The sequence below is a fragment of the Stegodyphus dumicola genome, chromosome 6 (assembly GCF_044657685.1).
Source record: "Stegodyphus dumicola isolate Sdum_Otavi_A_Nest chromosome 6, ASM4465768v1".
Taxonomy (NCBI): Eukaryota; Metazoa; Arthropoda; class Arachnida; order Araneae; family Eresidae; genus Stegodyphus; species Stegodyphus dumicola.
Genome location: NC_140773.1, coordinates 211,921,576 through 212,063,622, shown reverse-complemented (window position 1 = coordinate 212,063,622; position 142,047 = coordinate 211,921,576). Strand labels below are relative to the sequence as shown.

At 32.3% G+C, this 142,047-nt stretch overlaps 2 protein-coding genes across 2 annotated transcripts; both read left to right on the top strand.

Moving 5' to 3' along the window:
• Positions 1-18,698: 18,698 nt before the first annotated feature.
• LOC118191864 (acid-sensing ion channel 2-like) lies at positions 18,699-21,143 on the top strand. The gene is made up of 2 exons (XM_035362717.1): positions 18,699-20,292; positions 21,130-21,143. Exons 1-2 carry the CDS (start codon positions 18,699-18,701, stop codon positions 21,141-21,143), a joined length of 1,608 nt encoding a protein of 535 aa, XP_035218608.1.
• Positions 21,144-50,346: 29,203 nt separating this feature from the next.
• Positions 50,347-141,131, top strand: LOC118191866 (activating signal cointegrator 1 complex subunit 2). Its single transcript, XM_035362720.2, has 19 exons — positions 50,347-50,495; positions 51,765-51,845; positions 64,502-64,668; positions 71,576-71,647; positions 74,716-74,830; positions 77,196-77,393; positions 83,175-83,398; positions 92,975-93,055; positions 97,950-98,057; positions 105,723-105,809; positions 105,912-105,986; positions 107,638-107,794; positions 107,870-108,025; positions 113,411-113,511; positions 120,473-120,619; positions 124,084-124,315; positions 130,391-130,520; positions 133,596-133,710; positions 140,269-141,131. Exons 1-19 carry the CDS (start codon positions 50,457-50,459, stop codon positions 140,279-140,281), a joined length of 2,298 nt encoding a protein of 765 aa, XP_035218611.2. The 5' UTR covers positions 50,347-50,456; the 3' UTR covers positions 140,282-141,131.
• The last annotated feature ends 916 nt before the right edge of the window (positions 141,132-142,047 follow it).

Sequence of the window (142,047 nt, the reverse complement as noted above, 5' to 3'; positions counted from 1 at the left end):
AGAGTGCAATTTTTTGGAGTAATTCATGTTTGTGTTGAACTTTTGAAACATTCTATGTGGCATTCATTAAAGAACCGAATATATCCTGAAAATTTCTTGCTTCATTCTCAAATTAAGCACAAAAAACATGCTGTTCCTTAACTTTTGGAGGTTAGTGTACTTAGATTTACTGGACTGTAGTTTAGTAACATATGAATTTTCAGCTCGCATCAACATATTTTTATTCTCCGAATGTTCAACGGCGCTCTTCGACATACTCATAAATGACACTCTGGTAGCTTCCAGAACGCAACAATTACCGTCTAACTGCAAGCCGTAAGAGAGTGATTCATAGTAAAGGAGAAGAAGATAAACATAGATCTGCAAATAAAACGGAAAATCCTAGGACATGGGCTCCAAAAGGTTTTTGGTCACGTCTCCCTACTGCCAAAAATGAAACTTCTTGGGCCCCCTTCCCTATAATATTATCTAGGGTAGCAAGAACAAAAAACATAATTTTTAAAGGTTTTATTATAGAAATATATTATTTCAGACGCGTATGATAAGAAAAAAAGTAGGTAAATGAATGAGATGGATGTGCTTGCATATTTTTGACAAGATATTTAGTTCTTGGTTGAATAGAAGAAACTGCATAACCTAAACCATTAGCAATGCTGAGTTTGTTTCTATATTTCGTTTTTATTGCTAAACCTGCTGAAAACGCTCTATCGCACAAATAAGTACTTGAAAGCGGTAAATGCAGTTGTACTGCTTGCTGTGTTATATGCTGAGATAAACTTCAAGATATTTTACCCAAAATAATGGCTTATCTTTTCTATCAAAGTTATATTTGGCTGCAGAATCGTTTTTAATTTCCAGAGCTTACTCTAGTGGTGTTTCTGGTAGCACATTTATGTCAACGTGAAAAGGATCCTTCGCCATTATATAAATATTTTTATCACGCGAGTTAGGAAAGAAATATTTGAATTCATCAGTAAGGTGCTGCAAATGATTTGATATTTTATTCTTAGTATCAGTATTATTAAAAACTTGTTTAAAGCGTCCTTCTTCCACGACTCCAAATAACTTCGGAAAGCAGGAATAATTGCAAGCCAAAGTTTTACGTTTCCAGACTTGGAACTTTCAGCATACGCTGTGACGGTATCCCGATGATAAATTACGTTCGAATCTCCACCCTCTAATTTCAAGTTCAATGAGTTCAACTAAAAGAAAATATCTGATAGATGTATTTCCGAAGTTCTTTTTCGAAAGTTTCTTTTTCCTAAGTAAGAAAGTATGTAATTATTATTTTTCGAATAGGGCCAGCTGCCGCTTCATGTTTTAGCCAAACACATTTTTTTCCCCTTCTTCGCCTTTCTTTTTTCTTCATCATTTTTTTCTCTTCTCCTTTCTGAATTATATTAACCAAGACGCTAGGAATAATAAATAAAATCACTAACGGTAGAAATAATAATTAAAATAGTAATAAATAATAACTAAAGTAAAAGAACGCATGTCTTAAAACTCAGTCATCTCATAATGTCTTAAAACTAACATCAAAACAGTTCACGGAATACAAATCATTAAATTAGATCACGATAATAAGACTTTTAACATCCTATGGATTGTATAGCGGAATCTTAAAACTCCCAGTTTCATATAAATAAAAATAACATCTTACATATTTTCCAAACTAAAAGTTTTAAAACTTAAGGATTTCATTTTAAATTTCTCTACAAATCGTTTCTATTCACGCCTTCGAAACAAGGATTAAACTTTTTGACATTTTTCAGTGCTTCCAGACATTGAATTAGTAATTTTTTGTGTTAATAGCTGGTTTAAACTTTGTGAATAAACATGCCAGAAAAGCAAAAGAATGAAACAAAAATTTGGAACTTTTTTTGCAACTCCAAGCAACAGATATTTAGAGGTGAAGATATCCGAAGCAAATCATTCGGATATTTTCCTCAATTTACATCTCAAATGTAAGCGAATATAAAAAAAAAAGTATGGGAGCATTAACACTGTGTAAATGTGAACATTGATAAGCTGATTGCGTTCACACATTTGTCTTTTCTAATATAACTCCTATGAAAGCCCCGCAGCTGAAGAGAGTATTAAATAAATTTTCGAGGAGAGGTATGTAAAAAAATATGCTTGTAATGCTGGCATAATTGTCAGCAGAGAAAAAGAACAAAAAATCAGCTTCTTCACAGAGAGTATGAACGTGCTCCAAGCCCTAAATAAAAAGAGGACATAAAACCCCATATTGAAGCCCTCAAAGAAATCTTGATTACCACCCAAGAGAACTCGTTCACTGCTTAATTGGGTCAGAAAGCATACAGGTTGTGAAAGGCAATGAAAGAGCTGACGCATTAGCCAAAGCAGAGACGACTAACCTCCTCATCTCACATACACTTAACCTCCTCATCTCAGAAGAATCAGCGAAAAAAACATCAGGAAAATATTACTTTCGGAGTGGCAGGAGAGGTGATAAGAAGAAGACACAGGACGACTCACATTCAAGATCTTTCCGGTAGTTAACCCGAAGTGGATAAAGGCAGACCATCATTTCATCTATGCATGTACAGACCATGGGTAATTCCCCATGTACGACATCCGGTTCCTACGTAGTCTGCGCATGAGGAAAAGAAGCCAGCCACGCTGGGACACTTCATTACATCTTAGACTGCCCTCGCGCAGAGTCTCCGACAAAAACATCTGCCCTCACCTCAACTTCAGAAATCTCTTCAATAATTCCTAGTGTGCAAGGAGAATAGTAGCCATCATGTGATTTAGATATATCGACATAGATAGATTTATCGACATTATAGAGGAAGGACAACAAATCAAAGAATCTGAGTAAAGAATATGGCTTTTCCTAACTGCAATGGTTGCGTGGCACCGTTTGTTGATACTCAACACCATATTATCTAACAGTTTTCGAGGTAAGAGTTCCCATTCTTCAAGGAGCATCTGTTTCCGCCAGGTGTCCCCCTAAAGTATCCCACACAGGGTCAGTAGAATTTAAATCAGAGAAGCACAATGGCCAATCCATTCTGTGGATATCTTCACTTTCCAAGAGCTCTTCAACAGTACGACTTTTATGTGGCGGCGCATTATCATAAAAAAGTCAAAACCAATGGCACCCCGGAAAAGAGGCACGTGGAGAGGTTTAAGTGAACTTTTATCGAAAACATAAAACTCCATCCGTCTGTTTGTCGTAATGCTGCTTCCCAATACAATAGTCTTCCCTTTAGAGTAAGATTGAATTTAGCAACTTCATTGTGCTATTCGTTCCTGTTAAAAAAAAAGTCTGAAACCTTTCAGATTTTATATTACACCCAAAGGGGCGTTTTTTAAACGGTTTGTATGTTACTTTTACTTATTAAATACTTATTTATGATTCTTCGCATTTAAACCATAAAATTCAGTTCAACAGCAATAACGCAAAATAATTTTAAGATGAGCGTATCTTTAGAATTTCCGATACACAGTTCTGCACGCTGGAGATAATTTTTTTTTTTTTTTTTTTCCTCCGTACAGTGTTGCCATTGCTCGCTTTGAAATCTTTGAATTTTTTAATAAAAAATACGTTGAGGTTTACAAAATATGAAATCGATATAATAAAACAAATTCCAAATTCCAACTTCGGGCTTCCAGATGCTCATATTCTAGAGGAAGACAACTTATTGAAAATTTGATGTCTCTCGGTACCGTCGTTTTCTCGCGGCGCGAGAAACATACATTCATTCATGCAGATTCTTCATTATTTAATTTCTTTAAATATTATGCAGGGCTCTAATATTTGTTGGCAACAATTTAAAAAGTGAACCGACATTTATAGTGAATCAACGCAAAATGCCAAAATGCATTTAGTCTAATGAATAGCCTTTCTGGACTAACACCCTTTGGGCTATAAAATCTCATTGCTGTATTATAACAAGTTTAAAACTTTCCACACATGGCAGACCTAGAAGAGATCTTCGTTTAAATCAGCAAATGAAAATATCCGTAAAAGTATAATAAAAAGTATAATATTTACAGCCATGAAATTTTAAATCGACTGAATTATAAAATTTCTTCGATAAATTGAAGCTGCCACTTAATGCTTTTGATCAGTCCGCTGAAGCCACAATCAGACAAAATTACATAAAAATGGTAAATCTAAAAAGAGAAGATAAAGCAAGCATAGCTGTTCGTAGATATTTCCGCCTTCAGAATGCAGTTTACATAATTCCATGTTCAGATCTATATAAATTGCAGTTCAAAAGCTTGTATGAATACCGTAGAAACAAAGCAACGATTTCTCAGTTTATTTCAATCATAAAGCATAGTCGACTAATACGCAATTATAAAAGGCGTTAGTCAGTATTACGAAATATTTGAAATGATTACTCGTCATTTTCCCCTTGAGATGGAAAATGAAATTTACATAAACGAACATTATGTATTGTAGGGTTTTATTTTATTTTTCTAATAGTTATTTTTATTTTGAAACAAGACTTTCATTTACCTTCTTGTTTCCTACTTACGAATCCCAAACAGAATGAGTTTTCAGGATTGCGTTTTATGTAAATGAGGTAGAAATCAGAATTTAAGTTGAAGTCTCGGTCATTTCACTAGAGGACCTTAGAAGAGCCTAGTAGAGCGTTAGGAAGAGCGTACTCTTAACCACGTTGTTAATAAGTCTAATCTTATTACGTTTCGGCCATATTGTTACGTGCCTGTTAGTATTCGTCGGTGATCTTTGATAAGGGCCAACTCTCTTAGTTATTTCTGTGCAGCCTTCAGCTAGTTTTAGTTTAGTTAGTATTAGATTAGTTTCTTATATTCTAACTTGAGTTAAAGTTCAAGTGGAGGCTTACTGTAAGCCTGAGAAGGGGCTATCTGTGAATCATTTTGAGTTGAAATGAACGGTAAATTTAACCCTTCTTTGGACTTGTCATTCACGTGCGAGAACTCTGCGATTATACACAGTTCTTAAGTATAACACAGTTCTTTCAAGAACTATAAATTTAGTTAGAATATTTCACTACAGGCACGAACAACATTCGAAATATTATAAGTGGAAAAGCCTTTTTCACCACTAACACAGATTAACGACTGATTGTCTGATTGACTCCAATTAATTAAATATGATTATATCTGGACGTATGCGGTCTTCATTAACTAAGTAAAACTTAATTGGGAGTACGAATTAAATTATTTGAAAGTCTTAATTAATCTTAAAATTTCATAATTTTTTTCATTATTTCATATGCCATGCATTATTCAATAAAGTTAATACGCAAATGATATGATTGATTTTGTAATATATATAATGAGAACATAGTAATACAGGATGTCTCAAAAAGTCGTTGCCAAACTTAACGCGCTGGTCTGTCATACAGTTACAAACAAGATTTACATAGCACTTGTGTCCTAAAATACGAAAGGCGACTGCTAAAGGGCAATGCTCGCAGGCTTACGGGCAGTGGCGTAGCCATGGAGGTAGGAAAGGGAGGAGGGGCCAACCCGCGCTAAAAGTGAAGCTCTGCTTTGAAGCTTGGGTCACCAGATGGGGTGTTCTTTGTTTACATTCAGAAGTTCGCTTGACAAGATTCTGATAGTATTTCGACACACGGCAGTTCCATAGAAATCCAAAAAGGGACACTTTCGCATGAAAGAAACATTCATAGTGTGATGGATAATAGCAATTTGTATAGTTTAGTGACATTTACGCAAAAATCACATCTTGGTTATTTTTCGATAACTAACAACAGCGATTTTGATTATGAATTTGTTTTATAAAATTATAAGCTGTTGCACTACAAAAATATAGATTTTAAGAAAAATGTTATGCTTAAAGAATGAAAAATACCTTGCGGTACATTTAAAATTGTATACGTCTTTCGATACCCTTGATAGAGTATTCGCTACTTTTATTTTATTTTCCAAACGTCAAAATGTTTTAAATAAAACAAATTTTTTTCACATCCATATATTATTGTAACATGTACCCTTTAAAATTTTTTAGAGGAGAGGCTTTACTGCTGCTCATTTTAAACCCATTGTTTTAATTTTATATATCTGAAAAATAATCACTTTGGGCTTACACGTTTTATAAATATATGTATGTTAAAATAGTTGTAATTAGGCACATAGGTCAGATTAAGTGTTTATTAAATAGAGTAACGCATGCAAGGGTTATCTGCCTAAGGAGAGAGACGCCATCGTGGAGGAATTTTGAAGAAAAACTGACCTTTGAGTGGGTATTAAAAATAATACTTATAATTTTCATTCAAATTATATTCATATATATTTTTTATGTAAAACTTTCGGGTGTATGCTAAATTAGTGTAAATTACTTTACACGAAAAATATAGTGAATGCACAGAAATTAAAGATTTGCACATGCCGGAAATGAAAAATAGGAAATATGTATGTGTATTTATGCATGTGCTTGCAAAAAGCATGTATCTGCCTTTGACAAAATACTTAAATATTCATTAAATTATTTATAAATGTATTTGAAGACTTATAATTTTCATTCAAATTATATTCATATATATTTTTTATGTAAAACTTTCGGGTGTATGCTAAATTAGTGTAAATTACTTTACACGAAAAATATAGTGAATGCACAGAAATTAAAGATTTGCACATGCCGGAAATGAAAAATAGGAAATATGTATGTGTATTTATGCATGTGCTTGCAAAAAGCATGTATCTGCCTTTGACAAAATACTTAAATATTCATTAAATTATTTATAAATGTATTTGAAGACTTATAATTTTCATTCAAATTATATTCATATATATTTTTTATGTAAAACTTTCGGGTGTATGCTAAATTAGTGTAAATTACTTTACACGAAAAATATAGTGAATGCACAGAAATTAAAGATTTGCACATGCCGGAAATGAAAAATAGGAAATATGTATGTGTATTTATGCATGTGCTTGCAAAAAGCATGTATCTGCCTTTGACAAAATACTTAAATATTCATTAAATTATTTATAAATGTATTTGAAATGAAGAATTTATTCACTTATAAACAACTATAAAAGTACTGTGAAGAGATCTAATTATTAAATGTATCTAATTTATAATGATTATAAATGTTATCTAAATATATAATAACCTTAATATTGAATTGTAAACATAAATTGAAATCCTGTTGACAAATACGTTATAAAACTATTTAAGCAAGAACTGTTTATTGTAAAGCAAATGCTATGAGATGCGCACTTAAGAACGTAATAAAGAGTTTTGGAATATGTATTGTTGAAATGAAGGGTAAAAAAAAAAAAAAAAATCTGATAAGTATAATTAAAAGAATTATTCCCCTTACATTTTATAACTCAGTTACAAGTTTTAAATAATACTTAAAAAATTTATTCTCTTTCAGAAATGTTCAGAGAAAGTCAAGTACTATTTAATACCTATTTAATTATTAGGAATTAGAGAAATACTTATTTAAAGTATTTCGCTAATTCCTAATAATTCTTTAATTTAAAATGAACCGAATAGAACATTAATTATAAATTGACTTACATTTTTCGATTTAAAAGATGCCTCAGAAGCCAAAAAATCATGTCATATTTAAGAAAGTATTTTAGGAAGAAGCTCTATAAATAGAAAAGAAATAATGCATAATTTTAATATTAATAATACAATAAACTTTGATTTTAATTTTTGTACCTTAACCGAATAAAATCGAATTACCTTAATTTTTTTTTCTAATGTAATTAACGAAAACTTGTGAAAATATTTCATTCAAATTAAACCATTCTGAGAAAACTGTCCTGTCTGAGAAAACTGTGAAAAGTATAGCATTTAATTCCGTTCAGAATGAAATGTTGTTTAAAAATATGTTGTTTTCACATACTTAAGACTCTGAAGTGTTGTAGAAAAGGAAAATATATACATTTATATGTATATTTACGACGTAATTACAAAATATTTACATCCGAACGCGTCAAATCCCATAGAACTCAATGGTAAATGACCCAATGTTTTGGTCACCACGTAGGGATCGCCGGTGCTTCAGAGCAGGGTACGGGAGAAACTTGTTTAGGGCGACTCCATCTTACTTCCTACCTCCATGGGCGTAGCGAGGGGGGGCAAGGGGGTGTATGATGCTCCGGGCGCGTCTCGCAGAAGGGCGCCCGGAGCATCATACACCCCCTTGCCCGCAAATAATCATAAACCCCTTGGCCGGGGCATCATGCACCCCTTGCCGCATCATACCCGCAAACAAACAAATGGTCTCCAAACAAGATTTTCCGGAAAATTTCAGTTTTTATTTTGATCGACTTCTGGACAATATATTTAAAATTAATAATTATTGTAATATAATTAATTTCTTATATTCTTAATTTGTCTGATAAAATGTGTAATAAAATGTTTGCAGTACATCAACCAAATATCTCCGCATACAAAACGTTCTTTCTGACCACTTTATTTCTCTAAAATAGAGATATATTCTTATTTCTTTTAAACGAAATGCACGTATAGATCCCGCTTTTTATTTTAAAATGATAACACGACCTTGTCCCGAATTTTTCAAACATATCCAGTTTCCAAAAACCGATTCCATAGTCTGGAAATGACATTTTGGGAAACTCTTAACGCTTTCGCTACAATGGATTGCGTTTGACTCTCCTGTAAACGCCTGATGACCTTCCTGGCTACCGATTCAACTAAGTCATCAGGCTGAAACATCGCATATTCACTGCTTCAAAGCATTCAATTGTTTTCAAGCATTGTTTCAAGCAATTGTTTCAAAGCCTTCAATTGTTGTCAATTGTTTTTAATCTCCTACTACAAAAGGAATGCTTCAGGTCGCTCCTTGTCTAAAACGCATAGTTTTCGACTTCACAGACTAAATTTGCATATTCCCCAATTTGCAAACATTATAATTTTCCTTCATAATCTCTTCTATTTCCTTTTGTTAAAAGGGTTGTCGATTATATTGTTATTTCATATCGAACTCACAATATCCCCTATTTCCTTTGAACAGTTAATGTTACTCCGCAGTAGAAAAAAAAACTGAACCTAAAACTCCATTACAGATCTATGGAGAAAATGTTTTTCCAAGCCTAAGAGTAGCACTTCAACTACTCCCTACTATTTCATTATCAAATACTAAGCTATGAACGTTCGTTCAGCAAATTAAAATAAATATGGACATATTTACAATCAACGATGAGACAAGATCCCCTAAGTCATCTAGAATTTTTAAATGTGGAAAGAGAAAAATTTGAAATGATAGGCTTTGATAAAGTAATTCATAAATTTGCTTCATCCAAGGCAAGAAAAATGTATACATAGTAATTAATTGTATTAATGTATTATAATATTAAATTATTATTAATAAATATATCTACTTATCTATAATATATATTAAACTTTTTATTGTTTAAAAATTGTACTTTTTTTAAAAAACAATTATATAAATATGTAAAATAAATAATACCTTTTAAACTAATTCTAGATCATCGTATGTCTGATTTTTCTGTCAACACAGATATATTTCCGAATCCAATGCTAGTGCAGTTAGGTAGTGACTATTCTGAATCTATTTAAGAGTATTTTATGGCAGATTCAGTATTTTATTATTATTTGTATTATTTTCTTATTACGAATATATTCTCCGCACATTATATTACCGTAAGTGTTTTTGGAGGGGGGCGCCAAAAAGGTATCTTGGCCCGGGCGCCAGTTATGCTCGCTACGCCACTGCTTAGAGTGGGAATGTGATCATTTCAGGCGAGGACGTTGCAGAAGAAAGAGGAATCGGTTTGCTAACTCAGTTCTTTGTGGATATTATCTTATGACATTTTGTTGAAAGAGTGTTCGCGGATCTGATGGCTGACGTTCCTTCAGCTACATGCCAAAACATCTGGTGTCAACATGATGGAGCGCCTGCACATTTTGGCAGCATTGTGCGGGAATACCTCTATAGGTCATATCCTGATCGCTGGATTGGCAGAAGCGGACGAGACGTATGGCCACCGCCATCCCCCGACTTGACTTCCTTGGATTTCTACCTGTGGGAATACATGAAGTCTATAGTGTAACAGAGGACAGGAACATCGGACATATCTCGTCGTCAGGATCGTAGAAGCGGCAGCACGTATCCGTGACACACCTACCCATTTTACGCATTGTGGCGAATGGATTTTGAACATATTCTGTGATTTAACCACATTCTTTAATAAAAATCATATTAACACATCTTTTCACATGCTTTCTTTTTTCCCCTCTATCAGTATATTAAGTTTAGCAACGACTTTTTGAGACACCCTGTATAATATTTCAGTTACATAACACACCTTTTTTAAAAATTTAATGTTAAACAGCGTGCCTTTTGTGAAAATTCAAGATACTCCGCAAGAGTAGACAAACATTAATTGAAAATATTATTCATCTCTCTTTTAATTTTATAACACTTTGGTACTCAAAATGTCGAGTGCCTAAACTTGTAAGGATCTTAAGTTTTACTAACGTTTATTTTATTTTAAATCTTTACTATCACTTCTTATTTTCTACTTCCGGCCAGAATTAAAAGCTTATTTATGCAAATTTGTCTTGCGAACGCCAAGTACTTAAGTTGTGGCTTTTTGCCAAGCGAGAGAGAGAGGAAGGAGTTAGTAGAAGCAGGCCGCTTGCCTTAGCAGTTTTACTCGGTTGCTGGTTGCCTTCTAGGCCAGAGGTTTAATCCTCTTGATAATTTTAAACGTATCGTAGTATTAACAGTTCTCTGTACTACATACGGCCTTTCTGTTAATATACGGCCAGTCTTCGAGTAGACACTTGTTTATTAATCCAAAGTTAGTTTAGTTAGAATTTAGGTAATATTTTTATATTCTTACGTTCAGATCTCAAGTGGTTGGTCTCTGTATTCCGAAGTCCGGAAATCATTGTAAAGAGAGAAAAGTAAAGGGTTTCGTATACCCTTCCTGTGTATCTTGTCTACTTCCCATATTTATTGAACATAGCTTTAGTAAGCTCCCTGTTCCGAGTCAGGTCTTTGCATGTTCCCAAAGCAAGTAAGGAGGAACATTGAACCTGATAGTGGCGCCCAACGAAGAAGAATAACCATGGCCGAGTTTCAAGAAGAATCTGTGCTGCCTGCAGAAGCGGCTCAGAATCCAGAAATGCCAGCTGCCGCCCTGGAAGGATTTGGTTACATCGTCCAGACCATGCGCGCGCGATGAAACCAGAAGCAACATTTAATAGAAACTCACCGGTAACCAGTTTTTTGGAAAAACTAGATGACCACTTCATGATGTATCCCGTGCACGAGTTCCAGAAAGTCACATTAGCTACCAGCGCTTTGAGGGGCCAAGCGCTTAATTGGTTCAAATGCATAGGCAGAAGTCTCTTGGGTCAAGCAGGAAGTCCCACCTATACTTACGAAAATTTCAAGACTGCCCTAGTAAAAGCCTTCCCTGTCGTAAGGGATCGTGCGAAATTAGAAGCGGAACTTTTCAGCATATACCAGAAGCCAATTGAAAATCTCTCAAGCTTTATTTTAAGAAAAATTCACGTCTTCAAACTCTTGTATGGAAACCGTCCGGATCCTGAGATAATTCAAGTGATTTTGCCGAGGTTACTTCCCCAAGTACAAGACTTTATTGAATTAAGGAATCCGAGTACACTGGAAAAGTTATTTGAGCTAGCAATCCAGTTTGAAAGTAGAAGAACGGCGGACATTAAAGAAGATGCCAATATGAGCAACGAAACCAATTTGGTGCGCCAAGACCACAGCAAAGTCAAGCACACGGCTACGGAAGCAAAGCGAATCAGTGGGCAAGGAAACCCGAGCATCCAAAAACAGCCGGCGAACGTCGACAGTTCAATAGCAATCCAGGAAAAAAGTCTGAAGGCCAGTGGAAAAAGAAGGAAAGCATGGAAAGGAAAAAACAAGATTTAAACTAAAACGGATTTCTGCTGACGGGAGGGTGCGGAAATCCGAAGGCCAAGAAAACCCCTCTTTCTTCAAGTTAAATACAGTAATGGTGAAAAATTTGACTCTTCCAAAGATTGAAGTGTTGGTGAATAACATCCCAGCCACCGCACTCCTGGATACAGGCGCGCAGTGTTCCTGTGTGGCAGAAGATTTTTTTAGGAAGTATTTTCGGAAATACCGCATATATAATTCGGATAATACGACAGTGTTAGCTGCGCAGGGAGAAAGATGTAAGTGCATAGGTAAATTACCGCTATACATTCGTATCAAGGATGAACAAGTAAAAATTATGTTTTTTATAGTAAAGAATCTGCAAGCACATATCATCTTAGGAATAGATTTTCTTTCAGAGGCAGAAGCAACACTGGATTTTAACGGAGCGTCCCTTAAGCTGACGATGAAACCAGTTCGAGAAGAGAAAACAGAACCACCAATGTTAAACCTTAACCACCTGCCTAAGGAAGAGCAACAAAAAATCCGACAAGTGGTAAGTGAATTTGCTTCGTTATTTAGTGATATTCCAGGATTTACTCAAGTTACTAACCATAGTATCGACACCGGAGATTCACTGCCAGTTCGCCACAAACCATGCCGGTATGATAAGAATAAAGATAAAATTATAGAGTGGCACATTAGAGATATGTTACGTAAAAAGATCATAACGCCCATCTCAAGTAGTTATGCTAGCCCGGTGGTTTTATGTAAGAAAAACAATGACTATCCAGTAACACATCTATAAAGGTGGCGTTTTGCGATTGACTATCGTAAATTAAACTCCATGACTAAATATCCCGTATATCCGTTACCTATTATTGAAGAAATTCTAAGGAACATAACGTCTACCAAATACATGACGACTTTAGGCTTAACGACTGGTTATTTTCAAATAGGGGTTAGACCGGAAGACGTGCCTAAGACTGCTTTTAATACCAAGTCTGGCACTTATGCATTCCTGCGTATGCCGTTTGGCCTTTCAGGGGCACCGACAACATTTCAGCGATGTATGGACATTGTGCTAAGGCCTGTTCTTGGAAAGTCCACATTTATCTATTTAGACGATATCATTATTACTAGTGATAATCTGGACCAACATGTACAGGATTTAAGACAGGTGTTTTCATTATTAAATGAGGCCGGTCTAAAAGTTAATGTCGAAAAGTGCAAATTTGCAGCCCCTGAATTAAAATACTTAGGTTACAAAATATCTCAGAAAGGAATCGAGACAGACAAATCAAAAATAATCGCTGTGCAAAAGTATCCGCCGCCAAATACGGCGAAGAAGCTCTCTTCTTTTCTAGGACTTTGTTCATATTATAGGTCCTTTATAAAAGATTTTGCAGCTATTGCTGAACCATTGTTAAAATTAAAAAGGAAAAAGGCAAGATTCTCGTGGACAGCCGAAGCCAATAGTGCTTTCGAAAAATTAAAGCAAGCATTAACGCAAGCCCCGGTTTTGAAATTTCCTGAAAAGGATGAAAATTTAGAAATTTCAGCGTATGCTTCGGATTATGCGGTAGGAGCGGTACTTTCGCAAAATCAGCAGCCCGTGGCATTTTTTAGTCGAACTTTAAATCAAACACAAAGAAATTATTCCGCGACCGAGAGAGAGGCTCTTGCAGTTCTGTTAGCAGTGCAAAAGTTCCGAGTCTATTTTGGAAGGGCGCCAATAACAGTGTATTCTGATCATGCGGCGGTAACTAGATTGTACTCAGAGAAAAACTTATCCCCAAGGTTAATAAGATGGGCACTCAAGTTACAAGAGTAAAATCTGGTAATCAAGCACACCCCCGGAAAGGAAAATATCGTAGCAGATGCCCTATCCAGAATAAAAATAGATGAAGAAGGTAATACTGTAAAGGTGGCAATGCTCACAGCATGTACAATAAATTCCCGAGAAACTGTAATAACCGAACTGGGTAAGGATCCTGAGTTTAGAAACATTTATGAGTATTTAAAGGATCCTGAAAATTTTAGCCACCAAGATATTGTGGCGATAAGAAATAGGGCGGCCCATCACGAACTAATAGATGGTCTATTATTTTATACAAAAACTACAAATTTCGACCTGTTATCCCAGCTAGTCTTAGATTAAATATCCTGCAGCTGTTACACGACAGCCCATTAGCTTCTCATGCTGGCTGGTATTCGAAAAACTATCCAACGCGTACGCGAAGCAGTTTATTTTCCTGAGCTGCAAAAGTTAACAAGGGCGTATGTCCAGTCCTGCCCAACATGTCAAGCAGTTAATTATATTAATTTCCGCCCGGCCGGATTTCTAAATAGCATTAAATCCAAATTTCCAAATGAAATAATTGGCATCGATTTATCGGGCCCTTTCCCAAAAAGTAAGTTAAATAAAAGTCGGTATCTCCTTGTTATGGTTGATCATTTTAGTAAGTGGACCGAAATTGTTCCCTTAAAACGAGCCTCCGCGAAATTAGTTACTGATTCTATTTTAAATAAATATATTTTAAAATACGGGGCGCCCCTAAAAGTTATATCGGATAATGGTCCTCAATTTGTAAGTAATATATTTGAAGACATGTGCCAAAAACTGGGCATACGTCATTTAAAATTGGTCCCGTATCGGCCGCAATCAAATATAGCGGAACGGGTCAATAGAAATATTGTGAAAATTATCCGTAGTTATGTTAAAAATTTTCATAAAAGCTGGGATAACTATGTCAATGAATTAGCTTTCGCCCTTAGGACCGCAAAACATGATACAACGGGCAAAACTCCTGCTGAGTTATTTTTAGGCAGAAAGATTATAACGCCGTTAGATAAAATATTTTATGTTCAACAAAGAGCCTCAGAATTTAAAATGGGCGATATAGAAAAATTAATTAAAGAAGCAAAAAAGAACACTGAAGTAGCACAGAGAAAACAGAAACTTTATTACGATATGAAACGACGGGCAGTAACTTATAAAGTAAGAGATGAAGTGTTAAAAATTAAGCATTCACTTTCTTCAGCACCATAAGATAAAACTGCCAAATTTTTTCCTCGATTTGAAGGACCATATGCCATAGAAAAAATAACTCAGGCTGTAGTGGTGTTAAAAGCCAGGAATGGTGAAACATGCTCCGCAAACATTGACCAGATAAAACCATTCTATAATCGTAATAAAATGCAAATATTTAAAGATCTTTTGCAGGATCCGGCACGGCAGGCACTGCAGGCACAAGCTCTAGAGGTGGAACAACGACAAGCACAAGGGCAAGCCATTAGGAGGCAGGAGCAATTGAAAAGAAAGTTTCCCCGTTGGAAAATTGAAGGTAACAAGAAAAAGAAGCCGTTCCACCGACCAGAAAAGAGAGCGCACGACCACCCCCAGAATGAAGAAGGGAGAAGTACGACGAATGCAAAGAGAGCCAGGAGAAATAACGGCAACTATAACCCGGCTCCCAAACGGAAGATCTACCCATCGGGCAGGAGTCTACGCAGCAAATGTCGACGAATTGCGGAAGGAACACCAGCGGCGGAGGCAAAGATACAAGGAAAATTTGAACGGGCAGCAACGAGATCCAAGCAGGAACGAGAGAGAAGTGTCCCGGTTAAGCCAAGACCAGCTACCATCAAACGGCCAAGACCACAGGCAGAGGCGAAAAAGAAGGTCTTCAAGGGTGACCGAACTGGAGGGAAAAGAAAGCTCATGGAGGAAGGAACTGAAAGGCGAGCCCGCACAAGAAGGAAGATAAACCAAACGCTAATCTTTGTTACCTTCCAGGACTGGGCAGAAAAAAGAATGTCCGAATATCACAAAAATAAGTAAAATTTTATGTTACTTTGCAACCTTAAGTTAATCTTTCATTCTTATTGCAAGTGGCAGAATTCAAGACGTTTTACCTCATGTGAGGTCTACCTTTATCGCCAAAAAGGCGAGAAATGAGTTGTTACCTATTTTGGTATTATGTTTTTCAATTACTCGCGAGTAAAACTAAAATTAATATATAATAGGAATGTGTAAATACTTGAATATTGTAAAAGTTATTGTATTGTAAAACTTATTCGTGTGATTGTAAAAAGAGAAAATTATTGTGAATATGTGTTAAAGGTTGAATGAATGTAGTTAGGCTCTCTGACGCTACACTTCAGAGTTAGCCACCTTCAGAATAGTACCTCAGGGTTTAGAGATGAATATAAGGTGTGCTATGAGGTCCTTTTATATTGAATTTTAACACGTTAGTGTTTTGATTGCAGGCGGTAGTGTTGAACACTTGTACATAAACACGTTCGTGTTTGGTGTTTTCTTTTACAACACATGTCAGAGAGCACGGGGAGAGATAATTAAATAAAGTCATGAATGAAATAAGAATGTTAAGAGAAATATAAATATTCATGTTACTTGCCATTTAATTGTGTAACATTTCATTAAACTAGTTTTCCTTCCAGATCTCTGGAAAAAACCAGATTTCAACTAGAAACTCCTGTTTAGATGCAGTACAGATGAAAAGTAATTGTCCATGGAGTTGATAATGTAAAAACGAATTTTTTTTTTTAAATTTCTAGTTTCTAGTGAGAAATGTTTGTAAAAGATTGGCCTCGCGTTAGATTCTAGAGCTAAAAGTTTTCAACAAGGTCGTTTTAGACCTCAGTTTCAAACTAATTAACTCTGGCGGGAAGTATGTAAGGATCTTAAGTTTTACTAACGTTTATTTTATTTTAAATCTTTACTATCACTTCTTATTTTCTACTTCCGGCCAGAATTAAAAGCTTTAACTTATTTATGCAAATTTGTCTTGCGAACGCCAAGTACTTAAGTTGTGGCTTTTTGCCAAGCGAGAGAGAGAGGAAGGAGTTAGTAGAAGCAGGCCGCTTGCCTTAGCAGTTTTACTCGGTTGCTGGTTGCCTTCTAGGCCAGAGGTTTAATCCTCTTGATAATTTTAAACGTATCGTAGTGTTAACAGTTCTCTGTACTACATACGGCCTTTCTGTTAATATACGGCCAATCTTCGAGTAGACACTTGTTTATTAATCCAAAGTTAGTTTAGTTAGAATTTAGTTAATATTTTTATATTCTTACGTTCAGACCACAAGTGGTTGGTCTCTGTATTCCGAAGTCCGGAAATCATTGTAAAGAGAGAGAAATAAAGGGTATCGTATACCCTTCCTGTGTATCTTGTCTACTTCCCACATTTATTGAACATAGCTTTAGTAAGCTCCCTGTTCCGTGTCAGGTCATTGAATGTTCCTCAAGCAAGTAAGAAGGAACACTGAACCTGATAAACTATCAACACTTTTACCACATAACGGATGTCCCAATCTAAAATCTTTCTTCTCTTTTATCCAAGTAAAGCAGTTTTATAAGAAAATTTAAAAAGAGAAATGTGCCAATATTTGCATTGAAAATTGTCTAAATTTGAAGTATTTTATTTTTACAAGTCAAATTAAACAGTTTACGAAACTTCCACAGAAAATAGCACTAATATAACCGTAACCGTAACAGAAAAATGTGCTGTCGCATTAGAATAGCAATGAATTTTCTCTACTTTTTTAGATAAAAATTAGTTTGCAGTTCAAGAGAAGAAGAAGTTACGTTAACAATATTTTTTTATTTACTGCTGATTAGAATAATGTATTGATTACCGTTGAAAAAGCTTAAGTTATAGCTACATAAACCAAGTATATCATGTAGTGTTCTGAGAAAATAATTTTATCCTGTTATAACGGCTTGCAATCGATACATATTTCAAACAAACACAGTAAGCATTCATTACAGAGTATCATCAAAATCTATTAATAAAATTTTGTATTTTGCTAATGAGTTAACATGACATGTCTAGTGGTTATAAAATGGTTTCAACACTTGCCTGATTTTATGTTGGGTTAGAAAACTAGTTTGAAAGAAATAATCAATAAGTAGTTGTATCAAATATTTAATCATGCAAAGCGATAGTTATCCAAACAGTTTGAAAGCCTTTAACACGCATCGTATATTAAAACTTATTTTGAATAATTACGAATTGGAAGCCATTTTATGTTTGCAATCAAATAGGTCACGCAATTTTAATCGATAAAAGCAACAAAAGCATTTTCGTTGCAAATTTAATCTTCATTATAGATCTTCGTTGGCTTTCTATAGGGTATCTCGCAACTGTTCTTTAGGAATTTACGAAATGAAAGCAGAACGATAGCTCATTAAACTTGTTCATCTTTCCATATCCATAACTATTACATATATATCAAATTGCTAACTGCTTTCGACTGAAATAAAATAATTTCAGCGTTTTATTACCTTAAGACTTGAGTATAATTATTAAAAAAGGAGTATATTTATATGTCTATATTAAAATATCTTTCAAGTATAAGGTTTTTTACCTAGTGTTAGAATTTTATCATCCAGCTGAAAGTTAAACGCTTCTAAATTATGTTCCTAAAGGCTCAGTGTTAAATTTGATAGAAAAAGCAATTTGATGAATTCTGACTACTATTTCCTTCATCAGTGTAGTAAGAAAGCAAGATGTATTCAAGATCAATAATTTGTAATACCACTCTCATTTAATACAAAAGAACAAAGTTTTAGGTATTTTTTTCAAGTAAAATTGATTTCGAACGAGCAGTAGCATAAGATGATGTATTGCTATAACAAGCATTGACATCGCATGAAGAAAAATTGCCATAAATTGGGATTATGAACTTAAATACATTGCATTTTAGAAACATATCGTACAGTGTTTCTAACTAATGTAAATGAGGGACTGGTGTATCTCTCTATACTCTCTTCTTTTTATACTGAAATATCCCATCCGAGCAATGAACAAGGATTACATCAATAAAAATATTACGAACTCCACATTTAACTCTCGAAAATCAAGAAGAGTATTTATTGTGGATAATACATCCTGCCATGAAGTGGAAACCAATCAGATAATTAAAAATAAAGAATATGGATTATCGCTTAGATGCAGTGCTCAAGAAGATCTCCAAGGAAACAATGCACACAACTGTAACAAAGGAAATACATCACAAGAATATCAGTTTAAAAAGAATGGCTCTAATTCAAGTTTCGCAGTGGACGTTGGAGATTATGGAAGTAATCTTACTGAAAAAAATCTTACGTTCAAAGCTGTCGTAGCGATGTTTTTTAAAAGATCATCTATTTATGCTTTAAATCAAATTGCCAATTCTAAATCAACAGGGCGTAAATTATTATGGGGTATTATTATGATTGGAGGACTCTTTGGCTGCAGTTCACAAATATTACGCTACTTAGCAGCTTATGCCAAATATCCCGTAGTTGTTAATATTAATTCAATAAGTGAATTTAGTTTAACCTTCCCTGCAATTACTATCTGTAATTTTAATGCGATACGAAAACCTTTTGTATCTTGTTTCATTGAACAACTTAGTTATGAACTATGCAATGAAACCATGTCTTCGAATAAATCAGAAGTTGAATTCATGTCTCGTATCAAGCAACCTAGTTGTATTGAAAATATTAATAAGAAATTAAGTCCAGTAATTTTAAAAAGGGTGCAGTTTCTTACTATATATTCAAAATTGAATGCAGCAACCCGACATCATTATGGACATCAAAAGCCAGCATTTATCAGGTCATGTTCCTTCAGAGGAGAAGTCTGCTCACATGCTAATTTCACTTTATATCAAGACTCTATATATGGAAATTGTTACACATTTAACAAAGCCAATGAAAGCAAACCTCCGTTGAAGACTTCTGATATAGGGCCAGACTATGGACTGAATTTAGAATTGAATTTAGAAATCAGTGAATATATTTGGATGACGGAAAGAGTGGGGGCGCGAATTGTTATTCACGATCCATTCAACGAACCAGATCCACATGAAGATGGATTAAACGTAAGCCCTGGATTCGAAACGTCAGTAGCTATCTCTAAAGTCTCTTTCCGGAGACTGCCGCATCCATATAAAGACCAGTGCATCCATTATCAGCCAGGAAATAATCAACGGAAGTGTGAGATAGATTGCGTTAAGAAAATAACTTATTCCACTTGTTCATGTGCTATACCATTCTATGATAATGCAGACAATATCCGATACTGTGATTTTGATAATGATACAGAAGTTTGCTGTATGTACATTAAGAAAACTAAAGCTGAATATGACTGTCAGTGTTCGTTAGCTTGTGAAAATTCGCATTATGAGATGCAGATCTCGAGTGCTGTGTGGCCTTTAGACGTTTATAGGAATGTAAGATATAAGGAAAACAAAACAGGATCGGCAAATGGATTACTACAAGAGTCAGTATCAGAGGAAAAGCTTCGAAAAACTAGGCTTAAAGTGAATATTTATTACGACACTTTAGAGCACTTAATATATCAGCAGAAACCGATGTTTGAAGATTCTGAAGTGTTAAGTCAAATAGGAGGTCAGATGGGATTATGGCTTGGTCTCTCTTTAGTTGCCTTATTCGAATGCTTGGAAAACTGCTTTCTAATATGGAGATATCGAAAACAACATCAACTTTTATTATAAAAAGTAGTTTAAATCCTAAAAACATGAATATTAATTTTCCTTTAATTAATTTTTATATATTAGCAGTTTGTAATAGTCACATCATATTTCTTTTTGCTCACATAAATTTCTGAGAATTAATTATACACAACGGTTTTTTGAATTGCATCTTACCTGTAATTGTATTTCGTGTTAAAAATCTCTTTGTATTGCGTCAACATTTTGCTGAAGATAATAGTCATAGAATAAATTCCAAGTTTCTTATTTTTTCCTCGATAAGTTTTGCTTCGGCTTGAATAGAAGGATTCTGTGAATGATGCTGAAAGTAATGAACCAGTGTACTTCCTATTTCAGTACTCCCATTTCGGATTGCTTTAATTACATATGCTAGGCATGACCACCTAGTATCATATCATCCCTTAACCAGAGCCGGTGGAGGGTGAAGAAAGTTAAGCACGTGCTTCAACTACACAACTATATTCGATTAGCTGGTCAAACGAAGTTCAAACAAAATACGGCTGTTAAATTTTCAACGTTCGAAATATAAAGAAGCATTGTTTTAAGACATTAATATAAATTAGCAAAACTTTATTAACATTAATTGTATAATTTTTTAAGTATTTTACTCATTTTTGATATATTATTCATCTTCCGTGCTGTGTTAGCTATAAGTTTATAAAACGTTGTTAACACTATTTAGAATAATGAAAAAGCATTATATTTTTGACTTTTTTATTCTCATTGCTTATAGGGCCAATTGTTTGACTGCATTATCTTAACGCCGAAAGTAAAAAAATATGAAATATATATGGGTATTTATGCATATGCTTTCAAAAAGCATGTATCTGCCTTTAGCCTATCTCATTAACCCCTTAGACCAATATACATATGTATCCAATGTACCTATACCACCAATGTACCTATGTATGAAACTTTTTATTAATTGTATACTGAAGCATATATATGCACACGCCCTTGTTTGGCCACGTCAATACCACATATTCTCCATTAATATATTTCCGATGCAGCCCTTTCAGGAAGTCGCCAGGGTTGTGTTGTTCTAAATAGGTGCGGGTATCGGACGACACCCGATTTGTCATATTAAGCCGTCCGGGTGTCCGGGCCCTGCATTCACCTGTCACCTGTATCTGCCTTTAACAAAACACGCAAGTATTTATTAAATATTTATAAATGTATTTGGAAATGAAGGATTTATTCATTCATAAACTCTTGTGAAAGTTACTGTGAAGAAATCTAGTTATTAAAGAGATCTGAATTATAATGATTAAATATATTATGTAAATATATAATAACCTTAAATTTTAATTGTAAACATAAATTGAAATTCTATTGACAAGTACGTTTATAAAACTATTTAAGCAAGAATTGTTCGCACTGGAAAGCAGTTTATTAAAAGGTGTTGTGTGTTGTGGTAAAGCGTGATGATGAGTAAAGCTACGACATGCGTACTTAAGTAGTAAAGAATTTTTAGAATATGTATTATAAGGTATTTCTCCCCTAGCGATCCTTCGTGGTGTAGTTGTTCTGCACACTGGGCCGGTATTCCAGAGGTCCGTGGTTCGATTCCCAGCGAAGGCGTTGCTAATTTTTCATCTTTTCTGCTTCCAATTAACCTAATGACTCTGCAAGTGGCGCTCGAACTAAAAGGGTTGTGGATGATGATTCTCTGCACCCAGGATTTGGCGACTAGGTCCCCTAAAACCCTAGTCGCCCTTTAAAAAGGGGGAGTATATAAGGTATTTCTCCCACGTTCCTAGCGTGCCTTTGTGGTGTAACGGTAGCACGCTGGGCCGGTACTCCAGAGGTCGTGGTTCGATTCCCGGCGAAGGCGGTTGCATATTTTTCATCTTTTCTGTTTCCAATTAACCTAATGACTCTACAGTATTATTGAAATTAAGGGTAAAAGAATCTGATGAGTATTAAAAGAATTATTTTCTTACATTTTATTATAACTCAGTTACAAGTTTTAAATAATATTTAAACAAAAATCCTTTTTTTTTTTATTCCTTTTCAGAAATATTTAGATAAAGTTAAGTACATGGAAATCAGCAGCAATATTTAATGTATTTCGCTATTAAAATAAAAGGTGCTCTAATTTGAAATGAACCGAAGAGGGCATTAATTATAAATTGACTCTGATTTTTGATTTAAAAGATGCCTCAAAAGCTAAAAAATCATATCATATTTGAGAAAGTATATCAGGAAAAAGCTCTCTAAATAGAAAAGAAATGATGCGGAATTTTATTACTAATAATACAATAAACTTTGATCTTAATTTTTGTAATCCTTAACCAAATAAAATCGATTTAACTTGAATTTTTTTTAATGTATTTAACGCAAACTTGTGAAAATATTTCATTCAAATTAAACAGTTTTTGGCAAAATGTTCTGGGAAAAGTATAACACTTAATTCCGTTCAAAATGAAATGTTTAAAAATGTATTCTTTTCACATACTTAGGACTCAGAAATATTGTAGAAAAAAAAAAGTATTTGTTACGGATTTGGCATTTAGTTTGCTATTTTTAATAGAATTTTTATTAAATTATTTCATTTCCTCGTGCAATGCTGCACACGACTTATATGAAGAGAAAGTTACGCCGGAAAAATTAAAAATAGAGGACCGAGCGCATTTAATAAATATATATCTCGTAATTGTACGCTTTTGCTTTTCCAGAAAATTCCCGTACATTTAAAAAGCTTATGTAAGCGGCATGAAAACCCCTCTTCGTTAGTTAGTTGTTTTATGAATTTCGTTTAGAAAACTGCTGTTGTTTACTGTAGCAAATTCGCGGTGAAATCAGATTAGCTTTCCATGTTTTAAATTTAGTTCTGTTGAACGTTTGAGTAGTTTACAAGGTTAACTACTGGGAGATATTGCAATATTGTACGCATATCTGTGGAAATTTAAGCATTTTGTTTTTATTTGTTGTGATAATAATAAAATTTTATTCACTTTTCATAGGACTTGCGCATTCGATTCATTACGAACCCGTACGCACGCAACAATATACATTAATACGTATATTTATGACGTAATTACAAAATGTTTACATCCCATCATGCCAAAACCCGTTAATAAAATTAATGGCAAGTCTCGGAATGTTTTGGTCTCCACGAGGGGATCGCCACTGCTTCAAAGCAGTGCATAGGAAAAACCAATTACGACCTCTCCTCTTACTGCTTCCATGGTTGGAACAATTATCTGCTGGAAATTTGTATTCATAATGCTTTAAACAGAGCTTCCAAGAAAGGGAGGGCCCAACAAAATAGCAGAAATTGACGAAAACCTTTTTTTGTGAAGGGCGAAACGAAGCGGGTCGAATACTGATTGTTTGTTAAATAAAGAGGTCTCAATTGCTTCAAAATTTCATGAGAACGATTGGCGCTGCTTTTGAAGGGATCTCCACTCATTTTTATAATTGGCGGTAGCTAAATTTCACGGTCCACGGGTCACGGGCGTCACAGGTTCACTTAAATACCATCACCGGTAAGTATCGGTAGCGAAGAGACTAAATCCACTGAACACTGAATAGTTCGAACTTGCTGATACCACAGGAAACGGGGGGTGATGCATGTATGCTTTCTTACTTTATTCAAGTGTAATAGTAATTTAATAGTGTAATAGTACAAGCCAATTTCCATTATAATGCTTTCCACGAAAGGCCTGCTCTCAAATAGATTGATTCGTCAACTTTGTTTTAACGAATTAACCAAATCAAATCGAAAACTTATTTAATGATTAAATATATAAACTTATTTACTATCTGGATATATCAATAATCAATATGTTAATATAATCAATATGTTGTATTTTATATAATTTTTAGTCCAAAGGGGCTTTGTCCCTGAAGGACTATTGTTTTCGTTTTGCGATTTTGCGTCGGACTCATAAACGTCGGTTCACTTTTCAAACTGTTGCCACAAAATGTTAGTCTTGCATTATATTTGAAGAAATTAAATAATGAAAAATCTGCATAAATGATTGTCTATTTCTCGCATTGTGATAAAACAATGGTACATACAGCCATCGAATTTTGAATGACGAAATCCTACTGCGAATATGGGCATCTGAAATCCCAAATTTGGAATTTGTTTTATTATAGATTTTATATTTTGTAAAACTTTAACGAATTTTTGATTTACAAACTCAATGCTTTAAAAGCGAGAAATGGCAACGTTATATAGAAAAAAAAAATACTTTTATCTCCAGCTCGCGAGACTGTGTATATCGGAAATTCTAAAGATATGCTTAATTTAACATTATTTTGCGATATTGCTCTTGAACTGAATTTTATGGTTTAAGTGCAAAGAACATGATATTTAATAAATAAGGGTAACACTCAAAACGTTAAAAAAACGCCCCTTTGGACGTAATTTAAAATCTGAAACATTTCAGTTTTTTTTTTTTTTTTTTTTTTTTATCATTTTATTATTTAGCATTTTTATTACTGCGTCAAATTTATAGAGGATTTCAAATGATAAATCGTCGCAAGAGGCTGAAAATAATAACATCTTAAAGCAAATTAATTTAAACATTTTTTAATATGTTATTTCCGTTAAATCTCATATCGCTATAGATAAATCTTCTCTACATATAATAAAAGAAAGAGTCTGTCTGTGTGTGTGTCTTTCGTTCGCGTTGCGCGTAAGCTAATAGACGGCTACGAAATTTGGTACATAAGTGCATCTAAGACAAGAGTCAATGCACCTCGAAGCGATTTTTTCGAAATTCAAATTCGAATTTTTTTTTTTTTTTTTTTTTAATTATTTTATATTTTGTGACGAAATCGCGTGATTTTGAGACATAATTTTGTGACGAAATCGCGTGATTTTGAGAATGGGCTATATGAAAGCGAGATTTTACTATACACACTCCATTTTCACATCGTCATGAAACGTAGGCACTTAGCTATTTTACGAACCTAAAATAAATTTCGTGTTTCAATAAATCGAGTAAATACGAATTTATTTAACAAAGAGAGCTTAACACCTTTTCAACGGGATTTTTTCTTAAAAAGTTTATTTTTAAAAGTGTACAGTTTATTTTTCTTTGATTTTTGAACACGTTAAACTTTCATCCTTCCGACTGCTTTTACAAAAAGAATTTGGGGAAAATGATAATATTTTTTTTTTTTTTTTTTTTTTTTTTTAATTAAATGAAGCTTCCGAGTACACTTCTCACATCTCACATCTTTAAAAATGTGATTTTGGCAACAACTTTTCTGTCTTATTGTTGTTGATAGATTTTTGATGAAATCGCATCATTTTGAATAGTTTCATTCTTTTAGAAATATGGGTTTGGCAACAATTTTTCATCGAATTTCTTATGTCACTGTTTTTAAGAGATTGGCATATTTCATTGTCATATATATATATATATATAATACATTTTTATTGAATTTTTTTATAAAGTTGTTCTGCAGAGTAAAAGTCTGCGCGGAATTTTATGTTTTTTTAGTTGCTTTCATATTACTTTTTGCTTATTTCATTGTTTGTAAGATATTGAAAAGTTTTGCATGATTTTTTTTTTTCTTCAACTGAAAGTTGGTTAATTTTTTATTAAAATAATTAATATTTGTATTAAGGGATATAGCTCATTTCATTGTAATTTTTTCTCTTGACAATATAAGATAAAATATCATTAATTATACTTTGCTTTTCAGAATTTTTTGTTTTTTGTATTCTTTTATGTTATTTACAGCTCATTTCACTGTTTTTAAGAAATTGAAAAGTTTTGAGTGATTTTTTAGGAAACAAAATTAACCTCCTTTATACCATTTGAGTTCTTAAGATTTTGCAAAGGGAAGTTGGTTAATTTATTTATTAGGATAATTAATATTTGGGTAAAAGCGCAGAATAGGCTGCATCAACAAAGTTCAGTAGGAGGAGCTGTGTGACGTCCATAAATGGGTGGGACTAAGCTTATGACGTCACAATGTAGTCTCCATGGACCTTATAAGGTCCATGGTAGTCTCGCATTTACACTACGTGTACTTTCTATTTTCTCTTAAAAATAACAATAATAAATTTTTTATTATTGCAAATTAATATCAAATTCTTTACTTTTGATTTACGTTTATAACATTTAAGCTTAGGCGTTACTCATAATAAGTATAATAAATTGTTGATATTTAAAATTACCATGATACAGTGAGCGAATTCTACCAATTATTAAAACGATAAACAACGTCGCAGTCTCTAATACTTGTAGAGCTTCAACGTTTTCAAAGATTTTTATTAAAACATTTATAAAATAATAAAAAAATTAAATTCATATTGTGGAACATTTCAATTTTCTCATTTTTACAAATTACCTTCTTGCTACGTAACGACATAATTCCTTACATACCAATAATTAGACAATTTTCATTATTTTCTAAAAATTTTAAACTTTACATTTAATAAAAAAAGAATATTTTTTATTGCATATGAACATCATTACACAGCTTTCATATCAGTTTCTAAAATTCCTAAATCACGCCATATTCTGTGTAGGCATACTAGAATTCTACGCATTAATAAATAAAAAAATCTAATTTCTCAGAATGAAAGGAAATAATATAATAAAATAAATACTACAATCTTGGAACACAAAGCAATGCTTCACGTACGCACACACCACATATTATCAATGAAGTCATATTATCAAGTGCAATTACCATACCAAACACTACGTATTAAAATATGAGGTAAACGTTACTTCAAGGGTTAAAGTTTACAATTTTGCTACTGTTGAGTAGATCATCGGGCTATCGATATATATCGTAAGTCGGAAAGCGTTATAAACATATCAAAACCAAAAAATTAAAAATACAATTTAAATGAAAAATGATATCTTAAATATAATTCACAATTAAAACAACAATACAAATTTTAAATACGCAAACGATATGTTAAACATTCCACATAAATAAAGTTACATTACTGCTCGGCATTACACACAACCTCGTTTTCCCTTTTACACAACGATCCGTATTCGCTTGAAAAACATCAAAGAATTCCAAAAACTCGGTGTCCATGTGCTCATCCATCTAGTTTCACTTAACGAAAAATCAGAGAATTGCTCAAACTCGGCATTTCGCACCACATTGACTTTGCCTATGTGCACATCGATCTATTTTCACTTTAAAAAAAAAATCCAACAGTTGCACAAAATCGGCATCGCGCACAACCTCGGCATTGCGCACCACATTGGCTTTGCCCATGTGCACATCGATCTATTTTCACTTAAAAAAACATCCCAGAATTGCACAAACTCGGCATCGCGCACAGCATTGGCTTTGCCCATGTGCACATCGATCAATTTTCACTTAAAAAAAAAATCTCAGAGTTTCACAAACTCGGCATTGCGCACCACTCAAAATCGTCTATACGTCTCAAAACCGTCTCTCTAGTAGTTTCATATTTGTTCCACAAATTGGGCATTTATACGATATTGCAATCAAACTTTTCTCCATACACCACTCAATAACGCTCTTTTTGCCTCTTCGCTCCAACTGATTAAAAAAATCCAGATTCAGATACTCATCCATTCTGCAGTAAGAACCGATTTTGACACACTCATCAATAATCAAAACATTCTTTAAGCAAAAGAATGCTTTTCTGCATTTTCAGAAGTTACGGTTATAATTTTTAACTCATGCATTCAATATTTTCAATCGTTTGGTAATGATCGTTTTCAATCGTTTGGTATCTTAATAACATATTTGTCAGAGATAATTCGTTGCGTTAAATGCTAACACCACCACACACAACACAAAAGTAGATTTATAATTAAAAAAAATCTCGCGCAGAACATTATAAACCTACCATTTCAACTCAGTTAAAACTTCATTTAAGTTTTCTTTAAATACGAAGCTATAGCATACTTATAACTTGTTTTTAAGGAGAGGCGTAACCAATATTACGTCATAAAAAGGCGTGTCCAAGTATAAGAGAAGTAAACACAGCATCCACTGATGCAGCCTATTCTGCGATTTAGCCAATATTTGTATTAAGGGATACTGCTTATTTCATTCTAATTTTGTTATACGTAACAACTTTTTTTCTTTTAATGAAGTTGTTCTGCAGAGTAAAATTCTACTCAGTTTTTAAATTTAACGTTTGGTGTTCCTTTAGCCATTTTTCCGGTACATTTAAGAGCCAGACGAAGGCTTAAATAATACATAAAAATCTTCAAACGACTGTAGCAATGCATAAAACAACAGTCTAAAGAGTAACCTGTATCCTAATGCCGGTCAAAGTTCCAGCAGCGTGGGTGTTCCCACGGTTTTTTGAATGTGTAATGTAAATGGGAATCAGACCCCTTAGATTATTTTCTATGAAGGCATTCTTTCCTTAGACAGATAGCTTTTGCGTATTTAATGTCCGGGTATGAATTAAACGAGAAAACAATAAAATAGGAATTGTCACTATCTGTTTAATTTTTTAAATCATGATACTTCTGGATTTTAAGCAGCTACAAAAGATATAGTTTAGACAGTTTTTTTTTTAAAGATATAGTTTAGATAGATATTTATAGTTTAGATTTTTTAAAGACATGTGAATGCAATTTCACACCGAATCGATGACAGTTTGATCGAATTTATTTTACCAAAAGAAACACTTTACAGTACTGGAACTTTCCGCAAAAACACTCGTACAGCTCTTCTTAGCATGACAAGACACAATCCAGAGTTACCACTTCAAACTACTAAGAATGTTAAATTCAACCCAACGCAAAGCGTCTGTAAAGAGCGAAACTCGTACGGAGATATCTGAGTACTTCGAAGTCAACCTGGATGCTCTTCCCGATCGCATATTTCACAAGTGCACATCAGCGTAGCCACTGAGGGAGGGGTTTCGAAAATAGACCAATGAGCTTCTATCGCTCTTGTGACGCTAAATCTTCATGCATGTGAGCGTTCGCGATTTTTATCACGCAGTAATATTTGGATTGATGTTTACGGCATATTATCGCTCTTTACATCGGAAAAAATGACTCAAGCTACAATTAGTCTCGAATATTATGCATTCACTAACACCTGTGGATTAAGAGAATTCAAGCGTATTTTTAATTGAGCATATTTTTCACATATATATTATTCACATATTTTTAAATGAGTTGAGAAGGACTGAAAGTGTTACAATGAATCTAGTGTTTTCTTATTTCAGTGCTTGCATTCTTTTGGTTTTTAAGGTGTAAGATTCACAACACATATTTTGCTTGATCTGATTATATCCATTGTTAACATTAAAAGCTACATGTGAATAAGTTGAATATATTCGTTGTGAATAAGATAAATTCATTCTGTTTGATGAGAATTTCTTATGTAAACAGTACATTTAAGAGTGAGCAGTTATTAAATGTGAAATTTAACACACTAAATGAATACGAATGCAAATTAGTAAAGTTCACTTTGAATAAAATTCTGCATTGGCTATTATTATAGAACATCTTTTTCATATAGACTGCAATAAAAAGTGCTGACTTCTATTTACATATATAATTGGTTTAAATATTTTTCTCGCGTGCGTACTTTTATGTAAAGATAGCATTTGGGCTCAGATGTTAATTACATATTTCTTTCTTCATTTTATTTACCACTTATTAAATAATATTTCACATGGATACTTTTGCAGAGTATCCAACATTTGTTCGTATTTATTTCAAATTCTTTCAACCAGGTAGTGAAATCTTCACTATTGCTTATATTTGATCTAACTTCGCAATGAAATTTTTCAGAAGAAATCGACTATGCTTTTGTACAGAAACTCGCATGACAAAATATTTTCAACCATCTTGCTTCATTCTTAAAGCACGCGAAAGGTCATGTGATATGACAGAAATATTACTGGATTCCCATTGGTCCATCCTAGAAGCCACTCCCTTGGTGGCTACACAGATGTGCACTTATGAAATATGCTTTCCGATCTTATAATTTTCCCCTTGGCCGCCGAGAAATCTCTAATACATTCCATTTCTCTAACTTACTGGAAGACATATGCGGTTGCAGTTACATATAAGGGTCGGATCCAGTTACAGTTATTCATAGAAATCAATTACGGTACTGTTCCGGTGCACTGGAACAGAACAACTCAACCTGACTCTGACTCGCTTTTAGCATCATGCCAAAGAACATTAATTCAGTTGAACAGTTGGACAAACGATCACATTCGCAAGGGAGCTAGAATGTTGTCAATTTTTCATTATTTTTGTTCTCGCATCTTCAACTTTTATATCTCATTTTCTTGTTTATACATAGATATTGTGCAACTACTTAATATAAGTTTAAAAAGAGGATGTGTATCCAATTCATTCACATTACATCGCAACACGTACTAATTATAGTCACACAGGGACTGGACCAAATGTCACCAAATGTTCACCAAGTTTGGCAACTTTCGGAGATTTGTCTCCAAATTTGGAGACAAATATTAAGCTCCAAACCAATCGCCAATTTAGTGAGATAACCATTTACTCTATATCTCCCGCCTCCCATGCCTTCATGGTGTAGGGATCAGCACACTCGGGGCGTATTCGAGAGGTCCGTGGCTCGAACCCCTGCGAGGACATTGCACATTTTTCATCTGTCTTGCTTTCAGAAAATACCTAATGTCTTTACAATGGCGCCCGAACTGAAAAAAGGGGATCGATGATGATTCTCCACCACAAAGATTTGACGATTGGATCAACTAATCCCCAGTCCGCCTATAAAAGGGACAGTAGATAAAGTATTTCTCCCGCCTCCTTTCCATGCCTTCGTGGTGTAGTGGTGAGCTTACTCGGTCCGCATTCGAGTCCCGGCGAGGGCATTGCGCATTTTTCATCTCTCCTGCTTTAAAAAAATACCTAATGTCTCTACAACTCTAAGTTCAATAGACTTCCCCCTGCAATCTTATTTTTCAGGCAAAACTTCGGTTTTTCAGACTTTTCACGTTACATTATATAAAATTCATAAAAACGTAAATTAAATAATGAAATAGAATTTAATTTTTTTTTATGATTGTGCATTGTTAAAGGCAAGACAAGTTAATTATTAAATAAAATGCTTGAACACATTTAGTGCAATGATTTTTTAGATTAGTTACATTACTATTTACACTATTTCAGAGTTATTTGTTATTTAAGGCATTTTATAAAAGGCATTTTTAATCGTCTTTATTTTAAAATTATAACTTTTATTTACACCATTTTTCGAATGTATAAAGGCACGATTAAAAATATTATCAGATTTATTTTAAACAGTTACATTTGTGAAAATCTGTATATATACAATTAATTTGACTTTATATCGCAGCAAAAATTTATCTCTTTGTCTTAAGTAAAAAAGTATGCAGACATAGCTGTGCTCTTAATAGTGAACTATATCTTATTGCCGACCGTTTAGATTTCATAACCCTCCAACGGCTAGGTAACGCAGGCCAAAAAATAAACTCTTTTGCAAAAAAATCGAAGCACTAAGAAGGACTTTTGCAATCGTGACGAAATTTGATATGCAAAAACATCTAGATGGAACATGCAAATGATCAAAGTTTCAAGGCAAATGAACAGAAATTGCGATCATAGCGCACATTTCTAGTGCGCAATTCGTAGAGTATAAAAACCAGTAACAGAGGCGGAAAATTTGTCTTTTTTTGTTGCTGCCCTTACAGACAACTAAATGACTTTGAACGGGTCATATTGTAGGATTGCGTGAAGCTGGGTGGTCGTACCGAGCAATAGGCCGCCACCTGCAGCGTACAGACACTGCTGTGCAAAGATGTTGGCAGCAATGGTTGCTACAAGGAAATTGCCGACGAAATGAAGGCTTTGGAAGGGCAAGGGTCACAATTGCGATGTAAGATAGGATGATTGTTCGTCAGGCTCGAACCGCTCCAACGGTATCGTTGTCGACTATTCAACACACTACAGCCACGTCTATACCTCCCGGGGTACCGTCCATCATCTCACAGCGCTTGTATGAGGCGGGGTTACGCTCACAAAGTCCTTTAAGACGTTTGCCTTTGACCCCCAACATCAGCGGAGTCGTCTGGAGTAGTGTCGCAGCCGATCATCATGGCTGCCATTCAGACTTGCATCGTATAGTGTTCAGCGATGAATCCCACTTCACTCTTGAAGCAGATGTTCGTGTTTGAAGAAGACGGGGCCAGCGGTCCCAATCAACCTTTGTTTTAAAGGCATACAGCCATAACCTCGGGTGTGATAGTGTGGGGCGCTATTTACCTTTGTTTTACAAAGGCATACAGCCATAACCTCGGGTGTGATAGTGTGGGGCGCTATTTCTTGTGACAGCAGGTCATCTTTAATCATCATCTGTACATCTTTAACAGCTCAACGATATGTTGATACTATCCTTCGGCCGGTTGTATTACCCTACATAGCTCATCATCCTGGGGCCATTTTCCAACAAAATAATGCCAGGCCACGTACGTCGCATATCTCTGGACTGTTTCCGTGCGGTTGATACTCTTCCTTGGCCAGCAAGATCACCAGATCTTTCACCAATCGAGCATGTCTGGAGCATGGTAGGCCGTCAGATTCGGGCACTACAAAATATCGCAGATCTGGAGCGACAACTGATGAATGCCTGGCAGAATGTGTCGCAGGATGACATTACGAACCTCTACCACTCCTTGCCTTGACGAATTCAAGCATACATTGCCTCTAGGGGCGGTTCGACCAACTATTAATTTGAACACTCAGTGAGTGATTGTGAGCCGTGAACAGGTATTATGACCTTGATTTTTTAATCATTCTATTATCTGTGTATGAGCTATACATATATTCAATTTCATCGGTGAGTGAGTGAGTGACTGATTATGGCGCAAAAACCAGAGATGATTATGACGCGCCAAACACAAGATGGGATGATTACAATTGATGTCATTAAATTTCAATAAATAAAAACAAGTAGATAAATGTATCAAATCCAGAGGATGAAGTCAGATAAACACAAGTTAAAAGCACATATTAAAATTCAAGACACAGTCTTCAAAATAAATTACATTAGGTAATAAAAGCCAATCTCTTTTAAATAATAAAATAAATTACAATTGACCTCTCTTCCGATTAAACGGTCAAGAGGTAAGTCACAGCTATTAAAATATTTCTGGCGAAGACTATTAAAACATGGACACTCAATTAAAATATGACGAACAGATAAACAAACATTACAGTTAAAACAAACAGGCTCATTTTCAGCTTTGAGATCAATTTCATAAAAAACAACCACTTCCTTCATGGTGCTTCGATTTGTTTTTGCAAAAGATTGCATATATATATATATTTCTACCTACTACTATTATTTCATATTTTTTGCAGCATTATGCGCAAAATTTTTAAGACCAAATAGGTCTTACGTCTAATTACTTGTTAGCTTTACATTTTCTTTTTCAATTAATATTCCTTTTAGCAGCCTCGAAGGTTAAAAGTTTCAATAAGTTTGATAGTTTAGGTGTATTTCAATTTCACTTTTCAAGCTTTAGCTTTTAAGTTACCGGATACTGTTTACAGTTCCACTTTCACGATAGGTTAGTCTCCCTTCCAAAAAACACTGTAAAGCAGGCTAGCTCCCTCTTTACTTTCATTCACAGGCTCAGATCAATCATATAGAGATAATTAAATGAAGCAACATGCTTTGAAAAACTTGTAAGGCTAATGCTACTCCACTTCCTACCAAAACTAATAAGACACAATCACTATAAAAGAACTCACAATTGTATCTACCAAATCACCTGTAAAGAATGTTCTCTCACATATATAGGTCAAACAAAAAACCCTCTTAACCTCAGAATTAATAACTATAGGTCTCATATTAAAAAATTTTAAAATAACAGCAATAATCTCACAAAAAATAGTCAGCATACAGCAATTCTCGAGCATTATAATATGCATAATTTTGATAACATAGAAATTACTGTGCTTGATATTGTACCGAATACTAAACTTAGACTATTTAAGGAGTCCATCTACATACTTCAAGAAAAGTCACTTTATCCTTACGGACTAAATGCATATCTGAGTCACACCACCAATAGACAGACAGAAGTCTCAATATATGGACAATTCAGATTTTTTAGCAATATAACGACCAGAGGAACCAGAGGAGGTAATTCCAAACACAAAAAAATTTTTTCTACACAAGATCTGAAATTAATAATTAAAAATCTTCATTCCTTCCTTGAACATAAAGAATTTGCTAAGAATGCCATTAAACTACTACATACATTTAAGAATGCTACTTTATGGAATCTGATTAAAGTAATGGATCAACATTTTCAATGTTTACAAATCATTAAAGACCTAATTATTGACTTCTGCAATTTTAAACTAAAAAATAGCAATTTTTTTCACAAAAAACTGTTTTGTACGGTACAATTCAAACACCCTTCTTACGATCAACTAAAAATACCTAGCATTTTTAAAAAATATTAACACTTGCTTCCTGAACAACAACTGCAAATTAAGCCTTGCTTTAAATTTGAAAAGAACTTAGGTCAACTCGTTATCAACCACCACGAGATACAAGAAAATAGCATGTGTAATTGCCAACTACCTCTTTACCAAAAATATGTCGATCCTTTCCACCAACATGTTATTACAGGAGATCTTAACATCACTGAAGACTTAGAATTGCGAGCCCTTTTACAACTTGGAACCAAATTTCGTCCTACTTTCAGTATCAATAAACATTTTTGCCTCAAACAATTCAATCAAGATCTTGATAAATTTATCATCTTAGTTAGTAATAAATCCAATTTACCTACTAGTACTTTTCTTGAATGGAAAGCTGCACTGATTAAAGAATTTCAACATTTACTTTTCCAGACACCTTCTTTCAACTCTCTACACAATAAGAAACGACTCTATGATCTAATAAAAAAACTACAAGATAATTTTATCATTACAAAAAATTGACAAAGCTAGCAACAATTTTAGTGTTATTTGAAAAAAGTTTTACTTCGACCTTCTGCACAAAGAACTAAATAGTAATGGCACTTACCAAAAAATTACCACCAACACCAAAATTCTTATCAATAAATTTAACGCACTACATAAGATACATCCACGGAACTATAATAACAGATTTGCTAATCTCTATGCCCTTCCAAAATTTCATAAGTCTCCTATTAAATTCAGGTTCATTGCCAATAGTACCAAAAGTTATCTTAAAGAAATAGATTATCTTTTTGCAAAAAAACTTCGTTTAATACGTGACTTGATTAATAACTATGATTTTCAGGGTCTGCATTGCAACTGGATGATTTCAAGTAACGAACTCGTGATTAAGACAATTAATTCAATTCAAATAGACCATATACAATGCTACGATTTCGAGAACCTTTATACTACCTTACCACTTGAAGAAATTTATACCAGCTTACTTGCTCTACCAGATATAATTCCACAGATTTCGACAATAATTGATAACGAAAAATGGCAACTTTATCTTACGAGCGTGCTTTTCAATAATTTTATTCTCTTTAACAATAGCATCTTCAAACAAATTCAAGGAATCCCAATGGGGGGGGATTTTTCGAGCGCTGTGTGCGAATTATTCCTTTTCACAAGAGAATTGACCTTTTTCCGTTCACTAAACAAAGAAGAACATAAATTTTACCAACACATATATCGTTACATTGATGATATCATAGCCTTTAACAACCATAACAAAATAGAAGCAGCTAATATCTACCCAACTAGCTTAAAACTAAATAATACAAATACGGTGCAAAATAATGTAATATACCTTGACCTAAATATTATTGATTACAATTTTATTAAAGTCTACGACAAGAGGAGAGAATTCACTTTTTCTACACTAAAGTTAACCAACTGGAATTCTAATATTTCCAAAAGAATCATTATTAACACAATTTTTTCACAGCTATTAAAAGAGTATGTAATACTAGAGAACACTTACAAGAAGAAATACTTTACTTCGTCACAATTTTGAAAAATAACCAAATTCCTCATAAAATAATTAAAAATACCTTAAAAAAAGCTGGCATTAGCCTTACCAATTTTTAAATAATTTGTTTTGGATAATGAAATTTTATGCTTAAAGCCCATGGGAAGGTATAAAGTGGATGGCTGATTCAGATTATCTAATGTAAAAATTGTATAAATGTACAGATTGTTCTCCTACATACATTTTCTTTCCTCCAAAGATTTTGGCACTATACTTTAATACTATTATTTAATAGTTTTAAATTACTTAGAAAGCCAAACTCTACTTTTATTAACAAATCGGGCCTTTTCATTTTTCATAGTAGCTTGACCACCCTCTAGCTTGAAGAATGACGACTTTTATTAACAAATGACTTTTTCCAATTTACTCTTTCTTTTGTGGCCAAAAATAAGTAATTTTAGCTGAATTAGCCATTTTCACTTATTTTTAGCAGTTTTGTTCTTCTAAAAACTTGACTGACGCCATTTTGAGTTCTTTCCGTGTCTTTTCTCGTCTGTCACAACCTCAATAAAAAAGGGGGGGGGGGACAAGAATTCCCGCCAAACTACAATCTCAGCCCATTGGCCTATGCAGTTTTTATTGTTTCGCCCAACTACATCACTCGACGAAAAGGAAGGATGGATGGGCACGGAGGGGTTTTGCACAATTTTCCAAAAAATTTTTCGGATGCAAAGGACGGCACCTCTCAGATCAGTTTATTCGTTTCTATTGTCTTTTTTTTTTTTTTTTTTTTTTGGTCGTAATAAGACACTGCGGCGTTTGTTTTCTTGCAAATTTAATTGCATTTTAATTTGATTACAGCACCATTCTCTTTATAAAAGTTCTATCTTCTTTAAGGTTTAAAGGACCAGCCCGTACGTTGTTGTAATTTTTTGACTAATAGCAGACCGCTATTTATTTTATTTTATTTTGATTTTGATTTTAATTTTTCATTGCTCGGAGTTGCAATTGCTTTTAACACCCTAATGTGTGTTTCAGCGGACACGTCGGGATAAAGGAACAGAGCAGTGAAGCTCCAAAAAAGGATTTATTCCAAAAAAGTATATTCGGGAATACTAATGTTCTTTTATTAAAATTTTTTTCGCATTAAACAAGAGCTTCAATGGTCTGTTTCGGCGAAACGCGTAATGGTACTTAACCTAGTTCGACAATCAGTTTTTTTCCCTTGAAAAGCCAATTGAGAGTACGAGTGGGTTAATTTACCATTTTCCGCTATGTAATTATTGTGTTTTGTTTTGTTGCAATTTATGTTTCCTTTTAATTTTTACCTTTTATGTATTGGCATTTTTTCAGTCTATATTTTTATATGTATTTACTTTTCTTATATATATTTTTTTCCGTCAATCTATTTTTCATGTGAGTTAACTTTTCACATATCACAACGGTCAGATTTTTTCGTGCATTAGCATGTCTTCCAGCATTAATTTTGGCAGTTTTTACGGTTAATTTTACAGTTTTTTCCAGTTTTCCAGACAAATTTCTTTTTAGTTTATACTTTTGTAATACAGCGTTAAAATATTTCGTGGAGCTACAACTCCTGGTAACTTTTTAGCAAGATCGCTGCAATGTTTCTACCTACTACTATTATTTCATATCTTTTTGCAGCATTATGCGCAAAATTTTTAAGACCAAATAGGTCTTACGTCTAATTACTTGTTAGCTTTACATTTTCTTTTTCAATTATATATATATATATTTACTAAAAAATATTGATGAATTGATTATATTATCTCCTAAGTTTAATTATAGTAGAATTATCTTAAAAGAGTGAATCTATACTAGTAAGTTATATTGTGAAAGATGTTTTGAAGGTAAAATGTTAAAAATGTTTTAACGGGGACTCGAATTAAATCATGAATAACAAAATTTCAATGTAAAAGGAATAAATTAAAGACAGGAATTAAATTAAATGCATGTAATAAATGTCGTTGATCGGAAATTAGTTGACTTTTCAAGGGGAACAAACCAACTCCTGTTCAACGAACAGTAATTAATAAATAAATACGAAGGTGTTTCGTCTTTACTCGAGCAATAAGGCTGAGCCAAACCGGCATTTCAGATCAGATCAAATATTTCCGTGAATAGAAGGGATTATGAGCCAATGCTGATATTCAAAGAACTTATTCCTATTAAGCATTTTAGCCAATTCAATTTTGAGTGAAAAAAACAATTTCTGCATTAAATTTCTATAAAGCTCGAGTAACCGTCCCCCGATACTCTCGTGTTTATGCATTTGAGTTCAATATTATTTTTAAAAATTAAGCATTGGAAATTGTCATTATGAAATAGAATTCAAAGTTGATGATATAAACATTAGAAAATTACAAAATATAAGATAAATAATGCAAACTTTGCAGAAACAAATCAAAATAATATAAAAATAAAAATTATAATAAGAAAAGTGAATGTACATGAAGATATAAGGGCCAGAAAAAGTATTAATTAACTTATGTACTTTCTAGTGGGGAGTGGGCAAAGTGTTCTCTTTGAGTCTGACTCAGAAGTTATATTTTCGCGCATTAAGCTGCTGAAAAAGTATCAGTAAAGACGTAAAGTAAGAACTTTAGAACCAATTTTTCACAAAGACAAAAATTTAAATTTATAAGTAATCAATTTGAAATAATCCTATAAATGCTAAAAATTAATTTAATGTTAAAATCAAAACACATCAAACAAACAAAACCCCGTTTCAAAAATTCAATGAAATTTAGAGAAAAAAGAACATAATAGAAGAGGAATTCAATCAACTTCAATGCTAGGATGCTTCGATTTTTTTGCAAAAGAGTGCATATAGTTTTTTTCCCCCCCTACTAAATTAAAATATTTTATAGCTTACGTAGTTACGTGCACGTAATTACGTGAATGCTCAGCGCAAAGTACATAATGTGCTGTTCAGTTCTAGAGTGCAAACCTTTATGTTGGCCAAACACGTTTACTACGTTATCGCACCTTTGACCTATATGCGATCTTGAATATTTATGTCTAACAAATTTAATTGATCCAATAATAGGGTTTTCATTGATACACCAGTGTGAGAATATTTATGTAAAGGGGTAAAAATCTTTCAGATTTTATATGAAGCCCAAAAGGTTATCTTTTTAACATTTTATGTGTTAACTTTATTTATTAAATATCATGTTCTTCAAAATTCAGTTCAACAGCAAGATCACAAAATATTCATAAACAGCATATCTTTAGAATTTCCGATACACAGTCTCGCGCGTGGCCGGTCTAAGAAAGCCATAAGGCGAGCTAGGGCTTACCAGGAGGGTGGACCGCGCCATACCTATCTACCTACACAGTCTCGCGAGCTGGGGATAAAAATGTTTTTTTTTTTTTTTTTTTTTCGTACAGGGTTGCCATTGCTCGCTTTGAAATCGTTGAGTTTGTTAAAAAAAATTCGTTAAACTTTCCAAGATTTGAAATAGATAATAAAACAAATTCAAAATTCAAAATTCGGGCTTCCAAGTGCTCATGGTCAGTTAGAGGACTACGTTATTCAGAACTAGATAGCTCTAGGTACCGTTATTTTTTCACAATGTGAGAAACATTCATGCATTCATGCAGATTCTTCATCATATAATTTCTTTAAATATAATAAATGGCCATAATACTTGGTGGCAACAGTTTGAAACGTGAACCAACGCAGAAAGTGAAACGACGCAACGTGCCGTTTTGAGACAAATAGACAAAATAGACAAAATAGACCTTTTTGTCTAACGCCCGTGTGGGCTAAAAAAAAGCTTTGCACATTAGCAGTTGTCTAATAAGTATCGAAAAATGATAGTAAATTGCTTTTCATCTGTTGTGAAATCAAAAGTTATTGCCTTTGATTTAATTTCAGTTTTAAAAATGTTCATTATTTTTATGTTATGCTAGCTCATATTCATGGAAAAATTATTGATATTAGTACTTCATATATACTGACGATGATAAATAATATACAATTCCATTTTACCCATGCTAAAAATTCCCCAAATTCAGCGAAGATACAGCTGTTAGTAAGAAATACTATTTATCATCCTCACGAAATGCAGTGAAAGTTTTCACAAAAAATTTTAGTGTTACGTTCATGATTTGAAATGTGTTTAAACACTAGTGTAAATAAGTAGCTCCTGAGTTCAATTTTATTGTTTTATCAGTTATTGTGGTGATGTTATTTAAAAATATTATCATAAATATTTAATTACATAAATTATAAATATTTTTTCTTTACTTTTCAATTTATTATTATTATTTCATTTTAGAAATTTTCAAATTACCGGCTTTACACATGTATTTTATTTGTCTATTGGCTAATTCGGCACTGAATTGATTAAAAAAAATAGTGTGTCCTAAATTCTTCTATTAAATTCCTCTAATAAATCTAATTTTGCCTTATTGTCAGTGTCCTACCACTAATGCTGACGGTAATCCAGAAGAGGTTTTCTGAGACTGGAAACATCTTGATTTTATATTAAAAAGAACGAAGAGAAAAAAAAAAAAATGTGTATGGTGTGGACGCAGTCATCTGATCAAAGTTTATTGTTGTTGTGACTTATCTCATTTGTCTGATGGTAACATCAGAACAAGCCTACGAAGTTCATCGGGGCAAGGAGCGCAAGATTTCGCCTGTCGTTGGCAAGAGCCCTGAGCATCATACAGATGGTAGTACGACTTTGCTCAGTTCCGCCCCCATTTTTGATGGAGAGCACCCCGGGGGGGTGACGAATCCGAGGATCTCCCAACCCTCTTCCCCTACAGCCAACCTCTCGAGAGAACTTTCGGCTTGCCGCATGTTTAGAATGAACCCATGCCGCACAGATACTATAGATTTACAAACATCCGTGTCTCCTCCAGGATTCTGACCTGGACAGTTCGGAACGGCAGTCAGCGTCGCTAAACACTATCCGGCGATTTTATATATATATATATATATATATATATACACTGAAGTGACAAATATCATGAGATACCTCCTAATATTTTGTCGGTCCTCCTTTTGCCCGGCGAATTGCAGCAACTCGACGTGGCATGGACTCAACAAGTCGTTGGAAGTCCCCTGCAGGAATATTGAGCCATGCTGCCTCTATAGACGTCCATAATTGTGAAAGTGTTGACGGTGCAGGGTTTTGGGCACGAAGTGACCTCTCGATGATGTCCCATAAATGTTCGATGGGATTCATGTCGGGTGATCTAGGTGGCCAGATCATTCGCTGGAATTGTCCAGAATGTTCTAACCAATCGCGAACAATTGTGGCCCGGTGACATGGCGCATTGTCATCCATGAAATTCCCATCGTTGTTTGAGTACGTGAAGTCCATGAATGGCTGTAAGTGATCTCCAAGTAGCTGAAGGTATCCATTTCCAGTCAATGATCGGTTCAGTTGCACCAGAGGACCGAGTCCATGCCATGTAAAAACAGCCCAGACCATTATGGAACCACCACCAGCTTGAACAGTGCCTTGTTGACAACTTGAGTCCATGGCTTCGTGGGGTCTGCGCCACACTCGAACCCTACCATCAGCTCTTACCAACTGAAATCGTGACTCATCTGACCAAGCCACGGTTTTCCATTAGTTTAGGGACCAACCGATATGCTCACGAGCCCACGAGAGTCGCTGCAGGCGATGTCGTGCTGTCAGTAAAGGCTCTCGAGTCGGTCTTCTGCTAGCATAGCCCAAGGAAGACAAATTTCGCCGCACCGTCCTATCGGACACGTCCCTCGTACGTCCCACATTGATTTCTGTGGTCATTTTTTTTAGTACGCTGGATTACACACTTTCTCAATTACTTAATGACCAAAAAGCTGTCATAAGATTCTTTCAGGATGAAAGAATAATTCATAGCAATAGGTCTCAAAATCATCCAATTAACTTTTGACTCAAACAAAGCTCCTATATGGTGCCGTCATGTACGTTTTTGCTGTGGAAAAAAAAGGATTGAGAACCAAAACATGGTTTGAAGACTCGCGTCTTCTTTTCATGAGAGCCGTTCGTTTTACACATAAAAAAAAAAAAAAGAAAAAAAAAAAGAAAAAAAAAAGGGAAAAAAAAAAAAGTGTTTTTCCGGAACAATAGGTATTCTGGGGTTGTTTATGCCAGGAAAGCAACGCAGATAGCAGCATTAAACTATTTTCAGACTGCTGGAAAGGATGTAAAAAAGAGGAATTAAGAAATGCTGAGTATGCACATTTCACTGTTAATCACTATCATTTTATAGACCCCGAAACTGGGTGCCATATCCAAACTGTGGAGTGATTGTGGGGCAGTGCTAAACGGACAAATAAACGTCAGTGGGGGACTGCTCGCCACCATTTAGAATCATATTTAATAGAATTTATATAGCGTCGACTATATTCAAAAACTAAAAATTTTTCTGCAATGTTAAATGATATACTTGATGTTATCCAACTGTTTTAGATTGAATTCCGTTTTGTTTTGTTAGTTTTTATTTATATGTATGTTATATTAAAAAAATTAAAAGAAAAATTTACTTTCTTGAAACAGCTTTAGTATAGCCCACCTTCAAAATTTGGTGAATTTCTTTGGCGCAAAAGCGCGTCAAATACCGTGTTTTGAAAAATGATTACCATCAAGATTTCCGACGAAACTGTTTGTTTTAAAAATGGCGACCATCTTGTTTTCACCAGAAATTATGGATGATAGAAATAAATTTACGAGTATTATACACGATTTAAAAAAAAATGTTAAGGAATGATTAAGTTTAAAAAGATGTAATTTTTAAAAACAATGCTGGAAACCTTTAGATATTTCGCCCTTAATAAATAATTATGTAATTAAGAGTTAATACTACAAGCGAACCAAACTGTTAGCCTAATTGATTTTTCAGCTCCACACTTTTTGCATCTCAAATACTACCATTGGGCGACTTTTTCTGACTAACTAACCCGCATGGTATCTTACATTTTTCACAACAAATCCTATCTTTCAATAACTCACAATTAATCAAAAATTCTCTAAAAAGTTCATAATCTCTTATTAATTCATACATAAAATATCTAATTCAGAAGTCAAACAACAAAAATCAGCGTTATATTTTCAAAATTTTCACAGGACTAGTTTCGATAGTTTTACCGAACCACCATCCTCAGTTGCAAAACCGCAAATGAACAAGATAGGAAATAATGATTAGATAAGATAAGAAAGCCTGGACAGGAATAAGCAAGTGGCGCCATCTGTTGGTGAAACCAGAACTAAAACATAATTTCTTTAAAGGCCGAAGGCAAAGATGGATTGGAATTAGGATCATTAACTAGAACAGGAGCATTTTTTTGAATGTGAAATGCCTCTAGAAAATCCAGTTCTCCAATGGAAGATTTTTTTTGAATAATTTTGGCAGCAGAAAAATTGAAAGTGTGATTTTCGGACCAACAATGTTGAGCAGCAGAAGACTTCTGTGTTTCCTTTTTTCTAGCATATGCCTCATGTTCCTTGACGCGAAATTTTAAGGCTCTCTTTTTAAGGCCAATGTAAATTAAACCACACTCTATAAATACCCCAAGAATTCATATCCGGAATAGGGTCCTTGAGTATGGAACTCGGAATTTTATTGATGGGAGAATAAACAACCCGAAAGTTAAATTTATGCAAAATATGCGCAACTTTATAGCTAATTGATGGAAAGAAGGGAATGAGAACAGAATTTTTATAATCTCCTAAAACAAGAGTAACACTTTTAGTGTGTTGAGATGAGAATTTTTTAACTGCTTGATTAATAATGTTGGGTGAAAAGCCCCTGTCAATAGCTATTGCTTTTAAATAATTTATTTCTTCATCAAGGGATAGTTTGGAGGAGCAAACTTGAAGAGCACGGAAAACATAGGAATAAAATGAAGGTAACTTTTGTTTAGCCGGATGACATGATTTAAAATGTGGTGGAAGGCAAACCGATGAAGGTTTACGGTAAATCGTAGTACTGAAGTTGGATGTGTTACGTGTGACCAGAATGTCGAGAAACGGAAGAGAATTGCAAGTCTCAAGGTGAAAAGTGAACTGAAGAGCAGGATCAATAGAATTCATTGTTGAAAGAACTTTATTTAAATCATCTTTATTACCTTCAAACAGGGTAAAAGTATCGTCTACGTAGCGGAACCATGCCGGAAAGTTTAAAGTTTCAAACAATTTTGATTCATAATAATGCATGTAGATATCAGCCAGGATGGGACTGAGGGGGGCTTCCTATGGCTAATCCCTCAGTTTGCTTGTAATATTTATTTTGGAAAACAAAATATGTTTGTTTCAAACAGAGTTGAGTGAGAGAAATTAGCTGATCAATTTCGATGCAAGAGAAATGAAATTCGCGAAGTCTGGTTTCTAGACATCTTAATGCACCCTCCACTGGAACATTGGTCAATAATGATTTTACATCAAAAGAAACCATGAGTAAATTTCTAGGAGAAATGTTTTTAACCTTTTTTACAAACTCTATTGAATTTTTTATGGTGTAAATGTTATTGTCTAATAGAGTTGAAAATCTAGAAACTAAATATTTAGCTAAGGTGTACGAGGCAGTACCTAAATTTGATATAATAGGGCGGAAAGGAATACCACTTTTATGAATTTTGGGAAGAGCATATAATCTGGCACAATTCGCAACAGATAGGATAAGTGAATGATTTAAGTTGCTTGAAATGATTTGTGAAGATTTGATCGCAGTTTTTATTTTTGACAAGTCCGAAGGTGAAGGATCTTTAGGGATCGGATTATATGGTCCTTCGTTTAAGAGTTTAGTGACACCATCGATGTAAGTGTTCTTATCCATGACGACTATCTGGCCACCTTTGTCGGCCTTTGAAATGATAATATCCGGGTTAGAATGAATTTCGTGCATTGTAGCTCTTTCTCTCGCAGTTAGATTTGGTTTCAAAGGTTTATTATTGAATTTCATATTATGAGCGATAAGATGCCTAATCATTTCTTTCTGTGAATCTGAAACCTTACTGAACTTGAAAGCTTTTTCGATTGGAGCCAAAATCTTTGGGATCGAGGGTTTACAGGTTTGTGAGAAGTTAAAATTATAGTTTAGAATTCTCTCTTGCTTACATTAGAAACATTATTGGTTTAACATTAGACAACTTACATTAGAAATATTAACTATTGGTTTGATGTTTACAATGGAATACTTTTTGAACTGCTTGAACTGGAAGACTGTAAAAGAAGTTTTTGGAATTTAACTGCAAGGGTGCTTTTATGACGGTTAACTGCGTTCTCCGTTCTAGACCAAGACTTTTGTTCAAGGGCAGTGAATTTTGGATATGAATTAGCGAGGTCCAGATGAAGCTTATAGAGTTCATGTTCCAGTTCATGTTCATGCCATGAGAAGCCCCCTCAGTCCCATCCTGGCTGATATCTACATGCATTATTATGAATCAAAATTGTTTGAAACTTTAAACTTCCCGACATGGTTCCGCTATGTAGACGATACTTTTACCCTGTTTGAAGGTAATAAAGATGATTTAAATAATGTTCTTTCAACAATGAGTTCTATTGATCCTGCTCTTCAGTTCACTTTTCAACTTGAGACTTGCAATTCTCTTCCGTTTCTCGACATTCTGGTCACACGTAACACATCCAACTTCAGTACTACGATTTACCGTAAACCTTCATCGGTTTGCCTTCCACCACACTTTAAATCATGTCATCCGACTAAACAAAAGTTAGCTTCATTTTATTCCTATGTTTTCTGTGCTCTTCAAGTTTGCTCCTCCAAACTATCCCTTGATGAGAAACTAAATTATTTAAAAGCAATAGCTGTTGACAGGGGCTTTTCCCCCAACATTATTAATCAAGCAGTTAAAAAATTCTCATCTCAACACACTAAAAGTGTTACTCTTGTTTTAGGAGATTATAAAAATTATGTTGTCATTCCCTTTTTTCCATCAAATAGCTATAAAGTTGCACATATTTTGCAGAAATTTATCTTTCGGGTTGTTTATTCTCCCATCAATAAAATTCCAACTTCTATACTCAAGGACCCCATTCCGGATATGAATTCCTGGGGTATTTATAGGATTCCTTGCCAGTGTGGTTTAATTTACATTGGCCAAACTAAGAGAGCCTTAAAATTTCGCGTCAAAGAACATGAGGCTTATGTTAGAAAAAAGAAACACATAAGTCTTCTGTTGCTCAACATTGTTGGTCCGAAAATCACACTTTCAATTTTTCTGCTGCCAAAATTGTTCAAAAAACATCTTCCATTGGAGAACTGGATTTTCTAGAGGCATTTCACATTCAAAAAAATCTTCCTGTTCTAGTTAATGATCCTAATTCTAATCCATCTTTGCCTTCGGCCTTTAAAGAAATTATGTTTTAGTTCTGGTTTCACCAACAGATGGCGCCACTTGCTTATTCCTGTCCAGGCTTTCTTATCTTATCTAATCATTATTTCCTATCTTGTTCATTTGCGGTTTTGCAACTGAGGATGGTGGTTCGGTAAAACTATCGAAACTAGTCCTGTGAAAATTTTGAAAATATAACACTGATTTTTGTTGTTTGACTTCTGAGTTAGTATTTATTCGGCGTGTTATTGTGTCTTAATAAAATATCTGTTTGTAATACCCGGCTTTCCCAAACTTTTACGCTTGTTTGAAAATTCCCACCTTAAGTTTTCCTTTAAGATTTCCTGATATTCAATTACAACATCACGAACAGTAGGTTTACAGCAAGCCATAACTAAAAGCAAAAATCTCACCTTCAAAGTAGCAAAAATCTTATTTCCAAAACAATATTCTCCACGATGTCTGAGTGTTAAATAATGACGTATAACAGTGTTACAAATTTTATATTTAGATAGTTAATTTTAGTAGAATTATAATTAAAATATTGTAATTACGTTGTATTTCCTCGTGCAGTGCAGAGGGAGAGAAATTTTAAGAGTAAGCTATGCCGGAAAAGTAAGAATATAGGGTGACGTGCTACTTTAAAGTCTGTGCCTTTGCGTATATGAATAGCTCGGTAATTTGTATTGAAATTGAAAATTGTAGTTGACCACTGCTACCTCTAACCGTAAATCCAGGAATTTTTGGTTTACATTGCGTTTGCCGAATTGTATGGGTTACCACATCCTATCATTTATCGCTAAGCTTATAAGGTATTTCTCCCGCCTTCCTAGCGTGCCCTCGGGGTGTAGTGGTTCTGAACGCTGGGCCGGTATTCCAGAGGTCCGTGGTTCGATTCCCGGCGAAGGCATTGCTAATTTTTCATCTTGCGTGCTTCCAAAAAATACCTAATGTCTCTACAGTGACGCCCGAACTAAAAGGGTGTTGGATGATGATTTTCCACACCGAGGAATTGGCGATTGGGTCCCCTAAAAAAACCACAGTCGCTCTTTAAAAGGGGGAGTATATAAGGTATTTCTTCCACCTTCCTAGCGTGCCATCGTGGTGTAGTGGTTCTGTACGCTGGGCCGGTATTCCAGAGGCCCGTGATTCAATTCCCGGCGAAGGCGTTGCTAATTTTTCATCTTGCCTGCTTCCAAAATATACCTAATATCTCTAGATGCTTGGCGATATTTTTTGGTGAAAAATCTGGGTTGGCTATACTAAAGGATAGCCACTTTCTTTAAGAACTAAGAAATTAAAATAAAAATTATTCTTTTATAAAATTGTTTTTTAAAATTCTTTTGAATTCTATTATTATTTTATAATTTAATACTTGGTGAGAATTGGCAACAAAAAAAGTGGCGCATTTTTAACTGATGTCATCTAATGGAACAGTACCGTTAAACCAAAGGGATGGATCAACTTGAAATCACCACAACAGAAGTTTGGTAAACAGAAAGTGGAACAAAACACAACAGAAGGGGGAACACACGCAAGCGGGAAGAATCAAAACCAAAAGTGCTCGTTACAGTAAAACATTTCATGTCCTAAAGTCGCCGTTAAAAGTGATATTGGTTGATCCGACTCCTGGATATGGATAAAACAGCATGGAACCGCATTTAATATAAAAAATATATTTTGCTTCACACAGAGAAGCGAGATTCGTACTAGAAGCATTCTATAGCAGTCTCTCCTCCGAATGGCACCCGCCAGAAGAGGCTCTGAGGCGAAAGTGAAGTTGTGATGTGCAGCTCTTGCTGATTGTTTGATGCGAGATGTGTCTTATTATTATTATTATTATTATTCGTTCTTTCTTTTTCTATAATAGACAATGAGTTTCTCAGTTCAGGTTCGTGCCAGTATGGCCTTGCAGTTAGTTTTACAGCCATAAACATGAAAGCGATAGACGCTGTATATAAAATAGCAGTAAAGTATTTGTGTTTCCTTTTTCACTGTTTAATGTAAATCAAAATGTGATGTCGAAAAATAAATTGTTTTCTCCTAGGAGAAGATCCTTTTTCAAACTGAGACATCATGTTTACAGTCCTTGCGCACAAGATAAGGTAATGAAGTTTTTTCTTATTTTTAAACCAGATTAATAACAGAACCTTCATACGTCGGTGGATGCTGGCAACTTCAGTCAACAGCAGTTGATTAATTACATATCTATTAATTTTGGTACACAGATAGAGAACATCCGTTCCTTCAAGAAAGAGAGAGAGAGAGAATAGCTCAATCATTTAAAAAGTGTAAAAGCCATGTTTTAATGCTTCTTTAAAGAAATATCTATGAAATATGATTAACTCAATTTGTTTTAAGAGTGGTGTAAAATGAAACAGAGAGAAGGAAAAGAGTATAATTAGATTATTAAAAAAGGTGTTAAAGTCCTGTTTAGGTAGTGCTTTAAGGCGGTTTGTTGACAAAAGTCTGCCTATTCGTTCAGCATAAGTAAATTTAGCCCTGAATTATCTCATAAAAAATGCAGTGCCGTACTGAAAATGTCTGCTGCTACATAAAATACATCTTCAAAATTCCGCTGAATTAAAAAATAGCATACTTTATCATGTTATTAATAAATATTTGCCGAATATTACTTTTGATTTTTTTTAGCGTTTTTTCAATTAGTATCAATATTGAAAAATAGACGGCGCCACAACTCCATTTAGGAGGATAGTCAGTTTTCAGTTTGGAGAAACATTTAATTTTTCTGCATTAAAATGGTTAATTTTTTACCTTAGGAAACGAACCTCTCAGTGGAAAAGATTTACATGGGCTGTCTTACCAAATAAACGAAAGTGATCGGCATAACACACACTCACACATAGTCCCCGAAAAAATGAAAGCGATATTAGACTTGCCTCTGTGAAGATAGTAATTGAATTTGTATTTTTTTTTTTTTTTTTTTTTTTTTTCTAAATAGGGAAAAAACATTGAATTGAGAACCTTGTAAGGATAATTAGAAGCTAAGGCTCCTTTAGAGGATTCTTACTCTCAGCCAGAGAAAGACAATTTATAAATAAAAAAAGTATCCATACTTTTTGTTCCATAATATAAGACGTCTTTTTAGACATTAATATAGGATGTCTAAATGAACGATAATGATTATCACTTTTTTGAACTGTAACACTGTTGTCTCTTTCCAAAACTGCATTTCCCATTTCCAAGAATAATCATCATGGTGAAATGGCGCTTAAAGGGAGAATAGATCATTATTGTTCATTAATATAGGATGTCTAATAAAATATCGTATATTTAAGAGTCTGTTGTTGAACCAGTCCTGTCTGTTGGATTTGAACCTTGGTCTAACTACAAGTCGTCTTTAGGTGTTTTACGCTCTGCTTTTCGCGTAGCGGGCTTTTCAATTAAAGAAGTATAGTTTCTAAATATATATATATATTTTTTTACTTATCCACAGTTTTCAGTCTGTAGATATTTCAATGTGTGCAGTTCCGTCGATTCTTCTCTGTCTTTGCTAATTTGAAAATGTTTGGATGCATTTAGATCTCGTGTCATTTCATGCATATAAACGAAGTAAAATTAGATAAATAAAAATATTTTAGTTATGAAACTGATGCTTTGTTTCTTTTACATTTTAATCGTTTTTTTTTTTTTTTTTTTTTTTTTAAATCCCTTTTTGGTATGTTTTATGCATTGTTGTTTGGCAATGACTCTTGTTTTATAGTTTCGTTTAGAGTTGTGTGGTTACGGATCCTTTGGTTACGCATCGTTGGAAGCGGTGTTTTGAGATTAAAATTCAGGCTGACATGTGGTATTATTAATGTATGGCGACTAAAAATAATAACACATCTTCTGATCCCGAGGTATTAACTTCATCTATTTAAATATAAGTTGTTAAATCTATTTAATCTATTTGAACTAATGAAAATGACATCACTAAATAAATTATACATGTTAATATTCAGAGTTTGTGATTTATTTACGTGGGACGAAACTGCGTTTAATTTGATGAAAGGGAACCCCGGAATTTTCTTAGCAGCAGTTGTTAATATGATAAATATAATTTTGATCATCTTATAAAAAAAATATCATATAATTATTTAAAATATGCTTATTAATAAGTATTCCAATTTTTAGTAAGAAGTTAAACTTTTAAAAATGAAATCAAGTTTCATTATTCGAGACCACATACCTGTGTAAGTTTACGGATTGTAGGTGAACTGACTTTTTATCCAAAGTGAGAAATAGTATTATTAAAGACTTATTTAATCATTATCATAATCGTTAGTTGCCATCCATCATAATATTATTTGATTATATATATTATAATATGATTATCATATATGGATGTAGTAGTAATTATAATATGATTACTATTACATCCATATATATTATAATATGATTATGATGGATGTTATTTCCAGTACTATATTTGGAGTTTTCTGTAATATATAAAGAACAAGAAAATTTTTTTAATTGGTAAAAGTATATTTTAGGGTGCCCCTTGATTTTAAACCAAACAATAAAGTAACATAAAGGAAAAACATCTTATACATTTAAGCACTACAAAAAGCAAATACCCACTTGCCCTATTTAGAAGTTCCTTCGTCTTTAGTCTGTGGCACACAAATTTCCTTAACAGCATCTAAAAACCCTCATATTATCTGAATTCGAATCCATATATCAGCGTCGCCACATCTGAACCTTTCTTCCTACAAACCCATTCAAATCCATCTAAACGGTTTTTACGTTTGACTGAATGCATATCCTTCCTACATACAGGACACTTATAATGGCTACTAAGTAAACCTTCATTTACACAGTTCTACTGTCTAAACAAAAAAACCAACACACACCACAAAAGCGCTTACAAAACATCCCACGATTCAAAATTTCCCAGAATCATGCACCCGATTACATCACAATAAGGTTTCCATAATATTCAACTACTCAGGCTACCATAAATGAAACAACAACTTTACCATAATACAAGGGGTACCTTAAAGTCTACTCTATAAAGTATATAGTCTTAAAGTCTACTCTCTACCTTAAAGTCTACCTTAAAATTTATAGGTGCATTCATTTTACTGCTGGAACAGAGTTTAATCGTATATTTTATTCTTTTCTTTCAGGTGGGACTTGGTGAACCACTGGATACTTTAAAAATTAAAATCTGTGGTAAAAATGGAGTCCAGAAAATAGTTCCAGCAGTGGTAATATTGCACTTAATTGTAAAATTTACATTTAGAAATATATTAAATAAATATTCAGATAACTGTTGCTGTGTGTATAAAACTTTTACGGAACAGAGGTATATAAATGCGTTTCATATAGGAAAATAATTAAGTATAATGTTTAATTGGTTAAAATATTATGTTTAATTATATTTAAATGATTAATGATGCCTAATAATTATGTAATTAATGTAAATTAATGTTAGCCTTATAAGTTAAATTAATGTGTGCTAATAATTATATAGTTAATATAAAATAAGTAATTATAATAAATAAATATTAATTCTTGATATAAAATTTTTAGGGGAAAGTGCATAATCACCCACTGCTTCGCACATTTCTCAAAATCACCAACTTGAAAAAAACAAGTCAAAGAATTGCACAAACTCAATATCCATGTACACATCATCCTATTTTCACTAAAAAAATCTGAGAATTACACAAACTTGGCATTGCACACTCCCTTGACTTTGTCAATGTACACATCGATATGTGCCATATAAGTGGGTGATTCTGCCTTCACTTGAAAATAACAAGTCAAAGAATTGCACAAACTCGGTATCCATGTGCACATCCACTTATTTTCACTTAAGGGGCTGTATACCTTCTAACACATTTTTTTTTAAATTTTTAAGTTTGTACATTTAATTTTGGCTTTAAAGTAATTAATGGTGAAAAAATGAAGAAGCTGAGTTATTTAATGACCATTAATTTTGTATTTTTGGAGTAAGAAAGCAAGCAAGCTAGCAAAAAAAAAAAAAAAAAAAAAAAAAAAAAAAAAAACAGCAATATTTACGATAAATTAGAAATACTCTGTTAAAAAAAGTATAATATATTTCATTTTTTTTGTAAAATGCAAACCCATCATAATGATATTCTCAAGGCGGTAGACTATTATTTTAAAGCTAGGAAGTTATTTAAAAATGTTTTAAGCTAGAATGCATTAATCTTTGGATTATGGTAACTTGGCGATTTTTTGGTGAAAATTTATCGACCAACCCTGCTACAGCAACCTGCTAGTTTTTGTTTGGACGCCATTTTGTTTTCACGAAGTAAAGGCATTTTTTTTTTTACTCAACATTTTTTTCCAACAATCTGCTAGCCGAATTACGCTTATGCTAGAACTTTTATGGAACAAAAGTGCTTAATCGTGACGAAGATTAGGTGCGAAATTGGGGGAAAGTGCAGAATCGCAAACAGCTTGCTGTGTTTTTAAGAATTGCACATACTACGCAGTATCCAAGTACACGTCGACCTATTTTCACTTAAAAAAACATCCCAGAATTACACAAAAATGGCATTGCGCACACTCTTGACTTTATCCATGTACACTGCTAAAGTCCTAGCTAGTAACCTTTATCGCCTTACCAAAGTGTCGCCAAACTACCTGTTACCATATTCCAAAGATTAGCCCTAGAATGTTTAACATAACAAAGAAAAAGCATATTTTCTCGTTAAAATTCATGTTTAATACATGATAACTTTATAAAAATGCATTTATCAATTAGTAAATAGTCTATCTCCACATGTATACCAATTTGCATAAGATTTCAATCATAATTTTTAGAGATATTGTGTTTCATATTACAGTCAAAAATCGTTAATTCGGACACCCATAATCCGGAATGATCTATAATCCGAACCTCAAAGCTACAAACTTTCTGCACATGCGTTGTGTTGACGCATGCGCGTAAGACCTTTACGGCTGCGAGTGTGCGCAAAATACGTTTACGAGTGCACGTTTAATGTATAATGGACGGTATAAGCTAAGCTAAAATTATCTAATTCAGTTAATGTTGCAGCTTGTGTAGTTCCTTAATCTTCGAATTGGATTCGGCTTATTATTTTTTGCAGACTGTTAGAGCAATTTTATAAAAGTAAGCTTGAACTTTTGATTATGTCAAATAGAATTTCTGATATATATTTACTAATATGTAAAGGATCTACAAAGCGAAAGTATGTTTCGAAGTCCATTAAAGAAAAAGTGGAATTGCTGCAAAAAATGGATAAAGGCATATCCTTTGTTTATCTAAGCTTTAATGTTTGTTTATCTAAACTTTGTTTATCTTTAACGCCGTGGCATGCAATGAATTGGAAGTTGATCTGTCAGCACTATCCTTATCTTCAGGGTAGATGTTTTTATTTTATTTGGCTTATAATTCTTTACTAAATGTAGTATTTCATCTTGATATACTCCGTCTTTGATATGATTTAAATCGGTACTTTTCCGTTTCGCTGGCGCAAATCTCGCCAAGCAGACTTTGTTGGTGACAACACAGAGAATACACATAGAAAATGTTAACAAATATTAGTTCTAAGAATTTTTTATTTTGAAGGCATAAACATTCTAATATGGTTTATAATTTTCTAAAAAGCCAATAAATAAAGACAACAAAGACATTAATTAAGATATTAAATAAAGACAATAAAAGACATTAATTTAAGAATTTACTGTGCCATCATGGTTCAACATCCTGATTCGCCGGTTCGTATCACCCCAAGTGATTGCATCTCACGTAAACTATGCTACAAAAATCTAATTCTCTCAGTAATTATCTACATTAATTTCAAGTTGAATCTTAATTTGGAATAAAAGTTTAAATGCAAGAATTATTTCAATTCGTACGAATAGCTTACTCAGAAATTATGTAAAACCGTAGTGCTTTACTTCGCTAGTGCATTCTAATTAGAACTGATGAAATTTAACCCTTGATTTTTGCCTTTTCTATATTTTCGCCTTTGGGTGCGCGGTGTGATTGCATCCTAATTGACTTAATTACCGCGAATGGTCTTCGGGCATAAAATTTAATTATCTTTGTAAATATTATATGTAATTGTATGCCAGTATTGAAAGAAACAATCAATCCGGTTAGAAATGGCTGCGACTTGTTTTGAAAATGAAGTGTAAAAGGTTATTAGCGAAGAATATTCCGTTTGGCATCTGTTGTACCATTATTGGTGACTTTATCATTTGCGCTGGCAAAACGGAAAAGTACCTTTAAATCAAATTCTTCCGATAGCGAAGAAAGTGACAGAGGTTATTGAAAACGAAAAAATTTCGATTGACAAATTAGTCGGTATTCTCGACACAGCAATGATAGGACTTGAACAGCGGAACTTTGTAACTGAACAAGAAATTATGTCTGTTTATAGAATTAAAGAGAAAGTATTATCACATGAAATGAAGCAACTTAAACAACTTACATTGAAAGAAATGTTTAATAAAGTAAACAAATAAATATTAAGCTTTTTCTTTTTGTAAATTTTGATATCCTTTAGATCATAATTGTTCTTTATTTCATAAATTATGGTTTCATATTTTTAATTTTATAATTTCTGCAAGCCGTCTTATGAGATTTAAACTGATGATCTATAATCCGGAATCGTCGAAGTCCCGATGAGTCCGGATTAATGACTTTTGACTGTAGCATTAAAACACGAAAAATGAAAAACGAGATAAACACATTTAAAGAATTCAAACACTCGATTACCTACTTTTGATCAGTTTGTAAACATAAAATTTCGTTAATTTATAAGTAATGCCCTCTTGTTTCTCAGAATTAAAATTTTTTTTGCTTTCTAGCAGCTTTTAAAATTTTTCTCTGCTTTTAAAGCAAAATCAGGGAATGTCGTTTTGCATTGTCGATATGGTTAACATCAAACCTTTCATACTCGTTTGCATTGTAGTAACCAATATCTATACCTAATTTAACATATCTGTACCTAATCTATATCAGTATTTGTCTATATCTGTAAAAATTAATGAATATTACTGTGTAATAAATAAATAAAGAGCTTATCAGCAATGTAAACCCAGAATCAAAACACGAGCAGAAATGTGTTAGTGAAGTACAGTCAAAAGTCGTTAATTCGGACACCCATAATCCGGAATGATCTATAATCCGGACCTCAAAGCTACAAACTTTCTGTGCATGCGTCGCGTTCACGAATGCGCACAGGCGTTTACGAGAGCGCGTAAGACCCTTACGGCTGCGAATATGTTTGTGCGCATGCGCGTTTAATGTGTAACGGAGTTATACGCTAAGCTAAAGTTATCTAATTCAGTTAATGTTGCAGATTGCGTTGTTCCTTAATCTTCGAAATGGATCCGGCTTATTATTTTTTGCAGACTGTTAGAGCAATTTTATAAAAGTAAGCTTGAACTTTCGATTATGTCAAATAGAATTTCCGATATATATTTACTACAAAGCGAAAGTATGTTTTTAAATCCGAAATCTGTTTATCAATTTCACGCTGCTCTGCGGCAGAGGGGCAGAAACGTCATTATTAGATTATGATGGATTAGAAAGATTATGTCAAATAGAATTTCCGATATATATTTACTAATATGTAATTTGTATCTACAAAGCGAAAGTATGTTTTGAAATCCGAAATCTGTTTATCAATTTCACGCCCGGATTGGAAGTTGATCTGTCAGCACTATCCTTATCTTTAGGGCAGATGTTTTTATTTTATTTGGTCTATAATTCCGTACTAAGTGTAGTATTTCATTTCGATGTACTCTGTCTTTGATATGATTTAAATCAAGTTCCTCGTCATTATAATTCGCTTCCGATAGTGAAGAAAGTGACCCAGAGGTTATTGAAAACGAAAACAGTCGGTATTCTCAACACAGCAATTATAGGACTTGAACAGCGGAACTTTGTAACTAAACAATAAATTATGTCTGTTTAATAGAACTAAAGAGAAAGTATTGTCACATAAAACGAAGCAACTTAAACAACTTACATTGAAAGAAATGTTTAATAAAGTAAACAAATAAATATTAAGCTTTTTCTTTTTGTAAATTTTGATACCCTTTAGATCATAATTGTTCTTTATTTCATAAATTATGGTTTCATATTTTTAATTTTGTAATTTCTGCATGCCATCTTACCAGATTTAAACTGATGATCTATAATCCGGAAAAATCGATAATCCGGAATCGCCGAAGTCCCGACGAGTCCGGATTAACGACTTTTGACTGTAGTAACACACAGCTTGAAAATATGCTAGAACTTTGTTTTGTTGCCATTATATTGTTTTTGGTCTTTAGAATGCAATTAGATAAAGTTTTAAGCCCCGAAAATAAAAGTAAATAACTCTGACACACCCACTTCGGCCTTTTAAATATTTGTGTCTTGTGCACTTCTGGTATGCTTTTTGAGGAGAAGGTGTCAAATAAAATATCATAACTTTGGTTTAAATCAATGTAGGAACAAAATTCAAACAGTTTTGGAAACATAAAGAATAAGACTTTCATCACGTGTAAGAAAAAAAAAATTAGTGGCTAATCTTTGGAATATGGTAACAGGTAGTTTGGCGACATTTTGGTAAGGCGATAAAGATTACTAGCTAGGACTTTAGCAGTGTACATGGATAAAGCCAAGAATGTGCGCAATGCCATTTTTGTGCAATTCTGGGATATTTTTTTAATTGAAAATAGGTCGACGTGTACATGGATACCGTGTATGTGCAATTCTTAAAAACACGGCAAGCAGTGTGCGATTCTGCACTTTCTCCCAATTTCGCACCTAATCTTCGTCATGATTAAGCACTTTTGTTCCATAAAAGTTCTAGCATAAGCGTAATTCGGCTAGCAGATTGTTGGAAAAAAATGTTGAAAAAAAAAAAGCCTTTACTTCGTGAAAACAAAATGGCGTCAAAAAAAAAAAAAAAAAAAAAAAAAAACTAGCAGGTTGCTGTAGCAGGGTTAGTCGCCAAATTTTTGCCAAAAAATCACCAAGTTACCATAATCCGAAGATTAACCAAATTAGTTTTTTGACCAAAATCTCGGTTTCTAAGGTATACAGCCCCCTTAAAAAAACATCGGAGAATTGCACAAACTCGGTAAACTCGGTATCCATGTACACATCCACTTAATTTCACTTAAAAAAAATCAGAGAGTTGCACAAACTTTGCATTGCGCACACCCTTGACTTTGTCCATGTACACATTGATATGCACCATATAAGTGGCCGATTCTGCACTTTAGTCAAATTTTATGTATAGTAATAAAATGAATGAAATAATAGCATTTTATGTATAATAATAAAATAAAGTTGTATATTTGATATCACATTCTGCTGGTTGACGGAAAATTTCAATGCTTTGATAAATGTGCCAAGCGATCAAGCTGGTTAGATCTAATTCAAAGGTTGAAAAATTATTAGCAATAGAAAATTAGAACTGTAGTGGAATGCAAATACACTTGTTGGACTCCTAGAAGCATTATAATATAATAATCCCTTAAACAAGAAAAAATAGTCTAGCAGATTTAGTTAAAGCCACCAAATGCAAATACACTTGCTGGACTCCTCGAAGCATTATACAGTCAAAAGTCGTTAATTCGGACACCCATAATCCGGAATGATCTATAATCCAGACCTCAAAGCTAAAATCTTTCTGCGCATGCGCATAGGCGTTTTACGCGTGTGCGCAAGACATTTACGACTGCGCATATGCGTTTGCGCAAGCGCAGAATATGTTTTCGCGTGCGCGTTTAATGTATAACAGATTAATGTTTAATGTATAAAGCTCTAATTATCTATTTCAGTTAATGTTGATGATTACGTTGTTCCTTAATCTTCGAAATGGATCCGGCTTATTATTTTTTGCGGACTGTAAGAGCAATTTTATAAAAGTAAGCTTGAACTTTCGATTATGTCAAATAGAATTTCCGATGCTGGAGCTCCCAAAGGATCTAGAAAACGAAAGTATGTTTCGATGTCCATCAAACAAAAAACGAATTGCTACAAAAAATGGATAAAGCCATATCCTTTGTTTATCTAACCGTTCCGAAATCTGTTTATCAATTTTACGCTGCTCTGCGTGGGTGACGCGCAATGAACTGGAAGTTGATTTGTCACCCCTATCGTTATCTTCAAGGCAGATGTTTTTATTTTATTCGGCTTATAATTCCTTACTAAATGTAGTATTTAATCTCGATGTACTCTGTCTTTGATATGATTTAAATCAAATTCCTCGTCATTATAAATATCACATATACAAATCAAATAGTTTTCTGGTTGCAATTTTCTAATTTCGGCTATGCGCAAGGTATGCTTCACGCATGCGCGCGTTGAAAGAAATGTTTAATAAAGTAAACAAATAAATATTAAGCTTCTTTTTTTGTAAATTTTGATACTCTTTAGATCATAATTGCTCATTATTTTATAAATTATGGTTTCATATTTTTATTTTTATAATTTCTGCATGCCATCTTACCAGATTTAAACTGATGATCTATAATCCGGAAAAATCGATAATCCGGAATCGCCGAAGTCCCGACGAGTCCGAATTAAAGACTTTTGACTGTAATATAATAATCCCCTCAAACAAGAAAAAATAGTCTAGCAGATTTAGTTAATGCCACCAAATGAATTAAAAAAAATACATCATCTTATATCTTACAGTAGCAAATCACTTGCGTAGCAATCACTAAAAAATTTTAAATGCCATAATTGCAGCATACCTTAGAATGCTATAAAGAGCCATCAAACATTTAATGTTTTTATCATGTAAATTTTGGTTCTAATACTGAGGAATGTACTCCTCCATGCTCTTTCAGCAACAGGGCAGTTGCATTTGAGTCGTAATTGCATCTATCATGTAAATCGCCATCTTTTGGCTGATCCTGTATCCAAATTGAAATTTTTGCTTAACATGGGAGTGGACATTTCTATCCTTTAGGTTAACCTTTTCCAGATAGGCATCCCATATATACATTCCCTACGAATATCTGTCACCGCTGGATGTCACACCCATACATCACTAGAGAATGAGTGTAAGAGACTGGTGACGGTCTCTTACACTCATTCTCTAGTGTAAACTCATTCTCTAGTCTCTAGTGTAGTTTATAAACGGTTTTTTTAAAAATCCACTAGATTGCATCCTGTATCCATTACTTTTGAACTGAACATAGTTTTAAAATCCTGACCTGTAGTGTGATCATATTCTGCCTAACTTTGTGTCAGCTCTAGCGGGAGAGGACGAAAAGCATGGTGTAAACAAACAGAGCTCAGCTTTTTCACTTGCCACCTGATTATAAATGTTCACATCTTTTAGAACTCTTCAAATCATTTTTCTTCCAAAAGAACATTAGCCCAGAAGTTTCCAAAACTAGTTTCGAAACAGCATTTTGTATTGAATAAGTAAAAGCTTTAAATCACTTTCAAATTGTTGCCCCCAAATACTATTGCCCTCTATTATATTTAAAGAAATTAAATAATGAAGAATCTGCATGAATCTGTATAAAGAATTTTCTACGCACTCAGCCATTTCGGGTTAGAGTAGGTTTAAGGGTGCCCCTTGTATTATCGCTAAGTGTTGTTTCATTAACACCAAGTTGTTGTTTCATTTTTGGTAATCTGAGTAATTGAATGCTATGGAAACCCTATTATGATGTAATTGGCTGCGTGATTGCGGTGAATTTGAATGATGGGAAAAGATTTGGAAAGGCCTGTTGCATGCCAGATTTTGGATAAGAAGTACATTGTTATTTTGTGATTTGCATGATAAAATGGGTGAATGTAAGATTAATTTGAAGTTTCTGTACGATTTGGAACGAAAGAGAAAAAAGCATTAATTGACTGGTGTGTAAATGAAGGTTTACTTAATAGCCATTATAAGTGTCTTGTTTGAAGGAAGGAAATCCATATGGTCGAACATCGGAGGATACCGGCACAATGGAAGATATTTTTTACTCTTCTTTTTGTGAATTTATGTGGCGATGGCAGTATGCAGAATCTAGTTAAGATAATTTTAGTTTTTGGATGCTGTTAAGGAATTTTGTTGAGTGAAGACAGTGAAATTTATAAATATTTCCTTTGTGTAGTGTTAGGATGAATTTCCTTTTTTATGTTATTTCATTGTTTGACTTAAAATGTAGTTGATTAAGATTATATATTTTTTGTTGGCTGCTTCTTTGGCTTTTTAAGTGAATATACAATACTTCTGAATACAGTGAATACTTGTAGATCAATGTGTACATGGACAAAGTCAAGGAAATGCACAATGCCTAGTTTGTGCAAATCTCTGGTTTGTTTTTTAAATGAAAATAGGTTGATGTGTACATGGATACCGAGTTTGTTCAATTCTTTGACTTGTTATTTTGGATTTGTGTCTACCAAAAGCCAAAATAACAAGTCAAAGAATTGCACAAACTCGGTGTTTATGTACCATAAAAAATTACCAACTATCGCCAAGGGGCACCCGTAAATATATTTTTACCACATTTCATCAGTCCTTCCATGTACTGTATTATTACTCATTAGAATTCCTTTTGTCAAAACTGTTTATGCAGCATGGTGCATATTTTATTAACAGCTGATTGAATAAGTTTTTACCTATGGTGTGTGTGGCCTTTCGACTTTGCAGTTAGTAAAGAAATGTTATAAGGAGCATACAGTGTATCGTCATCTCACTGAGATGTTGTCGCAATGATGGTACAGTACAAAGTCCACAATCCAGGCTCATCGGAACTTCGTCAATTCTAGATTTTGGATTTTTCTGGATATTATCAGTTTAAATCTAATAAGGAGGCATATAGAAAATATAAAATTAAAAGTATGAAATAATGAAGTATTTATGATCTAAAGGATATCAAAATTTACAAAAAAAAAAAAGTTTAATAATTATTTGTTTACCTTATTAAACATTTTTTTTTTCAATGTAAGTTAAGTTGCTTCATTTATTGTGCTAATACTTTATCTTTAATTCTGTAGACAGATATAATCTCTTGTTCAGTTACATTGTTGAAGTCCTGTAATTGCTGTTTCGAGAATTTTGATTAACTTGTCAATCGAAATTTTATTTTGTACTGTACTTTTCTTTGACTCTTTTAAAAAAAGTTAAATCTTTTTTGTCGATACGAGCTTTTGTCAAATGTTTCTTAAACTTCATTGATTCATATGACAAATATTGTTACATAAAGGGCATAAAGCACATAGGTACATACATCCTGTAATGGAATAAAGCCATATTTTAAATATTCAATGCTATTTACATACTTTTTATTTATTTATTTTTTTAAATTTTTATTTTTAGCCCAAAGGAATACTAGCCCAGAAGGGCTGTTTGAGCAAAGCGGCATTTTAGATTGAATCAGTAAAAGCTATGAATCACTTTGCAAATTGTTGCCACCAAATATTATCACCCTGTATTACATTTAAATAAATTAACTAATGAAGAAAATGCATAAATGTATGCAAGTTTCTTGCATTGTGAAAAACCAGGAGCCTTCAAACTTTGAATAACATAGTCCTCCACCCAAATATGGGTACCTGGAAGCCCAAATTTTGAATTTGTTTTATTATCTGTTACATATTTTGTAAAACTTTTTAAAAAAATTTATTAAGAAACTTAACAATTTCAAAGCAAACAGTGGCAACACTGTATGGAATAAAATATTTTTATCTCCAGCATGCGAGACTGTCTGTCAGAAATTTTAAAGATATGCTGTTTTTAAATATTTTAAACTCAAAGCTACATTAGGCCAAATGCCCTTCAAAATGTGTATGTGTGTGTAAATAAAAAAAAAACTTACCTTTGGGTGTAATAGAAAATCTGAGTGCTTTCAGATTTATTTATTTATTTTTGTTTCTGAGTAGGATCTTTCAGCGTTACTATGGGAGGTTCTGTCATGCTTTGCATTACTTTTATCACTTATATTTTATGTATTTCCCTATTTATTTTGAAAAGCCTTGACTTCAATTTTTTATGGTGAGCAAGTATTATTTATCAGAAGAAGGATATATTCATATGGTAAACGAGCCAATTAGTGACATGGATGAGAGTGATGATTTATTTTCTAAAGCAGGGTTTCTTAAACTTTTTTCAGTAGTAACCCCTTTTTATCATTGAGATTTTTACGCGAACTCCAGGACTGCATAATATTTTTAAAAAATTTTGTGGGACCCCATAAATATTGTGCAAATCTGACACACGTGCGAGTGAAACTGTCAATTTTTTCCGCTTGTACTGTAATACACTATTGCAGTTTTAGGTCATTAACTTTAATTTCTAATATTAAGACATAGAACAATGTGAAAATTTTCAATAAGTAACAGACGAAATGACAGAATCACATGCAAAGCAAGGAAAATGAACGTTTATATTATGCATCAAAAGAATGCGTCAAAACGTTTTCATTTTTTTGTCTGTATTGTCTGTATTTTATATCTTTATCTATTTTCAGATACATTGTGTGAAAATATTTGGTAATTGTAAAATTATTATAATAAGTTAAAGAAATATCAAAACTGCTAAATGGCAACCCCCTGTTGCAGTAACCCACAGTTTAAGAAACCCTATTCTATAGCATCCATGAGACACTAGTGCAGAACAAATACACCACTTAATAAAGCATATCCACTTAATTCAAGTGGATATGCTTTATTAGTGGAAATTTTTGTTTAGAAGTATTGCAGGGCCTTCAGTCTGGTAAAATAAGGATTTGCATATGAAAGATAACACTAAAATCATAATTTCTGCGGTATTACTCTTATATTTATGATGTTAAAATATAGTTTATCAATATGAAAATTACTGTCATAAGTTTTTATATGTGTTATAGTACCATTAAGTAGAATGAGTAATGGCTATGTAGAAATTTTTATGTGTGATATTTTGTGAGAACAAAATTCTTTCTTGAAGAATTAGGATTATGTGGCCTCTAAAATAGAATTACTTTTAGAAAATGAAATACTGGAAAATTTAATAGTACTCTAAAGTTTGCTTTAATTTTCTTTAAAAAAAATTATATTAAAAATTGTACTTTACAATTATTAATTATATAATTAATTATGTTGGCTAAAATCTTATGATTTATATGTCTCTTCATTTGCTGCTTTAACACTTTTTCTTTAAACAGCTTCTTGACTATTAAGCCTTTAACCTTGAAGGGGGAATATGTAAATTGTAACTATAAATTGTAATTTAAATTAGCTGTAGCCCCTTGATGCTTAATTTTAATTTGGTATATTGCCACTGTTTTCTAAAAAGAGTAATCTTTTTCTGCACTGTGTCATTTTGAGACTAATCCATGTTATATGACTCTTGCATAATGCTGGTGATGTACTTTGAACTGAAGCTCAAATTAATAATAATTTTACAGCAATAATAATTATCCAGTCAAATGCATTGGTATCCAAAACTAAATTTCATTCCGAATTAAGATTAATTAAGTGTCATTCCGAATTAAGATTTCATTCTGAACACAACTGAAATTGCTTTTTTTACACTTCATCCAATCTGGATGGCTGCTCTCATCTAACTGCAAAGCTATACAGAATGTAAACATTTTGAAACAGGCATGAGTAGTATGCCAAGCTTTTTGTGGCCGCAATGTGTTTACTGAAATAAAAATGAACGTTTTATCTGGCTTGGCTGCCAAATTTCCTATTCATTATGGATCAATGTTGTGTGCAATCAAGATTTCTGCTGTTCATTCCTTCTGTGTGTATATATATGTACATATATTTCTGAATTCAATCCCAATAACAGAAAAGTACTGTTTCTTTTCATGGTTGAATTTTTATGATAATTAGAAGCTATATGATATATATGTCTCTTTTTGTTTGCATATATATATATATATAATATCTTATATTTCTTCTTTTACATTTTTATTATAGAATATTGGTTTTATGGAACTTAGGAACTATATCTATTTTAAACCTCCACCAGTTGTTGCAAGTAGTAGTGATTCATCGACATTAAATGCTGATGAAGAAGAATGGTTAGAATGTATGTCGTTTTTTAAAGAAGATCTTCAGTGGCTACTTAAACTGCCACATCATAGGTAAATATAATTTTTAACTTATAGTATTAGTTTATATTTTTATTTTAAGTCTACATATTGGGATTTATTATTTCTACTGGATTAAAAAAATCATAATTCTGTCTTCTTTATCAATGTGAAGCTGTTAATATATGACCAGGTAATAGATTAACTAAACTACAATTATTACTGTTCTGAAAATTATGGTTTACATTTGTAAAAGAAATGTGATATTGTATATTCTTATCTGGGGGGATGAGGAATGTCTTAAAAATATTGTATGAGATGCAATACACACTAGCTAAAAGCCATTCATTCCAACAAGAACTTAAATTTATTAAAAAGTTTTTAAATTATAAATTGTGGTATAAACTCAAGGCACAGAGTGATTTTGTAATGCTTAGCAGTGGGAGATGTGATAGACAGCCAAATGTGTTAAATAATTCTTGTTAAGTAAAGAAACAATATATAGTGAACAGCTGATTTTTATAATTAATACTGATTTTTGAAACGCTCAAATGCAGCTGTTTGTATTTCTGTCATGCTGATTTTCAAGAATCTGATAATTTTTAAGATGGACTCTGGTTTCCTCACAAAGCTATGTCATCGCTCCTTTTATATTAAATAAAGATTTAATTGACTCATCATTTTGCATTTCTGCAAGTTCTTCATTTTACTGCATATTTGAAATATCAGCCAAACCCACTAGCTCTGGCTGCATCATCCAAGTTGGGAAATCAATTTTGTTTCAGTAACAAAATCTTTTAAATCAGCCGAGAAATTTTTCAGATGATCGACAATAAGAAATATAGCGGTATCCGTCATGTCACATTTTTAGGGCCAATGAAACTTTTCAAAATTTTTGTGGTAAATAGTATATGCCTGACTTAATTCAACAAAGATAATGAAACCGAATATCTTCGCTTTTGCATCGAATAAGTTTTATTTGCTCCTTGAAGTTGTTTATTTAGTATATTTAATTTTTCAAAGATATCGGCTAAATAACTCACAAATGGCTTGTTATCATCCGTTAACGAATTTTTCATTTCAGGTTTGTCACTTAAAAAATAACTAAGAGTATCAAATAGTTCCATAAATCTTTCCAAGCAGTTCCCTTTTGACAGCCTTCTTACTTCAGTGTGAAGTATAAGTCTCATATAGTCCTCATTTTGTTTTTCATAAAATAACTTGAAAAGACGTTCACATTTGGCCCTAGCTTTTATAGCATTGATACACTTTAACCAGGTTTTTATGAATAACACAATGCACAAGATACATTTCTGGATTCTCATCTTTTATCAATTTTAAGCAACCTTTTTTCAAATTCTGTGATTTATTTTATTTTTGAACCATCATATTAGGAATTTATACCTCTGAATACTGACAAACATTTTTTCTTGCTTGCACCCCTCATTTCACTAAGGGCTGAAAGAAATAAATATAAGATCAATATAAACAAAACTGAAAGCAGCTGCTGTTGCCTGTCAAGGAAAAAATAATATACCGATTGCCATTTCTACAGTAAAAAATAAAATAAAATCATTGGCTGAAATGTGCGAAAAACGTCTCGAAAGCATAATGTGTCAGTTATTTAAATGTCCTTTAAAAGTATTTAAATGTCCATGTCTACAGCGAAAATTCTTTATAAAATATTTAAAATGCACTGAAATTTAAAATGTTTTTACGTATGCATCACTTACATTTTTCTTTATTTTAGGGAATAAAAAAATGAAATTTCGAAAAATTTTGACTTCCATTGTCCCCTTAAACTCTGAAGAGTCCATTTTCGAATTGCCCCCCCTTAACAGTCGCATTGCCCCCTTGTGGGGTGTGGGCCCCACGTTGGGAAACACTGTGTTAGGGTTTTGGGATAACGTTTGGATAATGCAGTTTTTAAAAGTCCGAAAGCACAAAAATCCATAGGTGACTCATCAGGAGATTTAGTAGGGATATCGGTGAAGGGTATGGCCTTGATACCAGTTTTTTGTTCCATTTCTTTTAAGAAATTTACAGTGGATTTTGATGTGTGACTGCTAGCTTTGTCCTGATGGAGTCTCACAGATTGATGGCACTGTGGGTAAAGCGATGGTATTTCATTCAGAAAAATTGGCGATAAAATATGTTTCTGATAGTATTTGGAGTTAACCTTGACATTTTTTTGCACTCTCTTTGTTTTTAACTTGTCATTATAAGAAAAACCAGCAACAATCATGAATCCCTTAGAAACACTTTCTTTCGATTTTTTTGAACCATGTACTTAATTTTTTTTTCTCCCCTTTTATAATAATAAATGGCTCTTTTATTGTTACAATCATTTAAATACACCCATGCTTCATCTATTGTGACAATTGTTTTCCATTTTTCTTTGGATAAGTGTTTCTCATATAGAATTATGCAGCGTGTCCTGCATTGAGTGATATGCTTTGGAAGAAGACGATGCACCTTGCGTTTTTTCGCTTTCTTAAGATTTAAATCAACGTTTATCATTTTGTTTACAGTAAACACCGAGCATTTTAATGATTTTGCAACTGTCCTTTGACTAGGGGGATTTTCTTTTAACATTAAACAATGTACCTTTGCAATAGTCGACGATGTATGTTTTTTCCTTGGATACTTGTTTGGAATTTTTGTCCCACTTGAGGCTCCAATTTGACGTGTTTTTTTTTCCTTTTTTGTTGATGATATTACCTATCGACACTTTAGATATCACAAAACCATGACTCTCACATCGTTATTGGATAACGGAGTAGGCATATTTCTCTTCGAAAAGAGCGTAAATGTAGCCTTCGAACCACTGCTTTGTTAAATTCGCCATTTTGAATAAAAACAAAACTTTCAAGCCACAGACGATAATTTTGACTTTTAAAAACATAGTACAATTGCAATTACTTCTTTTGCAGCAAACGAGTATTTACTACCACTTACCAAAATCGTCTAAAAAATGTGCGAACAGCCTCTGTATAGCCTCATCATATTAACTGTGTAGTTCTGCCCCCGTTTAAAGGGTCTTTTATTTCTCTTCCCCTAACATCAACTTTTCAAGAGAACTTTTATCTTGCTGTGTAATTTAAGAGCCCTCTTTCCACGCAGACACTGCAAAACAGCCACATCTTCTTTGGGATTCAAGCTCAGTCTCCCTGGTTTGACAGTCAGTGGTACTAACCACTATACTGGCTGAGCTGCTAAATATAGGTAGACACACAGATGGGAAGAATGAATATAAATTTACACAAGCATATTCATCGTATTCACAAGACAGCCCATTTTAATATATAGGCATTATGGGACTTTCTCTGAAGGGGTCTATGGTTTTAGGGGTCATACTGATATTGCCAATTGTGTAGGAAATAACCCCAGAACAATACAAAAGCCTGGGGGACTTTGATTCTGTTAAAACAGCTGATTCTTTTATGGTAATGAAGCATGCATCATAATTGTACTCGAAAGTTACAAATGTGTATGAGTAGCATCATTACAAATAAACGAGAGGAATGAACATCAATCCTGTAATTTTTCTTTTCCTCTTTTTTAAACAGACGGTTAGATTTTTTTGCATCCCTCCTTAAGTGCTGATCTTTGCTAAGGAAAGAATCAAATATTATAAAGCTGTGGAAGAGGGCACATGGTGATAAATGCCAGTGAAATTCTCCCAACACTATTTTAAAAAAGAGGATAAGCAGCTAACTGGTCAATGATGCTATAAGATTATACTTGATCTACTGCTATTTTAATCCTGTAATCCTAACAGATATGAAGTGAGCTATCGTTATGTCCGAGATAAATGTTGAAGTCTTACTAAGGTACTTACTTCTAATTATACCTTATAAACAACCTTTTTATTTAAACAGAACTCTGTATGTAAAAGCACAACCTTTTGCTACAATAATCACAGCTTGTGGAAATGCAAAAATTAAAATAAAAACAGAGAATAAATTTAAATGTTAAGTAGTAGTCTAAGACTACACAATTAAATACTGTGTCAGAAGCTGGCTCAATAATTTACTAGTGTTTCAGATTTAAAGTATTGACAGTGAGAGACCACAAAACTGAATAATTATAATTGTTAGAGTGGCAGAAAATAACTGCATAGTGCACACAGAAACACTCTTTCTCAAGATCTAAGAACCTCATCTTAAACATTCACACAACTAATTTTCTTTCTGGTGAGTTTAACAGAAAGGAGAAGGTATAGTAAAGACCAAAATCCATAATAACGTGTTAATTAATGTAACATGCTGTACAGTGTCATGATAGAAGACTATGTATTGAGTAGCAGGAAGTTTTTCTTACAGCTCAAATGAATTTTCGTATGATGAAGTTATAGTTTGCACGTTTTTGCTGGTCTGTCGTTCTGTAATTTTGTGTTCTTCTTTGCATTCAGTGGTAAAATTTTAAACTAAAAGTGCTGGAGTTTTATGGAAGGCTGATCAGGAATGGTGAATTGAAATGTACACTTGAAATAATAAATACTTTTAACAAAAATAGATTTAACAAATAAAATAAATTGTTATATAATCACATTTTACTTTCAATCAATGATAAATATTTATATAATTTAAATATGAGTGTTTAATTAATGTATCGCAAAATTTAAATGACAGTGAGATAGAGGAAAAGTGAGAAAATTTGTTCTTATTCCCTGGTTACTCCGTGCTTTCGTAGTATAATTAAAAGCAAGTTTGGCTGACATTAAGAGGTCTAAAGTTTGAATCCCAGTGAGGACGTCACTGATTTTTTTTCTTCTTTGAAGAACCTATTGGTTCTATAAATTAATGTAAGGAATAAGTAACTTCTCTTTTTATAAAATTCATTAAGGTGTCTTCTTATGATGGATATAAATATAATGCACAGCTTATGAATAACTGTCATAATTAATAATTGAAAATACCTGTGTGGTTACAATATTTACATTAAAAAAGCATGAGATCCAAGCCATCGCATTTTAATATCTGACACAAATCCCAGAATAACTTCTCCTAAATATTTTTATTGCCTTTCAAATCATTATTTATGATGTATAAAGAAATCATATAAAAGTGGAACATCGAAAAGTAATGTGCCATTTGTGAAATTATAACAATTACAAAAACTCCATTCAAAAACTTATTATATATAACTGGAACCTATTTTTAGAGAATTATGGATGTATGGCATTATTTGTAACGTGACACAAAGTACCGTACGTGAAACTAACTAATGAATTTGTAAAAATAGCAGAGCTCAATACAAAGCACTGCAATAAAATGTATAAAATAAATTACTTTTTTACATTCTCATTTAATATTAAAAGCAATAGAAGTTAAATTATTTCTACCAAACAAAACTGACTCCCTAAACTGAAAGTTTTAAGCAGCAAGGCAAAAATGAGAGTAAACATTCTTCTGATGCAGCTGCTTCTGCACTCTTGTAAATATAAATAAAAGTGAATTGATTGTCAATTTACCATTTTTAAATTATGCTTTTATTATTGTACATTAATTATTACAGATATCATCCACATCAATGTACAATAAACAGTGCCTACCCGAAAATTTAGCAGTGGTGGGATGTTCAACTAGGAGAAAGAACGGAACTAAAATAAGTCATGAAAATCTTCAGATAAAAAAAAAATTATATGAAATTTTTTAGTCAGACTCTCCTGTTAATACCAGATATAGTAGAATGTATACACATTTATTATAAAATATATTTTCACGATTTCTTATTATCACATCAAGAAAATGGATGCTATGAACTATAAATATTTTTATGAAACAAAAACTAAATAAAGTTTTGAGCTATTAGAATAAGAAATAAATAAAAAAAAAATATTGAAGTATTTAACAATGAATCGAAGGAAATTAAAGCAGGGGATTACTAAGTAATCAGAATTTGAGCAAGGTTTAGAGCACAAGAATAACTCCCACTGAAGAATTCATGAGCAAGGTCATGAAAAGGCAGGGTAGGAGACACTAAGAATTTTCTGCTAGTTACATTGAATGTTTGCTTGCACATCCACATTAAAGTGCGACATTGTTTCATGGTCACAAATGTAATGTGACGTTGAGAAGTCGCTGTAATGTTCACAGCAACTATGGGTATTATATGGGTATCATGGCATTTAGATTCAAAACCAAGAGAAAGGATTAAATTTTGAAACTATATAGGGCTTTTGTATTCAGAAGAGGGAGGCATCAAGCTAGAAGTTGCCTCGAAGAGGTTTGTGTTATCAAAAGAAGTGATAGGATCTTCGTATTCCATTTCCCTGAGTGTTCTCGATTAAATAAGGGGCAGAATTGGGCAGAGTCATCATAGGTCCTGTTGCCAGTATGAGACATGCTGTGGCTCATCTCACATGATTCATAAGACTTTTCTGGTGGCAATACATTTAGACAAAGGAATAAATCTGTTATGAAATCTGCAGCAGCAGGGATTAAAAAAAAAATGACTGAAAGGGTAAATGCTGATAAATGTTTTTTGCTTAAAAAATATTTTCTAGTTATACTTTTCTTATCATTATGATGAAAATTAAAAATAATATAATGAAATATGTCTTTTTAATGCAAAGTGGCATTCTTATTCACTTTTCAGGTAAAGCTAAAGTTAAATGAGGTAACTGTATAAATGAGTTTTATTCAAAACTGATTTATTTTATTAATTGAAATCAATTTTAATATTGTTAGATTTCAGTTTTGTAAATGTACTTGTGCACTGAAAGCCTAATTTCATATAATGCTGCTTTTCTGTTGATTGTGTTGTAAACAGACATTAATTATATTGGTCCTATGAACTTTTTTTTTTTTTTTTTAAGTGATCATTTAGTTTTCACTCTCTTATTGAAAAAATGTATGTAAATACTGCATAATAAATGTTTGTAATTTCCTAACAAAGGCATACTTCTCTTTAAGAAGTTATATACATTATTAATAATCATTATTTTTAATTTTAGGTTTTGGTCTCAAATTATTTACGATGAAAATTTACATAAATGTTTAGAATCTTATTTGTCACAAGCTCCAAGGTTAGTTTATTCACTACTGCATGAAATTATTTTCCAGTAACTGCAAAATATAAACTTTGAGTTTGTTATGTATTGTTAACTTTTAATTTTTTTTGGGGGGGGGGGAATATTGAGAAATGTTCTAATTTTCTGTCTAAACCAGACTTGTCAAAAAGTAGCATAAAAATTTAGTAATATTCACTATCAACTTCTAACTATGCTTTATGCTTATTGTCTTTTGCATACCATTATTAATTTTTCAATCCCTTTTCATTTATGTGCAGAATGTATTAAAACTGATCATAAAATATTGTGGTACTTATGTATTATCCAATTGACCATAAAATCTGGCTTTATCAAATCATGAAAGGTCGCAGAGATCTTGCCAAAGTTGCATCAATTGTTCATGCGGAATTCTGAAGGAAATGACATCTCTTTATTCAGTAAACAATCATTATTCAATCTGCTTCGTTTTTGCTCTTTGTAAAGGCTTTCAGTGATTTCTAGTATTCTGTTAGGCCCTCCAGAGGCTCTCTTTAGATTGCTATGAATACAGATTTCCCACAGTTAATTGTTCCAATCTATTACTATTTTGTCAGCTATATCCAGTTAGTTGACCATATCATGTCCATTAATGAAGATATTTTTGATGGTAGGATCCCATAACATTAAAAGTAATCCACTGCTTAGTTGTTCTGCTCTACGCACCTACTAAATTTTATTCTTTGCCCCCCCCCTTAAAAAAAGGCAAGGAGAAAATAAGTGATAACAGTTAGTTTATATCCTTGTACACAAAAAACAAAAGGTGGCTCATCAAGAATCAGTTGGGGTTTCGCCAAATGGAACCATAGGTGTTATGACATCACTCTAATCCATAATTGGTGTGATATGCTGCTGACTGACTGTTTAATGGTCGAGGGGATAATACTTAAGTACCAATATTGCTTATCAAAAATATATTAAGGCTTCTCATATTTCTTTCAAATATAGAGTACAACATATCTTTTGAGAATAAGTAATAAAAAATTCTGGTTCTAGCATGCTGCATTTATATCAGAATACTTAATGTTGCTTTTTGATATGATACCAGATTAGTACGGAATCAGACTTTAATGTATGAAAACTGATATATTTTAATGTATATATTTTAATTAAAAAAACCTTATAATTTCTTTCAAATAATTAAAAAATTGCTAAGTCATAATTGCATATATAAATCTTTCATCACTCTACCATAGATGTTAAAATTTTCAAATTTTCAAATCCATGCTTAAAAAATCTAAATGAGTCTGGAAATTCAAAAATTTTAATGAATTGGTAATAAACACAAAGATTTAACTTTACATAGATTTGCCAGTATAGTTGTGACAACATGTCGGACTGAACCTTACCAAGTCATTGAAAATACTGGAGCATGATCCAGATGAATGAAATGATTTAAAAAATGGAAGGCTTATGAATTTACAAAACATAGTATTCTTTGGAGAAAATCTATTCTGCAGCTCATCTTTTGTGCCATTCTGGAAACCGTTTTATTCTACTGCCTTCAATGCATATCCACTTTTGAACAACTGAGATTATACCTGACACTGGAGACTAGAGACTGAATCTGGATTATAACAGGGGTATTGAGGTATGTACCACGTACCTGTACATAAGATTTTGTTCTTAAAATAAAGTTTGGGAGTAAAGTTTGGGAACTTAAAATCTCTTTCCCTTCACTTAACTTGAAGATAATCTTATTTTTCATGAAGCAAAACATTTCCTGCTAACTTATCACTTTCTCAAATGATGTATGATTGAGCTTTCCTTGTATTGTACATAGCAAGCTCATCAGAATATTTCAAATAATTTTTAAATAATTTTTTGCAGAGTAGTTCATATACACTAATGTTTGTGAAAAATGCAACACCATGAAGCAATTGTCAGATATGAATGAAATTTATTTCACATATATATTACTGGTACAAATAAATGACCAAGTTTACTAGGCAAAAAATAAAACAAATATCGGAAATCAGTACTTTGTGTGTCGGCCATGCTGAGCGATGAGAGCTTGTATACATCATGGAATTGAATCATACAGGTTTTGAATTTTATCCCGGGGAATGGCATCCCGTATGGCTTAAATTCGATGCTGTTGTTCAGTCTTAGTACTCCACCAGCTGTATAAGTGAGTTGCTGACCATTAAAATCCCAGACATGCTCAGTGGGCGACATAGCCGGGAAATAAGCTAGTCACGGAAGAAGCAAAATGTAGCAATCACTGTTTAGGTTGCCCACAATCTGCACTAGTTGGGATAAACAATTATAGTCAATAGCTCCCCACACCATAATGCCAGACAATTGTGCAGTATGGCGTTGGATGATGCATTGTGGGGGCAGACGTTTCCCTTAATAACGTGTGATGCATACTCTTCCATTGTTGTATTCCAGATAGTAGTGAGATTCATCGGAGAAAACAACTCATTGCCACAGGGCATGCCATGCACTGTGTTGCTGTGCTCACTGAAGTTGAAGGCATCTGTGATTCAGCAACAGGGGAATTCTGCATAGAAGAACCCTTGCACACAGTTCATACTGCAGCAGATGGCGACAAACCAAGGAGCTAGACAACACAACATTTGTAGCAGTGCTCCAACATTCTACTAACACCTGAGAGGACGCTGTACGGTCAGTGAGAGTCATGCAGATGAGGTGTCTGTCATCTTGTGCTCTTGTGCTACTGCATGCCCCACTGCCAGGACCAAATATGCATCACTGTTGTGGAAATTTAAAAATATAGTTTTACACATGTTTTAATTAAAATATAGTTTTACACATGTTTAAATTAAAATATAGTTTAACAAATTAAAATAATTAAATTAAAAATTAATTATTTTAAAATTAAAATTAAAATATAGTTTTACACATTTTCAAATTAAAATATAGTTTTAATATTAAATTAAAATATAGTTTTACACATGTTTCTGCATGTATGTAATGTTATTTGAATTTTTTTCTCCTTAAATTCATAACATATTTGGATAAATAGATTCATTATTATATCATAAATTTTAAATATTTTATATTTGTTTTCTATTTATCAGGGACTATGATTTTGTCAATATAGCTTTTAAAGAAGACATTTTATTTGCTCTGAAGAAAGTCCACAGATTAGTTTTCGTAGTGTTTTTGAGAATGTCTACTTATAAAGAATCTAAAGTAAGATCATCTTGGTACGACATGAGATGCATTATTGAATACTTGTTTTGTTGTTGCATCTAGATTTAAAAACTTTTATTAAATATAATTGATTTAGGATTTAATTAAATAAATTCATATTTTAATCATAAAAATGTTATTTATTCTTTGTTTGCATTCAGATTTTAAAAATTTTTATGTATTAAAACTTAACATTTATACCAAATATTTTTTCTGCTTGGAAGAAGTTATAAAGATTTTGAGTGAATATTTTTTTTTTTAATTTATTGTTTTGTTCGCATAATTCTTTTTTTGTACCTTTTTATCAGATCCTTCAGTGTAGAAAACTGTCATAAAAAACTGACTTGAATTCATAAAACACTTATTTTTTTCAGATATATTGAGAGTAAAATAATTCTCCATCATTTTCTATAAAAAATTGGGCATTCATTGTGAAAGAACGGTACATTATGTTTTATTCAAAGTATTGTCCCTTGCTAGCCATTACTTTTCCCCATCTTTCTGACAGCATACAGATACCGTATTGGAAGAATACTTCATCTTTTGAAGCTATCCACAAATCAACCCAATTTTTGGTATCTTCATATGATACCAAAAATTGGGAGTTCAGGGAGGCCACGCATCATCATTCGAAAAAAGTACTAATCAGAAGAAGCAATGTCTGGTGAAGGGGAAAACTTCTCATCTGAGTGTCTATGAGTAGGTTTTGAGTGGTGCCACAACACGTTGATGAGTGTTACCATGCAGGAGAACAATTTTGTCATGTCTGGAGTAATAGTGGGTGCATTTTTGACTCATCAGTTGTATTCGGCTGAGAGCCTCAGTAATGGTTTCTTTCGGTTTGAACAAGTTATAATACATGAGATCAAGTTGATCCCACCATATACACCACATGATTTTTTTCCATGAATATTTGGTTTTGCTGTTGATGTTGAAGCATGACCAGGTGGTCTCCATGATTTCTTCTTCTTTCAGTTATCGTAGTGGATCCATTTTTTCACCACCAGTGATCTATTCAAAAAACCCTTTCATTTATGCCTGACAAACAGCATGTCGTGTAAAAAATCGGCATTCAATGTTTCTTGTCTTCAGCTCATGTGGAACCAAATTTCCTTGTTTTTGAATAATTTCCAATGATTTTTAAATGATGTGAAATTACTTATTAAATCATTCCTAATGTAAAAGCAAGTTCTACTTTATTTTGGCACAAATCTGCATCCAATAATGTTTCCAATTCCATGTCTTTGTACACTTTCATCCTTCTGTTGTGTTCTCTGTCTTCAACGTTACATTAATTGTTCTTAAACTTGTGAAACCACTCGCGACAACTTCTCTCACATAAAGCAACTTCATTATATGTATCTACAAGCAATCGATGCACCTCAGCTGCAGATTTCTTCAAATTAAAAAAATAAATCAATGACACTCATTCGACTCAACATTTTTACATAAAAAATATATGATGCTGGGAAAAAATTTATAATATTTCAAGATTATGTTGTTAGCAGATGTCTAACCTTATGATATGTTTTACATCATGAAAATTGAACTATAACTTACTGGTAGTGACAGCGGAGACTTATTTGTACTTCTCAATATAACTGATAAAATGTCACTAAAGATGAAATATATTTGCATAATCTGAGTATAATCTTTCAGAGAGTACTATAGTTTTAAAACTTCAGGATTTTTAACTGTAAAATTAAGGAAATTTCAGAATAAAATTTTTCGTAAAATATCTGTTTTTGTCTATTTAAAAAAAAGTAAAAAAAGATGTATTTGCTCATGTGAAGAACTAAGACTGCCAAATCCTTTCAACGTATACATAGAGCACTTTTAAAATCAATTAGCGAGGCTGATGTTTATGTAAAATAAGTAGTTAAACCTAAGGTCTGGTAGCTTACTTTAGATAAGGAATTAATTAAACCCAAAAATAATGCCTATCTAAAGTTTCAGTGTTCCCAATTTTAAAGTTTAAATTGGATAGCTTTTTAATTTTTCTTTTCTTTCTTTCTTTCTTTTTAAGAAATAAGCTGTATAGTGTAATAAAATAGCAATTCTGAAGAATTCATTTATTTGACAATCTCAGAAATTAAAGAAAAGATGTAGAAATTCAAACTATTCTCTTTCCCCTCCTTTAAATTCACTTTTTCATTAGAAGAATATTAAAAAGTATTGAATTGTGCTATATGTTTTGTATGATAAAAATATTATTGGCTGAAACAAATGCTAAATCTTATTTTTATTTAAAAATCAACTTCAAAGAAACTAATAAAATCTTAGTTATTTTATTGTATATTCTGTACAGCTGAATTTTCCATTCTTTCACTAAAATGAAATATTTTGTGAATTCTTTTTTCTGTAGAAGCATCACATAAGACCTGAAGCTTTTGGAGAAATGATTTATGAAAATTTTATTTTTGATGTGCCAAAGTTAATGGATCTATGTGTGTTGTATGGATTTCGAAATCGTTCCTTATTGTGTAAAATGGTGCAAAATATATTCAACACTCAACCAAAGTATCTAAATGATCTTGTCGAAACTTCTAGTGCTGTATTAGCAGTAAGTACTTTGTTAACATAATTGTTCATTTAAACTATTCATATTATATCTGTGTGTGTAAGTTAAGGTAACTTTTGAATTCATATATGCATGCCAGTACATTATATATACATATATGTGTACAATAAAGAAAATTAATGAGATAAAACTCAAATGTTGAAGCTTAGGCAGCAGTACACAAAGATAATTTTTCTATAATGAATACAGTTAATTAAGATTATCAAAATTAATTCAGAAAAATTTGATTAAAATGTTTTTTTTTTTTTAATTATGCAATATGTATAAAAAGCAATACAGTGGAACCTTGAGATACAAGTTCAATTCGTTCCAGCATTGAGCTCGTATAGCAAATTTTTCGTATCTAGAAACAAGCTTCCCCTTTGAAAGTAATGGAAATCCAGTTAATCCATTCCACAACCCCAAATATATATATAAAAACAATTTTTCTAATAAATAACACTGGTAAATAATATAACTGTAGTTTATCTTTATGATAGCTTCCGACACCGACCTTTTAACTGCTTCTCGTTAATCCACACCATCACACCAACAACAGCTTCTCAACATCTTATAGGAGTTTTGGACAGTCCTTGGAAGTAACGGTAACTCCTTTGGTTACATCAAGTTTCTGAATTTCTTTCTGCTTCTTCAGAATAGTGCAGATTGTCGATGTCGAAAGGCCGTAAGTCTTCGCCAATTTTGTCACTCTTACACCACGCTTGTGTTTATATATGAGTTTTTTCCTTAATTTCAATGGCTGTGGCTTCTGTATTTTTCTTTGAAGCACTATCTGAGGCAACAATCTTCTTGGGAGACATCGTGAAATAATTATTTTCATGTTAAATGTAATAAACAATTGACTCACAAATGCACAAACACGTATATTAAAGGAACTGAGTGATCTGACCAGGGGATTCCCCCGAGTTGAGCTGGATCAGGATTTGGTGCCACGCCTACCAGTAGCCTGGCTCATTGCTCATTACTCGAGTCAGTGCTCGTATTTTAGAGACAAATGTTTTGCTCATAATTTCCTTGTATCTTGAGTTTCTCAAATATAGAGGTGCTCTTATCTTGGGGTTCCACTGTAATATGTATATGAATAAAGTCTGTGCTGGAGAATTAAAAATGTGCAAAAAGTCCATTAAGTGATAATAAATTGATCTTCACTAGCAAGTCCTGGATTATACTAGACTTGTAACTACCTAAACTTTAATGTATAGGGATGTGTATTATGAAAAAAAGTGTTTAATTAAAAAAAAATGAACAAATTTAAAAAATAATTGTTGTTATAAATAATTCAGAAATGGTCTTATCAGCAGTGGGATGAAGTGTAATTCAATACAAAAGCTAAGTGAACAGCATTTTGACCGAGCTCACTCTGTAAGCCAAAATATAAAGCATGCTATTAGATCTTAATTTTAAATCATTAGAAGTCAAGGCATAAGAATGTGTGCATGATTATTTATGCCTCAACTGAATCATAAAGGAATAAGACAAGATTCATTATTAGGTAATAGTGAAACTTTATGAGTCTTGAATGTTTTCTAAGAGTTTAAACATGTATTGAAATAGTCCTTCAAACAGCTTTAATGCTATTTCATATAATTTGAATGCAGAATGAATAGTTATAATATCTACAGTATTTACTGCCATACATCTAGCCATAATAGTTGTGATATTTTCAGAATTTCTTTTGAAATTTTAGCCCCTAATATAGAATTTAAGATATCATTAAATCATTCAGCTCATAATGGATTTAAGCATTGCTGTATAACATTCAAATCTAGTAGGAAATTTCTAATCTTTCTTTTAAGAAATTTAAAAAAATTCTGATAAAATGTCATCCAAAGGAATGCATTTAAGCTTTACATGCTTTACATTCCTAGGAATGAACATTAGTTGTAGATACATTAGGTTATTTTGAAGGAGACATGAAAAAGGAGCAATGGCCTCGCCGGGACTCGAACCTGAATCTCTTGAATATGCGTTGTGTTACTGTTATACCTCAAAGGCATGCAGAAAGGAGAGAGAAAATGTGTTATATAGTTGCTTTCATTTCTTCAATCAGGCTCCTGTCTAAGTGCCAAGTTTTATCAAAAATATGGCACTGATTGCAAATCATGGAGTAAAACTTCAGTACAAAAAGAACTGAGATTAAAATTATAATTATCCAATTTTAAACCAATTTTAGTTTATTATAAGCATTTAAATGTAATTCAGATTCAAAACTTATTTTAAACAGATGAAGGAAAAAAGAAATAGAACATGGTGTAGGGTAAATGAAATAGATAATTTCTCATGTTCAATTAATAATGTAAATAATACAGATTAAAATAGTTTTTCATAAGAAGCAATATTGGATTAAAATGTCTGCATGTATACTACGAAAAAAAAATGGGACAGTTCTATATCTTTTGGTTTCATTTTTTTCTGTTTGGAACAGAAATTTCTTAACAAGGTTGTTAGCAAGGTATATGTACACTAGTCAATAGAGTGTCTGAGAAACTTCAGCTGTCTCTAAAATTCCTATGTTATTCACTACTGGAGTGTCGTTATCATTTTATTCTTATTGTTCAATATTGGAATAATTTTTTATTCTAGTTTGTGTGGTGCCCTTTAATCATTTGAGTGGGGGCATAAATTTTAATTCTGCTTTTTTTTTTTTTTTTTTTTTTTTTTTTTGAAATTCTTATAAAATTCTTAACATAAAAAAGGTACAAATAAATTTTGGAGAAAATACTTTAAAAAGCAGCTAACATGCTAGTGAGCTTAGGTTTTAGTGTATTTTATTATTTAATTGTTGTGGTTTGTTTACAGCTGAAGATTTGTATTAAGTGAATTATCTAGCAGAATGTTTCCTGGAAAACTATTATTTGTAAAAAAGAAAAAATAACATATCTAGCAAATAATTTGGTGCTTACTTGGAAGCAAGATAGTGCTTAAATTGCGCCGGAGCCCACCGGAGCACTGCTCCGCTACTTCTCAATTTTTAAGATAAATTACAATTTTAGCCGGTGTGCACCGGAGTTCTAAATAAGATGGAGCTCTGGTACTTCTTTTCATAAAACTGAACCACAGTTTAAAAGGAAACAAAATTTAGAATTCCTAACGTTTTTGTTTAACAATAAGCAGACTTTGCAATACTCTATTTCCCTAGAAATACGAACTCATGAGAACATAAGACGTTCAAGTAAAGTCCCCTCACTCACATGCGGAAACCTTTCCCTTTAAGAAGGGCAATAAATTTGGGGGAGTTTGTTTAGGAATGCGTAAATTTCTCGTCATGCCATCGTATTTAGTGTATTGTTATCAATGCTTATAGTTAGTTATCCTTGCAGGAAGGAAAATTTGTGTTCTTAAATGTGCGAGTACAATAAGAGGGAAATACTGATATAAACTGCTCAAGCACGTCTTATACATCATCTTCCCACAGTATCCACTAATGTAACCAAATACGGGGCGGGGGGGGGGGGGCGAAAAGTGTAACCAGCAACTTTACATTCATCCTTAGAAGTCAGATTAAGGACTCATTTTACCCCTGACACACATCTGCTTGATGGCTATAATTATATCAGCAGAGAGCCACGGTCAAAGAGAACGTTCTCTCTCACCAAGATTCCCATCGTTTTTTGTTTCCACCCACTTATACCCTCATTCCGTTTCGCCCTGGAATTTTCATCAGCTATACTTTAAGTATATTTAATTTTTATGATGATAAAAGAACTCCCCCCCCCCCGTACGATCAGAGATTAAATAGGGCTGGAGCCCACCGGATATCGGCACCGGTGCTTCTTAGTTTTTTTAATAAATCATAATTCTAGCCGGAACGCACCAGAGCCCTGAAAAAGAAGGCTGCGGCACTTCTTTTATGTAATTGGATAACAATTTCAGTAGATATTTTATCTCAATTTTATTTTAATAATAAAATTTTATTAAAAATTGCTTATTAAATTTCAATTCATCTCTTTACATTTTATTTAATTTTAATTATTTAATTACTTCAATCTTTAATTATTTCAATAAATAATAATTGATTACCTAATAATTATCAATTAAATTATAATTAATTAATTATATAATAATTATTGATTAAATAACAATTTATAAACATTAAATAAATAGCTATTAATTAATTTGATAATAATTAACTGTTTCTTTTTAAAATTATTAAAGAGTGTAATAGTCATTTTATTTATTTATTTACTCTTGTTCCTCTTTGCTGACGGTCTTCCATAGGGCTCAGGTACTTCTAATCTTAGAAATTAAGCCCTGAAGCAAGATGAAACACTCTCTTAATTTAGTTGTTGTTAATTGATGGTTGATTTATCCCCTTCATAAGTCGATTAATCTGCAATCAATGACAATAGCTACTCTTCAATATTTAAAATTTACTTTTGGTTTTGGTATTTTTGCGAGTAAAGATTTTTCGTAACAAATTTTTAAATAAGAAGTTGAAATTAGTATTTAAAATACTAATTAAAATTCTGACTAAAAATTTTTTTTCATTCATGGTTTTAAATTGAACTTGTGTTCCTTGGAGATGGTATATGGAACGTTTTCTTATAAATTATTGTGAATTATTAGTTTATTATTTTGAAGCTTTTGCGCAAGTTATAGGCTTTTTAATTTACTTTATACAGTCAAAAGTCGTTAATCCGGACTCGTTGGGACTTCGGTCATTCCGGATTATCGATTTTTCCGGATTATAGATCATCAGTTTAAATCTGGTAAGATGGCATGCAGAAATTACAAAATTAAAAATATGAAACCGTAATTTATGAAATAAAGAACAATTATGATCTAAAGGGTATCAAAATTTACAAAAAGAAAAAGCTTAATATTTATTTGTTTACTTTATTAAACATTTCTTTCAATGTAAGTTGCTTCGTTTCATGTGATAATACTTTTTCTTTAATTCTATTAAACAGACATAATTTCTTGTTTAGTTACAAAGTTCTGCTGTTCAAGTCCTATAATTGCTGTGTGGAGAATACCGACTAATTTGTCAATCGAAATTTTTTCGTTTTCAATAACCTCTGGGTCACGTTCTTCACTATCAGAAGCGAATTATAATGACGAGGAACTTGATTTAAATCATATCAAAGACGGAGTACATCGAGATGAAATACTACACTTAGTAAGGAATTATAAGACAAAATAAAAACATCTGCCCTGAAGATAAGGATAGTGCTGACAGATCAACTTCCAATTCATTGCGCGCTGCGGCGTGAAATTGATAAACAGATTTCGGATTTCGAAACATGCTTTCGCTTTGTAGATCCTTTACATATTAGTAAATATATATCGGAAATTCTATTTGACATAATTGAAAGTTCAAGCTTACTTTTATAAAATTGCTGTAACAGTCTGCAAAAAATAATAAGCCGGATCCAATTCGAAGATTAAGGAACAACGCAATCTGCAACATTAACTGAATTAGATAATTTTAGCTTAGCTTATACCGTCCATTACACATTAAACGTGCATGCGCACACACATATTTGCAGCCGTAAAGGTCTTACGTGCACTCGTAAACGCCTGTTCACATGCGTGAACAACGATGCATGTGCAGAAAGTTTGTAGCTTTGAGGTCTGGATTATAGATCATTCCGGATTATGGGTGTCCGAATTAACGACTTTTGACTGTATTTGAATTTATATTCTAAATATTTTTGCTTTAATTCTTTTTTCTCCTCTGATCCTGTAGATATTTTTTACATGTTATGAATGCTTTAGTAGATTATACTTAAAGAAAATTCCTATTATGGAATATATTTGCAGGCTTTTAACAGTGCTGAAGAGAAGTTGTTCATGAATATTCCTGAAAAGCATGGTGGATACTATGCATCAGAAGATAATTCTCAGTCAGGTATTAAAGAATTGTCGTTGACATCGTTCTGTGACATAATAAATTATGTATGTGATACTAGTGCAACAATTTATACATTCCTGGAAATTTACTCCCCTGCTTGTCAAATATTTTATCAACATGGAGCTGTTAACAGGTAAGCAGTTACAAGTGCCAACTAATATGACTTGAGAGTAATGTGAACAATTCTTGTCTTTAAAATTTTTAAATTTCTAACTTGTTTCTTCTTTTATGATCATGTTCACTGTGGGGAGGAGGAGGATAAAAAATTTTTAAAAAAATCTGAAGGGTTTCAGATTTTAAATTACGTCCAAAAGGGTGCTTTTAAAACATTTCTGTGTGTTACATTTATTTATTAAATACAGTGAAAAGTCGTTAATCTGGACTCGTCAGGACTTCGACGATTCCGGATTATCGATTTTTCCAGATTATAGATCATCAGTTTAAATCTGGTAAGATGGCATGCAGAAATTTTAAAATTAAAAATATGAAACCGTAATTTATGAAATAAAGAACAATTATAATCTAAAGGTATCCAAATTTACAAAAAAAAATAAATAAATAAATAAATAAATAAAAATAATAATAATAATAATAAATAAATAAAAAAGCTTAATATTTATTTGTTTACTTTATTATTCAATGTAAGTTGTTTAAGTTGCTTCGTTTTTTATGTGATAATACATTCTTTTTAATTCTATAAACAGACATAATTTCTTGTTCAGTTACAAAGTTCCGCTGCTCAAGTCCTATAATTGCTGTGTCGAGAATACCGACTAATTTGTAAATCGAAATTGTTTCGTTTTCAATAACCTCTGTCACTTTCTTCGATACCGAAAGCGAATTATGATGACGAGGAATTTGATTTAAATCATATCAAAGACGAGTACATCGAGATGAAATACTACATTTAGTAAGGAATTATAAGCCAGATAAAATAAAAACATCTGCCCTGAAGATAAGGATAGTGCTGACAGATCAACTTCCAATTCATTGCACACCGCAGCGTTAAAGATAAACAAAGTTTAGATAAACAAACGTTAAAGTTTAGATAAACAAAGGATATGCCTTTATCCATTTTTTGCAGCAATTCCACTTTTTGTATAATGGACTTTGAAACATACGATGAAGATCCTTTACATATTAGTAAATATATATCGGAAATTCTATTTGACATAATCAAAAGTTCAAGCTTACTTTTATAAAATTGCTCTAACAGTCTGCAAAAAATAATTAGCCGAATCCAATTCGAAGATTAAGGAACAACGCAATCTGCAACATTAACCGAATTAGATAATTTTAGCTTAGCTTATACCGTCCGTTATACATTAAACGCGCATTCGTAAACGTATTTTGTGCACGCGCACACGCATATTTGCAGCCGTAAAGGTCTTACGTGCATGCGTCAAAGAGACGCATGTGAAGAAAATTTGTAGCTTTGAGGTCCGGATTGTGGGTGTCCGAATTAACGACTTTTGACTGTATCATGTTTGCACATAAACCAGTTTGGAGCAAATTCAGTTCAACAGCAATATCACAAAATAGTTAGCATATCTTTAGAATTTCTGATACAGAGACTCGCGCGCTAGAGATAAAAATGTTTTTTCTGTACAGCGTTGCCATTGCTCACTTTGAAATCCTTGAGTTTGTTAATCAAAAATTCATTAAAATTTTACAAAATATGAAATCGATAATAAAACAAATTTCAAATTTGGACTTCCACATGCCGAGTACAGTCAAAAGTCTTTAATCTGGACTCGTCGGGACTTCGGTGATTCCGGTTTATCGGTTTTTCCGGATTATAGATCATCAATTTAAATCTGGTAAGATGGCATGCAGAAATTATACAATTAAAAATATGAAACTGGAATTTATGAAATAAAGAGCATTTATGATCTAAAAGTATCAAAATTTACAAAAAAAAAAAAAAAAAGAAAAAGAAAAAAGAAAAAAAGCTTAATATTTATTTGTTTACTTTATTAAACATTTCTTTTAATGTGCACATGGGTAAAGCATACATTACGCATAGTCGAAATTAGAAAATAGCAAACAGAAAACTATTTGATGTGTATTCGTGATATTTATAATGATGGGGAATTTTATTTAAATCATATTAAAGATGGAGTACATCAAGATGAAATACTATATTTAGTAAAGAATTATAAGCCAAATAGAATAAAAACATCTGCCCTGGAGATAAGGATAGTGCTGACAGATCAACTTCCAGTTAATTGCGCGCCACGATGTTTCCCCCCACCCCTGCAGAGCAGCGTGAAATTGATAAACATATTTCGGAATGGTTAGAAAAAAAGGATATGCCTTTATCCATTTTTTGCAGCAATTCCGCTTTTTGTTTGATGGACATCGAAACATGCTTTCACTTTCTAGATCCTTTGGCAGCTCCAGAATCAGAAATTCCTTTTGACATAATCGAAACTTCAAGCTTACTTTTATAAAATTGCTCTAACAGTCTGCAAATAATAATAAGCTGGATCCAATTCGAATATTAAGGAACAACACAATCAGCAACATTAACTGAAATAGATAATTAGATAATTTTAGCTTAGCTTATACCGTTTGTTATACATTAAACGTGCACGCGTAAACACATATGCGCATGCATAAAGGTATTATGCACATGTGTAAACGCATTATGCGTTTATGCATGCGCAGAAAGTTTGTAGCTTTGAGGTCCGGATTATAGATCATTCTAGATTATGGACGTACGGATAAACGACTTTTGACTGTATTATTATTCGTGGCAGAATTAAGTCATTCAAAATTCGATCATTCAAATTCTATGTACCGTTGTTTTATCACAATGTGAGAAATATACATACATTTATTCAGATTTTCCATTATTTAATTTCTTCAAATATAATCAGAACTCTAACATTTGGTGGTAACAGTTTGGAAAGTGAAACGGATATTTATAGTGAACCAATGCAAAATCAAAAAATGAAAACAATAGTATTTTTCAATAGATTTTTCATTATTTAATTTCTTCAAATATAATCAGGACTCTAACATTTGGTGGCAACAGTTTGAAAAGTGAAACGGACATTTATAGTGAACCAACACAAAATCACAAAACGAAAACAATTGTCCTTCAGGGACAAAGCCCCTTTGGATAATAAAATAAAATAAAGAATTATAATACAGTACAAAGTCTTTAATCTGGACTTGTTGAGACTTCGGTGATTCCAGATTAGGGGTTTTTCCAGATTATAGATTATCAATTTAAATCTGGTAAGATGGCATGCAGAAATTATAAAATTAAAAATATGAAACCGTAATTTATGAAATAAATAGCAATTATGATCTAAAGGGTATCAAAATTTACAAATAAAAAATGCTTAATATTTATTTGTTTACTTTATTAAACATTTCTTTTAATGCGTGCATGCGTAAAGCAACCAGAAAACTATTTGCAACCAGAAAACTATTTGATGCGTATTCGTGATATTTATAATGACGAGCAATTTGATTTAAGAATGGGATAAGGCAATGAAAGAAGAAATTTACACAATGAAGAAAAGAAAGGTTTGGGAATTAGTCAAAAAGCCAGGAAATAAAACTATGCTAGGAAACAAATGGGTCTATACACTAAAAAGAAATGAAAAGAATCAAGTGGTTAGATACAAAGCACATTTAGTAGCGCAGGAATTCAGGCAGAAAAGAGGTGAAGATTTTGATGACGTTTATAGTCCTGTAGTAAATATTTCAATTATAAGAATATTTTTCACTATACTGGTATGCTTATATGTTTAGACTAATTGTCAGTTAGAGGTAAAGAACACATATTTATATGCAAACCTAAATGAAAAAATATATATCACCCAACCAGAGGGATTTATTGAAGAGGAAAATAAAGTGTGTTTATTACACAAGGCTATTTACGGTCTACATCAAAGCGGCCGTGAATGGTTTTGTGAATTTGAAAGTACTTTAGAAAATCTACATTTTAAGAAAATACAATGGTGTAATTGTGTTTATAAGGGTTCAAATGTAATTCTCTTGTTATATATAGATGATATTGTGATTTTTAGTATAAGATCAATATAGTATTGATAAGTAATTTTACAGTTGAGTAAGGTTTTTGATCTTAAAGTATTAGGCAAAACTAAAACGTTACTTGGAATTGAATTCTTAGAGAACGAGAATGGGGTTTTTATACATCAGCAAAAATATATCGAAGAAATTTTTGAAAAATTTAAACATTTCCAGATACCGATAACTTTACTTCCTATAGCTAAAGGCACTATTCTTACAAAATTAGATTGTCCATTTACAAGTGCAGAAATGCGTACATTACCCTTTAGAAATCTGTTGGAATGTTTAGTTAAGAATAAACGATGTTTGTTTACATCTTGTAATCATCACTGAGCACATACCCAACATATATAAAATACAACAGATGGCCCAGCAAGAAAATCTTTTTTGAAGAACCATGTAGCCTCATTAAAGATATTCTAAACAAAAACATGATGGAAAGTTGTTTACTGTGAAATCGAAACTTATATCACTGGTAAGTGCATTGTTTATTTTTATTGGAAGGGGCTAAAAATAGGTATATATAAACTATTTAAAGTTCTATATTGAGTATGGATGGATTAAAGCCACCAAGTAATCTAAACTTCAAGAAATGGAAACAAAAATTCCAAATTTATATGTTAGCATCTGGTGGTATTACTAAATCACCTGAAATTAAAGTAGTTATTTTATTGCATATTATTGGTGAAGGAGCACTTGAAAAGTTTAATACTTTTAATTTAAGTGAAGAAGATAAGAAGGATGTTGACAAAGTAATTGAAGCTTTCAAAAATTTTTGCATACCGAAAGCAAATGAAAGTGTTGATAGACATATATTTTTCTGTCGAACACAACATGTAGGTGAATCGTTTGATGATTTCTTAACCGATTTAAAGAAATTAAGTAGCAACTTGGATTTGCAGAATTAAAAGATAGTTTAATAAGGGATAGAATAGTAAGTGGAATTCTAAATAAAAATCTCAAAGATAGATTATTAAGGGAAGATCAGTTAACATTGGAGAAATGTATTAAAATGTGTAAAGCTTCTGAATTAGCAGAACTTCAGCTGAAAACTTTAACTGATGAAAATAAAATAGAAGCTATCAAACGTAATAAATTTTGACCTTCAGAGGAAAAAAGTCAGCCTTGTAAGAAAAACTATCATATAAAACAAAAGCAACAGAGTACTAAATCTTCTTCAAACTATCAAGGAAATAAGTACAATAATCCAAAACCATGTAGAAAATGTGGAACTTTTCATAAGTTATACAACTGTCCTGCTTATAATAAGATTTGCTTGTACTGTAAAAAGAAAAACCACTTTTCTAAAATGTGCACTTATAAAAATGTTAATGTTGTACAGAATAATTTAGAGCATGAGTTACATAATAATGGTAATGAATATATTTTAGGGTCAGTAGAAGGTACAAATCCATTTTCTAAAAATAAAACAGAAGGGTTTGGAAAACTAAAAGTAAACATATCTAAATATTTATTTGCTAAGTTGGATACTGGAGCTCAGTGTAATGTGTTACCATTGCCTAAATTTAAACAATTAAATTTAAGAGATAGATGTTTGACTAAATCAAAAGTCACTTTAAGTAATTACAATGGTACTACAATTGATGTAGTCGGAAAATGTAAATTATTATGTGAAACATCGAAAGGGGACAAGGATGAAGTAGAATTTCAAGTCGTAACATGTGATAAAATTGTTCCAGCTATTTTAGGTTTACCTACATTGCAAAAATTAAACCTAATTCAAAGGATTTGTACAGTAAATCCTGATTCCAATGAAAAGTTACCAGAATCTTTAAAAGGATATCAAGATTTGTTTAAAGGACCTGGGAATTTAACTGGATATACATATCATATTAAATTAAAACCAGGAGCTGTCGGTAAAATAAAACCCTGTAGGAAAATTCCACTTAGCTTATTAAATCCATTAAAAAAGGAATTAGCAAGAATGGAAAAAGATGGTATTATAAAGAAATTTACCCAACCAACAGAATTCATGAATTCATTAGTGGTAATAAGGAAAAAGGATGGTAATTTAAGAGTGTGTTTAGATCCTCAGCACCTTAACCAAAACATACTGAGAGAACATTATCACATACCAACCTTTGAAGAAATTTCATCTCAAGTGACAAATGCAAAGGTGTTTAGTATTTTAGATGCAAACAAAGCATTTTGGCAAATTAAACTGTCAGATTCAAGTTGTGAATTTACTACGTTTAACACTCCGTTTGGCAGATATTGTTTTTTGAGGTTGCCATATGGACTGAGTTCATCACCAGAAGTTTTCCACAGAAGTTTTTCTGAAATTTTTAGTGATATAGAAGGAGTTCAAATATATATAGATGACTTATTAGTTTGGGGGTAAAGATAAAAAAGAACATGATTTAAGATTAAAGAAGTTGCTGGACAGAGCCAGAGAAAAGAATGTTAAATTTAATTTATTTAAATTTAAGTTTGGGCTGAATGAAGTGAAATAAATGGGACATATATTTTCTAAAGATGGTTTAATACCAGATGAAGACAAAATTAAGGCTATTCTAGATATAAAACCACCAAAAAATGTGAAAGAATTATAAACTTTTGTAGGAATGATTACATATGTTTCTAGACTTATACCTAATGTATCAGAATTGACATCATGTTTAAGAGATTTGTTGAAAAAACAAGTTATCTGGAACTGGAATGCAACACATGAAAAAGCATTTAGAAGACTAAAAGATGTCTTAGTAAATAAACCAGTTTTACAGTATTATGATATAAAGATGCCAGTAGTTTTATCTGTAGATGCATCTCAAGAAGGACTAGGAGCAGTCTTACTGCAGAATAATTTACCAGTGGCATATGCATCTAAGGCATTAGCAGATACACAGAAGAATTATGCTCAAATTGAAAAAGAAACTTTAGCTATTGTATTTGCGTGTGAGAAATTTCACCAGTATATATTTGGAAAATATATTACTGTGGAAAGTGACCATAAACCACTGAAATTAATTTTCAAAAAGCCATTAAATAAATGCCCTATAAGATTACAAAGAATGCGTATATAAGATTACAGCCATACCAGTTTGAGATAAAATATAAACCAGGAAAAGAACTTTTTATAACGAATGCATTATCAAGATCATTCACTGATAAAGGATCTGATTTCTTTGAAGGAGACATAGAAGCTCATGTTGGATTAGTTGTAGAATGTATACCAATGTCTAATGGTAAAATGGAAGTTTTTCAACTGGAAACAGAAAAAGAAGAAGAATGAAGTTTTAAGAAAATTAATTAAAACTGGATGGCCAGATGAAAAATGTATGGTTCCAGAACTGGCAAAAGCATATTTTAACTTCAGAGAAGAATTATCAGAAGCAAATTTTGTCCAAGCTAAACGATATGAAGACCATAAACAACATTTACTGAAGAGACAAACCTTACAAAAAAGTTATTATGATAGGAATGCAAGACCGTTAAAACCACTGAAAACAGGAGATCATATTTACATAAAAGAGAAAGGGAAAAAACTAAATGAAAGAATGGAAATTATAGAAGAAGCAGAAAGACCACGTTCATATAAGATTATAAGAACAGATGGAAGAATTGTAGAAAGGAACAGAAGAGACCTTCTTAAAGGAAATAATCAGAAAGAGTTTGCAATACAAAACAACTATGAGAATGAAGTTATAGATGAATCCGAGATACATGAAAATAGTAGGAGCACTGCATATTTAGATGTGCCTATAAGTCCTTCAAAACCTAACAGAAGTGTTGTGTCACCAAATAGTGAAAGAGGTATAGTATCATCAAATTTTTCAAATGGACCTAACTATGTTACTCGATCTGGTAGGACTGTTAAGAAACCTTATTATTTAAAAGAGTATGTTTAATTTTACTATTATTATTATTATTGATAAAAAAGGGAGATGTTATATATGTAACTGTATCTATTATTATCTTTAATCATAACTGTAATAGAGAATAGTGGATGAGCAATGTAGAATAAATGATGTTTCTTTACATCTTGTAATCATCACTGAGCACATACGCGTTTACCCATGCGCACTTCCGATAGTGAAGAAAGTAAACGAGAACGTTATTGAAAATGAAAAATTTTGATTGACAAGTTAGTCGGTATTCTCGACACAGCGATTACAGGACTTGAACAATGGAACTTTGTAACTGAACAAGAAATTATGTCTGTTTATAGAATTAAAGAGAAAGTATTATCATAAAAAACAAAGCAACTTAAACAACGTACATTGAAAGAAATGTTTACTAAAGTAAACAAATAAATATTAAGCTTTGTTTTTTTTTTTTTGTAAATTTTGATACCCTTTAGATCATAATTGCTCTTTATTTCATAAATTCCAGTTTCATATTTTTAATTGTATAATTTCTGCATGCCATCTTACCAGATTTAAATTGATGATCTATAATCTGAAAAAACCCCTAATCCGGAAACACCAAAGTCCCGACGAGTCCGGAATACAGACTTTGTACTGTATTTGTAGGTTTTTTCATAATGCCTAATTTCCTTAGAATAGGACATGTGGGTAAGTTAACATCAGAAGTATTCATGAGTGTAGCTAATCATTTAGTTAAACTAGTTCAATGCACAACTTTTGTCTATGAAGTCATGTACAGAAAGAGAGAGAAATTTTAATAAACTCATTTAAAAATTTGAGCAAAGATTAGGAATTAGGACCTGTAAAATCTAGTGCATATATAGTTGAGATTGAATAAGTAATTTTTGAAATATATATATATATACTAAATTCATTTTATGTGTTAGCAAATATATATATTACAAAATCAATTAGATTTTTTTAACTAAGATACTGCTTTGCATTGATTATTAAAAACATTATCTGAAATTCTAATAAATAAATAAATAAATAAATAAATACTACTTAACAATATCACAATAAAACTGGATTACAGAAAATTCAGATTGTGTTATTTGAATTGACTGCAGATGTAACAAATATTTAATGCACCCAAAACTGTATTTAATAGTGTAATTGTTTTTGTGATTTTTTTTTTTTTTTTTTTTTTTTACTTTTACTGTATTTTTTCTTAAACAAATATATTTGAAGAAAATAAGTCATCATAAATATATATGTTGATAAAATAATTCCTAAATTTGTCAATCATTGCTCATTTTGTGCATAAAACAATGATATACATTGAAGTTTGTAAAAATGTGTAAACTGTTATGATTTATCTCTGCAACCAAATAAATAGGAACATAATGTATAGTAGCTTATTTATATTAATATTATTTTATAGGCATAAAAGATTCTGGTCTCTAACTGTGATTGTTTGCATAAATGGAGGAAAATAACTAATTCACAAGTCTGTGTGATATAGAATTAAATACATTAAACTTTGTGTTAAAATATATAATTTGAAAAGTTTAAAAATAAGGGGAGCTAAAAAGAACTGAATTGATTAGAAAAATAAACCTTACATTGTATCTTTCATGCCATTTATGAGTTTAAATAAAAATTACTTTGTCTTAACCTGTTTGCTTTGCATTCATCATTTGCCATAATGCATTACTGTATTTTTTTGGGTGTGTGTAAAATTGGAATATATTTGCATCATATACTGTTTCATTTTAAAATTTAATTTTTATTTTCACATGCTTCATATAAATTTGACATTTTTGTTGTAGGATAGTTCCATTTTATGAGCAAGTTTTTCCTGCTATAGAAAAGGAACTTAAGAAGCGTAGTAAAATAGAAGAAAATAGAGAGTATGCTGAAGTTCTTTTTCCTTTTTTAATAATTAATTAATTTGATTTAAATTTTTAGAAGGAATTAAATTGTAGTACCATTAATATTTCATGAATATGTGAATGTAATGTATTCATATAGAGTTTTATAGTATTTTTACATACGTAAAGGAGGGAGAAAATTTATTGCATTATTTATTACTATCTCTGTGGAAATATAATAATTTAAAAATAATATGTATCTTATTTAAGATCTATTAAATTTTGTTGCATTTGATCATGTTTTAAATCTGATAAACTGTTTCAATATCCTAGTTGATTTTGAAAGTAAAAATTACTGCAATATGTAATTTTACTTTCATTTTAATAAATTTAATTGAATAATCAGTGCTTGTTCTTTCCATTTTCCACATCTTCTTTCTTCCACTCTGAAGTAGGTTATGTGCCCTCAGAGACTCACTCTTTGTGAATACGAGTGTGGCAATCCTGAGGTACTTTAGGCTTTCAGGGGATCATCATCTTGGTAAGACGAGTGTCGTGATTCTGGAGCCCCATTGTTCTAGTCTCCTTTCTATCACCTGGTCACTTGTCCATTTGTCTGTGGCTTGGGGATAAGCTTTCAGGAGTACCTGCTTTAGATGAAGTTGACTGTAGAGCTTCATATTGCTTATAGGTCTGGCTAGCTCTAACACAGGATTCTGTGTTCCCTTGTTAAGCTCCATGGTGGGAGAGCAGTCAGATCCAAATCTATTCTTTAAACTATGGAATATGAAAATTCTGAAGTTTGTGATGTTACTAAAATGCATTGCACTGAAGCAGATGCCAGTGATTTATGTAATGACATATTTTTTAGTGATAAATACTTCAGAGGACAAGCTAAGAAAAATTTCACCCTTCCTAATAAATAAATACATTGTATCTGTGGCAGGTGAACTAAGAACATCAAACAAGGGACATGCAAAGAGAACAGCTAGCACTGCAACAGCTAACACTAATAAAGTGAAACAGCTAGCACTCTGCAATCTGTGAATCTGCTGAAGATAACATCTGTGGGACAAGTTTAAATTACAGTTTCAGCTCATTAATCTTTAAAGTTTTCACAAGGAGTCATCACTGACTCAGACCTTACATCATTGCCTGAAGAGATAATTGTAACAAAGCTTCCAAATCAAAATGTATGTGGTGCTATGAGGATAGAGTTCAGAAAGGATGACCAGCTGCTGCTTTATTTATAAGCATATTATGTTAACTTTTAAGACCCGTGATTTTCCAAAGAATGTAAAGGCTGGTTATTTGTGTTGTCCAGTCTGGCCATATGGGCCAAACCTGGTGCATTGCTTTCAATACCAACAGTTTGGGTATACAAAGATAGCTTGTTATGACAGACCCACCTGTGCAAAATGTTTTGTTGCTGGCCACAAAAGGGACAATTGCATTGCTGCTCTACTATATGTGAATTCCAAAGGAAATCATCCTAGCTATGCCCACTTCTGTCTCATTTGGCAGAAAGGAAAGGAGGTTCAACACCATAAAGTTACCAAAAAGATCACATATGCAGAAGCTCGCAGACTACTTTCTGACACTCAGCCATTCTGAAAGTATTATTCTGCAGCCATAAAATTGGTTAAATCTATGTCATCTCATTTAGTGTTTTAAGTGCCAAAACTACCTTAAATCTCAAAACAAATCTTAGTAAGTTTCCTTTAGTAGTCATCATGTTGAAAAACAAAAGGGGGGAGGGGGAAATGCCTTTAATTTCAAAAGAAATAGAAATAGCAGCAGAAAGATGTAAAAAAGCACTTAATACAAACCTGGAAGATAAAGGCAAATCTAAACTTGAAATCTGAAATGAAATTTTCAGCTCATCTGACAGAATGAAGAGAAATTTAAGAATTAGATGAAATGGAGACTGAAGAAGATATGTCCATCCCTTAACACCGTTTTCCATGAAAAACAAAGGGGTAGTGGCAAAAGAGTAAACATTCCTGATGGCCAGTTTCATGTCATTGAACTATCATAGTTTCGACCAGTGTGGACATTAACCCTTTGATAGTCATCATCAAGCTCAGCTCACATTCCAGATTTATGACTGAAGGATATGGCATGTATTTGGGAAGAAAGAATTGCTTAATCTCACAACCACTAAAGGCTTAAGCACTTTATTGATATCCACCATTCTGTATGTTTTGTGCTTCAGAAAAGGGCTGTAATGGTGTACTCTTACTTACATCCAATGACTACCTACCTATTCACCATCTTTCCTTTCATACTAGTCTCCAAGCAGTAGAAATAGAAGCCAATGTAAGGATTTTGATCACAGTTTGTTGCTTGTACTTGCAACCAAATGAAGTTCATGATAATCAGTTTTGAAGAACTTAGTAGATTAGCTTCCTGTCCCATTGATTCTTCTTGCAGATTTAAATGGCCATAATGCCATGTGGGAAAGCCAACAAATAAATTCACATGGGAAGCAAATTGAAAAAATGGTTGTCTTTGTGTCTGAATAGTAGAAAGCAAACTTTCTTTCACTTACCAACCAAGGAATTTCATGCATTAGCTATAGCTATCCATTGTAACTTCACTACTTAATACCTTACTTTTCATTTGTAGTTGGCGACATGTTTTCAGTAGTGATCATTTTCCAGTTTTCCTCTTCTGTATAAGTAATATACCTACTTTGGATCTGGTTCCTCATTTTATTTATGATGGAGCAGACTGGTCACCTTCCCATCCTTAGCTGTGATTTGTCAGAAAGCAGTGAGTAGTACATATAGTGAAGACATAGTGGGTACAGTAACTGAAATCATAATGTAGGCTGCTGAATTCTCGATTCCCAAATATTCCCAAAGCAAAGAAACCTACAGAAAACAGAGGAAACTGTGAAATGTTTTTCACAATATTCTACAGGTTCCAACCTTCTGGCCTATAAGCAGGCTAAGGCAAAGACACAGAAAGTCAGACAACAGAGCATATAAATTCTTCGATGTCTTATGTATCATCAATAAGTTCAGATATGTCAAGCAAAAGAGTTTGGGAGAGTATTAGAAAAATATTAGGAGTTTAAACATGTAAATGTAGTTCAGCAGAACATTTAAGGGCCCCCTAAGCCTTCGTGCCCCTATGCGACGGCATTCCTTGCATATCCTTATTTACGCCACTGATGGGAAACCTTTTAGAGATACCAATGTTTTGATTTCACACAGAAAATAACTAAAAATTTGAGTTTTGTCTTTGCATCTAACTGTGTATGTATATTTTGATAAATATTTAACTAAATTAAGTTTACAATTTACTTTAAAAGCATTTATTTCATTAAAAAAGTATTTTCATTGTATTACAAAAATTTCATCTTTTCAGCTGCTTTCAGATCATGCATTCAGCTCACTCATGTGACACCATTTTTTGTATCTCAGCTTCCATTTCTATTTTCTAGGCCCCCCTTTCTTAGTGATTTATTATTTTTATTATTTGGAATAAAGAGTTGATAATAATTGAATAAATTATTAAAAGCAATAAGACAAAATGAAAAAATAAGAAATTGAGTCCAGTTTTGAAATTTAATAAACAAGTGCAAAAATTAAAAAATTAAATACAATGAAAGAAGAATTTATGTCTACCAGTACATTTTCTTCAGAGGGTTGGGGTATTGAGAGAAGTAAATGAATTGGCTTGTTTCTGAACTGATAATGACACAATTTTACTAAATTTAAAAACTTCAATTACATACAAAAACAGTTTGTGTCCTTATCACTCCAACCCCTGCAGAGGCACCTTATTCATACAAAGTAAAATCTGTTACAATCCAAAATTGTAAAATCACTAGCAAAAATTTTTATATTTTATTTTAAAAAATGTAATGAAAGTCATGTTAAACAAATTAATTTATTAAGTAAAAATACAAAAAATAGTCAAAATGATTAAACTGTACTCTATAGCAAACAAGCTATTCATCCTAAAATAAATGCTTATAGACCATAAATAAAAATTGCATTGAAATCAAATATGTATACATGTATATATATATGCAGTATTTTAAGTGTGTAGACGGCAATGGAAATTTTAACAGCTTTCGATAGTCGAATGGAAAGACAGAAAGATGACACTGACGCAAATGAATTTGAAGAATTCCAATTTGTATTTTCACTCATACTAAAACATTTCTTAGCTGATAAAATACTTCTAGAACATAAGCAATTTCAATAGTTTTTATATACACAGGTAAAGGGGTACAATGTCATTTTAAGCAAGTGGGCATAGCAGTTTGCAGATGTTGGAAGGCAGAAACTAGGGAAAGGAATGATATAATTGTTTCGCAAAGCAGTATTTATACTAAGTAGATGCAGAAAGTACTCGAAGCTATAATTGGTTAATTTTAGGTTGTTATGTAACATGGAAATCTCGAAAGATCTCGAATTTGGAAGAAAGATGAATTTAGGGGATGAGCACCAAATCTAGAAGAGTTAATTTTGTGGTCACCAATTATTTCTTAAAGCAGCCATCGTATTTTGTTATATCTTACATACACACACACACACATATATATATATTATATGTATGATGACAATAATTACGTAGTTTGATTGTTGTCAATGAGGATAATTACTGAGTTTGTTCCAATTTTGCTTTATTAATTCAATTTTAAATATGCTAATGAGTAAATTCATTTCAATAACATTCTTGCTATTTTATTTTCAAAGGAGGTAATGTATTCAATAATCTACTAGAAAATATATTACTATTTTATTACTTTGCAGCTTTAGCAAAAGTATAAAGCAGTTTATTACTAATAATTACCTTATTATATGTATGTATATGTCTAGTACAAGATAAGTGTTTCATGTCATAAGTTTTCTGTGAAAATCATTTTCAGGTATATGATATATATTTAAAAATAAGTAATTTTATATTTTTCCAGTGTAATTGAAGGTGTTAAAAATAAGATTGTACTTTCAAAGACTTTTTTAGTTAAAGTATTCAGAAATATTGTGAATTCCTGTTGCATCGAGCCCATTTTAAATGCAAGGTAAGTAAATGTTTTGTCATTATAATAAAACTTTAATACTGAATTTTTATACATTTTAAATGAAAGACTCAAAGTGATTAGTGTTGTGAAGTTGTTTATAAAAGTAATTGAAAGTAAAAGAGTATTCTCAGAAATTTTTTAGCTTTGAAATTCGCAAAATCTTTGATTTTTAAAGATTTTCAATTTCTAAGAACTTGAATGTTATTTAAAATTAATTTGAATATTTTCATATTAAACATCCTGAAACCTGTTACAGATATGTTCATTGTAATAATTCCATGAGGCTTCATAGGTATAGTTTCTTATTAGAGCATCTAGAAGTTGCTAACATGGTCTTAGTAAATTATCAAATCAAAATTTAATAACACTGTTAATAAAGTTTTTAGTCAAAATCATTATATATATTAATATCAAAATTGAACAGAACTTCATTTTAAAAATACTTTTGTCAGACAGAGAAATGTATCAGAAAAAATTAAAATTGTAAAATCTTGGCATTTTGAACTAGTATATAAAATCTTACATTTTCATAATTGTTTGTTCATAAAAGTATGAGTAATATTCCATTTTTATTAGACCATTAGTGATGTCCAAAATTTTGGTTACAAACATGTTTTTTTTTTTTTTTTTTTTTTTTTTTTCTTTCCTTTTCTCAAAATAGCTTGAAGTATCTCTAAATGAAATCTAAAAATGGAAAATATGTATATTTGTGAATGACAATTTTCATTCAAAGTGTTTGATGTAAAAATGGTGGAAAATTGCAGAATCAAACAGATGTGTGGTATTATTGGATTTAAAAGTGATGAAATTTATACTTTATATGTTAGGGATTGTAGTCCAGATAAATTATAATTTGCAGTTCTTAGTCATTTAAATCAGGGATATCCAAATTAAACATGAGAACTTAGGAATTACCACAGTTTTTCCAAAAATTTTAACTAAGTGATTTTTATATGTGCCATTTCTATAGACACATTTGTTTGAAAGATTTCCAATCATAGTTGATTGTGATGGAAGTGACAAGACTCAAAAAAGGCTTATATTGTCAGGTATAAATTTTAAAAATGTTTCTGCAGTTATTGATTAAAAAGAAATTGACTAGGAGTCCATTTGCAGGCAATGATAGTTGAATATGTTTATTTACCAAACAACATTTACCACACAGTCTTTACTGGCGAACTATACATGCAGGCCCACCAGTGGCCGAGCAGCAAAAGGTTCTGAACACAGGTAATTGGTCTGGGGTTCAAGTCTCAGTAAATGGGCTCGCTGCATGGGAGCTTTCATGGTTTTTCCCATGTGCAATGTGGATACGAGGCAGTTTCCCATAAAAAAGTCCTCAGTGAGGCATCTCTTCCCTATCATGGAGTGCCTAATGGTGGAGCATGTAATTAGAATAATAATAAGCTATACATATATCTAAAAAAGTTGTTGATTGTATCTTGTTTAGTTTTAGTTTCAAACTATGTGAAAAGCAGAGTATAAAATTAGTAGTAAGGATTACATCTGTCCCCAAAAAAGCAGTGAAATGATGTTGTGCAATGCCTCTTTTTATTTCTGAGCTCAAAGATTGTAATGATGGAGATTATGGAATTTTCAATAAAACCATAATTGCAATGAAAATGAGGGAATTAATCAAATGTTTATGAACAAAGTAAATACTACTGAACTGCCAAAAATAAAGTGTGATGCTTATTCCAAAGATTATATAAACCTAATGTCTTTGACATGTATTGCTAAATAAGGAAAGTTCAATTATGATAAAGAACATAATCACAGTATCTTATAAAAGCTAGCAGTATCTTATAAAAGCTTTGATCAAAGATGTAAATTTTAATCATGTTATCAAAAAAGGATTGAGGTATTTTCAGCAGGGGAGGGAGACGAGGAATGTATACTTAAATAATATATTTTCTACTGACTAGCAAATGAATGAGAGAATCTTAAGAGAATTTTCTCTCTGGCTGGAATATTTTGTATAAACATTAGATCTTAATTAGGAGAACAATGTTTAAACAAATAATGTATTTCCAAGTATAATTTTTAGAAAAAACTGGCAAGTAAAAGAAATATTTAATAATGCATGCATTGAAGTCTTTTTTTATTATTGCAGTGATAAAGACATGTGAGTATATAAACATATCGCAGATTTGTTTGAATTATTTTACATCATTTTATATTTTATGTTCAGAAAGTAGATTACATTCTTTTTTTAAAATGCTTACTATGCTTTGAATAAAACATATGTTTTTTCTATTATTTACTTGTATATTTTCTGTGTCTTTTGGAAAGAAAAAATATTGGTAATCCAGTTTTAATTGGTAGTTTTATCATATTACCGGTAGTTGAAAAAGTTGGTAAATTTACAATCCCTGCTGTGTGTGGCTGCTCATTTTCAGTGAAAGAAGTATAACTGTACAATGTCATTTGGAATGAGATCCTTATAGCATATTAAGGCTTTTGGGAATGCTGTAAAACATCATATTTTAAAGGTGACAGTGCAAGTGCATAGTCTACAAAGCTGAGTTGGCCCAGGAGTTTCGTAGAAAAATTACATGTTTATTGGATGTCTATGGCCAGTTAAATCTTGAATTGATAAAGCATATGTGCAACACTTTAAGTTAGGCCAATTGGAGATTAGTTGAGTTACAGGATATGCCATGCAATCAAATTCACTGTTATGAAAGAATAAGTTTTATGCTACAAATGCTTCTCTACAGCTTTGCTAATTGCATGAAGACTTATCATTAAAGTAAAATGACTGTTTAGAGCAAATGTAATTTTTATTAGCCTCTTCTTTCTGAAATGTGTGTCTGTCACCTCCAAAAATGTGTAAAAATTGAATGAGGAATTAAAATATTTTTGATTAACATTGTCACATCTGCTACAAGAAATGAAATGTAAATACAGTCAAAAGTCGTTAATTCGGGCACCCATAATCCGGACCTCAAAGCTACAAACTTTCTGCGCATGCGTCGCGTTCACGCGTGCGTACAGGCATTTACGAGTGCACATAAGACCTTTACGGCTGCAAATATGTTTGTGCGCATGCGCGTTTAATGTGTAACGGACGGTATAAACTAAGCTAATATTATCTAATTCAGTTAATGTTGCAGATTGCATTGTTCCTTAATCTTCGAATTGTATCCGGCTTATTATTTTTTTCAGACTGTTAGAGCAATTTCATAAAAGTAAGCTTGAACTTTCGATTATGTCAAATAGAATTTCCGATATATATTTACTAATATGTAATTTGTATCTACAAAGCGAAAGTGTGTTTCAAAATCCAAAATCTGTTTATCATTTCATGCTGCGGATTGGAAGTTGATCTAATCAATCAGCACTATCCTTATCTTCAAGGCAGATGTTTTTATTTTATTTGGCTTATAATTCCTTACTAAGTGTAGTATTTCATCTCGATGTACTCCGTCTTTGATATGATTTAAATCAAGTTGCTCGTCATTATAATTCGCTTCCGATAGTGAAGAAAGTGACCCAGAGGTTATTGAAAACGAAAACATTTCAATTGACAAATTAGTAGGTATTCTCAACACAGCAATTATAGGACTTGAACAGCGGAACTTTGTAACTAAACAAGAAATTATGTCTGTTTAATAGAATTAAAGAGAAAGTATTATCACATGAAACGAAGCAACTTACATTGAAAGAAATGTTTAATAAAGTAAACAAGTAAATATTAAGCTTTTTCTTTTTGTAAATTTTGATACCCTTTAGATCATAATTGTTCTTTATTTCATAAATTACAATATCATATTTTTAATTTTATAATTTCTGCATGCCATTTTACCAGATTTAAACTGATGATCTATAATCCGGAAAAATCGATAATCTGGAATCGCCGAAGTCCCGACGAGTCCGGATTAACGACTTTTGACTGTATAATGTTTTTTTTAAAAATTAAGGCTTAAATACAATTGTCATTATGTGCAGTTATTAAATTTGTTGGCCATTCATTTCCAGTTTCACTAAATGCAAATAATTTTATGCGATAAATTGCTTATCATAAATATCCTGGATCTAATCCTTCCCTTGAATTACATATTTATAAATATGAAATTACTTTTATCCATGAAAATATAAAAAGAATAAAAATTAGTAAAAAAAATATTGATGAGTTTACATCTATTTTTGTTTAATTCCTGAGTATAAGAATAATTTAATTTTCTCCTGGCTTATTGCAAATTGCAGTAAACTTTTGTCCATACTTTTGTTTAACTTAAAAAGGTCCTTACTTGATTCTATAGTTTTATGTGAATAAAAACTTATCAACCTGGGAGCATGTGCACTGTGGACCCAGTTGATGTTTTTTGAATAAAAAATTGTAAATCTTCAGAAAAAGTGTTACATCTATGCCAATAATAAATTTTATTAGCAAACATTAAAAATATGCACATTACAATTTTTAATTTCTCCAAATGCTTTTATGAAAAAAAAATTTCTTAAAGGGAGAGAAAATCGTATTACAGATTAGTGTAGGAAAAAAACCTTTATATATTATTTATTATTATTAATTCTTTTCCTTTTTTTATAGTATACCTTTACTTTGTATCTATTCTTTATTTTCTTTATTAGTACTATATATAGCACAGACAAAAATTTCCAAAACATATGTTAGCAGCACATTGAACAAAATGTTGTCATGTGTAAAAAATACGAATATTTTTCACATTCAGCATAGCGTGTTTTCATTTTCATGTGCTTTTTCAGTGGGCAATTGCATTTCCTCAACGTTTTTATCACCATCAGAAAAATCTTTAGTGCAAGCCTTTCTCATTTCCATTTCTGTCATTTGCTCTCACCTGTACAGCAGGTCATACATACACAGGCTGGTGGTGGTGGAATCAGGCTTTGTGAGACATTCTCATGGGCAGCTGTGGGACCATTAGTTCTGCTAGAACAGACCATGAAAGCTGCAGATTATCTGAACGTAATCGCAAATCAGTTGTACCTTTCAGATCATTTGCACCCATAGTGTCTGTCTTCCCAACTGGAAATGGAATCTTCCAGCAGGACAATACCCCTGTCACATTTGTTACAGTTATTATTAGAGAGATATACATTGCAAAACTTAAAAAAGCTTAAGAAAGGCAATTCAGAATTAGGGGCAAGACATGTTGACTTTAGTTTTTGTTTTGATCCACAAAAGTGCACGTTCATGCACAGCTGTAGATACACTCACTTCTAAAAGTTAAACAAAAAGATGAAAAATGCAAAAAAATCAACAAATACTGCTTTGATTGACACAAAATTCAGCGGGAAAGTTGCACATATATTTATCCATAAAACATAATCAATAATTATATACAGAAATGAAAACAATATTCATTTTTTGTAAGTTATCAGATAATGACATATGTTGACAATTATGTTGAAAAATAGTCTAGAAGTATAAATGCAGTTTTTTCTTTATTTTATTTCATACCATTGGAGCTTGATTCTTTGAATAGCTTACATGTATTTCAGTTTGAAAAATAATTAATCATTTGGCTAAGCAAATTAGTTTTAACACATAAAATTAAAGAGGCAATTTTTAATGCTATGTTTTTCCTTGATTGGTTGGAAACCACAGTTCAGAATACATTAGGGAGAAGATTGCTGCATGCACCTTCACACCAGTTTGTTCATATACATAGTTGCTGGCTTGAAAGCAAGTCTGTGTATTCAGTCATTGCCCTTATTTTCTAGAATTTTCCTGGTAATTGTAGTTTCTGTTCCCAAAATTAAAGCTGTTTCTTAAAGGAAAGTTCCTTCTCCCAACTCTGAAGAAATCCAATGATATCTGATCTTATGGTCATATCAAAAATAAAGTTTATTTAAGTTTTTCTTTTCATTATTTGATTGTGTCACTGCTTGTATTATTGTCCATATGCCAAGTAATATATATGTAGCTAAGTTGAAAAATAAGTTTGCCCTGTCGACTGTGGTCAGAGTTGTGTATGAAAGTCAAAAAATAGAATGAGACATTAAAGATATTACATACCTTTATTTTTCCACATAGGTACCAAGTACATTGAGACATTTGTCATATCGCTTGATAAGCTTCAAAAAGCCCTCCAGGAAAAAATCAGGGCTTTGCATATGGAAGAAGCGTTGAACGGCTTGTTTCACTTCAGTATTGCTTCCAAAGCGCCTTCCCCCGAGATTTTTCTTCAAAGCCGGAAACAGATGGAAGTTGCTTGGAGGAAGTGAGAGCGGTTATCCGCTATGAATGGGCATGTGGAGTATCAGGAACAGAAATTCATAACCGCCTCGTGGAAGTCTATGGGCCAGGTGTGATGTCGAAGCAAATGGTGCGGAGATGGTGTTGCACATTCAGTGATGGACATCAGCAAGTGGAGGACATACCGAGAGCTGGATGGACGCGAACAGCCATTACAGATGCAAATGTCAGGAAGGTGGATGACATGATTAGAGTGAACCGGCGTATCACCATCAATGAAGTAGCGGAAGAACTTGGAATCTCACATGAGCGAGCTCAAAACATCATCCACGACATTCTTCGATACAGAAAAGTGTCAGCACGATGGGTGCCCTGACAATTGACCTCGACACACAAGGAACAACGCATGGGGATCAGCCTGGAACATCTCGTGCGTTACCATGAAGATGGCAATGACTTTCTGTTTCGGATTGTAACGGGGGATGAAACGTGGGTCCACCATTTCATGCCAGAATCGAAGGCCGCATCTATGGAGTGGAAACATCCGTCATCACCTATCCGAAAAAAGTTCAAGACAACTCCCTCTGCAGGTAAAGTGCTCCTCACAGTTTTCTGGGACGCCCAAGGAGTTTTGTTGCTGGACTTTTTGGAGGTTGGAACCATCAATGCTACGTGCTACTATGACACCCTGTTGAAATTGAAAGAGGCGATTCGGAAAAAGCGGCCTGGCCTTCTCACATCTGGCGTTCTGCTGTTGGATGACAATGCCAGACCACATTCGGCGATGGCAACGCAAAACCATATTGCAACTCTTGGTTGGGAGCGCCTACACCATCCGCCATACAGTCCTGATCTCGCACCAAGCGACTTCCATCTGTTTGTGGCTTTGAAGAAAAATCTCAGGGAAAGGCGCTTTGGAAGCAATACTGAAGTGAAACAAGCCGTTCAATGCTTCTTCCATATACAAAGCCGTGATTTTTTCCTGGAGGGCTTTTTGAAGCTTATCAAGCGATATGACAAATGTCTTAATGTACTTGGTACCTATGTGGAAAAATAAAGGTATGTCATATCTTTAATGTCTCATTCTATTTTTTGACTTTTATACACAACTCTGACCACAGTCGACAGGGGAAACTTATTTTTCAACTTACCCTCGTATCAATTTAATATATCAATTTTTTGTTAAAATAAATATGGTCTTGTTGTTGAATTGCCACACATACTGCTTCTGAAATTTTCTAATCTAAAGTGTTTTGTTTTTTCTATCACATAAATGTACATTATTAATTAATTTCTTTAGTATGTGTGTAATAAGTTGCATAAAAGTTTCATATGCTTTAAATGTACATTTTTTTTCACATAAAAGTTGTATATAAATTTGTATTTGAAAGCAGAAATTTGTACTTAAATTTAATTCAAATGATTTATATTACAAATAAACAAAATTATTTACATTTTAATTGTAAATTTGTATTCATTTATAGATATAGTGAAGACAGTACGAAAATTTCAGTGGTTTCATATGTTGAAAATTTCATAGGTATTTTTACTGAAGTAGCTGCAGAAAAAGTGTGAGTTTTAAATAATTTTTATGAATTAGTATATTTAATATTCAGAATTCAGTTTTATCTTTTTTATGTTAATTTGATTGTTTTCAACTTTTTGTATTACAGTTTCCTGCATGATTACAACTTGTTATATCCCTTTGAAAACGACTTGGAATTACTAAATGAAGTGGGGTTAAATTTGTATCCTTAAAAAAAAAAAAAAAAAGTTTAGAAATTATCTTTTATGTAAAAAAATTGCATTTTAATACAGTCAAAAGTCGATTCGGATTATAGATCATCAGTTTAAATCTGGTAAGATGGCATGCAGAAATTATAAAATTAAAAATATGAAACCGTAATTTATGAAATAAAGAACAATTATGATCTAAAGGGTATCAAAATTTACAAAAAGAAAAAGCTTAATATTTATTTGTTTACTTTATTAAACATTTCTTTCAATGTAAGTTGTTTAAGTTGCTTCGTTTTATGTGACAATACTTTCTCTTTAATTCTATTAAACAGACATAATTTATTGTTTAGTTACAAAGTTCTGCTGTTCAAGTCCTATAATTGCTGTGTCGAGATTACTGACTAATTTGTCAATCGAAATTTTTTCGTTTTCAATAACCTGTGTGTCACTTTCTTCACTATCGGAAGCGAATTATAATGACGAGGAACTTCATTTAAATCATATTAAAGAAGAAGTACATCGAGATGAAATACTACATTTAGTAAGGAATTATAAGACAAATAAAATAAAAACATCTGCCCTGAAGATAAGGAGATAAGGATAGTGCTGACAGATCAAGTTCCAATTCATTGCGTGCCGCAGCGTCCCCCCCCCTCCCGCTGCCGCAGAGCAGTGTGAAATTGATAAACAGATTTCGGAATGGTTAGAGAAACAAAGGATATGCCTTTATCCATTTTTTTTGCAGCAATTCCACTTTTTGTTTAAGGGACTTCGAAACATACTTTCGCTTTGTAGATCCTTTACATATTAGTAAATATATATCGGAAATTCTATTTGACATAATCGAAAGTTCAAGCTTACTTTTTATAAAATTGCTCTAGCAGTCTGCAAAAAATAATAAGCCGGATCCAATTCGAAGATTAAGGAACAACACAATCTGCAACATTAACTGAATTAGATCATTTTAGCTTAGCTTATACCATCCGTTATACATTAAACGCGCATGCATAAATGCATATTCGCAGCCGTAAAGGCCTTATGCACACGCGTAAACGCCTATGCGCAAAAAGTTTGTAGCTTTGAGGTCTGGATTATGGGTGTCCAAATTAACGACTTTTGACTGTAGTTGTTTAGACAGTTTATCGCTTACTTTGTTTTTATGTTTGGAATCTTTATACTGTTACTTCTGTCTTTTTGGTTTTCATGCTAGAATGCAAATTAGCTTACATGTCTTTTAAGGGAGGATATGAGATTGTTACAGAGCATGTTCTGCCATTTGAAGACAACATTACTAGTGTTGCAGTTTCAGATAAGAGTTCTTGTCTTTGGCATTGGTTTATGCTGATAGTTAAATTCATGTGGGTGAATTCTGAGTCAGCTGTGCGATTAAATTACTCTGTGTAGCTCTTGACTATTAGTTATTTAAATTTAGTTCTGTATTGGATTTCTACTTTGAGTTTCTCGCCATAAGTGCTGCCAGACTTTGTAAGTACCAGGAGTGCCTTTTGTTTATTTTATTGAGTTTGAAATAAAAGGGGCTTTTACACCCTTCTTAAGTTTTTGTATTTTAATGTAATGCTTTAGGTATTAGTCTGAAATTTTAAATCCCAGAATTACTGGGAATTCTATATCCATACAATCTTAAAACCTTAACTATTTTAGAGATCCTGAGAGGTTGAGTTATATATTTTGCAGCATTCATGATAGTCCTGAAATGTTAGCTGAAGACTTCGCGTCTTCTGTTGCTAATGGAGCTCGTCCAAAGGCAAAGAAAACAAATATGTCAGATGTATCCAACAAATCTGTTAAAAATTTGCATGTTAGTATATAAATCTTTTTATATTTAAATGTTATATGTTTTAAAAATACTTTTTAAGCAGTTGTGTGTTTTTAGGGTTTAGCCGCTATGCTGAAAGAAAAAGAGTCTCAAAAAACTAATGGAGAGTCAGATTTCATGCCAGATCAAAATTATTTGTCAGAGTCAAAAGTAAAACTTCTTGTACAGTCAGTTCTGGATGTCTTTCCTGATCTTGATGATGGATTTGTTGAGGTATTTAATTTCAGTGTTAACATTAATTAAGAGCCAGCTAATTAATTCCTTAAAATTTTGCATATGTCAGAGTTTTTGTTTGTGACAAGAATCTATGCTTATATAAAATTTTAAAGGTGGTTATTGATTCTACTGCATAAATTAAAGTAATTTTTTTATTGATTACTGTAGGCATCAAAAGTTTATTTGACAGGTTAAAATCAAATTTGAAAATCAGAAGACTAAAATAAAAAGTTGTTGACATGTGGAAAAAAAAAAAAAAAAAAAAAAACTTTTTTCTAACTACCAGCTGTATTTTAGCTGCTTTTCATATCCTCTTCCCCAAAAATGTAAATAATGAGCTATATATTAGAAATGCATGTGAAAGCAAGATGCAGTTTGCTTTTTATTATATTTTGTACAATATTAACCCAACACTAAAGGACCTGAATTGGACTCCAACTGTATGATTAAAAACCTTTCTACCAAATTTGTATTTTCCGTGGTGATGCTATTTAATTCTGTGTTTACACTGCTATTTCTCTCAAAGTTGGAGACTTTCATTATTATACCTATTCTCAAACTTAGCCGTTGCCATTCAAACCCTCAAAGTTTCAGATCTATCAGCCTCCTGTGTTATCAAAAATTTACAAATTTATGTTACTTAAACACCTGAATGATTTTCTCAAGTCAGAAAGTCCTTATTGACAAGCAGTTTGTTTCTGGAAGAAGAAGAGAAAAAGTGCAACTCACTAGCTCGCAATGTTTGTAATAAATAGCAAAAGAGTATTTTTTTCCCCTTTGGTAAAAATAAGGGCACTGCAACTGCTCGAAGCTGGCTTATTTTTTAATTAATTTATTTATTTTTATGATGTTGGCTACAGGTCATTCTAACTATCTGAATCTAAAAATGCTTCATTAAAATATGATCTTGCACAGATTTTAAACCTAAAATTAAGGTGAAAAATTCCAAAATTAAAAAGGATACTTTAAAAAAAATCGGTATATTTTTTACAAACAATTTGTTATAAATAATATTTATTATAAAATTTTAATGGTATTTTGGGTTTAAGGTATGAGCAATAAGTCAAAGAATATCTTGTGAAATTTAAAGTCAATCGGTCAGTTAATTTTTGAGCTAGGTTGAACCACAAATGAAAAATTGTATCTTGAGAAAAATGCATTTTAAAGTTTTTAATAGAAAAAGTAGTACTCAAATAATGGTTAAGTAAACATACCACTGTATAAGCTATAATCTGCAGTGGCAGGGCCATATAATATGCCTTCCTTCTGTTCTGAAAGGTAAAGCATTTCTGTGCATTTGCTCGTATGCTTGTGATCAGTGCTGTTCGGAAATGCATCACGTTTATGACTCTGTGGGCTCCAGTTTGAGTTTGAAGCATTAAAAATTCATTCTTCAGATGTTAAATGAATTTTATAAGCAGTAAAAAAGTGTCAAAAATTTGTTCTACATGACCCTGCTCCTTAAAGTTTTGTATGATTGCATCCCCTGACATAATTTTTATAAGTATCTTGGTGTGATACTTGATTCAGAATTAATCTGGCATCTTCATATTGAGACTATGCTAAAATGGAAAGATAACCATATCCCAGTTATATCCACAATTAGCTCAAAAGTATCTGTCAGCCAAAGACAAAGCTCTTTTTATATATCGATTAAGACCAGTCTTTATGTATACATGTACCATATTATGAAACTTCAAGCCTTTTAAAGAAAAATCTTACATTGAGCCCCTAAAGCAACCTGGCAGCTTACAGCGGTGTGATTCATTGAGACCTAAACGTTAAACCCATCGAAGTCTTAATTATGAGATTTAGTCAAAACTCATACTCTGAAATCAAACTGATTGATAATCACGGCACATCAAAATCTACCTGCATATGATCTAGCAATTTCCAGTTTATCCAAAAGACCAAGCTCCATCAATGGACGCAAATACAGCACTTTCCTGCTACCTAAAAGAGATGCCTCGCTGGGGTTCAGTTTCAGCCCAGACGCCACTTGTATGGATGATGATTATGATGCTGCTTCATCTTTTTCATGAGATATACTTTATTGTAATAGAAATCCTGAAATCACTTCAATCTCTCTGCCTTCCAACAGTTGATGAATCCTCACCGTCATTATCAATCTGCTAACATTCAAAATTACTTCATTTCCTGCAAATAAAATTCTGCCTCAAATTCCCTGCATCATAAATCAACATTGCTAAATTCTGAATTTATGGCCGTGGGATCAAGGAATTCTTAATCACCTTTCTGTTTGCTTTTGTATTTAATGTTACATACACTAAAAAAATTATAAAATGCTAAAAAAACATAAAATATAAAAACAAACAGAAATATTTTTGTGTTATCTGTCTTGTGTGATGGTTAGGGCACTAGGCTGTTGACTGAAAAGTCATCGGTTCAAAACTCTCTAACTACTTCTAAAACTTTTAACTATATTTAATTTTTTTTCCTTCTTAAACTTTCTCAAGGCATGTTGACTTCCTCTAGGTTTTTCATTATTATCTATTATTTTTTTTCCTATTTCTATTTGCTGTTTTATTTTTATAATGGTTAGTTAGTTGGTTCTAAAGTAAACCAAAACAACGAATCCTTGGATATTAACATATGGGTAACTTGTTTAGCTTATAAGAGGACTCATTTATTAGATGCTCATTGGAAAAAAGTATAGGAATTTTGTAAAAGTGTGATACATGGCTTATATGAGTTATCCACTTTTAAGTTGAATGCCTTATATTTACTGAAGTGTAATAAAATGAGTGTATTGTGATTTAACTAATAATAGGGTTTTGTTTCTAAATAAAAATATTTCAAAGAGCAGACTGCCAAAATGTGAAGACAGTTCTAATGAAAGTATAAATTGTCTGAATTGCGAACCTTTAACCTGTTTGTACAGAATAGGGAGTGAAAATTATGGTGCAGTATTGAAGCCAAAATGTTAAGTAACAGCTTAGACCTGAAGGTCCATTTCAGTCGTTTTTGATTAAATTTTACCAACTGTCACACACAAGAAATATTATCCCAAAGGAAACCAGTTTACAGAAAATACACTGTCACATCTCTGTTGCCATGAATTCCTTCACTTTATAAGCATATCCAATCTATGTAAGGAACATGCTGCATAACTTTAAAACTCAGAAACAGGGATTAAACCACTTGGTAAAATAAATGTTATTTAATGCATTTACCCATTTGAGAATGCATTAATAATATCCTAATGAAAAAATTATTAAGTACAAATTCTAAAATAAAAGAAAACAAAATTAAATTTATCCATGTACATAATAACCCTTTTCTTTTTTGTTTGCTAAATTACTTTATCTAGGTTTATAAAAATAATATCCATGTATTATATTTTCCCTCTTTAATACTATATCATTCTATCAACCTTTAAATGTTTCTTTAATTATTTCTATGCTTTACTATCTATATAAGCAGAAAATTATTCAGTGTATTTTGTCCAAAATATCGTTACAAATTTTGTATGTAGATATATGATTTTAGTGCAGTTATAGGTGAAATTGTTATATTTTTCTGCTTAATGTAACATGAAAAACCTAGAAGTCTCCAGACTTCGCGACCATTTAGCAACATTTTGGACGGGTCCCTGAATCACTGTTATAAGTATTGTAATTCAATAAATGTAATTGATCACTGTATTAGCTCTAACCATAATTAGTGTGTGTGTGTGTGTGATTATAGCAAAGCCTCAAGGGCTATCTGCCTAAGAGGAGGGATGCCTTCGTGGAGGACTTTCTAAGGGAAACTGGCTCGTATACACGTTACGCATGGGGAAAACCACGAAAACACCCATGCAGCCAGCCCGTTCGCGGGATTCGAACCTCGGACCAAACTACCAGTGTTCAGCGACTTTATCGCTCGGCCACTGGTGGGCCTGTAACCATAATTAGACCCTCATATTGCCTTCCACTAATTTCAAGAAGCAGAAAGTACTAGAAATATCTCGACAGCCAGGTGAAAACTATATAAGGCCGGTGAGAGCATCTGATCTCAGTTATTGTTGTTGCCAGTTGTTAGTTCAGCGAGAAGTAAATTATCTGCTTCTCTTTAGGTGCACTTTACATTGCATCATGTTTAACATTCTTAGTAATTTGAAGTGTAACTACTTATTGTACTCTGTAATACTGTGAACACCTGTACAAGTATTTCTGTGGAAAATTCCAGAACGTTGTTTCTTTTGATAGAAATAAGTTTTATTAACCTATCATTGGATCTGTATGCATCCAATCTATTATGAACCCACGCGCATGCAACAATGTATATTAAGTGACTTCTGTGTGAAAGGGTTAATGGAATTTGTTGAATTGTTAAGTATCTTAGACTTTTTTTTCAAGTTATTGATTTATTTGCTTTTGAGTTACTTAAAAGTAGTTTTTTAATGGTTGATATCGTTTATCCTTTGTCTTTCAACTACTTATTTATTTATTTTTATTTAAATATTATTATTTCAAAAAAATCATTTTAGTTTTCATGTAGATTTCATTATATATCCTGTTTTTAGTGAATCATAAAGTAATTTTATTAAACATCTAGTAATATACTTGAATTTAGTACATTACTTATTATGAATGTAGTAAGAGCAATTGATATCTAAGGTACTGTCACACTAAAAATGTGAAATTTATAATAAAATTATTCATCTTTTAACATCCACGTATAGAAATATGTAGTATGTCTGCTAACCACTCTAAATTTTTCATGTGTTTTGCGATATTAACTGGCTTGAAGTGAAGTAGACTGAACTCTTGATTAACTGGGAGCAAAAAAAAAATTAAGTTTGTTTATTGCAGAAGGGTGAAAATCTGTAATTGCAAACCATCAGAATGAAACAAAATTTCCACAGGAAGTGCAAAAATAAGAAAAAAATGTTATAAATAACGACAGGTAACAGACAGTGTCACCTATATTTAGAAATTGTATTTATTCACATCTCAATATATAATAAATAATGCACAGTCTAATAATAAATTGTAATTTGTATCCCATAAATTAAGTATAATGCCAATTTCCTATGCAATTTCCATGCCTGTTTCCTATGAAACTGCAAGTAGTTCTGAAGTGTACTGAATTTGTTTTAAATGCTGATTTTATGTACGTAAACTTGTTCTCCAAAACAAATTGCTTAAAACTACAGGTGATTGTTAATAGCATTTTTCTGTTAATTATAATAAAGGTTAGTCCTCTTTCATGGTATTTAACTGCTGTCGGATTAATCATGGCTTTTAGTTAACCACAGATGTTATTCTCAGTTTTATCCCTGTTAATTGGAAGTCTGCTGTACTTTTGATTAATTTATAATTTTTTTTAAAGAAATTTTTAACTGCTCTTATAATTACTGTCTATGTTCTCTTCTAGCAATGTTTAAAGTATTACTCCTTTGAAGCTGAAAAAGTAATTGATGCACTGTTGAATAATTCTTTACCTGATTGTCTCTATGTGAACAAAAATTCAGAAAGGTATTTGTTACATTATTTATGTTTTAATTGCTTGCACAGATTTTTATTTTACTGTGTATTAGGAACAGGCAATTAACGTTTCCTTTTTCTGAGTTCTGCATAATGCTGGCTAATAAGCAAAATGGCACCAAAATTTATGCATGTATTATTCACTGAATGGGAAAAAGAATGATATATTAAAAAAGTTCGTTGATGAAGGAATATAACACCTCACATGAGGTTTCTAAAGAAATTTTAGCCAGAAGGTTTTTAGTATGTTCTGTTACAGTGCAGTTGCTCCATAATATGCTCTGTAATTTAGATTGAATCTGCTAGCTGAATATAGCTTTCATGGGTTTTTTTCCCATTCATAATGTGTGTAAGACTTGTATAGAAACTTCTGTATGAAAACGTCACGTCTCTTCTTTTAGGAAAACAGCGATGCAATTCTTTGTTCCTAGAACTAATAATTTATTTTATTATGTTTAGATATTTATATTAAAATTTTCAATTCACGCTTAATTAAATTCTCGGCTCCCCAAAAAATGTAATAAAAGTAAAGTACCTTTTTACAGTGACTGGAAGTGTTAAATTTTAATGAAATTTTGCACCATTGGTATCAAATATCCTGTATTTAACCCAGTGATCACCTTTTTTTCTAGTCACAAGGGTTACTCCCCTCCTTTTGCCATTTACTGTATAACTTTTAAATTAATTACTGTATAATTATTAATTAACCATTTACTGTATTATTTTTTAAAAAAATTTAAATTTTTTTAATGACCTGAAAGTTTATCAAAGCAATGCTTAAAACAGTAATTATTCAAATTTGATTAATAAACACCATTTAAATACAGTTCTTAATGAGCAGATACAAAATGCCATGCCATTCAAATGGTTAATAAATGCTTCCTTGTTATACTGCAGAAAGTGGTGGCAAAATGAAACCCTCATTGTATTGAAATGAAGTATTCAGCAGTGAAAAAATCAATTAGTTACATGGAAATAAGAAATAATATTCTTATATGTTTAACACTGAGCATTAAATTTTATTTTGCATTTTACTCAGCAAGATATATGAGTAAAAATCAACTAATATAACAGCAAACTATAAGATCTATAAGGAAAAAAAATTATAAGAGTACTGTATTACTGTATGAATTTAAATGCAGATGAAAACATTTATTTATGAATTTTTTTAAATTTAAAATAAACAAACTTTAAAATGTCTATTGGTGTTAATAGGTCCCCTCCTCTTATCTCTATTTTTTGGGGAGGAATTCATCTTCATACTAAATTTTGTTAGATTGTAAAATTTCTTTGATGATAATTTTGATTTTTTATTGCTGGGTAGATTATTCCATTATCAGATTATGTGCCTGTGTGATTTTAAGCTGTACCTACATATCGCGATTCCCCCTTTTTGTACTAACTTTATCTTCCAAGAATAGAGAGGAGAAAGTTATGGGAATAATTTAATTTCCAATTTAGGTGGTTACAGTAAGAACATAACAAATGAGAAGTAGTCATAGATAAATTACAGATAACTATTGCAATATTATTTCTTTAAAAGAATATTCCAAATCGAATATATAGTAATGTTAGCATTACAATATGTAATAAGATATCTTCATTTCTACTTTCCTGTAACTTGAATCTTGCCCATTCTTATTGTTGTCTCTGCTACTCCTTAAGCTTCAAATCATTCATAAATAATTAGAGAAAGTGAATGTGCAGTTGACTTAATGAAATTATAGACTGAATGTAATTTCATGTTTGTTTTGATGTAATCTGTTTGTGTATTAGTATGGTATGAGGTTCAGACTTTAGAAGGGAAAGGTTCAACCTTCGTAGGTAGTTTGTGAGGGTTTGTCTTCGTTCATAAGAAGAAATTAATCATCTTTGTTAATAGGATGAAATTGATTGTTTTGGAGGAATCCATTTTAATATTTAGAGGGGCTCATTCTCTAAAATGCATTTAAGAAGGGTAAAATTTTGTGAATATTTTTAAAATTTTAAAAACCTGATGCTAAAAAGCTAGAGAGGGAAGTATGCAAAGAAATACAGTAATATCCAAAAGCATTTCATTGAAGATTATTAAATAACATTGTAGTAGACATGACAGAAAACATTCTTTGAATGCAATTGCTGCTTTTATCCACCTTTCACCAGGTTGTCTGCTAATTGATTCTCTGCTTAAAAAGTGGGAACTACTCTGATATGTGCACTCAAGTCGCCAAATTTCTCACCAAACATTTTTGTTGAGAAACTGTAAACTCCACGCTGCCATATTACTATTTAAATTTTTGTCTACATTTCGAACTTTAAGCCTAAAATGTCTCCAAACGCGGTTTTCGCAGATGCAAAAACCATGTTTTGAACATACAATTTAAGCTAAAAATCCGAAACAAAAACAAAAAATTTAGATAGCAAAAACGTAAAGTATCTATGCAAGAATCCATATACACAGCAATATTTTTAACTTAAAAAGACATCTACGAATGGCACAATCTAGGTAACGAACAAATCTACAAACTATTCACACCTCACTTTAATAAATTAACAACAATAAACTTCAAAGAATACCATGTACACAGCATCCTGTTTAAACTTAAAAAAACATCTTTGTATTGCACAATCTAGGAAACAAACGAATCTACGAACTACGCACACCTCACTTTAATAAATTAACATAACAACAATAAATATCAAAGAATACCATGTACACAGCATTCTATTTCAACTTTAAAAAACATCTACGAATTGCACAGTCTAGATGCTACGCACTAATCAACAAAATAAACTAAAATAAATTTCAAACTATTCAGAAAAACAACAATAACGACAGAAAGTCATACTAAAAAAACAATGAACATAACATTCTACAAAATAAGAACAAGAATAAAATAAAATGCACCATAAATTAATGCTTTTTCGAACAGCAGAAATACCAATTTCATACCGCCTTTAACATGCCGCCACGTAATCACTATCGTATTTATATGACAGCCAGGCACACTATCCAGAAAATTCATACTTTGATTCGCAAATAATCACAAATCCCTACTTCTATCATGCACAACCACTAAAAATAATCTTCCAGACCCTCTTTCCACACCTCCAAATACCCAATGCCCCTCAACAGGATGGCCACGATGATATTTCTTTTTGCCGAATTTCAATTCAACAACTTCCACCATTTTATCTTTATCCACTATCTTCGCGAACCAACTAGCTCCAGCGAAAGATTTTTCAACGTCAACAAGTTTTCCATACAACACGCAATCGTGCCAAAAACCAGTGCAGAACACATATCGCCACATTTGGTGAAATTAGGGCATATATCAGAGTTGTACCAAAAAGTGTTCCAAAGTTCTTGAAAGGACACTGAGAAATATTCAGTTCTTGGGTGATTTCTATTTGTATTTGCCTCTCACTTTAAATATACCAATTAACCACCACTTTTTCCCTTTGCTTCTGTGAAGTTTTTGATATACAACTAATAAAAACTGACCACTGTAAGAAATATATTAACTTTAAACAAGCAACGCTTTGAATATACCAATTAACCACCACTTTTGCATTTCACTTAAACGAAGTTCATATACAGTCAAAAGTCGTTAATTCGGACACCCATAATCCGGAATGATCTATAATCCGGACCTCAAAGCTTCAAACTTTCTGCGCATGCGTCGCATTGACGCATGTGCGTAAGGCCTTCACGGCTGAGAATATGCTTGTGCGCGTACGCAAAATACGTTTACGAGTGCATGTTTAATGTATAACGGACAGTATAAGGTAAGCTAAAATTATTTAATTATCTATTTCAGTTAATGTTGCAGATTGCGTTGTTCCTTAATCTTCGAATTGGATCCGGATTATTATTTTTTGCAGACTGTTAGAGCAATTTTATAAAAGTAAGCTTGAACTTTCGATTATGTCATATAGAATTTCTGATATATATTTATTAATATGTAAATGATCTACAAAACGAAAGTATGTTTCGAAGTTCATTAAACAAAAAGTGGAATTGCTACAAAAAATGGATAAAGGCATATCCTTTGTTTATCTAAACTTTGTTTATCTTTAACGCCGCAGGGCCACGCAATGAATTGGAAGTTGATCTGTCAGCACTATCCTTATCTTCAGGGCAGATGTTTTTATTTTATTTGGCTTATAATTTCTTATTAAATGTAGTATTTCATCTCGATGTACTCCATCTTTGATATGATTTAAATCAAATTCCTCGTCATTATAATTCGCTTCCGATAGCGAAGAAAGTGACAGAGGTTATTGAAAACGAAAAAATTTCAATTGACAAATTTGTCGGTATTCTCGACACAGCAATTATAGGACTTGAACAGCGGAACTTTGTAACTGAACAAAAAATTATGTCTGTTTAAAGAATTAAAGAGAATGCATTATCATGTAAAAAAACGAAGCAACTTAAACAACTTACATTGAAAGAAATGTTTAATGAAGTAAACAAATAAATATTAAGCTTTTTTTTTTTTTGTAAATTTTGATACCCTTTAGATCATAATTGTTCTTTATTTCAGAAATTACGGTTTCATATTTTTAATTTTATAATTTCTGCATGCCATCTTACCAGATTTAAACTGATGATCTATAATCCGGAATCGCCGAAGTCCCAACGAGTCCAGATTAACGACTTTTGACTGTATATAACTCATGAAAACTGACCACTGGCAGAAATATATTAACTTTAAACAACACTACATGCCCAAATTCTGACATGTGACTTTTGTATCGCAAGGTTTTTTTTAAATTTGTTTAACTATTTTATGTTTTGAAATTTTACTATCATTTCTTGATTACCATTTTCCCATCAAAATGCAAATTAGCTCTCCTGTATTTAAGTAGAGGTGTTTCAGAATATTGTTATGTTATTTTCTTCCTTCACTTCACGTTCATACGGATTTGGAATGAATAACGATGACACTACTTGATGAAGTATCGAAACACACTTTATTTAGCCAATATTAATCAGGACAGCTCCAAAATTATGTTTACAGTTGTCAAAGAACAACTATAAACACTCTGACACAATCAGCGACACAGCTGCAAGGTTATCAGGCTATAATAATGGAGACAGCTTCACTGCAAAGCACCAGAGTACTGCTCCCGACTCTGCTCTGTCGTTCTCGGAACTCCACGTACTCTCGAGACTCTCCACGCTACAACTCGCAATGCACTCGATGATGCACTAGAGCATAGCTCCTGACTCCTCGGTTCAGTCAGTCCCGGAGCTCAACATACTCTCTCAATGATGCACTAACCGCGATACACTTTTTTGGTGCTCTTGACAATCAACTTGGCACTCACTGACTGACTAGCAACTCGATGGACGCTGCTGGGACTAACTAACTCTACACATACCAGCAGAGATTTATATAGCTTTTGGCTTGTGTTCGAGGACATTGTGGGCTAAACCGGTAAGAATTCATCCCAGAAGGTTCTCCATCCGTCCATGGTGTATCGCCTATTTTGTCGCCAAATGGGTGATTTCTCGCAAGATGGGGTAACACTGCCTTATCTTGCCATTTTATGGCAACCCTAAACCTGCTTTGTGAAGAAAGCTATCTTATCGCCCCTGGACATTTCGTAACAATATGAACTCGGAGCATGTTTTCCCTAATGAAGGCTACATTGCTAGGAGCGCTATTCTAAGATAAGAATTCATACCTTCGGTCATGCATCATAATTGCTGATAGTAATTTCACAGTGATGAAAGTCTTAGAGGTAACTTCACCATTAATTTACTCTGCATAACTTTTGGCTATTAGATGTCTGTATTTAGTTTTGCATTTGAATTTCTTCTTAGTTCTTGCCATGAACACTGGCTGATTTGTAAGCACCATGTATACCTTTTATTCATCTATTTTAATATAAAATAAAGGGTATTTACACCCTTCTTATGTCTCAGTAGTATTTTTAAAACATAGCAATAAGTCACTTAAAGTCTTATTGATGTTTACAGTTACATTTAGTAAGATGAATTACATTTAATAAAAGGCTGATTCCTTATAGTGTAACAGGTTTTCAGTTGTCGAATTCGCATTTTTCATGCACTAAGTTATATACAGGTGTTCATTTTGGATTCAGTTGCATGTAATTAATGAACATAATTTCATTATTGGTCATTTGTTGAAAACTTAATCAGTGAGCATATTTTTTAGATTAACTTTTAATTTTGATTAGCAGTATCATAAAACATTATTAATAAAATCATTTAAAAATATATTTTTCAGATTATAAAACAGCTGTTTTATCTTATGCAGTTTTCTGACTGGTGATCACTTTGAGATGTCAAATGTATAAAAGCTATAAACAGTCTGAAAATACATTTGAATTTGTAAGTGATTAAGTGGATAAAATTGCTGAATGCTGGTACCTCATCCTAGATTTGGCTTCAGTCATATTTTTGTCTGAATGGTTGGTGTATTTGATTATGGCAAAACATATAAGAACTATCTTCCTAAAAGGAGTGATGTCTTCATGAGGGACTGTCTCATAAAGTAAAAGGCTCATATTCATACTACACACAAGGAAAACCACAAAAATGTCCATGCAACCAGCTTGATCACCTAGAGTCAAACCCTGATTGAGCTACCAGTGTTCAGCTACATTACCATTAGCTGCAGGTAGGCTTGTTGGAATGGAATTTTAAAGGCTTTCTCCATGTTAAACTTAAAACAAGTCCTCTATGAAATCATCTCTTACCTTAGTCAGGAAAGCCTCAAGTGCTTTGTTGTAGTTGTTCAAATATTTGCAAATGTTTGGAAATGTTTTGAATAATATCTGGAAATTGTATAGTAAGAAACAAGAACTGTGCAACTCAAAATTAATAAAAAATTTTAAAATATTTCTCTGATTGTGATGTTTTAAAGTATTTAGAATGGTGCTTGAATTACAATATATTGTTATTAGCTTTTAATTGTATTATAATTTTTAATTACAGGGATAGTACATTTGAAAATAATGAGGTTGTTGAAAATGTCAAGACTTATTCTGTTTTATCGGAAAGGAAAAATATATATGATAATGATGAATTTGATATATTCTCAAGAACAGATGTAAATCTCAAAAACATTCATATTGGGAAAAAGTAAATATATTTTTTTTTCTGTATTTTATAATATATTACATTTTGTTACATTATTTATGTAAGAGTTATTTCTTAAATAAAAATTTATGAGCATTTATTAAAATTTGCCTCCTAAATTAGAAAGGTTATACAACTGAATGGCTCTTGATATAATAATGTCTTCTGATATAAACCCTTCTGATATAAAAGATAATGACCCTTAGAGAAGTCCAAAGGGATTTTCCATTAGCTATTACAGTTTTTCTTTCAATGTAACTAACATGGGTTTACCAGAATCTCATTATAGCAATCAACTTAACCCTCTGAGTGCCCTGAATGCCTTTATCCAGTCATGAGATTTATTGTCACTTGGTATACATAATTATAATTTAAGATTTTTTTTTTTTTTTTTTTTTTTGCTTTCTTTTTTAATATGAATGTCATCTTAATAAATGTAAGTTTATGAAAATTGGGACTAAAATTAAATGAATATTTAAATTTAGCTTAGAAAGGCTTAATGATGGGTCCAAAACCCCGCACTGCTCAGAAGATTAAATACATTAATAAAGTAAAATATGAGCTTTTTTTTATTAAATGAATAATTTACTGTACACAAACAAATTCAAATGGAAATATTCATAGCTATTTTCCAAAGCATTTTTGTTGCATACCTTACACAACTTAGGGTTTAATAATTTCACTCTACATAATTATAAGAAATCTTTAAGAAATGATCCCAAATATTTGTGGAAATTTAAAGTAAAGAAAATAAATGTGAAAATTGAACATAAATTTTTAAGTTGCATTCATAGTATTCAATATCATCTATTTGTGACAATATGCAACAACCTATCAGTGCTGAAAATGAGAAGTACATACATTGTTTGAATCCATCTGGCAGCAGTACTTTTTTCCCCAGAGGGGGTATTGTATAGAAGGGGTATTATTATGTTTTGAAATGAAATTTATTCCTGAAAAGTATTTTAAAGGGAATAACATTAAAATTTGTATATAATTTTGTGAAATTTTATGAAAAGAAAAGCTATCTTCATTTCATATCTAAGTTATTATACCTTTTTCCAGATTTATTTGCAGTTAGTAGATGATATCTATGATAAAAATCTTCAGGGTATAAATTACTGGCTGATCAAAGGGCCGGTAGTCCATTAATAGGAAATATCCCCTAAATTAGTGACTGAAAACATTTAAGAGAAACTTAAATATTGATCCTAGATATATAGATCCAATTGGATTTTAAAAACAAGTTGTATAATTTTTATTAAACAGTTTTATGTTTCATTTTAGCAGCATTTCTCAGTACATTTTTATTCAGCTGCTTTATTTCCATTGGAAATACTATTAAGGGCATCTTTTTGAATTATTTTATATACAAGTAATAAAACTATATACATATAAACTAAAATACGATTACTCGTACAAGAGAGACTTATGTGGTCAAGAATTTTGCGCATTGAGCTGCAAAATTTGAAACTATTTTCAAAGAAGAGGAAAGTTCTAAAAGCCTTTGCGTAAAGTTGCTATATAAACTAAAATATGCAATTTCCATTGTTGGAAGCAGTGCTGCTTGTTTGTTTGTGATAGGTCCTTCAGTGGCTTTATCAGTTTGCTGCAGATGTTTTTCACATTTTCTAAATGTCACATCATACTGTGTCACATCATTTTGATTTTTGAAAATGGGAAAAAAAAGTCCACAAGAGAATTTTGGAAAGTATTCGAGCACAATTAAACTATTTGAATAAAAACTGAGGAAGGATAATCAAGCACAGTTATTAAAATCTGTGCTAAGAATTCATGAACAATTAATGCTGTATGTGGTGACATATTTTCATGATGCAAAATAATATTTCTTCTTCAACAATAATATATCTATCTTATTCTATGGTTGCACATGTTGTACTTGATTTCATACACATTTCAGTGTAGAAAAATAGTAAACTGCATTTAAAAAAGTCCCTTATAAGATAAATTTGTGATGTAGAATTCTGTAAATCTCAAGGGCGAAATGGCCAGGATTTTCATTTTGGCTCTGTTACCTTTAAAGAAAAAAAGGGGGTTCTTTAATTTTCTGCTCTGACTCTACAATTAGCGTATCAAGTCATACTCATGAATCCATGACTCAGCATCCATAATCACTATCAAACAAATCGTGGTTTGGCTAGTCAGTACAGCATAATTCCTTTTAATTTATTGTTTATATTTTTTGTTGTTGTTGTTCATCAGTTTTTCATTTTGGGATGATTTTTATAAACAATTTTTTCATTCCTGATTTTCTTGTCCAAAATTATGTAAGCAATCATTTTTGTTAAATTTTACTCTTTAGCAAACAACTGAAATTTAACACATCAGTCACATTGCTCATAGGGTAACATATGAGCAGTGTTTTCATCCCTCCATATAATTGACGAACTTTCTTGCTGCACAGCATTAGGAAAATGTTGATTACTTTATTGTAGGTTTTTTTTTTTTTTTTTTTCCATTTTCTTCTACATTTTGTGAATTTTGATTCCAATCTTCATAAGTTTAATGAAAAATTTTGCATTAATTCTTTAACATATCCCTTCTATCTTGATCACACACAATGGAAGTTTTATAAGTATTTGTTTCTTGCATTTATGTACTTCTCATGATGTTCTGAACATAAAAAAACACCCTGATTTGGCCTTCTGTTCTAATGATAGGAAACATTCCCATTATTTTGCTCGGCGGTAAGAAGCATTAAACAAGGAACAGTCTATGTATATTAGAAACTACATTTCAGAATTCATTTTAATTATGTAATAATCAATAAAGATGTGAAATTATATGTTAAATTTTACTTTTTATTAGTCCAAAGGGATTTGAGTCCCAAAGAACTATTACTTTTGTTTTGGCATTTTGCATCGGACTCCTATAAATGCTGGTTCATTTTTCAAACTGTTGCCACAAAATGTTAGAGTCCTGCATTATACCACAAAATGTTAGAGTCCTGCATTATATTTGAAGAAATTAAATAATGAAAAATCAGCATAAATGTATGTATATTTCTCGCATTGTGATAAAATCACAGTATCTAGAGCCATCCAATTTTGAATGATGTAATCCTACTGCTAATATGGGCATCTGAAATCCCAAATTTGAAATTTGGAATTTGTTTTATTATCGATTTCATAATTTGTAAAACTTTAACAAATTTTTGAGTAACAAACTCAACGATTTAAAAGCGAGCAATAGCAACACTGTATGGGGGGGATTCTTTTATCTTCAGCGCATCGAACTGTGTATCAGAATTTTTAAAGATATGCTCCTTTTAAAATTATTTTATGACATTGCTATTGAACTAAATTTTATGGTTTAAATGCAAAGAACATGATATTTAATAAATAAAGGTAACACACAAAACGTTAAAAAAAGCCCCTTTGGAGGATTTATATCTGAAATCTGAAACATTTCAGATTTTTTATGTATTTATTTATTTTTTTGCATAGATCTAAGACTCCTAACACATACCAAGGTTTGGAAGAGGATCAAGATTCAGAGTTCATCAAACTGCTTACTTTGAACTATGGTTCTAATGAAACAGATTTCAATGATGAGATGAAAATATATGAAGATGAATATGATGACACATACGATTCAGTGATGCTTGGCTTGAAGGAACCTGTGCCTGAAGGAGAACCAGATAAAGATGAAGTAGTAGAAGACAAGAAAATTGAAGAGGTATTATTAAAATATTAATGATGGCACTTTTGTACATGCAAATGTAAAAATTGTGTATTAGAGTGTAAATGTGTAAGTTCTTTATTAGAAATTTATGCAAATTTGTTATAACCTTTAATGTTAGACTTACAAAAAGCATCTACATTTTTTTTAAATTTTGCATATTACATCTACTTTTTTAAATTAACTTTTACTACTTTTTTAATTACTTTTTTTACTTTACTACTTTTTTTTTAAATTTTACATATTTATAGGAAATTTTGAAGTTTAATTGTATTGAATTTTACTTCTTTTGGGTTCTTGTGGAATTGATTCTGAATTTCTTACTTTTTGTCTATAGTAATTAATTTTCAGCAGCATATTGCACAGAAATAACTTGGGATAATTTTGTTTTTAATTAACAATTTGTGATACTCTAATACACATACATACAAGGGAAAGGGACTTTTTAGAAAAATATTTATTCTAATAAAAGAAAACTGAAATATACTTTTTTTCCCTACATAACCTCCCTGGTCTTCAAACACTATGCCCAGTGTTTCACAAATTTCTGTATTCTATTGGGGGGGGGAATTGGGGGTTTTACCTGAAGCCAATATCATAACCAACCCCCATCAATGACTTACTTCTTCATTGGTGGAAAATCTTCTTTCCCTTAGCAATTTTTTCTCTAGTCCAAACATATGAAAAATCATTTGAAGCCAGATCTGGGCTGTATGGCAGGTTTTCCAGCACTTCGAATCCCAACTCCTTTATTGTCTCAGCTGGCCGTTTGGCAGAATGTGGCCGAGCATTATCTTGCTGCAGGATGACAACTTTTTGAAGTTTTCCATGATGTTTGGATCTGATTGCAGCTTTCAGTTTAGTTTGTAACATATTACTATAGTTCTCACTATTAACAGTTTCGCCTCTTGGTTTGAAATGAAAGACTGCTACACCTTCTATGTCCTAGAATAATGTTAGCATAATCTTACCAACTGATGAACAATGCTTGCAGCCTTACTTTCTGGTTAGGGATAATGTACCCAAGTTTCATCTACAGTAACGATTTGTTGTAAAAATCCATCTCCCTCGCGATGATAACGGGCCAGGCGTTTACAAAAGATTTCCAAACTTTGAGCCTTATGCTGCACTGACCATTCTTTCGATACCCACCTTGCACACACTTTTAAAAAATTTACCCTGTCGTGTAAGATGGAATACGTTGAACCATGATTGATATGTAAAGTATTGTCAATTTTGCGTTCTGTGATTCGTCTTGTTTACCATCACCATACCCTCAACAACTTTTAAGTCATCCTCAGTCGCTGACGTTGATGGCTTTTTCAACCTTTTGTCGTCACCTAAAGAAGTTCTTCCCTATTTGAAGCACTCTATTCGTAACACTTTGAAACTTTGAAGAGTGAGTGCAATAATTCATGTATAAAATATGGATTCATTGTCATTAATAAAGAAGAAGGGCTTTAATGTATCAGTTGTAGCAAAGTTGTGATGTTCTTATCTGAAATTAGTAAATTTGTAAGAGCATTTGAAAAAGCTTATCTTCTATCCAAAAGCAAAAGTTTTCTTAGAGTCTCAGGAAATTTTTTAAAAAGCAAGTAACATTCTGATACACGATGATAAAGGGGAATAAAAGAGGCTGAGAAGCAGTGCTTTAGTTAATAATTTTAATCCCCTTCTCTCAGCATTAGAATGTGGTTTGACTTTTCAAAATCATCTTACTGTATCTCAAATATTGATTTTCTAAAGAGAGTGAAAAAGAAATTTATACTATCCAACTTGGCTAAGGATAGTAAAGGCAAATTAATTCTGCTCATGAACATATGCTTCAAAATTATCTTGATGAATTTCTTTCTAGTTCTCCTTTGTAAGAAAACGATCTTGTTGAATTTCTTTCCAGTTTTTCTTGCAAGAAAATAATACAACTATGTTATGCACTTGTTGCTAATCTGCATTTTCGTACTATTGCTGATGTCAAACCCTGCGCTAGCATTTTTAATGCATTAAAGCAGGGGTCAGCAAACTATGGCCCGTGATTCAAATCCAGCCCACTACCTGCTTTAATTGTGCTCATGGCTAAATATTATCTTTTACAGAAAAAAAAAAAAAAAATGTTAAGAGAATCGGATTATGCACTCTAACACGCATGCGATAGTTAAGTTGAGAGTTAGGAAGTTAAACTCTGAGTCAAGCTGAAAAGTTGTGAATAATGACTGCAAAGTGGTGTTATTGGTGTTGCACATTTGCATTTTATCATTTGCTTTTGCTGTAGAACAGGCAGTGCCTGGTCTCATAGTTTTTAGCACCACATATGGTATTGTCTGCCATGTCTGTTAATGCTTACTGATTATTGGCAAGCTGTGATATTTTGTTCTTTTATTTTATTTATTTATTTATTTTACTATTGCCACATCACTTTCAAGACGAAGTTAGAAGAGAAAAATAAATTTTGAATATCATGCTTTTAAAGGAGAATGGAGTGGGAATTATTTTATCATAAAATAAAATAATAAATATCATGTTTGTTGCGTAATAGTATAATTACCTTGTGAACCAAAAGAAGCATGCAACACAATATTGTTGCGCTGTGCGGGTTTGTGAATTTCGAGTTATTGACGACAGCACTTGATGAAAAATCAAAACACAGTTTATTCGCCAGTATTATACAAAATAGTTCCAGAGACACATTTACAGCCATAAAAAAACTATGACAAACATGTTGAAACAATCAGCAACACAGCTTTCAGGTTACAACGCTGAAGACAGCTTCACGGCAAAGCAATAAAGTACAGCTCCCAACTCGTTTGGTCGATCTCAAGCTAATCTCTGAACTCAAGATACACTTCATGATAAACCACTACTCTGCATGCATGCAGGATTTATGTAGCTTTTGACCTGCCTTCTGGGGTAAACCGGTAAGAATTCGTTGTAGAATGTTCTCGCCAATTTTGTCGCCAAATGGGTGATTTTGTGCGAAGTCTGGCAACCCTAAACCTGTTTTGCGAAGAAGCTATCTTACCGCAGCTGGGCATTTTGTAACAATATTTAATACTCAGAAAATGAATGATGACAAAAATTGGAAAGCTTAAAACAAAGCGCTTCATCACAGCATAATTTATTCCTAAAGTAAAAAATGATAACAAGGCAGTACCTAATGTCATCTTACGAATGTCTCCTTTATTAGCTATGAAATGGAAAGCATTTACTGATGATGAATTACTTAAGTTAGGTTTACTTTTGCCAAAGAAATGCACCCAGAGAAAATGGATTTGCTCTTATCTGTCAGTCTTTTGATAAGAACAATTGTTAGAAGAGTTGAGGATATCAGGAGCCACATCAAGGGTGAGTTAAAAGACAAGGCAAAAAATTTCAAGTGACTTTTGTTGGCTGTTGATGATTCAACAGACATTACTAAAATGCCCAATTTCTGCTGTTTATTCGAGGGGCCAATACTGAGTTTGATGTTAAAGAATCAGCAATGGGTTGCCTGCATTTAACAACTAAAGGCAAAGATATTTTCATGGAAGTCAAGAAAATGCTAACACAGTATAATTTGTAATGGTATCAGTTAAAATGTGTCACTATTGATGGTGGTAAAAATGTGTGTGGAATGGGTAAAGGATTAGTTGGACAAATTTTTAAGGCTTGTGTAAAAGCTAAATGGTCAAAGACTCTGGTAATATTCACCAGCAGGTTCTTTGCAGGAAATGGGTCAGAAATGGAAAAGTTTTATTGATATGTTTTTGTCACTAAAGAAATCATAGAATATTTTGTAAATGAGAAGAACTGCTCACAACCACTACTAACAAAATCCCCATTCCTAAAAAAAATTGTAATGCATATATTTTAACTTAAACTACAGTTGCAGCAGTGTTTCTCAGATCTTCATACAAGTGCAAAAGGCATTTCCATATTTCAAAATCCATTTGACTGGTTAACTATGGAGTTCCACTCAGACTATTGAAATGATTGATTTTCAAACTGATAATATACTAAAAGTGATGTTAAAGAAATGGATCTAATCCAATTCTGTAAATATCTTATGGTAGAATGGTCAGTTGAAATTATATGCATAGGTATTTATATGTCTGTATTTGGAAGTAATTAACAGTATGGAAAAACATTTTCAAAAATGAAATATGTAAAGTCAAAATACAGTTTATCATTAATAGATGATCATTTTCGAACAATGTTATTGATAGGAAATACTAATTTTGAACTCTAGAATGAGGAAATATTAGCTCGGAAAAAAAAAACAGTTACTTTCATTGCATTAGTACAAAATTTAACTTGTTGTATACTACATTTATTAATAATTTTTTTAAATTGTTAGCAAAATGTATAAAAATATCACTTAATTTTTCCCCCTCTTTTTTGGCAAGCCTAAAATTTTCACAGTCTATTTCCACCTTCGCCCCCCCCCAAAAAAAGTGTTTGCCAACCCTCTGTCATAGATGATTAGTACAGTGGATGCCCTGTACAAATTAAACATCTTAATAATTCAGTGTGATCTAAACTTTTATTTAGTTGTCACTTATGAGGACAACTTAGCAGGCACCCTAGATGACTGGCTATGTCATCTATGCTTGCAACCGTTCCTGCTTGTTCAGAATCAAGAAATATTTTATGGGAAATCTTGGGTGGAAAATTATACAGTCAAAAGTCTTTGATCTGGACTAGTCAGGACTTTGGCGGTTCCGGATTATAGATCATCAGTTTAAATCTGGTAAAATGGCATGCAGAAAATATAAAATTAAAAATATGAAACCGTAATTTATGTAATAAAGAGCAATTATGATCTAAAGGGTATAAAAATTTACAAAAAAAAGCTTATTATTTATTTATTTACTTTATTAAATATTTCTTTCAATGTAAGTTGTTTAAATTGCTTCGTTTTTTGTGCTTATACTTTCTCTTTAATTCTATAAACAGACATAATTTCTTGTTCAGTTAGTTCAGTAAGTTCATTGTTCAAGTTCTGTAATTGCTGTGTCGAGAATACCAACTAACTTGTCAATCAAAATTTTTTCGCTTTCAATAGCCTCTCTGTCACTTTCTTCACTATCAGAAGCAGTATTTTCTGGATCTAGAACCACACTACAGATTTTGCTGTCCGTTAATTGATTGATGATTGGGGCATTGTCGTTGGGCATAGTTCCTTTTCTTTTTGCTTATGTCATATACAGTTGACTTTCTAATGTCATACTCCTCACATAATTTTGAGACAGATATGCCGTTATCAATTTTTTCAGAAATTCACTTTTTGTTTGATGGACATCAAAACATGCTTTCACTTTGTAGATCCTTTGGCAGCTCCAGAATCGGAAATTCTTTTTGACATAATCGAAAGTTCAAGCTTACTTTTATAAAATTACTCTAACAGTCTGCAAAAAATAATAAGCCGAATTCAATTAGAAGATTAAGGAACAATGCAATCTGCAACATTAACTAAATAGATAATTAGATAGTTTTAGCTTAGCTTATATCGTCCATTATACATTAAACGCGCATGCGTATGTGTAGATGCATATGCACATGCGTAAAGGTATTATGCGCATATGTTAACGCATTATGCGCTGACACATGCGCAGAAAGTTTGTAGCTTTGAGGTGCGGATCATGGACGTCTGGATTAAAGACTTTTGACTGTATTAGTATTTCACTGTCTTATCAATTCAAAAGTCTGTCAAGAGTTATTTTAGCATTTTAACCAAGAATTGATGTATTGTATTTGCTTTGTATTATATTATTTACAGATCTATTTTTAATAATAATGTTTGGATAATATAGGAGTGCAGGGATTACACAAAATTATTGATAAGTTTATTGTATCAAAAATAGTGTGAACGAAGAAGTATTATTTCAGAGTTTTATTTGATTTTTCCTCTGTGCTCTTAAAATTATTGAAGCCTTATTATAACACTGGAACTATTATAACACATTTAACACTATTTATAACACTGGAAAGTGCACATTTATTTTGCCTATTATTCAAGAAATATCTAATACATTTATGTTCATGCTGTTGTTCATATCATATAAATCTATATTTATTGATACAATTTGTCATTTTTAGTCTCAACATACTCCTGATGAAACTGCAAAACAACCAGGTCCAAATGACTTTTGCACCAATCCAGAAATTCTTCGAGAGAGAGCTGAGCAGCGACGACAAGCAAAGCTTGAATCTAGAGGTTTTAGAAGAGGTATTATTGGAATTATGTTGTGCTTGTAAAAGAATTTTGTATAGCAAAGCATTGTTTAATTTTAAATTAAAATTTTAAGATCTGCTAACTAATGAAATTATTTAGAGTTTTTAATTTCAAAGTATATAATTATTCTAATTATATATTCTTTCTTTCTTTGTGTGGTCCAGGGCATTTTTTATTATCGATGCCAAGGGATAGTCAGTAGTTAATCTATCATTTCTTTGATTATATTTATGTTAAAGATTTAAAAAAAGCATCCCCTTTAAGTTGTTCTTCAGTTACTTAAGTTATTGCTAATCTTGAAAATTAGGAGAGAAATATATTTTTCATAGAAGTAGAGTTTTATACTCTTCTAATATATTAAATGATAGTTAATCTGAACAAGCATACGTTTTTATTTTTTCCATAGTTATTATATGTTTTCTAAACGGTATCGAATTAGAAATATCAAATTAGAAGTAAATAGAGAAATCTTTAATGATTTATATATAGGCCCACCAGCGGCCTAGCGGTAAAGATGCTGAACACGAATGTAAGAAACAGTAAAACCAACATGATTAACAGGCTTGTGTAGTGTTGCTTATGCCCTTAGTCACCAATATTTCCTCCCACACCAGTGGTATGGCATTGAGCATGCACAGTAAGCAAAATTCGTTAACACTGATGCCCACCAGCGGCCGAGCGGTAAAGATGCTGAACACTGGTAGTTCGGTCCGGGGTTCGAATCCCGCGAATGGGCTGGCTGCATGGGCATTTTTTTGGTTTTCCCCTTTTGTAACATGTATACAAGCCAGTTTCCCTTGGAAAGTCCTCTACGAAGGTATCCCTCCCTTTAGGCAGATAGCCCTCGTGTGCTGTGCCGTAATTGAATAATTCAATTAAAGATTTATGTAGGGCTTTAAAACTACATGCAATGTGTAAAAATCTTATCCTTAAAATAATTCTAATTTAAGATTGGACTGGTTGATCAACAGTTCTAAAAAAAGGATTTTTGTCCAAAAATATAGACATGAAAAATCTGCATTATATTTGTCAAATAGTTACTTAGATTTTTAGACTTGTAGATCATAATTGTCCTGAGTGAGAGAACAAAGAGTTTATAGGAAAAAGCTGTCATGGTGGTTAATGATAATGTAAGGAAGTGTATAAAATTAAAAATGTCAAACTGAACAGAAACTGATTTCTTATCCAAGAATTGTATTATTCTGTACGAAATGAAACACCAAGACAGATATGATAGCAAAAAGCATATAGATTTGTTAGATTATTTTAGATGGCATGGTTACTAAGAAAAATTTGTAAAACATTAAAAAGGATCTATTAAATATTTGTACTATCTACTATAAGCTAAAGTTTTAGGTATACACTCAGAATATTAGACTCTGCTCCTTGTATTTGGACCCAGCAGTTGCTGACAAAAGATTGTGTTTTCTTGTGGGGGTCATTTTCAAGAAGCAGTACATTGTGTACTTTTCATTAGAAAAATATCTGTTGTGGACACCACACGACTTCCTTGCATGACCTATTAAATTATACACATTTTTTGCTGCACTTTATTTAAAGTTTCCTCAGATTTCATTATAGATATATTTCTCATTCAGTTAATTCATTTCTCACTTTGTGGCAAGGCAAAAATTCATAAAAACTCAAAACATCTTCATTAAATTTCAAAATACAGGGGAACCTAAAAAGTGTTCGTGGTTGCTGTGGTGCAGAGATAATTGTGATTGGAGTACCCTAGACTAGAACCAAGTTCTCTTTGCTGAATCTGTGAAATATCTACAAATATCTGTGGAATGCATCATTAGAAATTACTCAGATTATGGTTTAGCGAGAATCATTTTGAATAAATGCCTTGACCTATACGTTTTTATTGCAACTATAAGTGCATGCTGGAAATATACAAAGATGAGATTCTTTATCCTCATATCAAGTAGGGGGCAATCAGTAATAACTCCCTTCTAATGGACAAGCCCACATATTCTTATTTAAATATGATAGAATGCATGTGAGATACCCTAGAATTCCAACTTGCATCACTACAAACCCACCTACCTCTGTCCAGGAACTTAGAACTGCTATTCATCGTGAATATACTTTGTTACCACGGGAACTCCTGGAAAATCATTGTAGAACTTCCATTTTAGTCAGGGGTGACCACATATAACTTATTAATTTTTTTAAGTGTGTCTAAAGAGTGTAATGTCAACTTTTCTATATCATTCTTTATGTCACATTTTCTGTGCTCTTATTTAATTAAATTTTTTGTTGAAATAGGCAGTTCTGCATTTTGAACATGTGTCAGGCATGACAAAATAAAGATCTTGTACATGTTCATTGTTCTTATCTGCAAAATCATTCAAATTAATTGAATTTTTTAGAATTTTTCCTAATATTAAATTAGTGTGTAGAAGAAAAATGTAATAAATGCTTCAAGAAACAATTTCCTATAATGATTTTGATATGTGTGCGATGTTTGTGATTGCTTGTGGTTTCAAAATGATTTAACATTGGTGTCTTAAAAGTAGAAATTTCGTGGATATTTTACTTGAAGAATTTCCTGATGAAAGTGTCTGTACAATCATGTTGTGTGGTTCATGCAAACAATATTTGTATTATATCCTCGCACTTCCATTACTAACCGTATGCATTAATAACACCAGCAGCTCTTTAAACAGCCTTTAAAAGACACTGCCTACCATCATTTTTTTTAATTTTACTAAAAATTAAACAATATATTTCAAATTTTTCCATAACCATTATTATGCAAAATTAAGGTAAGGATTTTATAAGGAAAATAGTTTTAAAGTTTGGGTGGAAGTAGTAGTATGTGAGGATCCAGAAGAACTTTTTATGAAGTATGAAGACCATTTGTATTTAAATTTATAATGTGCAGAATTTCAGTCACTTTAAAAAACTCTGCCTAAATTTCTAATTCTGCTTAAGCATAAACTGTTTTGCACAGTTTATATGATCTTTTTTTTTTTTTTTTTTTTTTTTTTTTTTAATTTAGAAAGTTATATTTTTAATTATAATTGTGCAAATTCTAATTATAATTGTTTCTTTTTCTAGGTGGTGTGTCTGCAAATTCTAATAATTCCAGGCAACAGAAAGACAGACATAAGGGCCAAGTTGCTAATCATAACCGCAGAAAGCAATCAGATTTCAAAAGATCCAGAGGCATGGGGTTTGTATCTCAACGATGACGCATAATGTGTGTTAAAAATATATGTCAATTAAAAAACATATTATTTTTAAGTATATTTTAGATTGTAATTGAACTTTGTATATTTTTAGTTTACAACTTAAAATATGAGGGGAGATCAAAAAGTAGAATCCTTTTTCAGAGTTGGAAAAAGAATTATCTGAATGTTTTCAAAATCTCTCATATCATTCAACTATAAAAAATAAGAAGTGGAAAAATAAAAAGGCACTATACCATCTTCTATATACATCTAACAGAAAATATTACCTAAAACCTGAGCTCACAAAGATTTCAAAGACCCTTGCATGTTTGTAAAATAATTCAAACATTAGGTAATTGAAATATTTAAAATATTAAAAACATACAGCACTTAAACAATATCAAAAGCAATAGTTAAAAAAGGCAAAATTGCGAATATAGGATTTAAAATATATCTTAAAGTATTATGTTCATTAGAAGACATGAGTGAAATTTAGTAGATGAATTGGATCTTGAGGTTCCTTTTCTCAATATAATTTGACAAAAAATATCTGAATAACAATTTCTATTAGCAGCTCAGAATTGTATAACCATGGCTGAGTAGTTCAACTAGCAGGCAACTGTACAATACATACTGAGAGGGTGTCCTATCAAGACCGCCCAAACTCTGCACAGCCAGCTTCCTTACCTGGAATACATAAAAAAAAAATGTCCAAAAACCTGTCCATGTAATACTTGTAGTTTTCAAGATAAATGTAAAAGAAAAATATGATGTCATATTTGATGCAAGACAAAAAGAAAAAAAACTTTATTGGAAACATGAAACTAGATTTTGCTTATTTATTTGGTATTTGCTTATGTTTACGTAGGAAAATGTTCAAAATATCCACCTTGCATGTCAAGGCTTGCATGCGCATGCCATGAAATCCTTCGTTTGAATCGTATTTAAAATACTGCATCTAGTAGCTACTGGTAATTGACCACCACTTTGCATGTTGATTATGTATTCAGTTTTTGAAGTTTGCAATCTTTACTTTATCTTTGGTCAGTGTAAAGGTAATGCCTTAAGAACTGCTAGGGAGTATGCCCGTTGCTTTCTATCATATCGTCTTTGTAATGCCACTCATCCACATGTTGGATGACAGACTGAGAAATACTGAAAGCATCCACCCAACACACAATCTGCATATTGGTGGAAAAACGCACGGCCGACTGAGAGGAAGAAACTTACGAGCTGAGCACACGTGCAGCAGCCAGGAAGCTGAATGCAAGTAACGATGCTGTGCACAAGCTGTTATTGTCAGAGGGGCTATACTCATGACTTTCAGCAACACATTTATTTTTGTAAATGATTGTTGCAGCAGCATGAAGTCGATAAGGCTTTCATTGAATATATCTTGTGGATGGATGAAACATGTTCACACATGATGGAGGTCTTCAACAGTCACAACAGTCTTATGTGGTCTGAGTCCAATTCTCATGCAGTCTGCCTAGAGATATCAGTTCTATTTGTCTGTTAATGTGTGGGCTGGCATACTAGGCATTCACGTGATTGGAGCATATCTGTTGCCTGAACGGGTCACAGCACTTTCATACCTGGTATTCCTCCATGATCCTTTCTGATTTCTAAGATGGCATACCTTTAACCCTTTGAGGACCAGTGCGCGGTCAATGAAGCGCAGCCACGGACCAAACCCCCTGAAATGGAACGCCGCCTCCGGCCCGCGCATTTTCACAGTTAAGCCTACTTTTACAAAATAATTCATATAAAATCAGCATTTTAATATAAGGACCTCAGTTTTTGAAGTTATGTACATAATGTATTACTTATTAATATTTATTAATATAAAGAATATCACATTAATAGAAATAAATGAAACATGCGAAATATTAAAATTGTAATTATAAGCCTGAAAAGAAGTACTGTACACATGAAAACAAAATTACAAATTCGAAATGTAAAAGAAAAGTAAGCAATAATTATTTGTAAATAATTAAATTCCAATTTAATAATTCTGCTGTATGTGGAATAATTCAAAATGAGAATCGACACACAGGACAAAGGCGGCTTTTTTTTCGCTGAGCATATGCCTAAAAAGTAAGATTCATCCCGCATCGGAAAGCTGATATCTTTCCCTCTTTCAATAATGCTGTAAAGTTACTTTTAAATCAACCAAGAAAGTTTATGTTAAGTTTTAAAATAAATATAAAAATGGACAACTGGTCTGAGTTCAGCGACATTACACCTGCTATAGTCAGCTAGATGCATTTTCCACAAAGTGGGGAAAAGAAAACATAGAGCTGGATGTATTTCCTGACAATTCTAATAACAAAAAACGCAAAGAATCAAAATAAAGACAAAAAATGAAGGGGGGAAAAAAAAACTAAATAAACAAACATGTGGGTGTCCCTTTAACTTAAAGGGCTGTGATTCTCAGTTTGTTTACTCCAATAAATCTATATAAACCAGAAGCACAGAACAGAAGCTGATGCTCATGCAAGAAAGTCAAAAGCCCCATGACTTAACTGATGTGAAAACCGTTACCATTTAGCACCATCTATTGGCATTTAAAGGTGGAATCGTTGCATCTCATATACACGACGTGGTCCTGAACAGGTTAATGGCAATAAATGACCTATGGTCCCAAGTTCTGGCACATTTTGGTGCTCCTGTACGTAATTGGTTTGATATGGAATACCCAGGCTCCTGGATTGGACTGGGGATATGGCTTTATGACCACCTTGATTGCCAGGTCCATCTTTGGATTTCTTCCTATGGAGCCATCTGAAGGAATTTATTCATCGAGACCTAGTTACTACAGAAAGTGATGTAATTGTTCATAGTTCATGCTGTATGTATTTTGATAGATACTAGCTGCTGCAACGTGTGTAGTAAGCCATTCCAGACCTCTCCCATGCTTGCCTCGATATTTTGAACATCTTTCTATGTGAACATATGGAAGTATCGATATTCATGTTTCCAATAAAGCTTTTTCTTCTTGCACCAGATATGTTTACATACTTTTATTTATCTCAAAACCTGTGGATCGTAGATGGGCAGCTCTCTGAGCATATTTTATGAATCTGAAGAGAGGAACACTGAAGAGGAAAGAATGTCTTAAAATTTTAAGAAGTTTGGGCAGTGTTAATGGGACACCTTGTATACTAGTATGAGTTGGTAGAAACATCCAGGGCCTATGGATGAAAGGTTTTCTGTGTGGAGAATTATTGAGGTGCTTCAAGAGTTATATTCAGCACAGTTACATGAAAATTCTGACATATCTTACTAAATGACTCACTGAAGCAATGTAACACTTATGAGTTATTAATTCAGAAGTCAAACAACAAAAATCAGCGTTATATTCACAAAATTTTCACAGGACTAGTTTCGATGGTTTTACCGAACCATCATCTTCAGCTGCAAAACCGCAAATGAACAAGATAGGAAATAATGATTAGATAAGATAAGGAAGCCTGGACAAGAATAAGCAAGTGGTGCCATCTGTTGGCGAAACCAGAACTAAAACATAATTTCTCTAAAAGCCGAAGGCAAATTTGGATTGGAATTAGGATCGTTAACTAGAACAGAAAGATTTTTATGAATGTGAAATGCCTCTAGAAAATCCAGTTCTCCAATGGAAGATGTTTTTTGAATAATTTTGGCAGCAGAAAAATTGAAAGTGTGATTTTCGGACCAACAATGTTGAGCAACAGAAGACTTCTGTGTTTCCTTTTTATGCATTTTGTTGTTTGACTTCTGAATTAGTATTTGTTCGGCGTGTTATTGTGTCTTACTTATGAGTTAGTTAACTTAAGGTAATCCAGATACCATTGAAACTGCAACAATGATACCTTTTTAAATGAACTCTTCTGTTGGAAATTAACCTATCAAGGTTTGGGCCACAAAACCTTAAAGTTGCCCAAAAAGCCTTGAGTAAACAGTTTTTTTTTTTTTTTTTTTTTTTTTTTTTTTAATATAATTACAAAATGACACTCTAAATTTGTGCCATGGGTCTTTTTCTTCCAATATATATATTACTCTGATTGTTTGGCTACATTTGAAGTTGCATGTATGAGTACTTAATGGTATTTTGACTAATAATTTTGAATGTATACATTATGGCCTGTGCCACATGGATGGTTAATAAAACTAATCTTTTGGAAAGATTTGAATTAAGATGTGTATGTTTTTAGATTAAAATTTAAAAAAATCATTTGGTGAAAAGTCTGAAAATTTAATACTTTAATTGTTCAGATAGCTTTTCTTCCCCCCCCCAAATGTTTGAGTGTGCAAGTAGCTGGTTACAATTTGGCAAGACACTAGTCTGATTATTGTGCTAAAATAAATTGTAGAAAATAATTGTCTGTAACACAAAAAGCATGCTGTTAACCTTCCAGCACGCGCGTCATACACAAAGTTCACAACAAACTTCGTTTTTAATGCACATTTTTAGAATATCGCAACTAAGACAACTAGAAGTCATTTCTATTCCTCCTTTCAACCCTTACCCACATCATAGAATATGCTAACAGGAAGTCATATGCACCATTTTTCTACATGGCAGCTTCTTCGTAAAAGTTATGACAGGCGCATGGTTATGGGTGAAAATTCGAAAAATATATTTTTCCTAAAATATTTTGTAATTTTGTGTTATTTATTAACATGTATTATTTTAATTTGTATAAATTCGACTCTTAATTTATTATACTGGTTTTTATGGGGGGGGAATATGTGCAAACAGTTGATTTTGTTCGCATTCTTCAAGAATTATCTGATGAAGAAAAAGAAGACAAGGAAACCTTTGGATGTGAGAACAATAGCAATTTGAGTGAGAAAAATATAGAGATAAATAATATCAGCAGTGAATCTGAACAATAAATTTTGGATGATGATAGTAATGGTACGGAAAAAAAAGGCTTGGATTTTAAAATAAAGTTATTAAAGAATCAATTTTAAATTTTCTATAATGAAATACATCATAGCCTTTCCACCTGACTAATGTAAGCATTTAAAAATAATTTACGTTCATTTGAATATGACATATTTGTATTTTGCAATAGTAAGGTTAATATTTCATTTCTTTACAAATTTATTATCAATATACTGTGACGAATTTGAAAGACAAGAGGTAGCGTAACTGAATTTATTTGGGGTCTTTTTAGGCTATACGCAAAAAAATAAAAATAAATAAACTTATAAAATATTGTTCTCACAGTAGGGTGAATAAGTTCTTGTTTAGATGAAAGTTCTTGTTTGGAAATAGTTCAAGATGAGGGTAGGCTCAAGATGAGGCTGTCTTGAATTAACCGAATCTCTAAGCCGGTGGTTGCCGGACTGAGCTGTGTCCGAGCAGGATGCTCTTCATAAGGTAGCGGCAAACTCGGCTACCTCGCTGTAAATCTCTTGGCAGAGATATTAATATCGCTCTACACAGAGCGAAGCAAAAATTTGCTCGTGGCCGAGCTGGAAAAAAACCGAGAGAAGGTTTCTCTCTCTACTTTCTGCAACTAACTCTCACTTTTTCTCTCTTTCTGAAACTGCATTCCATGATTTTGTTCAAGTTGTCCTGGGCGTGTCGAAAAAACTTTTAGGACCCTTATTTGTCCGTAATTTTTAGAAGCGCCTCTTGATTGGCGAGAGCACTTTGATTAAAAACTGGATATGATGAAGACAGCCTGTGAAAAAGACCATGGGAACTTTTTGATTCCAACTGGGGGTCTCAAACCGGGTGGTCTGAGACACTGAACCCATAAACTAATGAAAGGGAATTGAACAATGTCTCCTTTCGAACAACTATAAGAGGAACAAAAAAGCCGAGATTGTTTTGTGACTGCTGGTCACTTTCTCTTTCCGAGAATTTGCTAAGAAATGCTCTGTCCGTGGGAACTTTCGAGGTGGTCATTCCCTTTCTCAGAACTTGTGGTGGTCGATAAAATAGCTTAAGACGTTACAATACATTTCTGTCGGCTTTCATGCCCAGAACGGTAGAATAATAGATGTGGTAAAAAATATGACGTGCGCATGCTCCTATAAAATTGCCAAGTGCATGTGCTGGAAGGTTAAAAAACACTTTTGGGGGAGATTAAATGGAAAAAATGATTTAAATTCGTAAAGAAATGGTGCATCATGATTTAATGAGCAATTGCATATCCCCAAATGATGCATTTTTTGGTCTGGCTAAAGACATCAAATTAGTTGTTTTCTTATTGTAACTTATTGTTAAAAGTTAAGGGTATTCATTGACAGGAAGTAAATTTTTGATGTAAAAAAAGACTTGTTAGTGAATGTGATCACATTGTGGGGTAAATGTATTGAGCATTTCAATTCCTGTGTTGAAAAAGCTAAAACATGTAGCCTTGTCCGTATGTGTGTTTTATTTTGTAATCTGTCTGTTTAACTTCTGATTTTAAAAAGGATGCATTACCTTTTGATCCTACCTTATATTTTAATTCGAATTACGATAAATTTCCTGTTATTTTATTTATTAATTTTTTCTTTGCAATTTTAATTCTAATTTCAAAAAATCTTTTCACTTGTCTTCTTATATTTCATCATTCTAGGGGTTGTGAATGATAGTCAGGACGACTCAAGATCTGTCCTTATAACAGTGGACAATATCTGCAAAAATTATGCAGTTGTGGCATTTAAAAGATGTTTTATGTTGATATTTAAACTAAGTGTCAAATGAAAGCTACTTCTGTATTTTATGCGAGTTATTTTTATATGAACTGAAAGCCCAATAATTTTTTTTAAATACAGAACACAAAAATTGTTTATAAAATTTTCCTATAACAGAAACTTATGTTTATTAAATATGTATTAGTGTTAACAGTATATAACACAAAAACTTGAAAAAGTGTACTGTTATTTAAAAAAAAAAAAATAAGATTGGAATTTTTGTCATTCCTCTGTAATAAAATTACAAAACATTATAACTGTTCAAAATTTTAATTTTTTATTATTCTATTTCTGCATCTTTAAAAATTTATTTTACTTCCATATCTTTCAAAATTATCTTTAAATAATATTTTGCTACGTTATTTAGATACTTGTGTTGTGTAAAGGAAAAGTCATTTCTGAATTTCTTGCATTTGTTTGTCTTTAAATATGTCACCTTATATATATAAAGCTATATATATAAATCTCTTAATATTAACAGATCTTATTTTTTAATTTAATACCTCCTTTTTTAAAGCTTTTTAATACCTTATTTATTGTATAAAGTCTGATTATTAATTGTACTTTATGTGCCTAAATGAATGAAGATTCAAATTTTCAGATTAAAATAATTAATTTTATTGATGTGATATTCTATGTTTGTTAGCTATTGGCAATGAATTATATATTTGTATATGTTTACTAGACTATTACAGCTGTTTATTATTGGAGAGCTGATAAGAAATAAAATATTTTACTGAGGAAACTTTGTTTTATTTGAAGTGAATTACTGCATTTTATTAAGTCATATGATGAACACTGATAAACACAACTTTATAATAAATATCTGAAAGAATATAATTAATGTGAAAATTTTCATTGGGAATTTTTGTTCATTTAGTATTTAGGGTCATATTTTTCTTTTCTTTTAGAAATAATCTTAGTGCTGTTTTACTGAAATTTATGTACTGTTAAGTTATGCTACTATAGCTATATCATTCACCCACCATGGTATTTTGCATCTAAGTAAAATGTAGGATGTACATTGCAGGAAAAAAGTAAAGTTCTAAATCAGCCATTCTACTGGGCCAATTGACGAAATTCAAATTGCATTTTTTTATGGCTTGAAAGCGCGACGTAGGATATATATTAGATTTATAAAGCACTGTTCTAATATAGGTATTTTGACACAAAATCGGAATTTTTCTGAAATTACATGCCAATTTTTTTCATATTTCAATTCTACAACTCAAATTATGTCTAAATATTAAATTTTGTAAAATCTGGTGCAAAATTTAGGGAGAAATTCAAAAATTTATTTTGGTGCATTTTTTTCAGTTTGTGCCAAGAATAATTCACTTGGCGAACTTCTTAATATATAGCAACCTATTTTCCTTTCCCTTTTTACATTGTGCATGAGTAGGGAAAAATTTACATTGTTCCTACTTTCAAGTAGTTTTAACAAAGTGCCGTAACCACATTTGATGTTATTATCGCTTTCAACAAATATGCCAAATTTCAAAATGTGCCAATATATAAATTCACGTATATCTATGGAAATTTTAAATAAAAAAACTAATTTTTTGCAGTAAAGATTATTTAAAAATACGAATTTTAAAAATAAATCATGAAAAAATGGGCGAATTTTATTTGGAATGAACCTAAATTTTGAAATGTGAAAG

What these genes read in the sequence shown, in the direction of transcription:
- LOC118191866 (XM_035362720.2), top strand. Translation starts at nt 50,457, where the DNA reads ATGGCGACTAAAAATAATAACACATCTTCTGATCCCGAG. An exon ending in CAACATGGAGCTGTTAACAG is followed by an intron (nt 83,399 to 92,974) that starts GTAAGCAGTTAC and finishes TTTTTGTTGTAG; the next exon opens with GATAGTTCCATTTTATGAGC. An exon ending in AATGAAGTGGGGTTAAATTT is followed by an intron (nt 105,987 to 107,637) that starts GTATCCTTAAAA and finishes TAACTATTTTAG; the next exon opens with AGATCCTGAGAGGTTGAGTT.
- LOC118191864 (XM_035362717.1), top strand. Translation starts at nt 18,699, where the DNA reads ATGAACAAGGATTACATCAATAAAAATATTACGAACTCCACATTTAAC.